Consider the following 135,087-nt stretch of genomic DNA (forward strand, 5'->3'; position numbering starts at 1 on the left):
GATGTTCATGAAACTTAGGAGACTCAGAAAAACGTAGCAGACTCACAAGAACCCTCCACATGACAACATAAGCAACCATCAACTACTAGGGAGGAAGAGACTCTTTGTGGTTGCCTGCAAGTTGGACAGTCTTCACAATGGTGGGTGGTTCTTTCAGTGGTACAACTGTCTGTTATCCTGCAAATAACCTCAAGTTTACCGGGCTAACTGCATTTATCTCTTTGGTTACTGCTTTCTAGAACAGTCTTTTCCTTTTTGACATTTCTCTGGGAATAGTAACATAAAAGGGAACAGTCACATAAAAGGAGCACACGTCTTGGGTCTTTGCTTTAGTTCAGGTCCCTCCATGTCAAAAAAAAAAAATAGGAAAAAAAAACAGTAACTTTTTTTTTTTTTTTTTTTTAAAAAGATATGGTCTAAGCCCAGGCTGCCTATGTGGGCCAGGATGATACTGAATTTCTGCTCTTCCTTCCTCCACCTCCAAGTGCTGGGACTGTGGGTGTATACCACGACAGAGGTATGCAATGCTTTGAATTGAATCTAGGCTTAGCGCATGCTAGGCTACCAACTGGGTATACCCCTAGACTCCAAACACACATATTACACAAGGTTTGTTTGTTGTTTGTTTTGTTTTTTGATACAGGATATCTCTGCATAGCCCTGTTGAGGGCTGTACTGACAAAGGCTTTTCCTGAGGCGCCGACAGAAAAGGAACAAATGCTTGGCTGACTCAGTAATGCCCTGGGGCCAGGGCTATGAGGGATCTGTGGCTTCAGTTCCTGAACCCAACTCTTCCCACCTAAGGGACTATGGTTATCAGTCCACTGTGTACCTGTTATGTTTTTGAGATACCCTGTTCCCCTTGGACAACACTGATTAGCTTCCTGTTGACTTTGTCCTGTTTCTCTCCTGGAAATAGTATATAAGATGCTGTACTTTTTAATAAGCTTTCTTGGCATGAGACACAGCTTGTGAGAGACCTCCTGACCCACAATTTTCTATCTAGCTTCTTTATCTTCTCATCTAATGGTCACCTCGCACTTAATCACTGAAGAAAGACCTGCTAGCCCAGGTCAGTGCAGTCATTCTTGGATGAAGGGCATCACTGGAGGCTGGACTTTAGGAATAAAAAGACTTGCCTACTTTCAGTTTGCTCTGTCTTGTGTTTATAGTAGAAGGTGTGCGTTCTCAGCTGCCAGCTGCTGTAGTGGTATTTCATGTGTATTTTAATAAATAAAGCTTGCCTGAAGATCGGAGAGTAAAACAGCCCCACTGGTCAGCCTTACAGACCAGGCAGCAGTAACACACATCTTTAATCCCAGTAGTCACACTAGTTGTCATAGGAAACACATTTTCTTATATAAATGGTGCCAGGGAAAGTGGATATTTGTATGTAGAAAAATTAAAAAAAAAAACAAAACTAGATCCTTCTCTCACCCTGTAAAAAAATCAACTCGAAATGGATCAAAGACTTTAAACGTCAAACTTGAAAATCTGAAACAAAAATAGGCAAGGAATTTCTGAATAGGGCCCTAGTTGCTCAGGAAATAATGCCAACAACCGACAAATGAAATGGGACCACATGAAGTTAAAAGGCTTTATACAAAAAACAACAACAAAACACAGTTAATGAGATAAGTCCACAGAATGGTAGAAAATCGTTGCCAGCTACACACCTGACAAGAGAATATCTAGAATATACAATTTTAAAAAAAAGTCTGAACAAGAAATCAAACAAATCAAGCAATAAGTTAGCGAGTCTACCATCACCCTGCCTTCTTTCCGTTACAATTTTTGGCCGTGGTAAGGAATGACTGTATTCTTTATGGAGGAGAGAAACCCACCCGATCAGGAGGGTCAGAAAGACCTTGACCTAATTCCACCTACAAGCCTCGTGATTTGAACACTTCAAAAGTGGAGCGGCCGCTATCAGCTTCAGGAGTGCTTTCCCGTGCAAAGCCCGGCATACCGGGCAGCCATTTGCCGCGGGACCCCGTGCTCCATGCGGGGCCTTATTTCTGCACGTCTGGACTTCGGCTGATTGGTCTGCCGGCCTGCGGCGCCTCGCTCCTGAGAGTGGGGTCCCGCCCGGCCACGCAGGAAACAAAGCATAAGCTCTCTAGGCCTCCCCGGACAGAAAACACACAGAACGCCCCCTTCCGACAGCTCCACTTCCCCTCTCATGCCCTGATGACGCCACTTCCTCCGGAAGAGGTGTTGCGTCCGCCTGGTTGGCGCGAAAGTCGGTTCCTGGCCTCGGCGCTTCCGGGTTCTGCTGCGTTTTCTTGGGGCTGGGGGCGTCCCCGGGGGCGGGGGCTGCGCGCCGGGCTGGCGCCCGACTCCAGCCGCCGTCCTGCTGGCCGCGCGCCCCCTGACTTGGTGCCCGTGGGCCCTCAGGCTCCACCGAGGTGAGCGAGCGCTCGCTCCTCCGGGCCGACTGGGGCCCGGCATCTCTTGCGGCCTGCGCGGCCCTGGTAACCGGCGGGTGGGCCTCAGACACCCAGGAAGCCGCGGCCTGGACGTCCCACGAGCCCGCCCTTTCCCTGGGAGCTGGGAACAGTCGCGTGGGCCTTTCGGGGGGTCGTGCATGACCTTCCACAGTGACAGCTTGCGTTTAAAGTCAGTTGACTTAGGAGCAAGTCTTGCGGGCCGCGGGTCCCGGCAGCCGCCCTCTCAGTCTTTTAGCCCGGTGCTAGTGAATGTCTATTAACTGAGGGGTCCGCAGCAAGGGCCTCCGTGTATTCAATCAGGGACGTTAATTTTGTTCTTAGAGTTGCAAGGATTCGTGTTGGCTCCCCCACCCCCATCTCCCTTCTTCGACTTTGCCCACATTCTGGGGTCTTTTGCAAACAACGTGAATGGAACCGTGGACAGAGCCAGATGTCTATTTCTCAGACACTTTTGCCTGCATAAGAAAATAGTTGATTTGCAGACCGGGTGGTGATGGCTCACGCCTTTAATTCCATCAGGCATAGGCAGGCCGATCTCTGAATTCGAGGCTGTCCTATCTACAGAGCGAGTTCCGGGACAGCCAGAGCCACACAGAGAAACCCTGTCTCAAATAAATAAATAAATAAATGAATAACATAGTTGATTTGAATTGAACATTTAATTCCCTACCTAACTTATTTTTGTTCTTTTTGACTGCCTTATTCTTACAGTTCAGCAATGTCCAGAAATGACCGAGAACCGTTTTTTGTGAAGTTTTTAAAGTCTTCAGACAATTCAGAATGTTTTTTTAAAGCTCTTGAGGTAAGAATAATTGGATATGTCTTATTTGATGCTATGAGCTCATTTTTCATGTTTTAAATATTTTTTTATTTGTTGGATTTTTCTATCTTAGAAGTGGATATTTTAATGGAATTTTGCTACAGCATGTGCTTAATACAGGTTTATCATTGTTACTTAATTTTTAACTAAAGTAAGTATGCCATTATATATTTTGTGTGGGGGGTTTGAAATCTATTATAATTGTCGACTTGTAGATCTCTCTCTCTCTCCCTCCCCCTTTCTCTGCGTGGGTTTGTGGGAGCCAAGAGGTCCATGCCTTCTGATGTCAATCTCTACCTTATTTTTTGAAGCTTGATTTGAAAATCCCTGGATTGGAGGTTTCTCCCCTGATGCAGAAAGCCAAATCCAGCCTAATTAATGAAACCAGGTTTAATAAACAGAGCAAAACAACTCTGGGTGACTCTCAGGGGAGGCAGGAGAGAAATCACTTGGCAGGTCCAGGGACCAAGTCTTAGATACCCCATAGGCGTGGTCCTGAGCATCTCAGGGAGAGGAGCTGCCACTTGGTGGGCTTTTGAAGGCGGGGTCTGAAGAGGGAGAAGTGAGGCTGGATTCCCAGCTGAGCATCGGGGCAGTGTTTGGAATGGGGGGGACCAGAGCAGACATTCCCAACAAAGATCACTGGGATCCTTCTAATCCGCCCCAGTACTCGGATTACTGTGGATACTTGGAATCCAAGCAGAGGTCCTTGTGCTTGCACAATAAGCGCTTTACTGACTGAGCCATCTCCCAACCCTCTTCTGCCTTGGAGTTCTTGACAGCTGTTTTGTCTACTAACCCCATTGATTCTTTGAGCAGTGAGAAACTTTGCATCACAGTGCAGAAGTTCTGGTTCGTTGCTGAAAATGTGGTTCATTATTCACAGCATAGTATGAGATGGGAGTGAGGATGGCCTTGCATTAGGTTTATCAGTTCATGCTTTCAGACAAAAATACATCATTAAACATCCATTGGTGTGTGTGTGTGTATCTGTACCTGCGTATCACAGTGCATGTGTGGACATCAGAAGTGTAGTTTACTTAAAAACGCGGCAGAAAAAAGACGCCATGCTACAGAGTGTACGCGGAAGGATTTTATTAGGGGAAGGGAACATAAAAAGAGGGACGGGGAGTGGGGAGGCCTGCCTCTGGGGACAGGACAGCAGAAGAGAAGAGAAAGGGGGGAGGGGAGACAGGCAGAGAAAAGGGAACAGAGAAAGAGATTGGGGATGGACAGAGCCCTTTTAAAAGGGGACTCAGTGAATGTGCACAGTGGGTGCTCTTAATGGGTGCAGCTGAGGAGGTATCCAGTCAGGACCACAAGGGCAGGCCAGTAGCCTGAATGCTAACATTCCTCCTTTTTATAAAAATATGAGGCTGGGGTGAGGATGTCATATTCTCAAGACTACTTCCTGCTAACCTGGGGGAGGGGCATTGTTCATTTGGGGGGGGACCTGGGAAAGCTGGAGTGTTGGCCTCCTGGGGTTTCTGGCTGTTTCACTTCACTGTCCAGGCTCCGTGGAACCATCAGGCGTTTCCTAGATCTGGCAGAATGCTGTTCGAGGTGAGTCCAGGTCGCCTCCCTAGGACTTACAGCACCTGCTTCTTTCCCATCACCACAGCGTCACCTGGGCGTGTTTAATGGTCTTACGCCTCCAGCTGTATGGCCAACAGCTGATGGTCCTGCCACACTAACTGATTAGGAATGGTTAGTGAGTCTCTAAAAAACATCCCAATGGGAGGGAGCAAGGAGGTATAGATGACGACATAGTTCCCATGAATGAGGCAGAGAAGTAAGACCCAAGGGGCTGCAATTCCTAGCGTCCCAGGAATTCAGAGGGGTGTCTGAATTCAAGATGTCACAGGCTACTTTGTATTTCATCAGACTTAAAGATCAGGGGCCAAGGCCTTTGAACCCTAGAGACACAGTCTGCTGGTACCAGGACTTCAAGAAAAGCCAGAAGGTGAGGAGAGAACTATGCTCAAGAAATGAAGCCTCACATCCAGGGGAATCGTCAGAGGCGGGTAGCCCTGTCAGAGACCCAATTGCTAATATTGAATGGAAGACCAAGCCATCAGTGAACAAGAAAACAGATTTGTTGTAGGTGGAAGAGAATGGATCTGTTGAGGGTGGAGCAGGTGGGTAGGGTCCCAGCATGAAGTGACTACCTTTTCATGAGCAAACATGCCACATGCAGCAGAGTTAGTGAAAGAGGTTTATTGAGGAAGAGGGAAAGTGGACGGGTGAAGGGGTGATACCTCTTTCTATCTGTCAGGATCACTGGCAGAATGTTGCAAAGGCCTTGTAAAATAGCAGAATATAGAGTGCCGGGAAGCAGATTTTTAGTAGGCTTATTCCCCTTGAGTGAGGCAGAACAAGACCCAGTGGCTTTTATCAAGCGAGGATTGAGCAAGAAAGGCACAAGCCACTCATCAAGGAGTGGGGGCTGTAGGGCAAAGCCCAAAGAACCCAAGGGTCCGAGAAAGGCACAGGCCGTCCAGTGAGTCGCCATGCAAAGGGTGAGGGTCAAGGGCTCTGACTGAGCTCAACGGCTCTGAACCCAAGAGAGCCATCTTTGCTTAGAATCAGGACTTAAGCCAAAAGGCAAGAAACCGACTCCAGAGACAAGTTATCACTCTTGGGTAATAGAGGTGGGGAAAGGGGAGGGGCTCACCAATTGTGCCAGTTCTGGATGGAGGGACTCAGAGATCCAGAGAAGTGAAGCTGTCTTTTGTGGACCCGTTTCCAGGATCCTGGCATGCCTCAAACTGCCTGGGAGTTAGGGGTGACGGACCCAATGTTTATTTAAAAAATGCAGAGGGAGAAAGAAAGATGCTGTGCGACAGTTATCGTGGAGTTTTATTAGGGGAAGGGGAACCTAAAAGGTCGGGGAGAAACTGGCCTCGGGACAGAACAGCAGAAAAGAGAGGCAGAGAGGGGTGGGCAGGACCCCTTTTTAAAAGAGAAGGTAGTGAATGTGCACAACCGGTGCTCTTAGTGGCTGCAGTTGAGGAGGTAACCAGTCCAGTAGCCTGACAACAGCTTGAAGGAGTTGGTTCGCCTTCTAATGTGAGGTTCTGAGGATTGAACTTGGGACCTCAGGCTGAATGGCAAGCACGGCAAGTAGCTGCTGAGCCAACTAACAGGCTCAAAGCATTCATTCTTACAGGGAAGAAATAAAAATATGCATATTTAGAAAATATGTTTTTTTCTGTCATAGAACAGATTCAGGGGCTAGAGGAAGTGCATTTTGGAAAGCAGGAAAACATTTTTGAAAACGTGGGAGTGTTGCTTAGTGATAGGGCATTTGTATGATGTGTATAAAACCCTGGTTTCGGTCCCCAGTGCTGCAAAACAAACCTACCATGGTCACAAAAGGTATCTTTGAGGAGGTGGTATTTAAGCAGACCTGATTGAAGTGAAGAATCACTTCAGGTGAAAACCCAAAAGGAGAGTATTCCCTGCAGCAGAGCTCACACAACCTCTAAGGGTCTTAACCCGCTCCAGGCAAGGGTATGGGGCTGACTGGAATTAGCCAGGGGGCTAGACAAAAAAGTCTGGGGAGACAGGTGAGGGCTGAGTTTTATGGTTTTGAAGGCTGATAAGAAATGAAGATTTGGTCCTGATCTTGAGACTTTTCTTTTGGTCAGAACAGTTTGCCAACGTGACAAGCACAAAGGGAAGGAGAGGCACCTGTTTATATGGTCTCTGGGGTTTTTCCAGAAACAGAGTTGGGGATGGGAGATAAGGCCTCATGTCAGAGAGCACACGCTCCAGTGATCCGAAGCTCCTCCCTAGCCTCTGAGGACACCTGCATACATATAGTAGAAATACACACTTGAGTTTGTTTAAAATGAAAAGAAAGAAAACATGGAATTGTTTCTTTGTCATGGATTGGATCGAATCTGGGTTTTGTGCATGCCTCACAATGGCAAATTTAGAGGAATCAATCAGTCTACAGCATTGCTCACCATGCTGTTGGCCTTGTAAGCAAGTTAAGGGTGAGATTTAAGAGGATTAATGCTTGAAGAAAGCACATTAAGCACTCTCTCTCTCTCTCTCTCTCTCTCTCTCTCTCTCTCTCTCTTTTAAAGATGTTATTTATTATGTATACAGTGTTCTGTCTGCATGTACACCTGCAGGCCAGAAGAGGGAACCAGATCTCATAGATGGTTGTGAGCCACCGTGTGGTTGCTGGGACTTGAACTCAGGACCTCTGGAAGAGCAGTCAGTGCCCTTAACCTCTGAGCCATCTCTTCAGCCCATATTAAGCACTCTTAAGAGCTGAGACAGCTTCCTGGGACCAGTGAAGGAAACCAGTCAGCCATAAAAGGATGTTACAGCCTGTTCCACTCAGAGAAAACACTGAGAACAAGTGGGAAGAAGCCAGTACTGCTAGAGCAGTTCCCTGTGACTTCATGGCAAAAAGAAGTAAAAGATGTAAACAATTAAAAAATGTAAACTTTATTCTGAGTGTGATGGAAAGTCATTAGAGAGTTTTAAACAGAGAGTAGTATGGTCTGAATTTTTTGTGTTGGGGGCATAGTCTGTGTGTGCATGTATTAAGTGCCTGCCCATGTGTGCACATGTGGATGCTAGAGGTTGCTGTCTGGTTGTTAGTTGTGGGCCTCCTTATTTTTTAAGACAGGCTTTCTCACTGTTGTGGAGCTCACTGATTTGCTAGACTGGCTGGCCAGGGAGCTCCCAGATCCAGACTCAGCTACCCATGCTTGCACAGCAAGTGTTTTACCCTCTGAGCCGTCTTCCCAGCCCCTGTGTGAAGAATAGATTTAAGAGAGACCAATCCAGAGGTGTCTACAGTAGTTTAGGTGATAAATAATGTTGTAGTAAGGAAAGGGCCGAATTTGAAATGGGTTCTTAAGAGTTGGTAGGACGTAATGTGGGGAACTAATTCCTATTATGTCTTTGTTTTCTCTTTTAGTCAATAAAGGAGTTACAATCAGAAGATTATCTTCAGATTATTACAGAAGAAGAAGCATTGAAGATAAAGGAGAATGACAGATCACTTTATATCTGTGACCGTTTCAGTGGTACTGTTTTTGATCACCTTAAACAGGTTTGCTGTTTCTATGATACTTATTTGGTGGTGGTTTTGCTTCTAACTCTCTCTCTTTTATTTGTATTGTGTGTGTGTATGTGAATGTAGTGCGGGAATTCACCTGGTTTTATTGCTTCATGAATTCTTTACTGATCATGAGTACTGTGAGTGCATTGGGATTCTTTGGACGTAGGGTTCTTAGACTTCTAAACTCCTTTATTGGCTGGTGCTTGAATGTTCATCAGTTGTTGCAGCATTAGGTTATTGTATTAAGATCATATTTCTTGGGGCGGAGGGATGGCCTAGTGGTTAAGATCACATATTGCTTTTCAAGGGACCTGAATTTGATTCCAAGCACCCACATCAGGTGGTTCACAAATGTTTGTAATGCCAGTTCCAGGGTGATCCGATACCTCCAACCTCCAAGTGTGCCTGCACAAAATGTGCTGATACCTACATACAAACACACATACAAAATTAAATATTTAAAATATTATTTTATGTGTAAGGGTTTTTACCTGCATGCTTGTTGGTGTACCACTTGCATTCTTGGATGTCAGAAGAGGGCATTGGATCCCATGGGACTGTAATTACAGATGGGCTATAACGTACAATGTTGGTGCTGAGAATTGAATGCAGGTCCTCTAGAAGAGCAGTTATTACTCTTAACTGGTAAGCCATTTCCATCCCTAAAATATAATTAAGAAAAAAAAGATTAAGTTTGTTTTAGAGACTGAAATTTTAGACATTGATGGCGCACACCTTTAATCCTGGCACATAGGAGGTAGAGGCAGGTGGATCTCTGTGAGTTCGAGGACATCCTGGTCAACAGAGCAAGTTCTAGGATAGCCAAGGTTACACAGAGAAACTCAGTCTCAAACCACCCCTCCACACACACACATATAAGAAAAAGAAGAAATTTTGATGACATTTGAATGAAGGGCTCTTGTGGTTTTGCTGTTGAGTATGTGTGTTAGTTTAATGCTCAGTGTGCCTGAGAAATTATGTGGTGGTCTTTTTTCTTCTAATAATTGGTGACTTTCTACAGTAGTGTCGACTTCTGTGCATAACTACTAAATGCTCCAAATTTAATTTTGTGCTGTTGGTGATCTTTTCCCTAACTTTTTATAGCTTGGCTGCAGAATTGTTGGTCCTCAAGTAGTCACATTTTGTATGCGCCACCAGCAGTGTGTTCCAAGAGCTGAGCATCCAGTTTACAATATGCTTTTGTCCAGTATAACTATATCTTGTACAAGCCTGGATAAAGACAAAAGGGTAAGTGCTGAAAGAAGCAGTGCTGGCTCTGCACCTGGTTTTTCCCGGATGGGAGGTAACGTAAAGACCACATACATGGTTTTTACAACTTATGTGCGCGCATATATGTACATGTATAGTTTTAGAACTGACCATTTGGCATTAGATAACCAGTTAGTGTGCCCTTCCCTGGGGAAAGTAGAATATGTTTTATAGAAAAACTGGTTAAGTGACGTTTTTGTTTTGATTTAACAGAAAATTTACTTTTTCTTCTATAGTTAACAAGCTTGGTTTTGAATCAACTTTTCTAGCACAGATTTCCAGAAAATCTTTAAGAAAGGATAGCCAGGCGGTGGTGGCGCACGCCTTTAATCCCAGCACTTGGGAGGCAGAGGTAGGCAGATCTCTGTGAGTTCGAGACCAGCCTGGTCTATAAGAGCTAGTTCCAGGACAGGCTCCAAAGCTACAGAGAAACCATGTCTCGAAAAAACCAAAAAAGAAAAAAGAAAAGGAAAAGGATTCTGATCTGGGTGTAGTGGTTCGTGCCTTTAATCTCAACATTTGAAGGCAGAGAAAGGCAGATTAGCTACATATAGTAAGACCCTGCATCCAAAACAAAACGAAAAGAAAAGAAGAAAGGATCGCTAAGCATAGTGACTCATATCTATAATTCCAGGACTTTGAGCTTCAGGCAAGAGGCCTTCTTCAAGTTTGAGGTTAGCCTGGGCTACATCATAGGTCAGCCTACTTCTGAAAACTGAGAGAAAAAGCTACACAAAGCGTATTTTTGTATAATATGTAAAAGTGAATATAGCATGTAAAATGTAATCAGAGGCAACATAGTTTTTATTTATGGAATTTAAAAGAATAAATATAGTCACTTACTAATGATGATAATTCTATTTGAAAATGTTTCTCTAGGTCACTGTCATTAAGTATACCCAAACTTACAAAGACTATGATGTTATTAACAATATAATCCACAAGGCCACACTGTTATAAATGTTGGTTTGTTGAAGTATTATTAAGTAGTATGTAACTGTTAAAGAGAATAGTTATTTTTGGGTTTGTTTGTTTGTTTGTTTGTTTCTTAGTGGGAAGGCTATGAATTGAGCCCAGAGCCTTGTGTGTGGTAGGCAAACATTCTACTACTGAGCTACATCACCAGCCTCCAAATTTTAAATTTAAAATTAATACACATCTTTCCAAAAGAAATTTGGTTAATTAAATTTTTTTAGTGGTAAAAACATTTGTATATTTAGACTAGCAACAGTAAAAGATACTTATGGGGGCTGGAGAGATGGCTCAGAGGTTAAGAGCACTGGCTGCTCTTAGAGGACCTGGGTTTGGTTCCCAGCATCCATTTGGTAGCTCACAACCATCTGTGACTGTAGTTTTGGGGGATCTGATTCCCCCTTCTGACCTCCAAGAGCACCAGGCATGCACATAGAGCATAGACACATATGAAGGCAAAGCATTCATACATATATATATATATATATATATATATATATATATATATGGGTTTTTTTTAAATAGAGCTATTATTTTCTTCCTCATTAATATATTTTCTTTTGGGTCTATAGGAAGAAGTTCATAAATATGTACAAATGATGGGTGGACGAGTATACAGAGACCTTAATGTATCAGTCACTCACCTTATTGCAGGAGAAGTTGGGAGCAAAAAATACTTAGTTGCTGCTAATCTGAAGAAACCTATTTTGCTTCCTTCTTGGATAAAAACACTTTGGGAGAAGTCACAAGAGAAGTAAGACATATTTGTATGCTTTGTATATTGGAGAAAATAATACATTCGGTTAATTTGGCACACTCTTGGATTTTCGTGGGCAAGCTTTGTGATATTATCTCTGGGTTTATTACTGAGAGACCAAAATGAGGTCCTTGTTCATTTCTCTAATGACAGTAGAAGAGCAGAGGTTGTAAGTGCTTACTATCAAATGATGCCACTGTCAGGAAAGCTGGAGAGCAAATGCTTTGACAGTGAAATTGTTTTCTGCAACAAATGTGTCTAAAATAATTGAGAAAGTCAGTTTGGCTTTTGTGTTGCACTGTGCAGTACTGTGCCCCCGTGTTAAGATGGAGACTTAATTAGCTACTTTGGCAGCCCTGTTCCCTCCCATGGGGTGGACGGGATAGAGATAAGATTGAATATACATATATGTAAACCATTAGCTGAGATGTGATCACTCAGTGTAAATTGAACCTATTTTATGCCCTGGCCTGGACATTAGATGTATATAGGGATCAGAACAGGACAGGAGTTTCCTACATGGAGTTTGTAGGTATAATTATGTTTTCCCTAAAATTTGGCTTATGGTCATAAGTCCAGGTGTCTGAATTATATTAGTATTATGTGGCATTTTCTGCACTTGTTTCAACACCATTCAGTATTTATTCAATATGTTTCCTAGTTAGTACTAGCCTGCTGAAGTAAGCAAATCTATTGTGACAACAGAATAGCTGTGATAGTTTTGTTGGTGCTCTTCCAAGAATCAGACAGTGGTGGTGCAGCCTTTAATCCCAGCACTTGGGAGGCAGAGGCAGGTGGATATCTGTGAGTCTGAAGCCAGGACAGAGCAAGTTCCAGGACAGCCAAGGATGCACAGAGAAACCTAGTCTCGAGCATTCCCCTTCCCTCCCCCCCAAAAAGAATAATGGAAGAATTTAAGTCTATTTTATAGCAAGCATTCAATGAACACTAGGTTTTTAAGTAGAGATTCAGTCTTATAATTCTGCCAAGTGCTCCCCATTTATTTTTTTTATTTTTTGTGTGTTTTATTACTTTTATTATATAGGTCTCACAATTAATTGCACATAGAGGTATTGTTACCACTGTTATGAAAAAGAGGTGACGTTTAAGGAGGTAACACAAATTCCCTGGTGCATATTATTTACTGACAGTAGCCTGATACTGGGACTGAAATACTTAAATTCTTACTTTAAACACAGAAGTTACATGTAAATGGACTCTTAATAACTTACATAAATTAGTTTTTTTCTTATTTCATTGCATACTGAATACAAATATTTAAACATGCTATATGCTCCCCATTTATTAGCAAGGACTTAGAGTTAGTAGTGCTCTCTTTAAGATGGTCTTTAGACTATTACTGAAATACAAATTCTTATTAGAGACATGGAACTAAGCTAGATGAGCAATTAGTGTAATCCTCAATGTCAGTTTTCCTTTCTCAAAAGTGTTTATAAATCCTAAAAATAAAAAATGAACAAACAAGGAAAGCAGTGATATTTAAAACTATTTGAATGTTCATTAATTTTAATTTTTTCTTTTTGCCGTTTATTTTCTCCAGTAAAATAACCAGATACACTGACATAAACATGGAAGACTTTAAGTGTCCTATTTTTCTTGGTTGCATTATCTGTGTGACTGGCTTAAATGGTGTACATAGAAAGACAGTTCAGCAACTGACATCTAAGCATGGAGGCCAGTACATGGGGCAGCTGAAGATGAATGAATGTACACATCTCATTGTTCAAGAACCAAAAGGTAAAACTGCTTTAGAAGCAGTGAGTATGAAATTCCTGTTTTAGCACTTTAAATCTCTGTAGACCATCTTGTGCTTCTGACATGTATGTCATTGCCCTAGTTTATCTGTTTCTTAACCCCCTAAATTCTTGCAAAAAGATAGTTTGAGTCACAGTCTAGAAAAGTTAAGCAATTGTCCTTGTATTTACCCACGGAATAAGTATTAAATATCAGAAGCCTTTAGTGAAGTTTTATTACCTGACGATTAGACCTTGACTGAAAAACAACTCTCCACAATTAACCAAATCGTAAATAACAAGAAAGCTAATATTTCTGTGATACTACTTAAAAATATTTTGCTAAAGTTCTTTACTGGAAAGGAAAAATTCAAATCTCCCTGTCCTTTACTTTGGTGCTTATACAGTCTCGTCAAAAATAGTATTTATTGTATTGCATACATGTATAGTGTCTACATTTATATTATATGTTTGTACAACGTGAAATGTGGTGGTGTACATCTGTAGTCTCATCACTTGAGAGGCAGAGGGATCTCTAGTTTGAGACCAATGTGGTCTACTCAGTGCTTTTCAGGCAGCCAAGCATACATAGTAAGGCCCTGTCTCCAAAGGGGATTGGCTGGAAAGATGACTCAGTGGTTAAGAACACTGGCTACTCTTTCAGAGGACTGTTTTCTGGTTGCCAACATTCACATGGTGGCTCATAGTTGGCTGTAATTCCAGTCCCAGGGCATCTAACACCTTCTTCTAACCTTCTTGGGCATCACTCATACAAGTAGTGCATCACTCATACAAGTAGTTCATAGCCATACATGGCAGACAAAACACCCAGACAGGTTAAAAAACAAGCATAATAATAATAATCACACAAAAATGGTATTAATTACAACACTATTTGGCCAATGGCTCAGGCATAGTCCTAGCTACCTCTTGCATCTTAAATTAACCCATTTCTGTTATTTTATATTTTACCACGAAGCTCGTGGTTTGTTACCTCACATCTTGCTTCTTGGGCATCTGCCTGATTCCACCTTCTTTCTCCCTGCTTTCAGTTTAGTTTTCTCACCTAGCTCTATTCTGCTCTGCCATAGGCCAAAACAACTTCTTTATTAACCAGTGGTAATAAAACATATTCATAGCATACAGAGGGACATCCCACGTCAGGAGGCCTCAAACTTGGATCTGCCTGCCTCTCCCTCCACATGCTGGGATTAAAGGCATCTGCCACTGCCCATCAAATGAATAATTTTTTAAGGTAAAAGTAATTACTGGTAATCTTTAATCATTACTTTTGTTTCAGGTATGTTTTCAAAAATAATTGACTATGAGCTAACATCTATTTATTTCTCATAATGGACATAACAGGACAAAAATATGAATGTGCCAAGAGATGGAACGTGCATTGTGTGACCCTGCAGTGGTTTCATGACAGTATTGAGAAAGGCTTTTGTCAGGATGAATCTATGTATAAGGCTGAACCCAGAACAGAAGTAAAGATGGTGCCTGATACTTCAACTCCCACTGGTCAGAGCAATGCAGCAGCTGAAAGTAAGTCTCCTTAAGATTAAAATAAACAATATTTGTCCACAAGATAATTGATGTTTTGGACTTGGGATGCAACTTAGTAGGAAAGCTTTTGTCTTCTGAATGCAAGCCTGGGATCTCAGTCCTAAACACCAACAAAAAAGTAAAGGAGTTGATTTGCTAACAGGACCATTGAAATGTAGTAGGACTTTCTGTTTCCTTCTTGTAGAACTAAGTAACAAAATAGCCAGGTTGCATAGAAAGCTGTCCAGAACTTCTTTTGTATTCCCTTTAGAATGAGGTATTGCTTTCTTCTACATCCTAATTTACATAAGAGGAGAATTAAGAACACTGGTGAAGCTGGGCAGTGGTAGCGTATGCCTTTAATTCCAGCACTCAGGAGGCAGAGGCAGGCAGATCTCTGAGTTTGAGGCCAGCCTGGTCTACAAAGTGAGTTCTAGGACAGCTAGAACTGTTACACAGAGACACCCTATCTCAAAAAACAAACAAACAAAGGAACACTAGTGAATAGCTTTAAGAGAAAGCTTTTGTTTGTTTGTTTGGTTTTTCAAGAAAGGGTTTCTCTGTGTAACCCTGACTGTACTGGAGCTCCCTCTTTATACCAAGTTGACCTCGACCTCAGAGAGCCTCTTGCCTGTGCCTGCAGAGTGTTGAGACCACACCTGGCAAGAAATAGTTTTTTTTTTAGAAAAGATTCTATGTATTATTATGTATATGGTATGTAACACGTGTGGAGATTAAAGAACATCTGTGGCCAGTAGGTGGTGGTACACGCCTTTAATCTCAGCACTTGGGAGGCAGAGATGCAGACTGATCTTTGTGAGTTTAAGACCAGTGTGGTCTGCAGAGCAAGTTCCAGGACAACCAGGGCTGTTACACAGAGAAACCCTGTCTTGGGAGCAAAAAACAAAAATCAAAAACAAAAAAAAGGGAGGTTGGCACTCTACTTTTATGTGAGTTTGGGGATTGACCTCAGGTCATCAGGCTTTCATCGAGCAAGTATTCATCCCTATCCCCTAAGCCATCTTGACAGCCCTGGAGATTATTTTTATAATTTTGCTTACTCATACACTATCATATGCTAATATTTTTTCCTTCTTCTTCTTCTTCTTCTTTTCTTCTTCTTCTTCTTCTTCTTTTTTTTTTTTTTTTTTTTGGCTCTTTGAGATACGGTTTTGCTGTAGCTTTGGAGCCTGTCTTGGAACTTGCTCTGTAATCCAGGGTGGCTTTGAATTCACAGAGATCCACCTCCCTCTGCCTCCCAAATGCTGGGATTAAAGGCATGCACCACCACTGCCCTGGCTTTTTATATTTTTCAAGACAGGTTTTCTCTGTGTAGTTCTGACTGTCCTGGTACTCACTCAATAGACTAGACTGGCCTTGGACTCAGAGATCTACTTGGCTATACCTCCTAAGTGCTGGGATTAAAGGCAAATTCCATCATGACCAGCCTGTATTTTCTTTATTGGTTTACTGTGATAGTTACAGATTATCATTTAATAAAAATTCAGTGTGTTTGTTTTGGTTTAGCATGGTAGCACTCCTGTATTCCTAGGACGTGGGAGGTTTAAGCAGGAGGATTGCCATCAGTTCCAGGTTGAGAACCATTGGTATAGATCATAGAAAGACCTTGTCTCAAAAATAAAATAAAAATTTCATGGTATAGCAGATAAAGTTAAACAGTTAAGAGCACTGAGTTTTGATGTGTCAACTGAACATCCTCAATCCCTAGAACCCATGAACAGGTGAAAGGAGAACCAACTCCACAGCCTTGTTCTTTGACCTCCCTAGGAATTCTGTGGCAGCCATGCACCTACACTCACACGCCATACACACAATAATAGATACAACTCTTGAAAACTTAAAAATAAAAGATCTTCCCCGTTTGTGATGGTCTTTTTGATGTGTCAACTAAGGTAGCATATTCAGCCAATACTAATCTCTTTTTATTTTAGAAGTGCTACTTAGCAAAATTGTCAATATTTTTTTTTCTAAATATAAGCTTCTTGAATCTTAAGACCAGTAACTGCGTTTTCTTTAAAGAAATGTTAAGTATATTTTCACTTTAATAATGAAAGAAATTTAATTTTACTTTTCATAATTTGTCACCAAGATTTCAGTAAAAACTGAATCTTTGTAATTTGTTCAGACTCCTTTGACTGTAGGAAAAGATAATTTGTAAGGAAGCATGTAATGACTTGTTTACCTCATGAATTTATAATTTCTTTTTGTATATGTAGGTCGTACTCTTGCAGATGTCAGCCATATATCAAACATAAACGGCAGTTGTATAAATGAAACAATGTTCAGTTCAGCTTCTAACAAACTTGAATGTACACTTGAAAACCTAGAAAATCTGGACATCAGTGTATTTCAAGCACCTGAAGATTTGCTAGATGGCTGTCGGGTATGTCTTTATTATGCAACAAATTCAGTAAATGCTAATAATTGTCAGCCTTGAGTTTAAGGCCTGCGTGGGCTACAGTGAGGCTCAGACACGCACATCCCTCAGCCTGACTTTGAAGACCCCTCTTAGTTGAACTTGCTCCTAATCTGTGTAAACAAACTCTCCACTGAATTAGGAAGCTGACATTCACCATGCTCACACTGTGGCTGTGAGTGTGTGTCTGCTTCATCTCTTATACTTCAAAGTTCATTTTATTCCTCAACTCTGCTCTGAAATCTTACCAGTTATGTTAAAATATTTCATTTGTGGGGCTGGAGAGATGGCTCAGAGGCTAAGAGCAGTGGCTGCTCTTCCACTGGTCCTGAGTTCAATTCCCACCAGTCACATGGTGGTTCACAACCATCTATAATGAAATCTGGTGTGCAGGCATTACATTGTATTCATAATAAATAAATACATCTTTTAAAAAATATATTTAATTTTTAGCTACCATTTGTCACTTACGATATACTAATACCACTAATCATTTCATGTACATTACGTTATTTAAAATATCACTTAATTCCCATAAATAACTAACGTGGCTATTCTCAATAGGGTGATGCTTATAAGATTCAAATCTTTTTTCTGGGCCATGTGGGTAAAGTGCTTGTTGCTAAGCCTGAGAACCTGAGCTCAGTCCTCAGTACTCCATGTGGTGGAAGGGAGTGAACCCAATCCCACAAATTGCCCTGACATGCCCACACACATATATACACACAAGAAATGAATGTAAATTTAAAATATAATAAAATGATTTCCCAGAGTCCTAGACATGCATTACTGCTGCCTTAATTACTTCTTAATTGTGTACAAGGCCTTGAGTTGTCCTCAGCAATAAAAAGATTAGATTTATAAGGTATTTCTTTTGCTTAGTTACTCCTGGGTTTTTAAGATTCTTTTTAGTGTGTACATAGAAGATCTGTGAAAAACATCCTATCTCCTAGACCCACATACTTCATACAGTGCTGCTCTTAGTAGAGTGATTAGGCCATGCATTCATTCTCAGAGCGAACAAAATTAAATTGTGTTTTGTTATTAAAGGCCAATTATCTTCCTAAGATTTATTGCCTTACTAGTAGAACAGAAGTGTACTCTGTAATCTTTTTTTCTAAAATCTTAGAACATACTAATTATGGAAGTGATTTTGAATTTTTTTTCCATGTAGGAAGCATTTGATTCTTAATTTTTGGTAGGATTTATTCTAGTAATGGTGATGGATGGTTTGGGACATAAGAAAATAGAATGCCATTTTTGAAGTTTTTAAAAGATGGAAGTAAAAAAATTCTATGTTAAATTGACTTAAACATACTTTCATAATTAAAATCCCTGTGTTTATGTTTCTTCAAAGCATTGTGCTTAGCTCTTTGACTTGCTTTTTTTGTTTAAATCAACTAAAAAAGAAATTGTAGGAAAGATAAATATATAGGAACAAGTGGCTCAGAGCCTTAGGTTTGCTCAGGTCATGTAGTTGATTACACTAGTTGAAAATATGAATGAATGCAAGCCTGGATGTTCTGGGCTTATAGTGAACTACATACAGTGTATCTTTGTAATTATTCACTTTTACAAGAAGTCATCCCTTTACAACTTGAGAAGCTATCTGCATGTTAGAAATACCTCTGCCACCCACCAAGCCTGATGACCTGAGTTTCGGTCCTGGGACCCATACGATGGAAGAGAACTGAATCTGTCATAATGTCCTCTGACCTCCACATATGCTATATGACATGTGTGTGCATATACACACAAAGTGAAAATCTTTTAGCAAGATGTGCACCAAAATTTAGAAGATGTTGAAGTCTGGTCTTCTAATACATTTGAGGCCTCAACCCTCCTTCAGGTTTCTCCTGAAAGGTGACAGTGCTGTGGGGCTATAAATAGATATTTTAAAATGCCAGTTTCCGGCTGAGGAGGTGGCTAAATGGGTCAGGTACTTGCTTTGAAAGTAGGGAGATGAGGCTGGAATTTGAATCCCCATCACCCATGTAAAAGCTGTGAGTGATGATGTCCAGCACTGTGTGTGTGTGACAAATAGATCCCAGGGGTTTGCTAGTTGCCAGTGTGAGTGTACATACATTAATTTCAGAATGCATTTCATTCCTTAACGTATCCCAAAATGTATATAAAGTATTTTATTTACAGTGGATATGGATTTCTTTTAAATTTGTTTTTGTTGAACATGTTAATCAAAGCAAATCTTTTCTTTGTTTGCAGATTTATCTTTGTGGTTTTAGTGGCAGAAAGCTAGATAAACTGAGAAGACTTATTAACAGTGGCGGTGGAGTTCGGTTTAATCAACTTAATGAAGATGTAACTCATGTAATTGTGGGAGATTATGAAGATGACTTGAGGCAGTTTTGGAGCAAATCATCCCACAGGTCCTGTCCGTCTTTAATTCAGACCACTTTGTACCAGAGTGATTTGGGTTCAGTTTGTGTGTCTGCATCTGTGGGAATGCATGGCAGGAGGGATATTATCTTCACTTACACTTAACTGTGTCCTCTTTTCGTAGGCCTCACGTAGTAGGAGCAAAGTGGTTGCTGGAATGTTTTAGTAAAGGATATATGCTTCCTGAAGAGCCTTATATACACAGTAACTACAAGCCGGCTGGAATTCCAGTCTCAGATCAGTCTGAGGACCAGACAATTATCTTAGAAAAGAATAGCACATTCTCTAAGAAAGATTTTGCTCCTAATGAGAAGCTCCAGGAAGCTGATGAGGAACTGCTTGCTCAGTATGTAAATAATGACTACACAATAGGTAAGAAATAGTTGATTAGTATTTATAGTTAAGAAGCAATGTATACATGCATGTTATCTGCCAAATTTTCTATGACTTTTTTTATTTTTATTTTTATTTATTTATTTTTTTTGAGACAGAGTTTCTCTGTGTGGTCCTGGCTGTCCTGGAACTTACTTTGTAGACCAAAGTGGCCTTGAACTCAGAGATCCACCCCTCTGCCTCCTGTGCTGGGGTTAAAGGTGTGTGCCAGCACCACTTGGCTTCTGTGAAATTTTTTATTTTGAAAAAGTTTTAGATTTATAACTTTTCTAATCTAGCAAGGCCCTCGGGCTCTAAATCATTTAGTCATAGCTCTCTTGTGCTCGCTCTCTCTCAGTAGTTCTACATTTGGTTTGAGTGTGAACTTGTTTTTTTGGTTTTTATTTTAAATTGAGAGAGAGAGGCAGAGACTGTGTGGTCGCACGTGTGCGCACTACTGCCTTCGTAAGCCTGAGACGAGATCCTTGTGGATCTGTCTAGACTTACAGACATTTGTGTCTAACATGAACACTGCGACTAGAACTCGGGTCCTTTGTAAGAACTGTACATGCTCTTAACCACTGAACCATTTCTCTGTCATCTGTGTGTTAATTCTAATAGCATAAACTTCTAACAAATGCCCTCTGACGGGGGTATGGGAAGTCCTTCATGCTGCCTCAGCATATGGCTTTGTCAGTGTGGTAAGGTAGATTACCAACAAAGAAAGTAGAGTGTTACCACTGTGCCAAGAGCCTCCTGTGAAAAATCCTGGTTTCTTTATAGTTTGTGTCATGTGTGAGTGTCTATATAATCCTTTAAATTTTGTATCTAGCTTATTTATTTGATCTTCCTTGCAATGCTGAGGTATGACCCAGACATAGGCTCAGTCATTGAGCTGTTGCCTTCTTTTTATTTTTAGTTCTAAGGCCTAGTCTAGCCTTGGACTTCCTTGTAGGGCAGGCCTTGTTCTACACACTTTGTAGTTCTCTGTTGTTCCTGTAACATAAAGTTTTCAGTTCTTAGAGAATCATGGTTGTTTTTTTTTATTTTTTTATTAATTTATAAAAGTTTCCACTTCCGCCCCTCTTCCCAATACCCTCCCATTCCCCCCACTCCCTCTCCTCCTCCCTCTCCAGCCCTAAGAGTAGTCAGTGTTTCCTGCCCTGTGGGAAGTTCAAGTTCTTCCCCCCCTCCCTCCAGGTCTAGGAAGGTGAGCATCCAAACTGACTAGGATCCCAAAAATCCAGAACATGCAGAGGAAACAAGTCCCAGTGCCATTATCAATGGCTTCTCAGACAGTCCCCGTGCCAGCCACATTCAGAGAATCCGATTTGATCACGTGCTCATTCAGTCCCAGTCCAGCTGGCTTTGGTGAACTCTCATTAGATCAGTTCCCTTGTATCAGTGGGTGAATACACTCCTCACAGTCCTGCCTTTCTTGTTCATGTTCTCCCTCCTTTTGCTCCTCATTTGGACCTTGGGGGCTCAGTCCAGTGCTCCAATGTGGGTCTCTGTCTCAATCTCCATTCATCATCGGGTGAAGGTTCCCTCTGATCCTGCCTTCCTTGCTCACGTTCTCCCTCCTTCTGCTTCTAATTTGGACCTAGGGAGTTAAGTCCAGTGTTCCAATGTGGGTCTCTGTCTCTGTCTCCATCCATCACCAGATGAAGGTTCTATGGTGATATGCAAAATATTCATCAGTATGGTTATGGGCCAAGGCCAGTTTAGGCACCCTCTCCTCTGCTGTCCAGGGAACAATCTGGGGATCTCTCTTTGGACCTGGGAACCCTTCTAGAATCAAGTCTCTTGTAAACCCTAAAATGACTCCCTTAGTTGAGATATATACTTCCCTGCTCCCATATCCATCCTTCCTCCCTCCTCCCCATCCCAATCCCCCAAGCTTTCCCCAATCCTCCCCTACTCTTTTCTCTCTAACCCTCTCCCCTTCCACACCCAATGTTGCCTGGCACTGTTATCTACTTCCAATCTCCAGGAGGAAAACTACATGATTTTCTTGAGGTTCACCTTCTTATTTAGCTTCTCTAGGATCATGAATAAATAAAAGGTCTTTAATTATGGCTAGAATCCACTTATGACTGAGTACATACCATATTCCTCTTTTTGGGTCTGGGTTACCTCACTCAGTAAAGCGTTTTCTATTTCCATCCATTTGCATGCAAAATTCAAGATGTCATTGTTTTTTACCGCTGAGTAAGACTCTAATGTATATATGTTCCACACCTTCTTTAACCATTCTTCTATTGAGGGGCACCTAGGCTGTTTCCAGGTTCTGGCTATTACAAATAGTGCTGCTATGAACATAGTTGAACAAATGCTTTTGTGGTATGATAGGGCATCTCTTGGGTATATTCCCAAGATTGGAATTGTGGGTACCAAAGATTTTTATATTTTCCTAATTTTATTCAGTGACAGTCACCTTTACTTCTGTCATTCAGGAGGCAGAGGCAAGAAGATCTTAACACCAGTCTGGTCTAAATAGCAAGCTCCAGGAGAGCTAGTGCTAGATAGAGAGTCCGTGTCTCAAAAACAAACCCAACTAACTAAAAAAAAGTAAGAAAGAAAACAAAGCCAAAAAGACATGTTTATTAGAACATAATACTTTTCAGGCAAAAATTGGGTTTCTGCTCTAGTTTCTTTTGTTTGTTTGTTTGTTTTTTTTGGTTTTTGGGTTTTTTTGTTTTGGTTTTTTTTGTTTGTTTTTTTTTTTTTTTTTTGGTTTTTTGAGACAGGGTCTCTCTGTAACTTTGGAGTCTGTCCTGGAGCTAGCTCTTGTAGACCATGTTGGCCTTGAACTCACAGAGATCCATCCACCTGCCTCTGCCTCCCGAGTGCTGGTATTAAAGGCATGCGCCACCACTGCTTGGCTCTGCTCTAGTTTCGTACTTAGAACAGACATGACAGTTGTGTTTTCAATTGAAGATGTTGTTACTTGTAACATTCATGATACTCCTAAAGATGGGATGACTAAAGATCCTCCTTTGACTGTGTATATTTTAAGTCTAAGTTTTATATGTATTAAAATTATCAGACTGTGTTATGTAGACTGAAGTCTCTGTACCACCTGGTTCTGCAGCCATTCAGTCCCAAAGAAACACACAGAGGCTTATACTAATTATAAACAGTCAGACTTTTTGTTTTTTGTTGTTTCTTGGTTTTTTTTTTCTTTTTGTTTTTTTTTTTCTCTTCAAGACAGAGTTTCTCTTTAGTTTGGGAGCCTGTCCTGGAACTAGCTCTTGTAGACCAGACTGACCTCAAACTCACAGTGATCAGTGTACCTCTGCCCCCCAAGTACTAGGATTAAAGGCATGTGCCGCCACCATACAACTTAGCTGAGACTTATTATATATAGCTCTTACAACTTAAATTAACCCATAATTCTTGTCTGTTTAACCACATGGCTTGGTACCTTTTCTCAGTGAGGTGTTGATTCCTCTGTGTCTGACTAGTGATTCCGTTTCTGTCTTCACAGAATTCTTTTAGTCTGGTTGCCCCACCTATACTTCCTGCCTGGCTATTGACCAATCAGTGTTTTATTAATCCAATATGAGTAACAGATTTGTACAGTGTACAAGAGTATTATCCCACGTTAATGTTACATTAGTGTCTTTGCTGGGAAATCGCTGTGTAGCTTTGGTTGGTTTGGAAGCTGCTGTGTAAATCAACTTGGCCTTGAACTCATGGAGCTCCACCTACTTCTGTTTCCCCAGTGTCAGGATCAAAGCTGTGCATTACCATGCCCTGTGAATATAAACTCTTCATTCTAGTAATTGTCAAATAGAGAACCTTCCTTTTTCTTTTCTAGTTGAAGCTAAGCCATCTGAAGCTACAGAGCCTGAAGTTGGGCCTTGCAGTGATTCTACTCAAGTTGAGCCCTGTGATGACTCCACTCACATTTCTGTGCACACGGAAGACCCTTCTTCAGTCAGCCATTGCCTCCTTGATGGCTCTGCAATTCCTGAGGAAGGCTTATTTAGGCAAAAGAGCTTCCTTATTTTGGGTTTTAGTGTTGAAAATGAATATAATATTATAAACATCATAAGAGAACATGCTGGAAAGATTGTGTCCCTTCCCAGCAGAATTGTTGCCGACTATGCTGTGGTTCCGCTGCTGGGGTGTGAAGTAGAAGCAACTGTGGGAGAAGTTGTTACAAATACATGGCTGGTAAGAAACATTTGACAGTCAGAATCCAATATTTCAATTTTTGACTGTCAAGGTCTTAATGTTTACTTTTGAAGTAATTCATTTTACCTAGCATGATGGCCTAGTGGGTAAAGGCATTTGTTGTGGAAGCCTGGCAGACTGAGTTTGAGCCCCAGAACCCAAGGTGGAAGGAGAAAACTTGCAAAAGATGTCCTCTGGCTTCTATGCACACACTCTTCCTCTCCCCCTTCTCACATGTGTAGCCTTTCACATCCACCTGTATTTGTCATGTGTGTATTTGTGCACGCACACACAATAAATCATATTTTAAAAGAATTTAAAAATTTTAAGCTTCTTGGTCCTCATCCTGTAACTCCAACCCTGGTGATCTGACACTTGCTTTTGACCTCCACAGACATGGCACTCACATGCACAAACACTCCCACGCATACATACACACATTAAAAATAAAATATCTTTTAAAGAATTTAAAAATCTGTACTTCTTGGTTCTAGCACTGATATGCAGAAGCTGCTGTCATGGGGCTCTTTGGGCAGTGCTCATTATCAGGAAGTCAAGGTAGCCCTTCTCACCTCACACTCTCATCCTTCCACTTTCCAGTGGCTCAGCACGAAGAGAGAATGTTAAACTAAAGTAGTGATACAGGTGAAATGCAGAGTAACTTCCTGCTGCTGGAGTAGTCAATCTTACTGATCTAATAGGCAAATATATGGAGTTGCATATTTCTTTGAATCTCATTTGGAATATGCTGAGAATGAACATGCTCAAGTCAGTGAATGAAATTTCTTTTCCTTTAACACAATTTGCTAGGATTGTAATCTGAGCCTGTTTTAACCACTTATTTCTTACTTATAGTAGCTTTATGCTTTTGTTTTTCAAAGGTTACGTGTATAGATTACCAGACACTAGTTGATCCCAAGTCAAATCCCCTCTTCACACCAGTGTCGGTAATGTCAGGAATGACTCCTTTAAAGGACTGTGTGATTTCTTTCAGTCAGTGTGTTGGAGCAGAGAGAGATTCCTTGGTATTTTTAGCAAATCACCTTGGAGCAAGGTATGTAATATTTTCAGTATATTAGTTCTATGTGTGTGTGCGCGCGCACACACACACACACACACACACACACACGGTGCTTTGCTCATGCTAAGCAAGGGCTCTACTATGGCATCCCCAACCACATGATGTTTTGTTTGTTTTTAACTTACTGTAAAGTGTTGTAATTACATTTGACCAGGGTTTTGTTTGTATGTGTGGTTGATGGCTAGGTGCTGTGTCTGAATAGCTTCGGACAGGGATGTCTACCTCTAGATGGATGTCTGGCAAACTTTTAAGGCTGTAGACATTGATTTTTTCCCCCCTTTGCCTAGTCTCCATGAAAGAGAATGATTAATGGTAGTATATGGGTTGTTACTGAGTTGTGCTTGAGCATTATGCCTTTCAATGTGCTATAAGGATATTTCCTCTTCCTCCTTCTCCTCTTTTTTTTTCTTTTTAGATTTATTTATTATGTACACAGTATTCAGCCTCCATGTATGCCTGCAGGCCAGAAGAAGGCACCAGATCTCATTACAGATGGTTGTGAGCCACCATGTGGCTCACATGTGGCTCACATGTGGCTCACCATGTGGTTGCTGGGAATTGAACTCAAGACCTCTGGAAGAGCAGTCAGTGCTCTTAACCTCTGAGCCATCTCTCCAATCCCCCCTTCCTCTTCTTTCTTTTTCCTCCTTCCTCCTCTTCCTTTCTTTTTAATATGTATCCATTGCTTCTCTTGTTTTCAACCAGAAATACAAATGGAATACTTTGCAAGGAATTCAAGGAGCATTTTGGGAAATAAAGGAATTTAAAAGTTACCTGCAAAATCTTTCAGTAGCTCAACCTCCCTAATTGGTCATTTACATAGTAGCATTTGAAAAAGAGTAGAAATCAGGTGTATCAATACATATCAATTCACTAGCTTCTTATTTAACGGGAAATATTTTCAGATTAAGAGCATATGCTTTCAGACAACTTACTCAGAACATTCCGGGAGGAAATACTGAGAGAGTCAGAAGATCTTGAAAGACAGGAAATAGGCCTTCAGACCTAGAATCAGGAAAGACTGACTGTTTCAGTTTCAAGTGGTGGGCTCAGTTTCTGCCCAGTATTCCCTTAGTGCCCTTCATCCTTGACTAAATCGCTTAGTTTCCTTTTTTCCCCTTGCCTACACAATACTGAGATTTATAAAAAGTGAGAAAATCGGTTCAGATTATATATGAAAATGCTTTGGGAAGTTATAGTGGTAAAAAGATAATGTATTTATACCATTACTGTGCTCCTAAAATTGTTCCATACCTCATTTTGATAGAAAAGGACAGGTGGATGTAATTAGTAATTTAGAGGGTATTTTATTCTATGTCTTATAAAAAGTTCAATTATGGCAGCATTTTTTTTTTTTATCCTAGAGTAAGCAATTACAAAGAATTAACTTAATTTAAGGTAGACTTTCCTGGGGTTGGAGAGATGGCTTGGTGGTTAAGAGTCCTCTTGGAGAGGACCCAAGTTCCCTTCCCAGAACCCATGTTGAGCTGCTTACCAAACCCCTGTAACTCTAGTTCTAGGTGATCTGATGTCTTCTCCTGGACTCCACAGACACATGGACACATATGCGCATGCACACATATGCATAATAAAAAAATCTTTTAAAAAAAATCTATCACTTTTTAATCCATGTATGTTTTCTTTGGGGGACAGTTTCAAGACAAGTTTTCTCTTGTAGCACAGGATCAAACTCAGAGATCCACCGGTCTCTGCCTCCCCTGGGATTAAAGGCATGTGCCACCACAGCTTGTGGAGTATGTTTTCTTGAAGTTAACTAACCACTCTATGGTAAAATAATCTTTGTTCTTAGTTTGTAAGCTAATTTATATGTGATCATTTGCTTTCCTTTCCATGTAAATTTTAGTGTTCAAGAATTCTTTGTTCGTAAATCCAATGCAAAGAAAGGCATGCTCGCCAGTACACATCTTATAGTGAAAGAACCGATTGGTTCTAAATATGAAGCTGCAAAGAAGTGGAGTTTGCCAGCAGTCACTATTCCATGGCTCTTAGAAACTGCTAGAATTGGAAAGAGAGCAGATGAAAGCCATTTTCTGGTTGACAGTGCACCTAAACAAGGTCAGAACTCTCTTTGTTTTTATGTATTTTACAACTTGGTGGTTTCTGAAATATAAATGTTCCAGGACTTGCTTTCAAAAGTTGACTTATTTTTGCTTTTTATGGTGAATCCTGTGAGTCTTTGTTTGGGTGTTTGTTGGTGATAGCCAGATGGATGTGTGCTCTTAGCACAGATGCTTAGTGTGTAGTCACTATGGCCTGAAAGCTAGTAAAGTGCACCCTCAGGGTATCAGTGTTGAAGGTGAAAGATGTGAGCATCTATCCCACTTAGTGTTGATTCCTGCTGTGGTTACACTGGCATGGTGTGTGCTTGCTGCTTATCTGTGCTTCTGCATGTTCCCACAAGATGACTTAGTACTTGACTACTGTCTATTGCTGTAATAAGACACCATGGCCAAAAGCAGCTTGGGGAGGAAAGCATGCATTTCATTTTACAACTTGTAATCCATTATCCAGGGAAATGGGGCAGGAACCTGAAGGCAGGAACTGATGAAGAGACCATGGAGTGCTTCTTACTGGCTTGCTCCTCATAGCTTGCTCAGTCTGTTTTCTTATACCAACTAGGGACCACCTGCCCATGGGTGACACCACCCACAGTGTACTGGACCCTCCAATATCAGTCATCAATCAAGAAAATGCACCATAGGCCTCCCACAAGCCAATCTAGTAGGCATAGTCTCAACTGAGGTTCCCTCTTCCTAGGGACTCTAGCATGTGTCTAGTTGACATAAAACCAGCCAGCACAGCTAGCTTCCTTTTATCTTCAGTTAGAATGTCCATTCCTCTGGGATAGACACCTTTGACTCAGCAGTTACAGTCTTGTCTCATTTTTCACTCTTTGTCTCTTTCAGGATTCCCTTCACCTGGAGAAACTAATTTGTTTTCCTTTCTCCTCCAAAATATAAACTCTTTAAAGTCTACTGAGTTCTTCAATTTCATTGTCTAGCAATGGGTCAGGCATAAAGTATTATTATTATTGGCTAACTCTTACATCTTAATTTAACCCACTTCTATTAATCTCTATATCACCATGAGGTCATGGCCTACCAGCAAAGTTTCAGCACATCTACCTACAGGCGTGGATCCATGGCATTTCCTGACTCCGCCTTTCTTTCTCCCAGCATTCAGTCCAGTCCTCCCCGCCTACCTAAGTTCTGCCCTATCAACAGGCCAAGGCAAGCAGCAGAGCAGATGATTGGAGCAGCATTTATTTCTCCCCAAACTAGACTTTTAGTTCATATGTACACTAGCCAGTGGTTGTGCACAACAATTTACTTGGTGTAAAGAACTTAATTTCAGTATAAACTGACCCTGGGCAGCATTGCTGGTGCTGACCCTGAGCTGTAGCCACTGTAATTGTGAATATTAACTGAGGTAGTGAAACATGGTGTCCGGTTTTCTATTGCATTTTTTTTCAAGTGGAAAAGTTAACTAAATGGTTGACACACGAATTGGTGGAGAAATTGTGCATATGCCAATTTTTTGTTTAAAACCTTTTATTTTGAAATATACTGCTTTTGAGATCTCTTTTCAGAAGAATGGCATGAACAGTCTTCAGCTACAGTTGTGATGGTTGTGAATGTTCACAATTGTGTATTCTTAGGACTTTCCATCCCTGGGGTTTGCAAGTTGTTAACTTAAAACATTCTTTAAAAGGCTGGCTTCTTGTTTGCAAGCCAGCTGATAGGGTAGCAACCAAAGATTCCAGTGTTTGAGCATTTGAAAGACTCTGCCTGCTTACCTGTGCTAGAAATAACAGCATTTAAAGTGAAGACTTAAGAAAAAAATTAGCAACTACTAGATTATCCTTAGGAGTCTGCATTAACTCTATAATGTTCTTGCTATTATAAAAGCATATTTGTCACAAATTTAGTTACCGTCTTACAACTGAACATGTATGTGTGTTGCTTAGATAAATGTAATCACTGTAAACATCTATATGATCTGGGATTTTGTTTTTATTTTGAAATGGGAGCTTTTTGTTTACAAGTTCATTAAAAACTAAAAACTGTTTGTGGAAAAAAAAAAAACAAAAAAACAGGCCAAGGCAGTTTCTTTATTCGTTAATGGTAATCACAGCACACAGAGGGAAATCCCACATCAGGGGCTGGTTTTGTTTTTTCTTAACCCCGATTGTGGGGTTCTCTTTGAAGATGACAATGTTTTGTTGCAGTATCAACAGGTTAGGTACATCTGCAAGAGTATATGAGACCTATCTCAAAAAAAAATAAGTTCGTCAGATTTGCTTCTTGGAAAGTAGAAGTGTAGCTTTATGGTTTAAAGTATATTGAGACAAGATGTGGAACCTAACAAAATATTAAAATGTCACTTTACCTCATTTGAAAAAAAAAAAGCTGACATTAGTGGCTTGTTTCTTTTCATTTTCAATCTGCAGAACAAGTATTAGAAACTAAGCTACCAAATGGAGTGAGTCCAAATCTAGACTCTCCAGCAAATCCTGACACACATCTGGAAATGCACAGAAAAGTGGCTGTTACACCTTTGGACGTGAACCACTTTCAGAGTAAAGCTTTCCATGCTGTCATGTCACAGCACTGTAAGCAGGACTCGGGCTCTTCAGCAGCAGGACAGCCACTTAAGAAGGAGCCCTCCTTACATCTGGACACACCATCAAAGTTTCTGTCCAAGGACAAACTCTTCAAGCCATCTTTTGATGTGACGGTAAGGCCTGAAGGAAATGATGTTAGTGCTAATGGTTTTACAGTTTATAAAGGTAGAGCCCCACATTGTGCAGCACCACCAAAATTTGTAATAGAAAGTCTTCCAAAGATGTTGAGAAAAAGGTGCTCAGAGCTGAGATAATAGCTGTGGCTACATATAATGTGAAGTTAGGGCTCTGGGTTCAAGTCCCAGATTGCTGCGTGAACACAGCTTTAGGTAGAGCTTTTCATCTCCGAGCATCACTTTGAATGAAATAATATGATGAAATGGTTGTGTAAGCTTTAAAATAGCAGCCGTGTTGCTTCCTTTTCTGGATGATGTTACGTGTGCCTTAGGCTTCCTTTCTGGAAGTCCCTAGTGTGACCTTAACTCTTCAGTCCTTCTCTTAGAGGAGATGAGTGGTGTTTCTGTTTGATCTGAACAGTATGGTCTGTCACCTTTGGAAATTTATTTACAAATCAAAGACTAATAAAACACTTTCAAATAGTCTCCTTTCAACTTCCCAAGATATTTTTTTCCTACCTTTCTTTTGGGAGCTTTTAGGGGGTTTTTGTTGGTTTTTTGTTTTGCATCTATTTGGTTTGATTTGTTTAGCCTCTGTTGTGTAGATTTGCTCATGTTCTACGTAACTGTTATTAATTCATTTATCATAAAGTGGTATTTTATCTAAGGTGTAGTTTTTGATTCATATCTAATAAAAAAGAGCTAGCTTCCTGATGACCTAAGTCTTTTATACCGTTTTCTAATAGGTGTTTATTTACCTATCCTATATATTAAGTGATGTTTGCAAGTTTCTTGTTTGGTAATTCTTTTTCTTTTGAAATCTCACATGGTTTTTGTTTTTAGTAAGTAGTTGCTGTGTTAGTTGGCACACTTGTATGTATGAGTTCCATTGGTCAAAATGTAGAATGTGGCTTTTAATATTACAAAACTACCCTGTCCTGTTTACTGCTTTTTGGCTTGATGGCTAGTTGCTCCGGTTTTAGGATTTCAATCTCTGCTCTCTTATCTCTAAGTTCTGTCATATATTATTTTCTAATAATTTATACTTGCATTTTATATATATTTATATTATGTGTTTGCTTGATGTCCTCTCCCCTCCCTCCATTTTGGTATGTAGTATAGATTCTCCTATCCCCTTCTGAGACAAGGGCTCAGAATATAACCAACACTGGCTTTGAATTCAGAGATCCAGCAGCTTCTGCCTGCTGACCCCTGATTAAAGGCATATACTCACCATGTCTGGCTTGTTTTGTTTGCTTTTTGTTTTTAAGGTTTTTAAAGACAGTTTTACTGTATAGATAGTGCTGGCTGCATTAGTATGTAGAGTTACCCTGGTCTTGTACTTGGGGTGCTCCTCATGTATATAATCCTCCTGGGATTGGCACAATAGTATATACCACCATTCCTAGCTGCATTAATACTGTCAGTGTGTCCTTAATCCTCTTCTTAATCTTTTATTGTTGGTTAATTTTATTTTTTTTATATTTATTTATTATGTATACAATATTCTGTTTGTGTGTATGCCTGAAGGCCAGAAGAGGGCACCAGACCTCATTATAGATGGTTGTGAGCCACCATGTGGTTGCTGGGAATTGAACTCAGGACCTTTGGAAGAGCAGGCAATGCTCTTAACCTCTAAGCCATCTCTCCGGCCCCTGTTGGTTAATTTTAAATCATGCTGGTTTTCACTAAAGCAACTGTTCTTCCCAGTCCATGACCATACCCTTGCTGGGGAGTGTTCTTGTTTTTCATTTTAAGTTATCATATAGTGATGGATTTCACAGTCTTTAACTTGCTTTGTGTGTTTGAAATGTTCACTGTCATTTTTTAAGTTTCCCGCATCTTTGGTAGGATCATTTTTCCGTAGATTTCTTAGAGTAGGCGTGAGTACAATAATTCTTGGGTTTGGACATTGAGAACTTTTGTGGCATTGATTCTTTAGCATACTGCTTGAATCAACTTTTCTAGTCTGCAGTTTTCCCTGGAGTTTCCTGAGCATGCCACACCGAGTATGTCTGTTTGGGTGTATGAGTGTATGTGTCTGTATTTTCTAATTTTTTTAAATTAATTTTAATTTAAATTTTTTAATTTAATTTTAATTAAAATCCTTATCCACTTTTTTCTTCCTTCCAACTCCTCCCATGTTTTTCCCTCATTCCCTCTCACATTGATGGCCTCTTATTATTTTACACACAGATATTTTACATATAAAAAGAACCTGCTGAGTCCTTTAGTGTTGCTTGTGTGTATATAATAATATCAGGGCTGACCACTTGGTGTTGGATTATCAGTTAGGAGATTCATCTCTGGGAAAAATTAAGTCTCCCTCTCTCAGCAGTCAGTTGCCTGTAGCTGTCTAAGAGTGGGGCCCCCATGAGAGCCCTTCAACATTAGCTTATCTATTTGTGTTGTAGTTTTTAGGTCTATTAATGTTAAGTAGCCAAGTTGCTGAAGTATCATGGGTGAAGCTTCCCTGTTGTTGCTAGGAGGACTCATTCTCACATCAGACTTCTTTTTTTGTCCTCTAACTCTTAAAAATCTTTCTTCCCTCTTTTTCATGAGGGTCCCTGAGCCTTGGGACTTGGTACGCTAGGATTACCAGGTCTCCATTTGTTGCAAGAGAAATTTCTTTGATGAGGGTTTCTGTGGGTATAAGGTTAAATATTTAGAAGGTAGTTAGAATTGTGCTGATGTAGCAGGTTCTTTTCTCAGATCCGTGGCCTCACTAGCCCTAAGTAGTTGACTAGATTTCTAGTATCAGACATTCGTCTCCTGTTGGGTGGGCCTTAGGTCCAGCTAGACAGTTGGGTGCTGCCAAGATACAAGTACAACTGTTGCATCTTTAGGGTATCTTGCTATGCTGGTCATTGCTGTGGCTCACAGGCATCATAGCTGGGTAGGACTGTTGATTGCTTCTCTCGCTTGGCAACTGGCATAACACCTTCTGGTACTGTGAAAGCTAGACCTCAGAAGGGAGACTTTGATGTCAGATCCAGTGCAAATCTTCTGAGTGCTATGAATTGTGTGGTGTCTTCAGCAATGGGGACTTTAACTTCAACCTCTCAGAGGCAGCCCAGGGCAACAGCAATAGCATGTAGTGTTGTATCTTTATAGTCTGTTGCTAACTTTAGTATCCTGAACACTTACGGCTCCTTTTGTTCTTTTATGTTCCAAATGGCATACATTTAGTTGTATCATTGTACTAAAGATTGTTAACCAAAATGATTTATTATTGGCATAGTTCAAATACATTTTGTTGTATGTATAAATTACTATGCAGATGCAAAAGAAAATGAGCAAGCCATCTGAATGGCAGTAGCGTTCCCTCAAGAGGACTATGAAGGCCTTGGAAACAGGGTGTATTTTATGTTTTTGTTTGTTTGTTTTTGTTATGTTCTATTTTAAAAGAAACACTAATTAACCCAAATGCTTACTTGAATTATAAAAGTAACAATTTCAGTATGAAAAGATACAACTGTATACAGCTTTGACAGTAATAAATTGTAATATGCAGTGTATACAGGCATCATACAGAGCATGAGGCACCCTGCCTGGCCCACAAAACAAGGCTATTTTAATACCTTAAAATCTGATTTTTTTTTCTTTACCATCATTTTCAGGTTCTGATCAACACCTCACTAGCCCAGCATTAATGAGCTTCATTGAACATTATAACTCTGTTGATAAAGCATTGTGTAAACTGTAACTTTCCTTTTTGTTTTTGTTTGTTTGTTTGTTTGTTTGAGTCAGGGTCTCCTGTAGCTCAGACTAGCCTCAGTGTCAGTATGTGGTCAAGGATGACATTGAATTTCTATTCTTTCTGCCTCCATCTCCTCAGTGCTGTGATCATAGGTGTTGATCACTATGCTTGATGCATGTGATGCTGGAGAATGTGTCCAGGGCTCTGCATGCTAGGTGTGCACTCTCCACCTGAGCTGTATGCCAGCACAAAGCATAAACATTTGCTGATCAGCTGCCATTGTGAAGCTAGCAGATGTAGCTCTTCGCTTAGTTCCAGCTGTACCTGAGGCTTTTCCACTAATTTCCTTCTCTCCTCTCTAGCACTTCTGAATTTCTGAAGACAGTTTCAGAGGTCAAAGCCTAGAGTTGATGTGGCAGGTATAGTAAGTCCTCTCCATTGACTGTCCTCTTCTCCAGATGGCATCTTTTCCTTGGTCTGGGTGCTAGAAAGATTTGAACTCACATTCCTGAGCACTTCATTCACATCTTCTGTGATCTTTCCTTTTTTTTTTTTTAAGATTTATTTATTATGTATACAACTCCATTCTGCCTCCATGTGTGCCCGCACACCAGAGGAGGGCGCTATATCTCATTACAGATGGTTGTGAGCCACCATGTGGTCGCTGGGAATTGAACTCAGAACCTCTGGAAGAGCAGCCGGTGCTCTTAACCACTGAGCCACCTCTCCAGCTCTCCAGCCCCCATGATCTTTCCTTTTTGAGAGATGTCACTGTTTGTTAACCACATTTTACAGTAAGACTGATCTCACAAATTTTGTTTTGAACATATGTGTCTTTTGTGTTCAGTCAGGCAGTGCTTAGTATTAGCATGAGGCTTGATAAAAGAGTGTCTTCCTCCATTTAATCTGCAGAAATCCCAGATGAGAGGCATCTGTTTTAGAGCTCTCACCACCTGTTGTCATGTTAGAACCTTCCTCAGTGGTGCTCAGGCTCCTACACCAGTCTGTAAAGACTGTAGCAGCCCCCACCCCCCCAGGGGAGCAGTCCTGGTTAACTTCCATCTCTGTTGGCTGTTTGCGGGAAGGAACCAGTCCCTGCATAGAGCTCTCCCCGTGTCTTGTTCTTGGCTCATTCTGATCCTTCTTCTCCCTTACCTCCCACCAGATAGGGTTTCATTGTGTAGCCCAGGCTGTCCTGGAACTCTGTAGACCAGGCTGGCCTCAAACTCATAGAGATCCGCCTACCTCTGCCTCACAAGTGCTGGGATTAAAGGATTTGCGCCACCACTGCCCAGCTTCATTCTGACTTTTTACCTATTTTTTAATTAAATATTTATTATTTATTATGTATACAATATTCTGTCTATGTGTATGCCTGCAGGCCAGAAGAGGGCACCAGACCTCATTGCAGATGGTTGTGAGCCACCATGTGGTTGCTGGGAATTGAACTCAGGACCTTTGGAAGAGCAGACAAGGCTCTTAACTGCTGAGCCATCTCTCCAGCCCCTACCTATTCTTGAAATTAGTTTCTTTCTTGACCATTCTTGCTTTTTTGTTTCCTTCTTTGTTCATTATAGTTTGGAGTCCTTTCTGTAATTGCAATTTTAACTCTTGAGTAAATGTGGCATGAAAAGGTAAGTAAGCTTAATGGTTTTGTTTATCTGTTTGTAAAATCTTTACTTTTGTGTGCATGGTTGTTTTACTTGCATATGTATCTATGCACCATGTGAATTCCTGGTAGCCACAAAAAACAGAAGGTGTCCCATTCCCTGGAACTGGTGTGGTAGACAGTTGTTAAACACCATATAGGTGCTGGGGATTGATTCCTTGTGTCCTCTGGAAGGGCAACCAATGCTCTTGACTGGTGAGCCATCTCTCCAGCTTCTTATTCAATGCTTGGTGAAGAATATGGAATTTTTTATTTTAATTTATTTATTTATGTATTTATTTATTTTGGTTTTTTAAGACAGAGTTTCTCAGTGTAGCTTTGGAGCCTGTCCTGGAATTCACTCTGTAGACCAGGCTGGCCTTGAACTCACAGAGATCCATCTGCCTCTGCCTCCCGAGTACTGGTATTAAAAACGTGCACCACCACTGCCTGGTTGGAATTTTTTTCCTTATAGTATAAAAATTTAAATTACAATTCAGTCCTTTAATTATTTGGAAGGAAAAGAGGTCAGAGGAATAATCATTTTCTTGTTTTCCTCTTTCCCTCTTATGTTACCTTCTTCCTTTTTTGTTGTTTCTTCCCTTTTCCTGTCCTTAAATATAGGATGCACTTGCAGCCTTGGAAACCCCAAGAGCTGCCACCCAGAAAAGGAAACTGAGCTCACCACTCTCTGAAGTCATTGTCAGAAATCTGAAAATTGCTTTGGCAAATAGTTCCCGAAACACCAACACTCTTTCTGCCAGCCCTCAGCCGAAGGGTGCTCGTTTGGAGGAGGTAGATTTGATTTTCTTATTAAATGGAAGATGTCACTAATCCATGTCAAAGAATCATGGCCAATCTGTTCTTTATTCTTCATGTACAGGAAGAGGCCCCAAAACCCCTTGACAAAGTTGTGGTATGTGTGAGTAAAAAGCTCAGTAAGAAGCAGAGTGAACTAAATGGGGTTGCAGCCTCCCTGGGAGCAGAGTACAGGTAGGTCCGACATTTGTGCTGTGCTCATTTATGCTGCAGCTCAGAGGGAACCAGAGCTTTCTGTTGCTTTACAAGGAAGCCTTAGTTTTGCCTGCTTGTGTACACTATCTAATAAAACCTCTCCAATTTAATTTAGCATAGCCTTTGAAAATACTCCCCATGTAACAATTCATTCTTATGTTTTACAGAACTAACACATATTTGTGAAGCTGATTTGTGTTAGTATTCTGGAAGCTTGTGATCCATGAATGATCAGCATAGTTTAAAGGAGTTCTTCCCTTCACAGAGTGTAACATGAGGGCCGGCTTGCTTGTTGGGGTTTCTGTCCTGCCCGGGTACCCCACAGCCAGCAAGCCCCAAATAAAGTCACATGGAGTCTATATTAGGTTATAAACTGATTGGCCCATTAGGTCAGGCTACTTATTAGTTTTTGTGACTTATCTTAACCCATTATTCTGACCTATGTTAGCCATATGGCTTGGTACCTTTTTCAGCTGTCAGCTCACATGTTGCTTCTTCAGTGGTCTGGGCAGGAATGCCAGAGGGAGCTTCCTCCTCCCTAGCCTTCTCCTATTCTCATTGCCCCGCCTCTACTTCCTGTCTGGTTGACCCGCCTATACTTCCTGCCTGGCCAATCAGCATTTTATTAAAATACATGATTGAAAGAATACTGACAATTCTGTACCAACAGAGTTTAATCAATACATTTTGGGCTGATTGAATTTATTTATGTCTTAGTGATTTTCTGTGAGTAGTGCTGACTACTGTACTATCAGTCAGTAGTACAGTAGCAAGCCCCCCTAGAGTAAGATGACCCTTTAAAACATTTTAGTTTGTTGTAAATTTTAAAAAATGTATCTTGGCAGGATGTGGTGGTACACACTCCCATTAATCCCAGCACTTTCAGAGGCAAGACAGGTCAATCTCTGTGAGGGTGTGCATCGTGATTCTAGGGTAGCCAGGGCTACATAATGAGATCCTGTCTCCAGTGTTTTCTTAAGAGACATAGTCTCGGGCTGTGGTAGAGTTCTTGCCTAGCATACATAGAGACCTGGACTTAATTCTCAACACAGAGATACGGAGCAAATCCAAGGGGTGGTGACCAGTGACTGATCAATTAATTTGAGTGCCCTGAGCTTTATTAATTTGAAAACACTTTTTATTATAACTAAAAAGTGATAACACATAAAGTAGAATAATTTTTAAAAGTATAAAGAAGATAATACTTTGAAAGTACTCTTCTAACATTTTCCTACATTGTATACCTAAGAATGGAGTTATTAACATTTCTCAGGATGCAAAACCTGCTGATTTACTGTTCTTGCCTATCCTCTAGTTCTTTGAATTTTGTGTATCGAAATATTCTGTTTATAATGGACTGGTATTTCCCTTAGTTATTCATTTTGCCATATGTGGTTGTTTCAGATGGAGTTTTGATGAGTCAGTGACTCATTTCATTTATCAGGGTCGGGCACATGATAGTAATCGAGAATATAAATCTGCAAAAGAAAGAGGGGTACATATTGTTTCTGAGCATTGGCTTTTAGAGGTAAGCAGAACTTTTCCCCTTCCTTCCTGGTTGATTGGAAATGTACAAATATTTCACAGCCCAAACCAGTTCCAGTGAATGCAAATTCATTTGTAATGTTTTTAACTGTGCGGTGACATGGCTCTAACTGCCTGCTTGGTGGCTGGGAAATGAAAGAGAGATGACAGAAAGGTTCAGACCCTACTGCTCCCTTCCAGGACACAACCCACAGGTCTGTGGACAGGATGTGGACTGTGCTTAGAACATGAGGACCTTTGGGGACCCCCCAAGATCTGAGCTGTATGTAGGTCATGCTTTTGAGCTTTGTATTTCTTTAGCCTCGGAACTTAAGATCTTTATTGCTTAAATATTTACCAAATTTTAAGTGATTATTTTAATTCTGATTCCTTTCTCTTTTTGAAAATTATATGAAGAGTAAGTAAAATAAGTGGTAGAAGGTAAAGGCCCCACCAAGCCTGACTACCTAAATTTGATTCCCGAGACCCACACAGTGGAGAGAGAACCAGCTCCCACAAGGTATCCCAACTGTCACACTCACTCCTCATGTGCACTACTCCTGCCCTCCCCCACAATAGAAATAGAAATATAATTTTAAAATTATATGAAAACAAAAGATGAAAAATGTATATTTGAGGAGAGTTGATTTAGCGTGCTGATATACTTCATAGTTGTGGTTTTGTTTTGTTTTTTATTGGTGCTCCTGAAGTGACTCATACTTTGCTAAATAAAGAGGCAGAATTATATTTATATTTAAGTGGGCATTACATTATAAAAGTGAGGGTGATTTGTTACATATTTATTTGTTTAATTTATTACTATGTGTGCATGAGTATATGTGGAGTTCATTGGACTCCTTCCACTTTTGTATGGTTCCAGGGATTGAAATTAGGTCACCAGATTAATAGGGCAAGGACATTTACTGGCTAAGTCATCTCTCAGGCCCCAATTTGTTATTTACATGATAGAGTTGCTCACTGTAAACTTGCTTTCTAAAACTTGTGCTTGCATTTCAGTGTGCTCAAGAGTATAAGCATCTTCCTGAATCTCTTTATCCACACACTTACAATCCCAAAATGAGCCTGGACATCAGTACAGTGCAAGACGACGGGCTCTGTAACAGCCGGCTACCCCCAGCAGAGTCTGCATCTAAGGATGCTGAGGTAGGTAGTGTGGACAGCATGCTCCTCCTAAGCTGGAAATAAGACCTCTGTGAAATTATGCAGTGAGTCTGTGAAATTATAATTTTTCTCTTTGAATAGCCAGATCATTTGTCTAGAGAAGAAAATGAGACAGACAGCATGGTCACAATTAACAAAGACTCAGCACTGGAGAATGGGAATGGGAGAAATGACTGTAAAGGAGGTAAGACACTTTTACCCTTTTTTGCTGCCGCCGCCTCATCAACCTCCACCCCACTCCATGATTTTCTCTGTAACCCTGGCTGCCTTGGAACTTGATCGGACTGACCTTGAATCCAGAGGTCTCTGCTTTCCAAGTGCTAGAATTAAAGGCCTGTGCCACCACACCTGGCTTCACTTTTTACTTTTGAGAACATTTGTTTTGACTTAGAGCCCCAGCTGTATTTGCTACTAATAAGAAAGCTGGAGTGATCGTTTTAGCTTTGAAGCCAGACACTGACTTCTCTCTAGCTAAGCAGCTCTGCAGAGTCATCTCCTTCCAGTCTGAGTGCAGTCACCTGCAGCTTCATGTCAGTGATAAGCTGTGTGCTCACTGAATTAGCACTTTGAATTTCATCCAAGAATTTTCTCTTTACGTTCATAGCTTGACTGCATAAGAGGCATGCCCTGTTACCTAAGTTGGCTTTCCTGCATGCCTTTCTCACTCAGTCATAGCTAGCTTTAGCTTAGAGGTAGATAGAGATGTGTGACAATAGTCACTTGAACACTTAAGTCATTGTAGGATATTAATTAAACTAATTTTAATATTTATTGGGGATTGAGGAGGTCCCAGGAAGAAGAGAGATGGGGGTAATCAGACAGAGCACACACACAGCATTTAAGTTTGCTGTTTGTACAGATGTGGGTCACATAGTAGCAAAATCTGTGGTCACTAGTCACAGGTGACCACACAGATATAATCATTAGGAAGAGTTAGACAGTGATTAATACGTGGTTGCCACAACCTTCAGTTTGCTAATAAAAAGCATTGTTTTAATGTTTAGTTTTCTGTTGTTATAAAACAATGCCTGTAACTGGGTAATATATAAGGAAAGGAGTCATCTTTAGCTGAAATAGCTTTAGAGAATGAAGTCTAAGCTTAATATATTTGGACTCTGGTGAAGACAAGGCTACATCCCATCCTGGCAGGAACATTTATGAGAAATGGAAAGAATGCAAGTAGGTGAGTGTCATTACATGGAAAGACTGGAGCAAGTTAGACAGGTTTAGTCTTGTCACATCAGCTCACGGCAGAGCCAGCCTGACTTCCTTGAAAACTACATTAACTGATTCTCGGGCAGGGTTCCTAATGGTCCAGCCAGCTTACATAGGCTTCATCTTGTAAGGATTCTACCCACTACACCACACCACCCACCGAGCTTCAATCCACACATGTTAGGGTGTTCACTCAAGCCATAGGATAGTGTTTGTAAAGTCTGATAAAGCAAGATGTATCTGTGCACATAAACTGCTTCAGTGTATCTTAGTTTTAATTGGTAATGTACTATGTGGCACAAACTACCCTGCTTTATCTTGCTGTCTCTTGTTAATCGGCATTGACAGGTTATTTTGAATTTTTTGGTATTGCAGATAGTGCTACACTGATTATTTAGATGTGTATCTTCTCTTTTAGTATATTACTCTCTAGCTTCTTATATCTATCCTGTCCTACTAGAACTTTCTTTCTGACTTAACTATTCCATTCTGTTTGTTCCAATGGTATCTAATTAGGTATCTAATTCAGTGTCTAGTCTATAATGAAAATAAAAGATAAATATATTTTGGTCTGTATTTTCAAAGATTAGTGAAAGCTTGGCTAGTTCTTTACAGCAGTAATCCCAGGACTTGAGGCTGAGGCAGGAGGGGAGTTCAAGGCCAGCTTGAGCTATGTGGCAAGACCCCATTTCCCAAAGCAAGCAAACAGTTAGAGCTATTGAAGACAATCAGGAATGACTATATGAATCTCAGTGTAGTTTGCATAACGAGAAAGGCTCAGAAGCAAGCAAGGAGCTCTTGAAAGGGACGAATGAAGGAGTCCTCATTTTAGATACAGTCCTCATTACCACCTTCTTGTTCTGTAACATTGCTAGCCTTACATTCCTATGTAAGCATTCAGTATATGTCAACAAAGTTTGTTCAACCAGATCTAGACAAAATAGTGTAAGATATGATTGACAAGAGAAGTGTTAACGGAGTTTGGTGATGCATGTAACCCTGCCACTCTAGAAACTGCAACAGGAGGAGCGCAGGTGGGAGGTCAGCCTGACTACACACTGGAACCTCACTTCAAAAACTAGCAAAGGGGTGCAGGAGGGGACGGACAGACACAGATGTCTCTTTATTGCTCATTATTGATATTGACTCCTATATTTGTTTCAAGCTCTGACACAGACCTTGGAGATGAGAGAAAACTTCCAGAAGCAATTGCAAGAGATCATGTCAGCCACCTGCATCGTGAAGATGCCCGCACAGAGGACTTGCCTGTCAAGAAGCAGTTGTAATAGTGCTTCTTCAACTCCTGACAGTGCTCGTTCTGCTCGGAGTGGACGAAGTCGAGTCCTGGAGGCACTCAGGTTTGTGCTTGTCGGGCATGGGTTCAGAGGACGAAAGCTCCTGAGTGAGGCACCTGGTCACTTGGATTGGTGGGCTAGGCTACACCAATTGTTGTTGTAAATTTTTAAAATAAAGCAGAAATTTAAACTCTTAAGAACTATGAAGGGGTCTATGTTGGGGCTTCATTTAACTCAAACAGTGTGTGTTAATATCCCATTGTCATCATGCTTTCATCCTCTGCTGACTGGGTGCTCCTCTCTTCTTGCTTAAGCAGTTGTGTAGTTCTGACTTTGAGGCTTAAGTTTTTAGGACCCACTTTTCCATATGAAGTACACTCAGTGGGCAGTCAGTCCACTCTGTTCCTTAGCGTTAGCACTGGACACTAAGGGTGTATGTAGTACTTAGAACAGTTTTTTAAAATGTTTTAGTATTCTGTGTATGAGTGTGTGATGTACATGGTGGTGCATACCTGTAATACCAGCACATGGAAGCTAGAGGAAGGAAGATTAGGATTTCAGGATCATCCTTCACTACGGAGCAGATAGAGGCCAACCTGGAATAAATACCTAACTTTAAAAGAAAATTTAAAGTGCTTTTATTAAACCCAGTAACTACAGTTTTCTAAACATTACCATGTTTCCCTAATTTGAATTAAGGAAGATCCCATTTTTAAATGTAGCAGTTTTTAGAATTAAAAAAAAAAAAGGCTTTTTTTTGTTTTGAAATATAAATAGATGAGGTGGTCACTTTAAATTTCCAATAGGCTGGAAAGATAGTTGGTTAAGATGGATGGTTAACACTGGCTGATTTTCCAGAGGGCCTGGGTTCAGTTCCCATCACCCACATGGCAGCTCAAAATTGCCTGTAACTCCATCTCCAGGGAATCTGACATAAGATATACATACAGGCAAAATACCAATGCATATGAAAAATAAAAATAGTGGTGGCACAGGCCTTTTATCCCAGAGGCAGGCGGATCTCTGAATTTGAGGACAGCCTGGTCTACAGAGCGAGTTCCAGGACAGCAAGGCTACACAGAGAAAACCTGTCTCGAAAAACCAAAAATAAATAAAAGTAAAAATAACAAATCATTTAAAAAACTTCCAGTAGGAAATTTAAAAATAAATTAGTTGGCTGTCTTGGTGCGTATTATGCTGGCTTAGTTTTTATAAACTTCACACAAACTAGGGTCATCTAGGAAGAGGGAACCTCATTTGAGCAAATGCCTCCATCACATTGGCATGTGGGTAAATCTGTGGAACATCTTGAGTAATGATGGACGTGGGACAGCCAAGCCACGGTGGGTGGTACCTCCCCTTGGGTTGTGTAAGAAAACACACTGAGCAAGATGTGGAAAAGCAAGCCAGTGAGCAGCACTCCTCTCTGGTCTCTGTCTCAGTTCCTGCCCCCCGGGTTTTTGTTTGAGTTCCTATCCTGCCTTCTCTTCACAGTGGGTTACAACTGTAGCTGAAATAAACCGTTTCCTTGCCAAGTTGCTTTTGGTCATGGTATCTTATCACAGCAGTGGAATGCAAACTAGGATGCATGCTGAAAATCTTAGCACTTGGGAGGTAGAAGCAGGAGGGTTACCTCAAGTTTAAAGTTTATGTTCCATAAAGAGACCCTATATCAAAAAAGAAAGATGTCTTAGATTGATTTATTCAATAAATACTATGTATCTCTACTCACTGATGTTATGACTTGGATTCAGTAGTGACTGTTATTTAAAATTGTCTCTCTTTATTTCTTAGGCAGTCTAGACAGATAGTGCCTGATATCAACACAGAGCCCTCCCAGAATGAGCAGATCATTTGGGATGACCCAACAGCAAGGGAGGAGAGAGCAAGGCTCGCCAGCAACTTGCAGTGGCCTAGCTACCTCACACAGTATTCTGAGCCTCAGGTTGAACTTAAAAAACTGGATGATTCTCCTTCTCGAGAGCCTGTATGCCGTTCAGAAATTGCTGAGCAGGGTAATAAGGAAAACTTGTTGGGTTGAACTATATGCATGTTGACCTCATAAAGACATTGGGATTCCCTGTATTGCACATGCAAATGAAAAAATGACTTTAGTATTGTACCAATCAATTGAAAAATGTTTTCTGATCCTCACATGTAGAAATTTAGAGTTAGCCATTTTGCAAACATGACTCACACAGCAATTCTTTCTTTCTAGCCTCTTTTCTTGTCTGTTAGGTGGTGTTTGCTTTTTCTCCCTGTAACTCATTTTTATTTAATTCTCTGAATCCCACCAAGCTTATACTGTGTTTGTTCTTTGACTTGTGTGAGCTTTTCCTGGGTTCCTTTTTTCCTGTTCTTCATACTGGGTGGTTGGTCATCTTCCTGCGCTGAATGAAAGGAAAGACTCACGAAACCCAGATGACACATGTGCCCTTTCAGAGTTCATTAGTTGCATTTATATTTAACTTAGAGAAGTTGACTACTCTCTTTTACATGTATTGCTGTTTTTGAGGCAAGGTTGTGCCCATGCAGGTCTCTAACCTGAGATCCGCATGTCTCAGCCTCCCAAGTTGCCGGTGTCACAGGCAGATACCACCATTCTATCCCCAACCTTACCCTTTTGCATTGCAGAATTCATGGGTCATTTTATTTTGACCAAGACAAATGAGAATATTCTCTAGAATTTGCTCTAAATTATATTTGTACACTATCACACTGCATTTTTTTTCCCTTACTCTTAGTCTTATGTGTGACTGAAGCTCCAGAACACCCAGTCTCTGAAGAACCAGAAACTCCAAAAACAGATAGGCATCTAATGCCTGTGCCTCAAGCCCCCAGCATTGCTTTCCCCCCAGGCAAGCCACCTGTGACTCCACAACCTATTGACAAGGTTTGTTGATCTTTGCTATGGTAATGTTGACTTTCAGTGTGATTCTTACACTGGAGTGGGAATTTGTTCTTTGCATTAGACTCATCACTACTAAAAATTGAATTTCTTTGATTGAATTACAGTGTATATATTTGGTACCTTAAAAGAATGACTAAAATGTTACTATAAAATAGCTGTACCTGGAAATAGTTTTCATATTAATTTTTTCTAAAATAAACCTATTGCGTTCTAGATTGAAAAAATGGAGGAGAATCATACAAAACTTAAAAAACAGTATGTGTTCCAGATGTCGTCTCTGAATGCTCAAGAGCGGATTGAGTACTGTCACCTGATTAAAAAACTAGGTACCAGTATTTTACATTCGTTTAAATTTTTTTCTTCTGGTAGTTTCCTTTAAAACATACCATTATTACAACTTACTAGAATACAAATGCAGCATTTCTATCATGTGTAATGGGGAGACACTGAGAAAAGAACATGGTAACTTATTTAAGCCCACATATTGAGTCAGCATTAGGGTTTTGATTTTATGCAGATCTAATCTACATCTAAAATTACTAGGTCATGGGATCTAAGAATATAAAGATTCAGCTGAGCCTGGTGACATGAGGCTCCCAGCACTCAGAGGGGATTCCTCCTCAGTAATATCACCTTTATCCCTAACTGTCAGACTTTCCCTGACACCTGGGAAAGGCAAGCTGGAAGACCTGATGTATTGTATGTAGCTGGACTGCAGTAGGAACAGGATGTGGGCCTCCTGAGTCACACCACACTGTCTAGTAACCACATGTTGGGAAGTCAGAAGAAATAGATGAAATTACCTTTAAAAATATTTTTTATTTAACTTAGTATATGAAAACTATCACTCAGCATTTAGTCAGCATAAAATACCAGTGAAATGTTCTCCTGGATTTTTGTTTTGTTTTTATTCCTTTGAAATAGTCACCTGAATCTTCACTAGCTTTTTTTTTTTTTTTTTTTTTTTAGTTGTTTGACAGCTCTATAGAGTCAATATAGTCACTCTAAGAGACGTTGATCTCATAACTAGACATAGCAAAAGAAATCATTCAGAAATGACAGGGCCAAGCATTGGTGATCCCAGCAGCTGAGCGGCTAAAGCAAGAGGATCTCATTGAGGTCAGACAGGGCTGCACACTGAGACCCTGTTTGAAAAAAAGGGGTAGGAGGTGCTAGAAGGATGGCTTGGGGTTAAGAGCACTGGTAGAAGACCAGGGTTCTAGTTCCAGCACCCCCATGGGAGCTCGTAACATCTCAAAATGGCAGTCTTGGGGAATCCAGTGCCCTCTTCTGGCCTCCTACTGCGCTTCTCTGCTGCAGAGATATACATGCAGGCAGAACACACATACACGTGTAATAAAAACAGTGTTTTTGTTTTGAGTAAAGAATGGGACTGGGGGTAGTGTGACTCAGTGTGGAGTACTTGCTGCATGCTTACAAGGACCTGAATTTCAAGTGTGCATGAGTCAGCACTGGAATTTTGATTATTACAAAACCTTAATCTGCATTTCAGATTACTAGGTCGTGGTATGCTAAAGGCAGGAATGAAGGGGTGATAATATGAAGTGAATGTTACTTTTACATATCTATATGTCAACGTTTTCTATTTAGGTTGTTTATTTTTATATAAGTAATTTTTAAGCACAGTTGAGATGACAATGATCTTCTAGAAAGATGATAAGAAACCTAGTAGAGGGTTTTCCTGTGTATTCATCAATTGTTTTCTCTACACAAGGTGGGCTGGTGATCGAGAAGCAGTGCTCAGACCCCAGGTGCACACACATGGTTGTGGGGTACCCATTGCGCAATGAGAAGTACCTAGCCTCCATGGCAGCTGGCAAGTGGATACTTCATCGCTCCTATTTGGAAGCTTGCAGGACAGCAGGGTGCTTTGTGCAGGTGTGTATTCACATGCTTAGGAAGGGTCATTCTCTTGGAAATGTCGTACAAGATCCCTGATCATACAGTTATGCAGGTAATTTAAATGACCACGTGTAGCCACCATGTGTAAGGATCTCAGCAACAAAACAGAGTTTACAGACTCAGGTTGCTTTATTCACATTCCTTTTTCTTAAATGTTTTGCTTGACATACAAAAATGAGTTTCATTGTGGCCTACTAACTTTTTGTTATCTATCAATGTTTTTTATTGAACTTATATTAACATGACATATCAAGATAACTCATTGTAAGCCTTTTTTACAAAAAAAAGTGTATAGTTTATTAGTTATATACTAAACTAATTGTCACAAACAGGCCAGCACAGTAGTATCTGCTTTGTAGATTCTGAAGTTTCCAATCTGAGTTCCTTGAGAATTGTTTCAGTTCATGTCTTCTCTGACTGTGTTCCCATGAAGCTAAATATCCTGAATATTAATAAGTTGCCAAAATACAGCTCTCTGGCCAAGGGGTTTGGTTCTGGGAAATGAATTTCTGGTTTTAATTAAAAGCCAGCTATACTTAGTTCTTAACATAAAACTGAAGGAATCTGTATTTGTTCACAAAATATTTAGCGTTCTCTATATGTAACAATTGAACATCCAGCTTTGATCTTAATGGACCGAAGGCTTCTTAGGCCTGTACAGAGCACAGTGCTCTCTGTTAGAGGAACCAGGAGTTGACTGGCTGATTTTCTAGGAAGAAGACTATGAATGGGGCAGCAGCTCCATACTTGATGCTCTCGCTGATGCCACTGAACACCAGCGAAAACTGGCACTTGCAGCAATGAGGTGGAGGAAAAGAATCCAACAAAGACAAGAATCGGGCATTGTTGAGGTACGGATATATAGACTTACGTGGTGATTATATAGATACTACAAATAGGATTCAGTGTTAGAACTTTTGCTTTGAAGAATACGCTTGACCAAGTAATTCTAATTATCTTTTATTCCTTAATTGATATTTTGTTGTGCAGTCTATGTTGAACTAAAATTTGTGTTTTAGCTGTGCAAGTACCACATGCTTTTAATTCCAGCACTTGGGAGACAGAGACAGGAGGATGTCTGTGAATTCCTGGGCTCTGTACAGAGATCCTGTCTCAAAAAACGAGTATCATGTTGCACAGTGAGATATGGGTCTTCTAAATGTAATTTGTCTCTTCAGGGTGTAGCATCTGGAATCCTAAACTGAGTCCACAGATTTCTCCCAAAGGAGTCTGAGACCCAAAGTCTGTTTCCTTTGGGTAAAAATATTATTTCCTTAACCTTCAATTTTTAAAATTTTGGTTCCACATACAGAGAAAACATATTATTTGTCCTTCTTGGTCTGACTTACTCAAGCGATGATCTCCAGTTCTATCAATTTCCCAGTGGGTGACATGATTCCATTCTTTTTTATGGCTAAGTAGTACTGCAATATATAGGATTCCTCCTACCCCCACTGTCTTTGCTTGCAATTCTTGTTAGTTATTTTCTGATGGGAGCTATTTTGGCTAGGGTGAAATGTAATCTCAATTTAGTTTGATTTTCATTTTCCTGATGGCTAAAACTCAAACAATTTTTCAAGTATTTATTGTCCACATATATTTTCTATTTATGTGTATGAGGAGATCAGAAGAATATCAGACACCATGGAGCTAGTTACAGGGCGTTGTGAGCTGCCTGTGTGGGTGCTGGGAATCATACCCTGGTCCTCTGTAAGAACAGTATGTTCTCTTAAAACAGTAAATCATCTCTCTAGCCTTCCATTTGGATTTCTTTTGAGAATCTTTGGTTCGCTTCATTTGTTGACTAATTGTGAACAATTTGAGGTGGTTTTTGTTTTAATTACATTTCAGTCCATTGTACTCCTGTAATCCTAGCACTTGGGGGACAGAAGAATCAATTCAGAGTCAGCCCCAAATACATTGGGACTGAAAATTAGCCTGAACTGTATGAAAAAAAAAAAATAAAAAAGCTAATGGGCTAGAGAGATGACTGGGGGTTAGAGCACTTGCTGTTTTTCCAGAGGACTCAGGTTTGCTTCCCAGCACCAGCAAGGTGGCTCACAATCATCTGTAAATCCAGAGGATCCGACACTCTCTTCTGGCCTCTACAGGCTCTGTATGCAAGTGATAGACTGTGGAGGACAGGGGTGAGTGATAGGCTGTGTGTGTGTGTGTGTGTGAGAGAGAGAGAGAGAGTGAGAGAGAGAGAGAGAGAGAGAGAGAGAGAGAGAGAATGAGAGGATCCAACACCCTCTTCTGGCCTCTACAGGCTCTGCATGCAAGTGATATGGTGTGGGTGGGTGTAGATAAAATACCCATACACATTTTAAAAAAAAAACTGACAAAAAGTTACTTATGGACATTAAACAAATAAAAATAAATTTATGCATTACCTCTACATTTTCAATGTTTAGTATATTAAAATTGCATGTACTTTTTTTTTTTTTTTTAAATAGGGAGCATTTAGTGGCTGGAAGGTTATTTTACGTGTTGATCGGCCCCGAGAAGCTGGGTTTAAGCGTCTTCTTCAGGCAGGAGGAGCAGAGGTTTGTCCTGCTGTTCTGGGGGCAGGTTTGCACAGAACATGTCCAGCAAGGTTTCTGTGATGTCTCCATTCCCTCTGCTTTTTTTGGTGGGGGGTTGGGGGCTGTTCTTGAGTGCATACTACACAGCTGAGCCACTGTGCAGCAGAAGGGGATTGAGATACTTCTCGTTTTTCATTAGGTGTTACCTGGTGATCCAGTACCTTTATTTAATGAGGCTACACATCTTTTTTGTGACTTCAATAAACTGAAACCCGATGAGAGCAGAGTTTTCATAGAGGAGGCTGCTGCCCAGAACATGGCCTGCTTGAAAACAGAGTACATCGCCGATTATCTCATGCTGGTTTGTCTCATTCTCTTCTCACTTCCATTTCTTACCATTATTGTTATTATTATTTGTGTTGGGGGGTGGCACATGTGTGCCAGTATGAAGATACTTTGCAGGAATTGCTTCTCTCCTACCATGTGGGTTCAGAGGATTAAACTCAGGTCGTCAGGCTGGTGGCAAGTGCCTGTACTTGCCAAGTCATTTTGTTGGCCCTGCTTGCTTATTTCCAGAAATAGGCTTATATCTGTAGATAAATAGCCACACATCAAATCTCACTACTAATTGATTAATAGTATGTTCTCTTGTCAACCCTTTCAGTTTTAGTTTAATTTCTGTATTTGACATGGGTAAACATTATTAGCATAAAATTTAAATATGACAGGTTTATGGAAATCTGAGTAGCTTTACAGTTTTACAAGTTCTTTAAAATATTGGGCTTATTATAAAGAAAGCAGAAAAGCAGAGCTAGAGCTAAGGTTCAGTGGTTAGAGCACTGGCTACTGTTGCAGAGGATCCGGGTTTGATTCCCAGCACCCATGTGGCAGCTCCTAACCATCTGTAACTCCAGTTCCAGGAGACCAGATGCTCTCTCCCTTCTGGTCTAGCACAGACATGCGTGCAAATGAAACACTCACACACATTTTTAAAAAACTGTAAATAAAGCAAGTAGAGGAACTAGAGAGATAGCTCAGGGATAAGAGAAATGGCTGTTGTAGGACTCGAACTTGGTTCCCAGCAAGCAGTAACTGAGACCCACCCTGCCCTCTTCAGACATCATCTGTTCAAATGACATCTGTTTAGTTTTATGAATGAAAAAAATCTAATACAATTTGCTTTTAATGATAAAAAGTTATATATTTTTAAGATTTTTTTAACACGCTCTGTGTGTGTGTGTGTGTGTGTGTTATTTGTGCAGATGTCCACACAGTTCAGAAGAGAGAGTTTAATCTCCCAGAGCTGGAGTTTATAGGCAGCAATGTGGGTGCTGAGACTCAAACTCAGGGGTCTGTAAGAATACTATGTACTCTTAACTGCTAAGCCATTTCTCCAGCCCCAGATGATGAATTTTAAGCAGTATACTTGCTTCCTAGGTCTAAAGTTAAATAAAGTTAACGTTTATTTGCACAGTTAACATTTTAATAATCTGCTTTATCGGTTCCTTTTTCCCATTTTTTATGCATTCACATAAATCAGAGCATGCATTTCCTTACTTAGCATGTGTATCATTAACTGCAATCCAGTATTTACTGTTCTCTTAGAAGAGCTATTGTACAGTGAAATTTGTAGATCACAGTTCAATTATATGAGTCAGTTTCCCAATAGATGACCTTGTAGTCAGTATCAAGGCCATGACCATATCAGCGAGCATCCTTGACCCCTTTTCAATAAACTCTATCCCAGCCCCCATAGAGCTAAGCTTGTTTTATTTGTCCCCAGAATATATTAATCTTAACCTGTTTGAGAGCTTCATCTGCCTGCCACTAGAAAACATGTACTATTTTGTAGCAGGCTTCACTTGGCATAGTGTCCATGGTCCAAGTGATGGTGTATGTTGGTAGCTCATCCCTCTTTATTACATAACATTCTGTCTGAATAGGGCACCTGGATTAACTTTCCTTCTGGTTGTTGATGAAACCACTGAATACGTATGGGTATTCAGTAAGAAAGTAGGGTGTACTTTTCCAGTGGGTAGTAGTGCAAGTCCTGGGTTATAGACTTAAGTATACATTTAAGTTATGTGATCAGGCTGGCCATAAATTTGCAGGGCATCCTGCTTCTGCCTGCTAGTACTGGGATTACATGATATTCATTATTGGGCCTTTCCTCCAGAGATTTGGTGCTGCTCTGCCCCACAGTTTGACTTTTAGCCGTCTCAAAGGATTTGAGTTCAGTTCCCAGAATCCAAAATGGCAAGCATGGTTGCTCCTGCTTGTAATCTTAGCACTGGGAAGGTGGACACAGACTCGGTTCCAGGTCAGTAAGTGACTTTCTCAAAAAATGGGATTAGTGTGATGGTTCAGGCCTTCCATCCGAGCATCCAGACAGGAGGATCACTGCAAATCTGAAACATTCTGGGACACAAAATGCATCACAGGACAGTTTGGCCTACAGAGGCTTTTTGTTTTGTTTTTATTTCTTATTTTTTTTTTAAAAGATTTACTTATTATGCATACAGTATTCTCAGTACTCTACCTGCATGTCTGCCTGCAGACCAGAAGAGGGCACCAGATCTCATTACAGATGGTTGTGAACTACCATGTCGTTGCTGGGAATTGAACTCAGGACATTTGGAAGAGCAGAGTGCTCTTAACCACTGAGCCATCTCTCCAGCCCGTTTTGTTTTTGAAAAGATTGTGGTGGGAGGGTTTGGAATTTTCTGGTGAAAGATGCAGGAGTTTGGAGTCAGGTAAAAAGGCTTTAATGTTGTCCTTGTTACCAGCTAGTTATGTGACAGTGATTCTCATTAAGCCCTTTACACTTTTTTGTAAACAGAGATGGAAACCTATCTGGGGGTATAGGACACACACCCCCTTCAATCCATATTTTAACTTGAAACCATTAAGATAGCCACACCTGAGCTTTATTCCACCAGGGACTGGCAAACCTTGAAACTGAAATGCCTTTTTTTGTTTGGTTGGGTTTTTGTTTTTTGTTTTTTTTGTAATGAAAAAACAGGAATAAAATCTGTTGCTTCATTGCCTACAAATTTGAAATGTGGAAATTTTTTCTTCCCATCCTAGGAATCACCTCCTTGTGCGAATAATTACCATCTCTCAGAAGCTGCTTTACTCCAAAATAAAGAATGTGGGCCAGGACTATCCCAGAAGAGGAGAACTCCTGCAGAGAACGTCACCAAACGACCTCGAGTGCACTAGCGCACTACGTTAGCCATCAGTGAATGTTCTGTAGTCTTCGAAACGGTTAGAGGCTGGTGATAGTGTGCTTGCCTAGAATGCATGCGACCTTAGATTCAATCCCCAGCAACACAAAATGAGAAAAATTTCAGTTACAACCTGAACATTGTTGTGATGGGTTTGTGCAGTTGAAGACATACATCTGAAGGACTTTGCTTCAAAACATAATGATCCTGGGAACTTGATGCTTTTAATAGCTGAATTTGAATCACTGAATATTGACTGTTGTAATAAAAAGGAACCTTACTAGTTTGTCAGGCCACACTGAGTGCATAATTGTTTTTCTTGTAAATATCTGAAGCTGTAAGTTTAGCAAGGAGATAGATTTTGTTTCAAAATGTCTTAGTTCATAAAAACAACAAAAGTTACCAATTGGGGTTATTTCACATTTTCCCTGATTTCTTTTATATATGTATGTATTCTTGCCATTTTACCTATTTTTAACAGCCTAAGCATGGGGTTTAATGAAGCTGGGGCTTTAAACATGTGTATATATGTAAATGTATATATATAAATTTCCATGTTTGCCAAATATAAAAAATAAACACCAAAACATAAAAAATAAAAAAAAAACAGCAACTCACACTGGTACTATCTGTTCATTTGGCTCTGCTGAAGCAATAAGAGATTGCCAAACTTTAAGAACTGAATTGCTAATTACATTTGTGGTTAAGAAAAAAGAACATATATTTGTTTTTGAGACAGGGTCTTAACTATGTAGCCCTGTCTGACCCAACTCTGCATGCTGGGATTCACACCCAGCCAATGTTCTTTTATCTCAATCCCAACAATATATAGAACTTCATTAAAAAAAAAAAAAGTATGTGCTGGGTGTGATGGCTTATACCTGTAATCCTAGCATTCAGAGTGAGGTTGGAAGATCAGTGAGTTTGAGTCCAGCCTAGGCTGCAGAGTGAGTTCCAGATCTAGCAAGAGGGATGTCAGAGGTTAGGTTAAGAGCATATATCTATCTATCTCTTCTAGAGGACTGCCCAGCACCCTTATCAGGTGGCTCACAATTGCCTACGGCTTCAACTTCAGAAGCATCTGATGCCTCTGGGCTCCATGGGCACCAGCCAGACATATACTGTTGTGGGAGGTCCTTCTGTCTATGTGTTGCTTTTATTGGTTAAAGAATAAAGAACTGCTTTGAGCCTAGGCAGGGAAGAACAGAACTAGGCAAGAAAAGCTAGGTTGTATGCTGGGAGAAAGAAGGGTGGAGTCAGAAGTCATGGAGCTGCTGGAGACAAGTACTGGGAACTTTAGCCCATAAGCTAAAGTTATCTGGTGGTATACAGATAAATAGAAATGGGTTAAATTAATATGTCAATAAGAAGCTAGAGCTAGTGGGCCAAGCAGTGGCAGTGATTTAATTAATACAGTTTCGGCGCTGAGCAGCCAGGAATAAACAATCAGTCTCCTCTCCAAAAACATACAACTAAATCTTCTAAAAGGTGACAAAATAGATGCTTCAAAATATCAAAACCCAGGGAGATGCATGGCTTGGCTCAGTGCATAAAGTACTTGCTCAGCCATCATGAAGACCTGAGTTTGGCTCCCTAAAACTCAGGTGTAGGGTTCCAGAATCTAAGCAGTTATTCATTTTGAGACCTTATCTGAAAACCCAAGGTCGAGAGGGTACAAGTTAAACACGCTACTCAGCACCTACATAGTGCCTACAGTCATCTTTAGTCCCAGGAGCTCCAATGTCCTCTTCTCGCTTCCATGGGGACCAGGCAGCACCCAGACAAATATACAGGCAAAACAATATATACATTAAAAATAAAAGCAGCAAGAGACCTGGCTCTAGAAAAATGCCCAGGAATCCGTAAAGATGACCCCAGCTAAGACCCTAAGCAATTGGGGAGAGGGTGTCTGAACTGGCCTTACCCTGTAGTCAGACTGATGATTATCTTAAATATAACCATAGAACCTTCGTTCAACAGATGGAAACAGGCAATGACCCACATTGGAACACTAGACTGAGCTCCCAAAATTCAGTTGAAGAGTGGAGGAATGAGAGTATGAGCAAGGAATTGAAGACCACGAGGGGCTCATCCACTGAGACAATTTGCTGAGTTAATGGGAGCTCACCAACTCCAGCTGGACTGGGAGGGAACGAGCATGGGAACAAACAAGTCCCTCTGAAGGTGGTTTGACAGTTGGGGCAGATTGAGGGGCCACTGATAGTGACACTGGGATTTGTCTCCACTGCATGTACTGGCTTCTCAGGATCCTATTCTCTTTGGATGTATACCTTGCTCAACCTAGACGTAGCCTTGAACTTTCCACAGAGCAGTGTGCATTGCCTTCTCTTAGGATTGGAGGGAGGTGGGGTGGGAGGGTCTGTGGAGGGAGTGGGAATTTGGATTGGTATTTTTTTAATAAAATAAAAAACAATTCTGAAAAATACGGGGGGGGGGTGGAGCAGGGAAATGGCCAGGCTCTGCGGATAAAGGTGATCTTCACTAAGCCTTGACAATAAGGTTTGATTCTCCAGAATCTACACAACAGAATTAACTCCAAGATGTCTTTAAATTTCACATGTGACATGTAAATTATTTAAAAAAACAAAAAAGATCTTAAAAACGCGGAGAGTGATAGAAGACACCTGACCAGCCCGCCCTTCTCTGGCTTCCATATGCTCACACAGATTGTGTATTTAACAACAGCTGAGAATGTATTTTAGTTGATAAAAGTTCTTGCAGACAGGAAGCCTAGGTTCAGTCTGCAGCACTCAGGCCTGTAACAGGATCAGAAGGCTCAGGGTCATCAGCTACAGCAAGTATGAAGCCAGTCTGGGCTACATGAGCTCGTCTTAAAACCACAATAAAAGATGAGACAAAGCATTTTGCAAATCATGTCATAAGGCAGAATATGAAGAATTCAATAATAGCCTAATTTAAACAGACAAGGCACCTTTTAAAAATTGCAAGGGCAATACAGGAGATGTCAAAGCCACTAGAGATACTTCATGCTGCCCAGGAGGGTTAGAAACACGTTCCAAAGTAGGGGTAAGAAGCAAAACCCTCACACACTGCTGGCAGGAATGAGCGGCCATTTAAAAATGGTTCTATAGTTCTGGGGTTTCCATGTAAACCTAGTAATTTTATTTTTAGGTATGAACCCAAAAAAAAAAATCGAGAGCATGCTGACACTAAAACACATGGCAATTCACAGCAACAATGAAGCAGAATGGGAACAAGCCAAATGCCCACTAAGGAACATACTTTTATCCATACAACTGGCTTATCAAGGAGACTGATATAGAACATCGATGGGCCTCAAAAGCACGTTAGTAAAATGCCAATCACAAATGACCATCTATTAAACAGCCTTATTCATTGCAATGCTCAGAAAGGAAAAACCTAGATTGCCTAGGCAGTGAGCAATTGAGGCAGGAGAATGACAACTCGTAGGGAAGGCATTTCTTTTTGGTTGAAAAGTTTGAGCTGTGGTGGGCATATGCCTTTGGGAAAACCGAGATCACTGGGGACAGTCTTATATAACCCTTGGCTAGTTTGCAACACGCTATGTAGATTAGATTGGCCACAGAACTTTACCCCGAGGTTAGAGAGATGAGTCTTTATATACTAAGGTAATACATACAAGATTAAGACCTCAAGGCCAGCCTTGGCTACTGAGCAAGCTGGAGGGGAAAGTCTGTATTCATCAGACCCTGTTTCTGAAAAAAAAGCCTATGAAATATGAAAGTTAAGGCCTGATACATGTAAATCCTAGCTACCTAGAAGGCTAAGGCAGGAAAGATCTTGAGTTCAAAGCCCACTTCAGTTACATAAACACTATTAAAAAGATAAAAAGGGTTGAGAATGTTGTGTAGCCTGACAGAGTACTTTGTCTGGCATGTTTGGAGCCTTAAGAGAATATTCTTTAAATAAAATAAAGCAGTTAAGGAAGAAAGTCTCAGGACTGGAGAAACATCTGTGGTTAAGAAGACTTGTTCTTACCAAGGACAAGATTGCAGTTCCCAGCCCCTATAAAGGGAGGTTCAAGTCTGCAACTCCAGCTCTAACGCCTCCTGGTCTCCACAGCAACCTGTATGCAAGTGGCATAAGCACACATGCATACACGAATAACTTCTTACAACCCAGTACCAAGTAAATATAGATTCCATTGCCAAAAAATGACATCAAATATACCCCAACTAAGATATTTAGAACTATAATATAAACTAAATTTAAAACTGCTGCTGCCTTGAAAGGTATGGTAAGGCTGGAGAAACGGAGCATCAAGACAGCACTGGCAGCTCTGGACCTGGTTTAGTTCCCCAAACCCATATGGAAGCTAACAACCATCTATTCTAGGGAATTCAGTAACTTCCTTGGCCTCCTCCAATACCACAGAAAACATTTTATGAAAAAGAAGTGTTTAAACTTTTGTTTAAGTAGCTCAGGGATCTGATTCCAATCCCCAGCAGATTCCTGGAGTTGGTTGAAAGCCCTGCTTCCAGCCTGACAACTTTGAATTCAAGCCCTGGTAACCAACTATGGCTCCCAAACATTTCATCTTCTGCCCCCACTCAAAAAGGTGGGGGGCTTTGGCATGAAAACTTGCAGTGTACAGGATAAAGGGCTTTAGATCCCCCTTGCCATAACAAAGTTCAGTTCTACTGAAGCCGCTAGAGAATGAGTCAACATCTTTCCATTAGGAGTGTTTCAGGCTTGCAGCCATTCTCACTCCATTTAGCTTCTATGGAACTTGGCAAACTAGTATACTCTTGATAGAGAGCAGTCGTCATCCCCAGAAGTGACCCCAACACTGCTCTCCATTCTCAGAGTTTAAGCTAAGGAGTGTCAACAGAAAATATCACGTCTACCACTCATAGATTTTCTTTTTATTCAATGTTAATGTTACAGAGTTCTTACACTGTCGAACCATGCCTGAGAACCCAAAGAAAGAAATGGTGCAATGGACAGCCTCATCCACCCAGACAGTGTATTAAAACTTGATTCGTGTGCATTTCAATAATTTCACAATCTTAAAAAATTATAACAGGACTTGGAATTTACATCTGCTGCAGGTTTTCCGTGTTCCAGTACAGTATGCCATTAAATGAACCTCTTCACATCTGTCTCAGTTCAATTCTCAAACCTTAACCCCAGGTTAAACAGGCTTGGGGATGAGGGGGAACCTACTTTAAGGTAAGTAGGTGTCTCAAGGTGTGAGATTACTTTTTAAGGTTTCTGGTGCCCAAATAAGTCTTCAGTTATCTCAAACGTCTAATCACCCAGCTTCCTCCTGGCTGGCTTAGATCATGCCAACATTATTGCCCAGAATGGCATGCAGTTGGTCAGGAAACACTGGTCAACACCTCCTTCCCACACTAACTACTGCATTCATTCACCAAACTGCAAGACATGGTCTCAACTTGGGAGAGCTTCCTTCATTACCTGTTTTCACTCCTGTCAGTGCTGAGCAAGTCTGAACTGAATTTGGCAAAGGGATTCATTAGAGAAACTCAGGCATTGACATCTTGTACTTAGTTGCCAATAAAGAGTATTTGTACTGAACCATTTCTGGGGACACGGAAGTAGGTAACTGCCACACTATTTCACTAGGTGGAAAGGAATATAGCAGTACCCTCTTTAAGGGTCAAGTACTACTGCAGTCACATCTAATTAATAAGAACAGAAGTGATACATCACTGGCAATTCCCCTGCCTTTCCAAGTGAACATCACAAAATATTCCCTAGGTGGACAATAGAGCTGTCTAGAACAAGGAATATATCTACAAAATAGCCAATATCTTCAAATTTGGAGCACACACAAGATTTTTTTTTATCAGACACCATGCAAGATTCATTAAACTTCAGGGTGTTGGTGAGGTTTTGCACCTGTTGCTTTGAAATGTTAAGACAGGTCAGTGAACCCCTCCCCACCTGAGCAGACATCACTCTGTCCACAGCAGTTCAATTTAGACCTGATTAGAGGAGGACCAAGCAGCACCTGGAGTGGAGCCTCTGGCATCCGCTGCCCTTTTGTATCAAAGGCTATCTGGTTCCACCTAGGGATTGGCAAATTCACAGGTCATTTCACAATTCCAATGCCTCATTCAGGCTATTTTACCACACAATACACTGTCCAAGAACTTACTCCAAGTCAAAGCAAGGCCTTAATGTGGAACAGAACAAGCACTATCTGAATAAAAAGGTATTCAAAAAAACAAGACTATCCCCCACCCTTTCCCCATTTGGTGGATCCAAGTTTGGTTGAATTGAATCTGTAGTCACCTCATACTACAACTAAAAACTTAAATTATAAATCATAGCCCCACACAGATGATCCAAGCACAACAGTTCTGACAGCGGCTTGTTCCAAGAAGTCTAATGTAGCCACAGCCTACAGAGTATTCCTTAGAGTGGGGCACAGAACAGGTTAATTAAGGTCACTTAACTCTTCATCTTTTACAGCAGATCAGAACCCAGATGGCTGACTTCTGAAGGCTTCCTGAAAGGAATCCAGTAGAGTTGGTTTCAAGGTTCACACTGATACTAATAGCTGTAACTTATGCAGAAGTTGTGATCCATATGAAATCCACGATTAAGTGCAGCAAATCTGAGGTAGTCAACCTTGCGAAGGCTCAGTATCTGAACATAAAGATGTTTGAAATGACCACTGGCTGCAGGTTTGGTTTTATATGCAGAGCAACTATGGAAACACAGCTGAATCTAATTCACAAATATTTAAGACAATGAAAACACCCCTAAATCCAACACACATCAAGATCAGTTGTGACTCTTGATCTTCCATAGTGCAACAGGGACAGTCACTGGAATGGAGGTCTTCATCAGTCAGTCACTGTAGATCCAGATATGAGACGCTGAATGGCTGTTCTTGGTAGTTAGCTGTGGTCTAGTTATCTTGGGAGGCTTAGCAAAGACCATTGCTTAACTGTACTGTGTGTGGCTGTACTTCTGATTTTCAAGCACAGCATACTGGTTGTCTAGCTGAAGTTTAAGGGCCTGGTTTTTTGAAACCTCCTCCCTACCTCTATTTTTGTGTTTTACTACTTCAAAGCTCTTCTCCATTTCTTTATCCCTAAGGGAAAAGAAATGTAATCAGTAAATATTTCTTCTTCACTGGGCAATTTTGAAAATATTCTTCCTTGAATTAAAAAAACAAAAACAAACCTAAGAATCATCCTGAACAGGAAGGAAATACAAAATCCATATCAAACCACTTTAAGGCTTCAATTGAACAGAAAACATGTAATACTGTACTGAAGCTCTGAGGTCCCATCTTCTGAATAGACTATTTTGGGACCAACTTGAAGACAAGCGGAAAAGAAGCTGTGTAACGACATTTTTCCTAAGACTCACTTCTAAGTTTTAGCAGTTAGTAGATAATACATCTTTATGCATAAGGGTGCCTGTTTACTCAGTCAAGTAATGTTCTCATCATTCAACGATTTCTCTCCCTTTTGCTTTGGGGGAGTGGTCTGATTAGATCAGGTAAAGAAAGGTGTGTGGCAAGTCACTGCCCTCTCAGAGTCACCCCACACATTTGAGGACAGAGCAGAGAAGCAAGTCCGACTGGAGGTCTAAATTCAAGCCAGCTGTGCTCTCAATGAGGTGAAAAGGCTGGGATTTACTTTAAAGCCACCCAAAAAATTTTTCCATCTGATGCCATTTACATTTCTTCCCATTTTATTAACTTTTGAAAATTCATGTCCCTAAATAAGATGTAGATGTGCCATATGTGGTCATTTAACTTCAGGTAGCATTCATTTTAAGTACCTGCTGAAATAAGATCATTTTTAGTATTAGATTTGTAAATGCCAACAACTTTCTTCTACTCCCATTTATTGGGAATGCAATAATAAATGCTTTTACATTTCTAGCTTCCATATTTAAAAGGGACAAGCCAGTAATAATGTACTTATAAGAACAAACTAAATGCAGCTCTGACAGAAACAAAGCAGCCAGCAAAGCCTGTCTTTAGCATCCTCTTTCTTGCTCTTTCCAAGGACTCTTCCCCCACCCTCTGTCTTCCTTCCCTCCTGAGTACCCAAGTCCCAGCTGGTTCCCAAGTGCCTGGTCAGAGAACCTACTCATAACCTCACATACTTACTTCCGGCTCTCTACGTGCTTGGCAGTGGACTGCAAGGATGGAAACTGTGTGTCACTGTATATTTCTGGTGGTCCTTGAGGCGTTTTCCTTGTTGTGGTTAGCCTGGCCCCAGGAGGCCTATATACACCACTAGGCATTGCCGGCTCCGAGGTTTCTGTAACTAATAGATAAGACATTTATTCAAATGTGTGGCCTTCTAGTAACATCTTCCCACACTCCTGATCATTTAACAATTATGAGAGAAGCAAACCCCGATTCAGAAGGGATTTGGACTGGACAACAAAAGTTGTCTGTGAAAGATAACTCAAAGTAGAAAGTTGCTCATCTCTAAGTCAGCGAGCGCTCTAACTTGCTGAGAATAAATCTAACACGCCACAGATGCATTCCGAGTGAGGTACAAGCTTGAGGACAGGGGTTCTCACGAGGTTACCTTGTGGATACAACACCAGAGTTCCTGATGTTTCTATCAGTAAATGTGTCATTCACTTTCTTTACTCGGAAGGTAGTCTATACAAGTTGTCTTATCTAAGTAATTTATTTAATGAGATGCACACATAGTATTTTAATTTCTAAAGAAGATTTAAAAAATAGGCAATCCTTATCTTTATTTCATTCTCTAAGACCACTAGATGTTCAATTTCATTATTCAATCAGAAAACAGGAAAAGGCCTCCTGAAAAGCTTAAAATCTTCTACGAAGACTTATTTTTCTCTATTTTCCAACTGATCCTCAATATGGTTTCAAGTGGTGTTATTTTTCACTTTTCAAAAACTTTCTTTTCACAAATTTGATAGCCTACCCCATGAAAACACAATAAACATTCCTGTATCATCTACCAGCTGAAACACAATGTCATTATAGTTTAAAAGACTGTTTTCTATAGGCTTAGATTATACCAAAGGGAAAGCTAACATGTTTACTTATTTTATTGAGAATCTAAATTGCACTTAGGATAAACAAAACCAATTTTGGGGAGTAGTGGAACATGCTCACAACATCAGTACTTGGGAGGCTGAGAAAGGATCAGAATTCAAATCCAGCCTGAGAAACTCAAAGAGAAACCAAAACGAACCTTCAATTATGTTCCAGCACATTAGGCACATGTGGCTTTAAAATAAAAATTATTTGTGTCTGTGGGTGGTATAGTTGTGAGATCACATTACATCCCAAAGTATTCAAGTGCGGCAATCAGAAAACAAGTTTTAGGAATTAGTTTTCTGTAACAGTGGATTCTGGCCATTGAAACTCTGGCCAAGCTATCTCCAGACAGTGCGAAGCTGGCCTGTTTGCTCACTCATTTGTTTTTTTGAAACAGTCTCCACTTCTCCACTTTGTAGCCCTGGCTGCCTCAACTCAGACTCTATTTGCCTGTGTTCTGAGAGCTGGGATTCAACGCAACACATGTAGTTATTTTAGATGAGTAAAATGAAATCTAGGTTTCAGTTTCTCAGTCACATGTGACTAGTGGCCACTATACCACCGCACTCTCCCATCACCTTCCAAGTCTACTGGGCAGTATGTTCTAGAAAAGACCAAAACAAACAAACAAAAAAAAAGGTGTGTGTCTGTGTGTGTACACAGATCCCCATGTTGGACAGAAGAGCCGGATTCCTTGAAGCTAGAGTCAGGTGTTTGTGAGGCCCAGGTAGGAGTTCTGGTTCTTCCGTAAAGCAGTAGTTTAGAACATTTAACTAATAATGAGCTATCTCTCCAGTTACAAAGAAGCTTCATTTTTATAGGTTTACGGAGGGTTTCAGTGATTAAGCAGACTTGAAAAGAACTGGAGGCCAGCAAAATGGGTGGCAGGTAAAGACACTCTCTGTACAAATCTGGTGACTAGATTCAGCGCCACGAACTCACCACAGAAATAATAAAAATCAGAAAAAAAGAAAACAAACACATAAAACTAAGAGTTAGCAAACAAGCTATATCTGGCCCTGGTGCGGGAGAATTGTCTGTATTCTGTCAATCATATTTGAATAAAACGCTGATTGGCCAGGCAGGAAATATAGGCGGGTCAACCAGACAGGAAGTAGAGGCGGGGCAATGAGAACAGGAGAAGGCTAGGAAGGAGGAAGCCCATTCGTCCATTCCTGCCCAGAGCAAGAGAAGCAAGATGACCTCCCACACCGCCCCCCCCCCCCCCCCCCGCTGGAAAAGGTACTAAGACACATGGCTAACACAGACAAGAATTATGGGTTACTGTAAGATGTAAGAATTAGTTAATAAGAAGACTGAGCTAATGGGCCAATCAGTTTATAACCTAATGTAGACTCTGTGTGATTTTCTTTGGGACTTGCCGGCTGTGCGGTACCGGGCAGGACAGAAACCCCAACAAGCTGGCCATCATGTTACATGGTCCAACAACTGGAACAAGGCTACACCCATCACTGTTATGTCCACATCAGCTTCCATTGCCACAGCAGCACAGATACCACCAGGTCCTCTCCTCCACGTTATTTACCATCTGGTCTTCACAGAAAATGCTTCAGAAACCTGACAAAGAGGAAAGATACCAGCCCCCAAGTATAAGAACAAGGAGTCTATAAAAGCTGTGTGTCTGGTACATTCCAGGAGTAGCCTGAAAGCTTATCAATTTCAAAAGAGAAAAATCAAGCAGCACTATCATGGTATTTAACTTCAGCAATTTAACTTCAGCACTCAGAGGCGGGGGAGATTGGTTCAGTTGCAAAGCGCTTGCCATAAAAGCATTGAGAAGTTAAAATTTACACCAACCAGAACTCATGAAAATAACATGGCAGCAACTGTGCCTATTCCAAGTGCAGTGTTGATACTCAGTAAATAAGGATGTAAGCTTTCCTTCTGGTATAATTCAAGCCTACGGAAAGTAACAGGCAGGGCGAAAGCATGTTTCTGTAATCAGTGCAGGCTTGGGTGGATGGTGACAAAAAAACAAGATCCCAGGGGAGAGCTGGCCAGCTAGCAGAGTCTTTAGAGGGCTCTAGACTCAGTGAGAACTTATACCAAAATGTAAAGTGTAGAGTGACATAGGAAGAGACAAGAAGTCAGCCTCTGGCCTCAACGGCCACAACCACATGAAGACTTAACACACAACACCAACATGCACAAACAATCTGAGGTTAGCTAGCCTGGGCTGCATAGTGAGAACCTGTCTCAAAAAGCAAGTTGGTAGGTCTCTTGAGGAGTAGGGATCAATATTACCAAAACATACTGTATAACATTCTCAAGGAATCAAAACAATTTAAAAACATTTTAAATTAGAAAAGTTGTCAGGAAAGCATACTCCTGTGTAATCCCAGGAATGGGGGTGGTAGTGGCTGTGACTTGAGGTCATCTCAGCTATACCAAGGACTCAAGGCCACATGAGCCACAACATATAAAATGGTGCTTCAAAATAAAAAATAATGCCGTAAGATTTGTCAGCTGGCAATGCAGTTCAGTAATACATTTAGCATGTGTAAGGCCCTTAGTTCATTTTCTAGCACATCAAAAATAAGCAACAACTTCAGGCTACAGAGATGGCTCAGGAGACATGTTTGTTGAGCAAATAAGGCCCAGAGATCATCAGATCCATGTAAAAGCTAGGTAGGCATAGCAGTCACCTAATTCAGGTAGAAACAGGATCACAAAACCCAAGCTGGCTAGCTAGGCTAACTGCAATTGGTTTGAATTCCTGGTTCCTTGGGAGGCCCTACCCTCAACAAATTAAGTGGACAAGGACAACAAGCTTCTGCCCATTCATAAGCACCTGTACAAACATGCAGACACGCACAACACAAATATATCCCTAGGATTTGTTTTCTTTTGTTCTTTTGTTTTACAACACAGGGTTTCCCTGTCAAACAGTCCTGGCTGTCTGGAACTCATCCTACTGTATGTACCCTAGGCTGGCCTCGAACTCAAGAGATCCACCAGCCTCTGCCTTCCCAGTGCTGGGATTCAAGGCCTACACCACCACCCAATGAACCTTAAGATTTTTTCAGTTTCAAAGACCTTTTACTCTCTTTATAAAATAAATTCCTGCTGATAATTCAGGTTTCAAGAACTTACTAAGAGTAGCACCGAGGATGTACTTTAGAGGTCAAATGCTTGCTAAGCAGATGAACTACCTAGCTTCATCCCATAGCACTAAAACAGAAACAAAACTTTGACAGTCTGTTGAACAAAACTTACGTCGTGTAAGTTTTATAGTCCTCCCATTTAGGTCTTATTAGGAACATATACATCCAGATCCCCGTCTCCCAGGAATGATAAGGTTTCCACCCCATAATAGGCACAAATACCACATTAAATTAGCCTTTCAGAAGGAAAACAGGATTACCTATTACTGGAGCAGGAGGTGCTTGTACTGGAGCTGTTTTATTCCAGGGACCTGAAGATTTTTCTACTCCACTACCACCTCCACCTTCTTCCCAGTTATCTCCTGGATCTTCTCTCTTTTCATTATCATCATCTTCCTTTTCACTATTGAAAAACAAACAAGTACATTTATAACTTCCCAAGTATCAGAATAATGAACGAATGTACCACCACACAAAGCATTAACAAAAGAACATTTCTTTCTGAAATATGGTCACATGGCACAGCCCTGACTGGTATGGAACCAGGTATGTAGGTAGACAAGGCCGACATAGATGTCAGAGATCTGCCTGTCTCTGCCACCCTCTGCTGGGACTAAAGTTGTGCACCACCATGCCCAGCTAAACTTATTAGGGGAAAAGGGTGTTTGCAGTTGTATAATCAAAGCACAACTTCTGAGAATCAGTTCTTTCAAACATGTAGGTTCTGGAGCTGCAAACCAAAGTCATCAGCTTTAATAGCAAGCGCTTTTATCCAATGAACCATACTGCTGGGCCCCCAAAAGAATATTTCAATTAAAGCAAGCTATGTCCTAGGTGTTCAGACAAATTTCTTCTGGCTTATCTGGCTTACTGTTCTGTCTGGGACTTTGTTTGTTTGAGGGTGTGTGTATACTAATTAAACTAAGTCATATTCAGAATCCAAGACAAATTTTTTTGACCTCCCTTTTAACTTGATTTTATGAGGCAGGGTCTCAGGTAGCCCAGGCTGGCCTTGAACTCAGTATATGCCCAAGGACGGTCCTGGCTGATCTTCCTGCCTTTATCTCCCATGTGCTGAGACTCAAAGTGTAAACCACCATACCCATCTTTTTCACGATCCTTTAATCCTTTAAAGACACTGTCCACTAGTTACAAGTAATCACACCATTAAAAGACCAATGATGCCCACTAAGAGGAACAACTTCATCTTCAATCTGCATTTAAGACTGCCATCTCAGGGGCTAGGGACTTTCCCTTGCTGTGAGCCCACATACTGAAAATAGCAAGCAGAGAAGTAACCCCTATCTGGAGACTAAGTATGGTGACCTCAGCACACAGGCTGAAGTGTGAGGATGGTGACTTCAGTGATGCCTTCTCCAAGAACACAAAAAGTTACAGAGCAGATGACATTTGTAACCAAGCCTAAAGACTAACGTTTAATCCCCAGGACCCACAAGGTGGGAGGATCAACTCCTGCCAGCTGTCTTCTGACATGCATGCCACAGCATGCTCACACAAAATAAACTGTGATTTAAAAAAAAAAAAAAAGATGAAGGGGAGCTGGAAAGAGATGGCTCAGCGGCTAAGATCACTGGCTGTTCTTCCAGAGGTCCTGAGTTCAATTCCCAGCAACCACATGGTGGCTCATAACCATCCATAATGAGATCTGGTACCCTCTTCTGCCCTGCAGGTATACATGCAGACAGAACACTGTATTCATAACTAAAAAAAAAAAAGATGAAGAATACGGTCAATTCAAACTACAGTTTTCTGTTTTAACATATTACCTATTCAGTCATTTAAAAGGATACTGTGCTTACAGTAACAAATTATATTTGTGGTATTTAAACCAACTAAAACATAAATATCAATACATCTAGAGCAAATCCTTAAATTGTAATTTTAATGAGTACTTTGAGTGCCAATGCACAGGAACTGACGGACAATCCAGTTTCTGCCACCTCTTCCATTTACTGGTCAGGCTTTAAGGCGGCACTAGCTAGCTTTTAGATAAAACAAAGGTGACACACCGAATATAAAGAGCAAATGAGTTAACACATATAGTATCTAGAAAACCATCTGTCACATAAACATTGCTAGATGCTTTAATATTCATATGCATTTTAAACACGCTGCACATATATACCATCTTCATAAGACCAAACTTCAGAATTTTTTCAAAAAGGTTTTTTGTTTTAAAATTTTGAAACGTTTCAATATAGTTACACTATAACTGCTTTAGGGGTGAAACAGGTACACATCTAGATGTAACTGACTAGCAACGTCCCAACAACCTCATCTATCCAAGATTGGTGAAGATTCCCAGACCTTCATGGCACTTACATTTGTATATACTGAAGCAGCAATTTCAGTTATTCATCCACAGTTCGTTTCTATTTACTCACCAAAGCACTAAATCACAATTGCTCAACTGAATATATGGCTAAGAGCATTTTCTATAAAAGTAAGACTGGAGTTTAAATCCCTGGAACCTATATGAAAGCCAGACATGGTCACGGTAAGCCCACCATTGCAGGCAGAGATAAGAGTATCCTAGGAGCTTATTGGCTAGCCAAAATGGTGTGATTCAGGTTCACCAAGAGACCTTATCTCAGAAAGTAAGGTAGAGAGAGATAATACACCCCCATAGACTCCTCTGGCCCTCAAATTCAACAGTACAGGAGTAAACAAGCAGGCACTCCAATTTGGCTTAACAGCAGCATCAATTGAAGTCATATCTCTTTTTAAGACAATGTCTCTCCCAGTATAGCTAAGGTTGGTCTTTGAATCCATGATCCCCCTGCTTCAACTCAAACTCTGGTATTATATGCATATCCCATCATATTCAGTCAGGACACTATTTTTCTCACCCCATCCCGAGACTTTAAAAGAACCACAAATTTTTAAAGCACACTTAAGACTATAAACTATTAGAGATCAGCGAAGATTCTAGAATGACCACTGAAGAGCAATGACAAGCTGTTGCTAAGAACAATGAAATATACAGCATAAAAGCTAGTCTACTGCCATGGTGGCAAACGCCTTTAATTCCAGCACTCGGGAGGCAGAGGCAGGCGGATCTGTGAGTTCAAGGCCAGCCTGGTCTACAAGAGCTAGTTCCAGTACAGAAACCAAACGCTACAGAGAAACCCTGTCACATGGGGAAAAGGGGGGGGGGCTAGTCTACTTTAGTTCAAACAATATAGTACTCTGACCAGAAGTCTGGCAATTGATTGACCTGAACAGACCAATGGGACTGCCCCTATGCTTAAACAAGCAAGCAAGTACTTGGGAGGTAAAGGCAGGAGGATGAAGAGTTTAAATTATAAAATCCTGCCTCAAAAAAAAATAAATAAATAAAAATAAAAAATAAAAATGTTAATAAAATTGGGGCTGAGGATATGACTCAGTGGGAGGGAAAGTACTTGCCTATGGTGAGTGAAACCATGAGTCTGATTCCCAGCACTACAAAAAAAAAAAAGGGGGGGTTGTCAAAATAAGCTGGGCATAATGGTACATAATTAGGACTCAGGGCTGAGGTGGAGAATCAAACCAATAAGACTACCATGAGCTATAAAACAAATTTCTAACTCCAAAAATATTAAAATAAAGGCAAGGCTTTTATATTCTGCTGGAAAAACAATCCAACTTAAATATTCTCCATAACTTAACAAAACCAAATTTTATACCAAGTAAACTGCCTTTCTCCCCACCCGTCAGAAAGTGCCCACTAAGTTCAAAATGGCCAAAAATTACCACTCAAGTCTTTAGGAACAAAGCAGACCAAGAGCCTAACTTTACCACAGAACTGAACCACATCCAGACTATCAACAACTCTAGGTAAAAGCAATCTGTAAACTCAAGCCTCAGAACAAAGAAAACAGGAACTTTCTCATAATTTTTGACACAGGGTCTCACTAAACTGCTCAGGGTAACCTTAAACTCACTCCAACTCAGGCAGGCCTGATTTTTCTCAGCCGTCCTTCCTGAGCCTCCTCAGTAGCTGGGAATTAAGGCTTGGATCACCAGGCACAGCGGATGTTTTCTAAAATATCTTACTGCTCTTGGCGAGGCTCTAAATTCAGTTCCTAGAACTTAGGCAGTTCACAACTACTTGTTACTCCAGCTTCAAGGGACCAGATGCCCTCTTCTGGCCTCCTCAGGCACCTGCATGCATGTATACATGTCCCCAACCCAGACTCACATAATTAAATAAATCTTTAAAAGAAAAAGGGAAAAGCAAACAAAAAACACAAAGCCACACCAATAAAATATTTTTTTTCTCTCTCTCTTTTCTTATTTCGAGACAGGGTTTCTCTGTAGCTTTGGAGCCTGTCCTGGAACTAGCTCTTATAGACCAGGATGGTCTCTAACTCACAGAGATCCACCTGCCTCTGCCTCCTGAGTGCTGGGATTAAAGGCAAAAGATACTTTCTAAATTCCAACACCAAAATGAATGTTTATTCTGGTAACCTCACAACATGATGGGAGAACACCTAGGTGACATAGACTTAATCATACATTAAAATACTAGCTGGTCTTTCAACAGACATTAAAATCATAAAGACTATGTTCTGGATTTCAAAGGACAGTTTAGAGTTAAAAAATTATTTCCTCCAACTCAAGTAATTCCCATATGGTCACTGAAATTCTCTACAAATTGCGAGCTTCTGATCTGAACAAAGGCAATTTAAAATTAAGGATCATTTGGTTTGTGTAAAGTAAGTCAAGAATTTTGAATTTTAAAGCAAAAAAAATCCATACTTACCTTTTCTACTTAAAAAACTTTAAAAAGCCAGTAGCTGAGGGGATGGGATAAGCCTTCAAAAGACCATCCTGGGACACACAGGTTAACACCAGAGCTAAGTACTTAGGATCTACAATCCCACTTCTACAAAGTCCTAACAGGAATTCACGGGCAGTGCTAAGACAGTGCTTATTCTTGGGGATGCAGGCAGGGAAAAGCAAGGCCCCAGGAGGAGGATGGCTTTATGACAGAATGTTCAAGTTCTTGACTACGGTGTTGAATATACAAGGTTTCATCGTAAATACATCTGTACCTGTAGCCGGGTGATGGTGAAGTAAGTCTTTAATCCCTGAAGTTCGGAGGCAGAAGCAGGTGGATCTCTGAGAGCAAGGCCAGCCTGGTCTACAGAGCCAGTCCCAGGACAGGCTCCAAAGCTACAGAGAAACCTGTCTCAAAAAACTAAAAGAGGATGGAGAAATGGCTCGGTGGTTTAGTACTCACTACTCTTCCATATGACCGAGGTTCAGTCCCCAGCAACCACGTGACAACTTGCAACTCTCTATGACTCTACTTCCCAGGGGACCTGACACCCATGGCAAAACACCAAAGAGCATAAAATAAAAATTAAAAAAAAGAAAGCGAAAAAAATTAAGTGCAAGCACATGGTAGTGTATTTAGTTGGAAACTAAAAGATCAAGAGTTCAAGGTCAGTGCTAGCTCATGGCTTTTTCAGAAGACCAGGTACAGTTCCCAGCACCCAGGTTAACAGCTGTTAACTCAGACATTTAAAAAGAAATCTACAGTAAGGTCTCAGAAGAGCTGTGAGTTACAGGAGCTATTGGGGGGGGGGGGGGTGAAGTGCCACCGAAGGACCGAAGGTCAAACAAACGTTGTTAAAAATTCAAATCCATTTTAGCCAACTAAAAAATCCAAACAGCTTCAAGTAGGGAAACTCTCTCACGGGATTTTAGGGCTGGCAGCTAATTTAATGACACCAGAGGACTGCCTTTGCTAGAAACCAGGAGAGCTGGGCTTCAAGATAATGTGCCTAGTACTTTTTTTTGCGACAGGTTATAACCCCTCTTGTAATCACACCCTACCTTATTTGCATTGCCTGAACTCTTAGTCCGCTGTAATCAACCTCTTTTTGCTCAAATTCTTTCCACTCATCTTCCTCCTGTGGAATAAATATCATCCGATTAGTTAAGAGTTCTTGGTCAACACGTTCAGACTAGGGGAAAAAAGGGATCAAGGGCCATCAGGAATCCTCAACTGGTAAAGGAATCTACAAAACATCGGATTAATTAGAGATCTTGGTAAACAGATTTCAGAGTAGGGAAAAAAAAAAGCAATCAAGGGCCACCAGAATTCTTGAGCCGGTAAATGCACCTGCAGCCAGCCCTGGGGACTGGCTGATTCTCTGGACCCACATGGGGGAAAAGAACTTACTCCCGCAAGTTGTCTCCAAACTCCCCCGCACGGGTACACATGAGCGCGCACAACACACAAATAAGAAAATGTGATTTTTTTTCTTTTAAATTTGCAGGAAGTACGACACAAACCTTTAATCCCAGCACTGGGGAGGCAGAGCCCAGGCCAGGTTCTTTGTGAATTCGAGACCAGGCCAGAGAGACCCTGTCTCAAAATAAAATAAAATAAAATAAAATAAAATAAAATAAAATAAAATAAAATAAAATGAGTTTAGCGGCTGAATTGTAAAGTACAGCCTGAGTCCCAGGAAGATCCCGACACGTGCCTAGTTACCAAACGCCCTCTCTGCCGCTGCTTTTACTTAAAACCAACTACGGGGGAAAGCCCCGCGAGGAAAAATCCAGAGCACAATTCCACAACTCAATTCCCGGCTCCCTGTGGCCGCGGCTGGAAGAACAAGCCACACTTCGCCGGCTGCACAGAGGAGACTTAAAACACCTGAAAAACCGAAATCCAGTGCCAAGCAGGCTTCAGTGCGGCGGCAGCCGAGCACGGCACGTCACTCAGGGGACCGCAGCCCGCCCCAACCACCGTGGCCCAGAGGGCGCGGCACGCGGAGGACGGCGGACCGGGGCAACAAGCGAGCCCCGGGGGGCACCCCGAGCCCGCCCGACAAGCGAAGCCCCAGTCACGTGGCCTCCCGGGCCGGCGGGGGCGGGCACACGCGGCCGGTCGCCGGCCTCCCAACCCTTACCTTCGTTACGGCCTTGCCGGCGGAGCCCGTGCTCCCACCGTCGCCCGGCCTCGAGGTCGCGCCGTCGCCCGACCTGGCGCCGGAGCCCAAGCTCCCACCATCGCCCGACCTGGAGCCGGAGCCCAAGCTCCCGCCGTCGCCCGACCTGGCACCGGAGCCCGAGCTCCCGCCGTCACCCGGCCTGGCGCCCGCCGCCGCGCTGCTCCCGCCCGCGCCGCTCGCCGCGTTGGCGGCCCGACTGCTCCGCTCCTTCTTCTTCTTCTTGTCCCTCTTGGCGAAGAAGTTGTCCAGGCTCCGCTCCTCGGTCTCGGCCATGGCCGCGGCCCGGATGGGTGGGGCCGCCGGCGGACGCGGCGCTCGCGGTTCGGGGCTCTGGGTCAAGGCCGGCTGTGCGCTCAGGCTGCCGGGTGCGGCGTCGCCTCAGCCCCGCGGGGTCGCCGAGGAGCGGGCGGCAGGGCGGTCGGCTCCCCCACCCCCGCGCTCCGGGGGACGGTGGTACGCTCCTCGCCGGGGCCGCGAGCGCCGAGCAGGGTCGCGCCCGCACCGCTACCTAAGGGACGAGGAAGGCGCGCACCGGCAAAGCGCACGGCTAACGACGGCGCGTGAGGGAGGAAGACGCGCGGGCCTGAGGAGGGGAGAGGGGACGGGGAGGGGAGGGAGGGGAGGAGGGAGGGCGGGCCACCAGCAAAGAGAGGCAGCGCCGCGCCTGCGCGCTCGGTTCCGCCCGCCGCTATGGGCGCGCCGAGGGGGAGAGGGGGGAGGGCGGCGGGAGGATACGGGGGCGGAGCTCCCGAGAGAGCCAATCAGACGCCGGGACGGAGCGCTTAGGTGACAATCCGTTCCTCCGACGGGGCGGTGCCGGACATGGGGGCGGGGAGAAGCTGGTGTCTGCAAAAGGAGTGACGTCCTAGCGACTCCTGCCTCCGATTGGCCAAGGGTTTTGCCTTGAGGGCGGGCATTTAGAGGGTTGGTGACTTGGCTGAAGAAGATCAGCCGGAGGGGGCGGTGTCTGCCTTGGTTGCGCGCATGCGTAGGGTACACGTGCGTCGGCTCGCCAGGACTGTGGCCTGGTAGGCATTTGAACTTTCAGGAAAGAAAGAGACTGTGTTAAGCCAGCTGTGTTCAAGCTTGTTCCTCCTGCCCTCCGCCTTTCTGGACCTGCACCCTCTCTGGTCTGGCACCTGTTTGCTTGTGATCAGGATGCTTTTGATGAACAGTGGATTAGCCCTTGGAGTTCCATTTATTGAATGATCTTTAATAATCCAGGAGATAAGTGAAAGGGAGCTGATTTTGAACTTCATCCTGAACTAGATGTGTCCCCCAGGGTCAGGGTAGCTGATCTGACCTTCTAACGCTAGCTCTTGTGAGATGGAGAATGACTGGCAATGCGATTTAGTGGTACAGAGTTTAACAGACACATCGGCACTAGGTTCCATCCACAACATCACTGAAAGAAAACACACAAAAAACAAACCCTCCTTTTCCTGGGCCTGCACTCTCTCTGCGCCTACTGATATCTCCCGCCCAGAGAGCTTTTTGTTTGCTTGAGGGAGGTATTTTCTTGTGAGACAAGGTCTCGCGTATCCCAGGCTCACTGAATGCCATACATTGAAAAGATAACCAATTTCTGATCCTGTCTCCACCTTCCAAGTGCTCAGAGCACTGACATGTACCACCCTGCCTATATTATGTGTTGCTGGGGATTTCCGTTCTTGCTACTCAGGCACTCTACTAACTACCAACTGAACAATAACCCAACACAGATTTTTTTTTTTAATACATGAATGCACCTAGAAGCCTCCTGCCTTGACTGGAGTTTGAGTGGGAGCTACAGTTTAACTCTGGCTCCTATCTTGGATTTGAGGTCAAAGAAAGGGAACAACCGCTGGAGAAAGAAATGAGAACCAAAATACCCGGTCTCCACCTGACTTGACCTTGGGGCCCTGAAAATCAAATGTGTGCTTCCTCCTGAGAAGTGTGGTCTAGGTGTAGTTCTAAACGCCTGCTTCCTCTTAAGGGTAGAGGAGAAAGCTGTGACAACCACTGATGAAATGGCTCAGACCTAGGTCTGTCGCCTTATGGTACAGTGAGAACCCAGCAAGTAAATGGAGAAGTGCCTTATCCATACCAGTCCCTCTTAGAAGGCCTACCCTAGTCGTGGCCTTTGAAGAACTGAGTTCTGAACATATCAAAGGATAAAGCAAGGTCCTTGGGGTTGCTCTTGCTGCGATGAAACATCATGACCAAAAGGCAGGTTGTGGAGGAAAGGGTTTGTTTGGATTACACTTCAGCATTGCTGTTTATCACTGAAGGAAGTCGGGACAGGAACTCAAGCAGGGCAGAATCCCGGAGGCAGGAACTGATGCAGAGGCCATGGAGTGGTGCTGCTTACTGGCTTGTTTCTCATGATTTGCTTAGCCCACTTTCTTATAGAACCCAGGACCAACAGCCCAGTGATGGAACCACCCACCATGGGCTCAACTGTCCCCCAATGATCACTAAATAAGAAATTGCCTTCCAGCTGAATCATGGAGGCATCTTCTCAACTGAGGCTCCTTCTGATGACTAGCTGGGGTTAATGCTGACACAAAACCAGCCAATACAGCCCTACAGCTGTAGCCAATAACAAGCAGACGTTTCTTCTTTCCTTCCTTCCTTCCTTCCTTTCTTCCTTCCTTCCTTCCTTCCTTTTCCTTTGTTTTTGAGACAGGGTTTCATGTAACCATGGCTGTCCTGTAACTAGCTCTGTAGATCTAGGCTGTCCTTAAACTTAGATTCACCTGCCTCTGCCTCCTAAGTGCTGAAATTAAAGGTGTGTACCACCACACCTGGCTAATAAACAGACATATTAGTTCCCTTCCCCCAGCCTCCCAGGATGGATCCCAGGTGACTTTCTTTTGTGACAACACATATCTTCCTGTGGTATTGGCCAAATTCAACCCTGCCTGACACACCACCTTTGACATCTGTTATCTAAATTTCTTTCCTTGTCCCTTGTCTTTCTTTCTTCTTCTTTCCTTCTTTTTCTGCACTTTCCTGCCCTCTGTCTCTTTTCTTTTTTCAGATAAAGTCTCACGTATCCCATACACCCTTGAACTCCCTAGGTGGATGGAGCCAAGGATGATCTTGAACCTATACCTCTTAATTAGCTTTTTTTTTTTTCTTTTAAGACAGAATCTCACAGCCGGGCGGTGGTGGTCCATGCCTTTAAGTCCAGCACTCGGGAGGTAGAGGCAGGTGGATCTTTGTGAGTTCGAGGCCTACCTGGTCTACAAGAGCTAGTTCCAGGACAGGCTCCAAAGCTACAGAGAAACCCTGTCTCGAAAAAAAAAAAAAAAAAAAAGACAGATTCTCACAGCCGGGCAGTGGTGGCACACACCTTTAATCTCAACACTCGGGAGGCAGAGACAGGCAGATCTCTGTGAGTTCGAGGCAGGCCAGCCTGGTCTATAAGAGCTAGTTTCCAGGACAGACAGGTTTCAAAGCTACAGAGAAACCCTGTCTCAAGAGAAAAAAGAAAAAGACAGAGTCTCACTATACAATCCTGGCTGGCCTGGAACTCACAGAGATCTCCCTGCTTCTGCCTCCCTCTGCAGGATTAAGGGTATGCACTGCTTGGGATAGCACCATTTTTTACCAAGTTTGTTTCACATGTCCTAGACAAACCATTTTACCAATTGAACCCAAGACCCTTTACCCTTTTTTAAAAAAGATGTGTTTATTTCATGTATGTGTGCGAGTGCATGTATGAAACTATGCACATTGGTTCTCCTAGATCTGGAGTTACAGGGGACTGTGAACTACCTTTAGGGGTGCTGTGAACTGGACACAGGCCCTCTGCAGAAGCAGACAGTTCTCTTAACCATACAGCCACCTCTCCAGCTGATTTCTCTTTTCCTTACGATAAGGTCTTTCTGTGTAGTCCTGGCAGGCCTTTGGTTAACACTTCTGCTTCTGTCTCTAGAGTGTTGAGATTATACACCTACACTACCAAGTCTGTGGTTTTGTTGGTGGTGGTGGTTATGGTAGTGGTGGTGGCGTAGATGAATGTGGGGTTGGCGCATATGCACCTGTGTGTTCATGATTACCTTGGAAGCCAGTGAACACCCTTAGGTGTCCAGGCCTTAGGTATCATCTACCTTGTCTTGTGCTGTCTTTTGTATATGTATGTGTGTGGTAAATGCCATGGCGTGTATGTGGAGGTCAAAGGACAACTGGCAGGAATCTAGAGGATCAAACTCAGGTGGTCAGGCATGGCATCAAGCACCCTTATCCACAGAGCCATTTTGCCACCCCACCTTGTTTTTAGGGACATAGTTTCTCACTGGGTTTGGCATGTACTAATTCAGCTAGGCTGGCTGCCTCTGTCTCCTCAGAACTAAGATTACAAGGGCTCCTGTAACCAACCAAGGTGGGGAGGGGGGGGGGGACACTTAACAAGAGTAACTCATGGGAATAGCTGCTGTTGGTTTCAGGGCAAGAGTGTCAAAGAGGAAGGGACCAGTTTCACACTGGAAAGACTAACTACAGGTGACACAGCCTCAAAGACACTGGCCTCGCTATTGGTCTGACCTCAATCTCTTACACATGATAGGATTTGGGAAGCCTGCCATCAATCACACAGCAGAACACAGGAGGGAATGCTGCTGTGTCAACCCTTGGCTGCAGTTGCTTCTCTGGGTTTGCTCAAGGCATTGATTCCTTCAAGACTATCATGTATTATTGATGGGAACCCATTTATTCGTATCTAGAGCTTGTCTTCCGTATTATTAAAGAATTGAAGGCAGGTATTACTCATCTTTGAGTAAGGCACAGTGTCTCAAATGTAAGCGAACAAGTGCCTCATAAAGGAGAGAGTGGGCTAGGGAGATGCCTCAGCCAACAGCTTGCCCTGAAAGCGTGGGGACCCATATGAAAAGCTGGGTATGCGGTACCCTGAATCCCACCATGTCCTCCCCCTTCATCCTCATCTGGACCCCGTCTTCCAGTGTTCAGACCATCTCCGTCCTTTTAAGCAGATCTTCTCTGGTGCTTGCTGCTAGAAAGAGGAAGTGACGACTGAGGACCTCTGGAGTAGTCCAAAGCAGAGAGACAAAATGATAGACTGAACAGGGCCACAAGAGGAGGCAGGGGTAGTGGGGATGTAGCAGGGAACAAGAGGGTTAGAGTGAGAGGAGCCCAGATGCCAGCATGGACTCTGTAACAGATATTTGCCATGCTGCGAGAACCTGGAGGCCAACATGGGCATTGGTAAACTGATAGGTACCACGGTTAGCCATTTGTCCAGGTCTGCCGAGCTCTGATAGTCTATGAGTTCAGGAGCTGGCAAAAGGCAGCTGAGCAGTCCCATTGTTGCTGGGCTCTTTTCTGCTGAGCTATTTGTTCCAAGTTCCATTCTCCCTAGGCTGGAAATTCCACCAGTGCTCAGCTCACAGGAATGCAGCACACACTGGCCAGACAGCTCTCTGGAAGCCGGGGTGGCCAGGATTCTTCTTTCTAACATTTGTGAGGCAGACTGCCACAGAGTGTTCTCCTTTTCCAATGGGCCTCACAGATCTCACTTGAGGGTGGAGGTGGGGGAGGTGAGTGCTTGTATCTCTCCTGAGGTCACCACTGGCAGAGTGGGGATCTGACCTTACAAAGCCTCAAGACTTTTTTCTTTTCTTTTTTTTTTTTTTTTTTGGTGTGTTTGATGCCCTGCTGATAGTCCCATGATTTCTAAGTCACTTTTATTCATTCATTCATTGGTCTAAAAACATTTTACCAGTGTTTACTGTATTTCCAGGCCCTATGTTGGGAGTTCAAAATAATGGGACTAGACGTTCTATAGGTCAGTGGTAAAGCCCTTGCCTAATGTGTGAGGCTCTGGGCTTGATCTGGAATGTGAATTCCTGATGCTTCTATGTGCTGGTGTGTTTTTTTTGTTGTTGTTTATTTGTTTGTTTGTTTGTTTTTGTCAGCTTGATACAAGCTGGGGTCATCTGGGAAAAGAGAGCCTTAACTGACAAGACACCTTCATCACATTGGCCTTAGGCATGTCTGTGGGGTGTTTTCTGGATCATTAATGTGGGAGGGTCCAGCCCATTGTGGGCAGTGCCATCTGGGCAGAGGGTCTCAAATTGTACCAAAATAAGCAGGCTGAAATGTGCTCTGAGGAGTAAGCCAGAAAGCAGCATTCCTCCAAAGCTTCTGCTCCTGCTTCAGCCCCAGTTTGTATGCTTGCCCTGACTTCCCTCAGTGATGGACTGAGACTGGGCCAGGTGAACCCAAAAAACCCTTCCCCCCTCCCTCAGTCACTTTGGTCACAGTGTTTATCACAGCAATTAAAAACCAAGTAGGACAGCGTGCCTCCACCTTCCAAGTGTTGGAATTATGGTTGTGTGACGCCATACTGGAGTTTCTTTTGTTTACTTGTTTGGTTTGATTTGGCTCTGTTTTTTCCAGTCTAGCCTCAAAGCCCTGGGTTTGAATGATCATCCTAGCTCAGTATCCTGAACAGCTAGGACTATAGACATACCTGGCTATTTGACTGTCTTACACCTAATAAAACTTTTTCTTTTAAAGTATCACTCAGGAGGCAGAGGCAGGCGGATCTCTGTGAGTTTGAGGCCAGCCTGGTCTACAAGACAGGCTCCAAAGTCACAGAGAAACCCTGTCTCAAAAAACCGAAAGAAAGAAAGAAAGAAAGAAAGAAAGAAAGAAAGAAAGAAAGTGTATGTGTGCTGGCTAGTTTTATGTCATCTTGACACAAGCTAGAGTCATCATAAGAAAGGAGAATTCCTCAATCAAGAAAATACCTCCATAAAACTGGGCTGTAGGCCAGCCTGTAGGGCATTTTCTTAAATAGTGATTGATGGGGTAATGCCTAGTCTATTGGACTGGTAGTCCTGGGTTCTATAAGAAAGCAGGCTAAGCAAGCCATAGGAACAAGCCAGTAGGCAGCAACCCTCCATGGCCTTTGCAGCAGCCTGCCTCTGGGTTCCTGCCCTGTTTGAGTTCCTGCCCTGACTTCTTCCAATGATGAAAAGTGATATGAAATTGTAAGTCAAATAAACCCTTTCCTCCCCAAGTTGCTATGGTCATGGTGTTTCATCACAGTAACCCTAACTAAGACAGTGTGTGTGTTTGTGTGTCGCATGCACATATGTGTATCAGTACCTGGGAAGGCTAGAGGAAGGTGCTGTATCCTCTGGAGCTAGAGTTACAGATAGTTGTGCATTCTCTAATGGTGGGTGCTGGGAACCAAACCCTACCCCTCTGCAAGAACAAGCACTCAACACAGAGCCATCTCCACAGCCCCAGGTTCCATGTTTGTTTTGTTTTGTTTTTTATATAGTCTCACTAGGCAGCCCAGACTGGCCTTAAACTTGTGATCCTCCTGATCAAAGGACTTCCAGAATTGTGCCATCATGCCCAACTTACCCAATCCATTTTGTTGTGTAAAGGGCGCAAGTTGGAGGATGAGAGAACTCCAGAGACTAGAAGGGAACAGATAGGATAAAGCCACAAGACCAGAAGCATTTCCCACTAGAGCATTATGTATTGAAATTGGTTCTCTCACAGACCGGCCTGCTGTGAAACAAAGATGAGTCATTCGGCCCCACCCTGACTTGGATGAAATGGCCTCCCCACGTCTGCCTTGCTTAACTCTCAGGGTACACTCAGTAATCAGCCCTCTGATGACTGCTTTGACTCACTGGATTGCTAATACTGAAAAGGTGCCCCAGCAGTGAGTAACTGAAGGCTGAACCCCAGCTCAACAAATCACTCTGAAGCCGGGCAGTGGTGGCGCATACCTTTAATCCCAGCACTTGGGAGGCAGAGGCTGGTGGATCTCTGTGAGTTTGAGGTCAGCCTGGTCTACAGAGCGAGTTCCAGGGCTGGCTCCATAGCTACAGAGAAACCCTGTCTCAGGAAGAAAGGAAGGAAGAAAGGAAGGAAGGAAGGAAGGACGGAAGGAAGGACGGACGGAAGGAAGGAAGAAAGGAAATCACTCTGTGTGATTGTATACTACAGCCTCCTATGCATTAGATTATTGAGGGCAGATGAAAACCCCTAACCTGCAGGATGTGGGAAACTTCTCACCGAGGAAAAGCTACTATGGGTGACCTCTTTGGGAGCCAGTCAAACGACTGGCACAATACAAGGCCTCTTGACTTAATCACTTTGATCCTGGAGTGCATAGGATATAATTACATTGTCAAGGCAGGATTACCCTGTCCCTGACCCCTCTGTCCCTGTTTCTACTTCATGACCCGACAGAAAGGGGTGAGAGTGTCTGGCATCTTCTACTTCTGACTCACAGTTCCTCAAATGCTGGTTACCAGGTCAGTAGGTCAATGGCTCTCTTATTTTTTCCCCCTTGAGAAGATCAGGGAAGGACCAGGAATGGAAGGAAACAGAGAAATCTTCCTATGCTCAGGTGAAGACAAGGCATTTACAGTCTCCAGGCCATTTCAATTCAACCATCTTGAGGACTTGGTCAGATTAGCACACAATCATAACATTTCAGAGTGCCATTTGCATGGTCCCAAGTTAGATTCCCAGCACCCACATGGCAGCCTATAGCCCTTTGTGACTCCTTTTCCAGGAGATCCAAGGCCTTCTTCGGACACACACAGGCATGCACACAATATGACAAAATAAGAGTATCAAATAGCTATTTCCATTTATTTCCATGCAAATAACAATGCACGAACCACCTTTTTTTTTCTTTTTAATTGGAACAGGGTCTCACCACACAGCACTGGCTGGTCTAGAGCTTGCCCTGTAGATCAGGCTGGACTTGAGCTCAAAGATGTTTGCTTGCCTCACCTGGCCCTCACTCCTTTTTAGTTTTTTCTTTTTTCCTCTTTTTAACAGTCTCATGTAGCTTGAATTGGTCTTGAGTTTCTTTTCAATCCCCCTGCTTCCACCTCCTGAGTGCTGGGATTACATGTGTGCACCACTGCACCTGGCTTTTGGTTTTATTTTTCCTTAACTACCAACAGATGCTACTGATGTTCTGCTGTGGGGCAGTTTCTGATTCAGGAGGCCTTGCGGAGCCAGGGATGAATGAATGTTGGGGCTAGAAGAGATCAAAACACAGTCACCAAAACCCCATTGCCATCCTCAGCAGTAGGGACCCATGTTAAGGTGCCATCCTTTGGCTTTCCTGCTCGCTAGGCAGAGCTGAGTGGTCGGGAAGTCCTCCCCTCGCTGTGTCCTTACAACTCGCGTGGCAGGTGACACATCCTGAGGCTGAGGAGTGAAGCGGCTTGTTTGGAAAAGACAGCTGTGACTTGACTAACACAACCCCCTTTGAAAGTGTGCTCCAGGGAGGGGCACTGCAAGGTCCTCTTTGAAGCCATTGTCACTGTGGGGGCTCCTTAGCGCCTTCCTACTTCCTGCTTTCCCCTCTGTTTGGAACCAGGTGAGTTGTTCTCCCTCTAGGGGCAAACTGAGGTGGCTTTGTTACCCTGTAGCCTAGTCAGTCAGTCGTGGGTTTGAGACAGGGCAAGGGTAACCACTTATTATTAGGCTAGGAAATGGTTACATAGGGATGGAAGTGTTTTTGAGGACTGTGGTCCAGTTCCCTGGTTGGATTTCAACCTCGATGGGATGGTTCTGAACTCTGCCCCCAAACCCATTCCTGGCCTCCACATACAATAGAAATCTCTACCAGGAAATGCCAAAAGGATAGAAATCGGACTTTTCTGAGGCCATGTTTGTATGCTCCCCTGCTACTGGCAAATCTCCTTATCTTTTGATTTTTTTTTTAAATATTCATTTATTTATTTATTATGTATACAATATTCTTTCTGTCTGTGTATATGCCTGCAGGCCAGAAGAGGGCACCAGACCTCATTACAGATGGTTGTGAGCCACCATGTGGTTGCTGGGAATTGAACTCAGGACCTTTGGAAGAGCAGGCAATGCTCTTAACCACTGAGCCATCTCTCCAGCCCCCTTGATTTTTATTTTTTGGGATATGGTCTCCTGACACGTGGGAAACTCACATGGTAGCACTATGAATTTCTGATCCTTCCTGCTTCTCCTCCTGAGTGCTAGGATCCTGCTGTATCACCACACCACTCCTGGCTTATTTTCTGTCTTTTCAAGACAGGATTTCTCTGTTCTGGAACTCTGTAGACGAGGCTGACCTCTGCCTCCCAGGTGCTAGGATTAAAAACATACACCAGCGCCACCCAACACTCACACCTGGTTTGTATATCTCATCTTTATGGCATCTTCGGGTCATGGCGCTGGGGAAACAAAACTCGTCTGGAAAAAAAAAAAGAGATTTATATAAATCAATAGACCATAGGGTTCTGAGGGGGTGGCGTGTCTCTAGCTCTCCACTTACTTCTGAGGCAGAACAGCTCAGATCCCATCCTCCTCTCTCCTGCCTCAACACACTGCGTTAAATCCCAACCCAAGCCCCAGACCTCCAGGCCTTCACATTCCCCAGGATGGCTGGAGCCTGCCATCCCAGGTATAGAAGATATGAAGACTGATAACCACCTCTCTATTTTTTTTAATTCTTAACCTTTATTTTTTTATTTTATACATATATGGGTGTTTTGCTTGCATGTATTTATGTGTACCACATGTGTGCCTGGTCCCCTCAAAGGTCATAAGATGATGGATCCCCTGGAACTGGAACTATAAATGGTTGTAAGTCTCCAAGTTGGTGCTGGGAGGAGAACCGAAGTCCTCTGCAAGAGCAGCAAGCGCTCTTAACCACTGAGCCATCTCTCCATCCTGTCTTTCCTGTTTAATTTTTTGTGTTATGGACTTGCCTCTTGGGTCTCGGTGGACCCTGACTTCTTTGTTCATGAATTCATCCATTCCCCCCCACCCACAGGGACACGTCTGAAGATCTAATGGGAGCAGAAGGATCGTGGTTTTGAGGTTAGCTTGGGCTACACAGTGAGTTGGAGGCCAACTGCCGGAGTCAGTTTCCCCTCGCTATGTGGGTCCCAGGGATCAGACTCGGGTTAGCAGGCTAGGTGAGGCCTATCTTACTGGCCCGCTTTAGAAACTTTGAGGCAGTCTTATTAAGTAGAGCAGGATGGTGTCATACTCACTCACTATGTAGCTCAGGCTGACTTCAAACGTAAGGGCTTCCTAGCAATCCTAGAGGATGTCAACAGAAAATTCCCATCTCTACCATTGCTGATAATGTTCCAAATCCAGACTGTTGTTCCAGGCAGCAATGTTATAGAGAAGTGAAAAGCTTCTACCCCGATAAGCCTCTCTGCCAATGCAATGACCCAAATCAGACCAAATCAAACTAAACCAGAAAAAGCCCAGGTTTAATGGATAAAATGCTCCCAGATGATTTTCCAGCTCCCCCAGAGAGGAGACAGGAAAGAAAGACCGGAAAACCACATGCCTGTTTTCTTTGGGGGCAGTTTAAATACCCCGTGGGAGTGGTCTTGAGCATCTCTAAGGGAGGTGTCATCATTTGGCAGGCTTTCTAAGATGCAGCAGGGTTTGGAGAGAGATGGGGGAAGGGACTTAGCCTGGAGCTTCCACCCAAACATTCCAGATTCTTTGGGTATATGGATGACAGGGGCTGGGGTAAAGCTTCTGTCCGAATATGGACAATGCAAATCATTGTATCTGTACATCCTGCAGAAGTCCCTCAGCTCCATCACGCTATCCATCTTCAGGTCTTTGCACGTGGCCTTCTCCCTTCCGAGAATATCATGCCCTGTTCCCAACCATCTGTGGAAGGAGACCATTTTATTAATTAATTAATTAATTTCTATGTAGCCCTGGCTGTCTTGGAACTCACTATATAGACCAGGCTGGCGCCAGACTCATAGAAATCTGCCTGCCCCTGCCTCCACCTACTGGAAATAAAGGCGTGTCTCCTAGTCCACTGAGCTGCTAGGGCTTTGAAATGGTTCCTTTCTCTCGGAGTCTCTCCTCCCTCCCCTTTGCTAAGACTTTGGAAAATTCTCCGTCATCAACAGCTTTGGAAGAAGATAGCTATAACATTTTCAGGGGCCAGAGGAGAACTGGAACATGAGCGCCTATTCAAAATTTAGTAAAAAGTTTAGGTTGACCGCAGTAGAATGTTCAATCAGGAGTTCAAATGTGTAGCCTGGGAGAGAACAGGGCCTTGCTTGTTGGGAGCTGTGAACCCCCCAGATCCTGAGTTTCTGGTAAACAACTTGTAATGTTTGCAACTGCTCTGAGCACGAGACTCTCAGGAGTTCCTGATGGCAGGGGAGTGGTTTCTGGTGCGTTTGGTTGGGGCGTGGCTATCAGTTAAGGATCCCTATATAAGCTGCTCCTGGACACAATAAAGGGGGCATTCTTGTTTCAAGGATGACTCGTGTCTCTGTCTTTGTGTGTTTCAATCGCCAGCCCCTTGCCCGGCTCACGAACTGTATGGCAGCCCATAGAGCGCAGACGGGCGTGATGCGCTCGCTGCACTTGCTCCCTCGCCCCAGATACCGTCTTCTGCCTCAGGTTGGAGACTGGGCTCTGAAACTTTAGCTGCCTTCGCTTCCCAAGTGTCTGTGCCCTGGTACCTGTCTGTTCTATCCATATTTGATGTAAGAAACAGCAGGATTACGGCACAACTGTTGGCTTGACATCAAGGTTGGCTCACTTTGTCTGCCATAAATTATGCTAATCATCGAAGTAGCAAGTTTTGTACAAGAGAATGTATTTATGTGGCTACCAAGCAGGTGGCACAGGAGGCCCCGTCTCAATTCTGCCTCACATAACTTAGATGTGAAGGTATTTATGAGACGAACAAGGTGATTGTGGTAAGGTAATTGGACTGATGGGTAATGCGAGCAAGAGAAATTATACTCCATGCCTATTTATAAGACTCGTGTTCAAAAAGGCAGAGTTAAGGATGAGCATGGTAGTGACCACCCATAGTTCTAGCACTCAGCAGTCTGAGGCAAGACAGTGGAAGTCAAGACCAGCCTAGCTATGTAACAGTAGTCTCTCCTAAACAGCAACAACAAGAGTTAGGTTGGTGGCAAATGCATGTAACTTAGCACTTAGGAGGTAGGAGCAGGAGAATCAGGAGTTCAAGGCCACTATCAGCCACATAGTGAGTTTAAGGCCACCCCAGCCTATGTGAGATTCTGTCTCAACAGAGCAAAACAAATAACAAAAGGGGGTGGAGAGTTGGCTCAGGGGTTAAGAGAGCTTGCTGCTCCTCTGTCGAGAGGACCCCAGTTCAGTTCCCAGCACCCATCATCTGAAGCTCCAGCTCTAGAGGGTTTGATACCCTCTTCTAGCTTCTTCAGGTACCAGAACATGAGTTACAGACACACAGAGAAATGCACGCACACACATAAATAAAAACACGAGAAAAGGGCTGGAGAGATGGTTCAGTGGTTAAGAGCATTACCTGCTCTTCCAAAGGTTCAATTCCCGGCAACCACGTGGTGACTAACAACCATCTGTAATGAGGTCTGGTGCCCTCTTCTGGCCTGCAGGCAGACACGCAGACAGAAAACTGTATACATAATAAATATTAAAAAAAAAATGAGAAAAGAAAGTAGCATGAGCGTGACCTGAGGAGTCAAATGCCTCTAATGTCAAAAGTTGTTCATCAAATACGTGTCTAGGATGTAACTGAAGTAAAATAAGGCTACTCCAAATTCTTGGGGTTATGGGTGGGGGTGGGGGGAACTTAACCATACACAGAGCTGTTACCTATAGCAAAACTGTTGGGGCGGAGGAGGGAGGTGTCCTACATGTAGCTGAAGTCAACTGTGAAAGCAGAAGGTTCAGGGTCCTGCCAGTTGCGTGCTTAGCGTGCTAACCTGGATAGCCCTAGCCTGCAAGTTTTAAATTCTAATTGTCATTTAAAATCGCAAGCCTTGGCTGGGTGTGGTGGTGAAAGCACCTGGATGTGAAGGCAAGGGGATCAGGATTTTAAGGTCATCCTGAGCTTCGTAGCTTTAGCTGCCTAAGACGATTTGGGGTGGGGGGAAGAAAAAAAAAAGGCCCAGAGATGTTAGGGGACTTTGTGTATGATCACTCTGCCCATGAATGGGAGACATGGGAAGTGAGCCCCAAGCCTGGTCTGCTCAGCTGGAAAATCCAGCTTCCTTACACCCTCACACATCCCTCGACCTGTCTTGTCTACCTTCCACTCGCTCTGACCTCATCTGTGGTTTTCCAGATTGCTACAAGGCCTTTGAAACCCTCCCTTTATTTACATAGAAGGCCCCACATTAGTCCAACTACCATCTTCATAACATTCCCCTGTTATGAGTACTTACACTCCTCCAACCCCCCCTTTTACGAAGTACAAGGAATTCTGCAATGAGCAAGTTACATCCGGTTGGCTCAGAGGGAGGGAGGCCATCTGCTTTTGGCGGCTCCTTTCTGGCCTCTCCTTACTCCCCTCCCCCGCTTCCACCTGGAGGCCGGCAAAGAACCTGGCTACCCTCTCAGTGAAGAAAAAAAGCTGTTGTGTCAAAGGGCGGAGAAGGAGCTGAGTGGGAGAGAACCAGCTCCCCTGGAATTCACATGCCATTCAGGCTGAGTTAATCACCTTTAAGCAGTTTAGCCAGATCTCATCAACCTCAAATAGGTTTGACAGCCAGAAAAATAAAGATCATCCCAGGATGCTTACCAGTTTTGAAAAGATTATAAATCCTCTATCACAAAGGGACCAGGTGAAGGATTCATAAACCCTGTTAAGAATTTTAGCCTTCAAAGCCGCGCATGGTGTTACATGCCTGGAATCCCAGCAGTCAGGAGGTGGAGACAAGGGAATCAGGTGCACAAGGCTGACATTGGCAACATAGCAGTTCTAGCTAGGCTAGGCTACAGGAGGACCTACCTCAAGTGGCAGGAATAAAATATAATTAAAAATTAGCCTTTATCCTAAGGGTAATGAGTAGTTATTGGATTTATGACTTTGATCTTTTCTCTCTCTCTCTCTCTCTCTCTCTCTCTCTCTCTCTCTCTCTCTTCAATACAAGGTTTCTCCGTGTAATAGCCCTGGCTGTCCTGGAATTTGCTTTGTAGACCAGGTTGGCATCAAACTCACAGAGATTTGCCTGCCTCTGCCTCCCGAGTGCTGGGATTAAAGGTGTGTGTCATCACTGCCCTGCCTGTGTTTTTGTTGTGTTGTTGTTGTTTTTCTGTTTTTTAAGACAAGGTTTCACTCTGTAGTACAGGCTTACCTGGGACTCGTGGGGATCCTCCTGTCTCAGCCTCCACGGTACTAGGATTGAAGGTGTGTGGCACTACACCCAGCTTCCAGGTAATGGTTGTAAGAAAGAGGAATTGTGGCCTGGTCAGATTCTTTGGGTCTAGCAAGAAGACCTTGGTTGGAAGGTACTTGGATCAAGGGAAGGGAGGGTAGAGAAGGGAAGGGTGCCTGAATGACACAAGATTCCACCTGCGGTAACTGGGCAGGGAGAATGCAAGCAGGAATATGGGGGCTGATGGGACAGTCTTCTCTTTTGGACCTAGTCAGTCAGGGGTGGTCTAAGGCAAAGTTCCAGCACAGCTACAATTTGGGGAAGGTGAGCCAACTTTTAGGTATTCATTGCCCAGGGCTCTTGTGGGCTGGCCACTTGTCATATAGACCTGGGACCAGTTGGTAAATCCCTTATAGATCTGGTCAGAGCTGAGAAGTGGGTGTTCTGGGAAGCCACAGCAGGCTCTGCAGAAGACATGGGGACAGGTGGGAGGTTCCAGAGGCTTTGAAGATGATCAAACCTGAAGACTACTGCTCTACCCCCTCCCCTAGGGAGTTCCAGACCACTCCATCTTCTCCATCTTTTCCCACTACTTGAGTTATAAGTCCAGAGAGCTCCTTGGCTTAAGGATTTGTTTATTTATTTGTGTTTGGTGGTGCACAGATCAAACTCTTCTACCCCAGACTCCCCTTCATTCCTTCTAGTCAGGTCTACCTCCATCTCCCTCCCCCACCCCAGACTTCATGTCCTTTTCTTTTTCTTACTAACTTACTTTCCCTACTTTAAGTTGCCCATGTACCTCTGGATTTGGGATCATCCTGCAGGAGTCATACCCTTAAGGGAAATCGACTCTCCCTGGAAGCCATCAACTGTGCACTGCTCCTCAGTTAAGGGTGGGCACATGAATCCCCTCCCCTCCAAGCTTAATGTTGACCAGCTTGATCCTGTGCAGATAGGAGCTGACTGTTCAGAATGTCACAGCCTTGGGATGGGCTACTGACTGAATCCATAGTCTTGTCTTACTTTTGTTTTTGAACCCTGTAGCCAAAGTGATCTGGAACTCACTATTAACCCCATCTGGCCTTAAACTCGGTTATCCTACTGCCCCAGCTTCCTGTGGTCTGAAGTTCAGATCTTTTGGCGTGAGCCATCACTCCTAGTTTCTCACTGCTTTAAATGTAAAGCTTATTAGCCAACCATGGCAGAGGAATATGGTCTTTTTGTTTTGCTTTCAACTTTTTTATATCTGTGATCATTTACTAAGACATAATAGATGTTATGGTTGAAACGCTGCGGGTCCCCTAGTGGTGGCAGCGGCAGGCAGGCAGGCAGGCAGAAAGGCAGTCAGTCAGACAGGCAGGCAGGCAGGCAAGCAAGCAGGCAGGCAGGCATAGTATTGGAGCAGTAGCTGAGAGTACATCTGACCTGTAAGAAGAGAAGGAGACTGAGTCTGGTGTGGGCTTTTGAAACCTCAAAGTCCATTCAAGTGACCCAACTCCTCCAACAAGGCCACACCTTTTAATCGTTCCCAAACAGTTCCAATAACTGGGGATCAAGCTCATTCAGACTATTGTTCTTTAAAAATAATATGATGATGGGATGCCCCGGGCGGCTCGCGGAGCAGCTTCTAGTCCGACAAGGATGGTTGTGGGTCCCTGCAAGATCTCCAGGGTGGCAGCGCCATGCGACCGGGGGAGTCAGGCAGGCGGTTACGGCGGATAAAAGGCTCACAAGACATAGTATTATTTAAAGAAGAGGGAGACATTTATTACTTAAAGAAGAGGAAAACAGAGAGACATAAGAAAAACAGAGAAGAACAAAGACACATGTACACACAACAAGGGACAAACACAAGAGAGAGAAAGATGGCAACGGGGGAGGTCAGAAGTGGCTGGAGTGGGCGTGGTTAGTCCTTAAAGTGACCGCAAAAGAATAACACAGACAATCCATGTTATTGAATTGCATACCCCACAAAGATGTTGAGACCCTAACCACCCACTTTCTGTAAATGAGGCTGTAGTTGAAAGTAGAGTCTTTGCTGATGAAGTAAAGTTGAGGTCTCCAAGGAAGAAAACATAGATGCAGATAGACACGCACACAACCAGCTTTGTTCCAGGGTGCAGAAAGGTTTTGGGGGATTGTGCATCACCAATCTCGGGGAAACCAAAGGCTGTTGGCAAAATACCAGAAGCCCGTAGGAAGGCCTTGCATGAATTGTCCTTCCTAACCGCAGAAGAACTAACCCTGTTGACACCTTTGTGTTGGAAGAACAGTCTCAGGAGCTGTCAGAAAAAGCAACCCTGTTATTTTTTTTCTCCCCTTCACAAGTGAGATTCGTCCACCCCCACCCACCACTAGCCCTCCTTGTTACTTAGCTTCTCTGGGTCTATGGGTTGTAACATGATTATCCTTTGCTTTACAGCTAATATCCACTTATGAGTGAGTACATACCATGTTTGTTTTTCTGGGTTTGGGTTGCCTCACTCAGGATAATCTTTTCTAGTTCCATCCATTTGCCAACAAATTCCCTGATGTCATTGTTTTTAGCAGCTGAGTAGTACTCCATTGTGTAAATGTACCATGTTTTCTTTATCCATTCTTAAGTTGAAGGACATCTACATTATTTCCAGTTTCTGGCTATTAAGAATAAAGCTGCTATGAACATAGTTGCGCAAATGTCCTTGTGGTATGGTAGGGTGTCCTTTGGGTATATGCCCAGGAGTGGTATAGCTAGATCTTGAGGTACATTGATTTCCATTTTCTGATAAACTGCCATATTGATTTCCAAAGTGGTTGTACAAGTCTACACTCCCACCAGCAATGGAGGAGTGTTCCCCTTGCTCCACATTCTTGCCAGCATGAGCTGCCATTTGTGTTTTTGATCTTAACCATTCTGACAAGTTTAAGATGGAATCTCAGAGTTGTTTTGATTTGTATTTCCATGATGACTAAGAATGTTGACTCTTTCTTAAGTGATTTTCGGCCACTTGAGATTCCTCTGTTGAGAATTCTCTGTTTAGATCTATACCCCCATTGACTTCGTTGGTTTTTTGAATCTTGTTTCTTGAGTTCTTTATATATTTTGGACATTAGCCCTCTGTCAGATGCAGGGGTTGATGAAGATCTTTTTCCATCTATAGGCTGCTGTTTTGTCCTTTTGATGGTATCCTTTGCCTTACAGAAGCTTTTCAGTTTCATGAGGTCTCATTTGTTTTTTTGTTTTTTTGTTTTTTGTTTTTTGTTTTTTTGGTTTTTCAAGACAGGGTTTTCCTGTGTAACAGTCCTAGCTGTCCTGGAACTAGCTCTTGTAGACCCGGCTGGCCTCAAACTCATAAGGATTCACCTGCTTCTGCCTCCCAAGTGCTGGGATTAAAGGCGTGAGCCACCACTGCCCAGCTGGTATCATTTGTTAATTGTTAATCTTAGTGCCTGCTCAATTGGTGTTCTTCAGGAAGTTGTCTCCTATGCCAGTGAGTTCGAGGTTATTCCCCACTTTCTCATCTCTTAGGTTCAGTAGTTTTGGTTTTATGTTGAGGTCTTTGATCCACTTGGACTTGAGTTTTATAAAGGGTGATAGATACGGATTTATTTACATTCTTCTACATGCCGATATCCAGCTAGACCAGCACCATTTGTTAAAGACACTTTCTTTTTTTTTCCATTGTATAAGTTTGGCTTCTTTATCAAAAATCAAGTGTTCATAGATGTATGATGCTGGGAGCAAAGACCTGTATTTGGTTATAGCCATCTTAGTCACAAATTAAGTAGGGCACCTCTTAAGGGCAAGTTCCTCCCTTGTCACCTCCGTAGGGCAAGTTCTGGGCCTATGATATAACCTTTATCTCCCTGTGAGTTAAGATTGCCTGCAGACCTGAGGATCCCAGGCACCAGAAGCAATTAGTATTCCCCTGTTAATTAACTTTTACAGACCCTCAGTATTTCCCTATCTCTTCCTGTCACTTAGGGATGTCTCCAGACCTGACATTCCACCTACCCATCCCCCTGCCCTTCTTGCTATATAATGCTCCTGAGAAAAAAATAAAATTTGCAGCTTGATCAGAAAACAGACTTGCTGTCTGTTTCTCGCGTTTCTTGCCCCTTTCATTCCTCTGCCTTCAAGGTTTGTGCTGTGCTTCCGGTCGCGTCCTGCTGGGACATGTGCATTTACTTCTGGGTCTTAGATTCAATTCCATTTAACAACCTGTCTGCTTTTATGCCAATACTGTGCAGTTTTTATTACTATAGCTTGAAGTCAGGGATGGTGTTACCTCTAGAAGTTCTTTTATTGTACAGGATTGTTTTAGCTACCCTGGGCTTTTGTTTTTACATATGAAGTTGAGTATTGTTCTTTCAAAGTCTGTAAAGAAATTGTGATGGAATTTTTATGAGGATATCATTGAATCTGTAGATTGCTTTTGGTAAGATTTTACTATGTTAAATCTACTGATCCAGGAGCATGGGAGATCTTTCCATCTTCTGATATCTTCTTCAATTTCTTTCTTCAAAGACTTGTGAAATTACCTGGCGCGAGTGAGAAGGAAACATGGAACACGCAACAAACCCGCTTAGGAGTTTATTAGAGGGGGTGTGTACAGGTCTGGGGATCGGTGTGCAGAGAGAGCGAAAGATGACGTGTCTAGCTTTTTCAGATCTGCCTAGCGCATGCGCACAGGGGGTTGGTGTGACTATGTCACACACTGATGACGCAGATGACAGGCTCATGAATGAGCACAAGGGTTTAGCTGATCATATGTGGATGTAACCACACACGAGCACATGTGGGTCACGCAGGGACCCTTTAACATTCAGGCAATTGTCTGAGGGCCCATCTGAACACGCAGGTTCTAGAACTCAGAAGTGCAGCCTTATCTGTGGCTGAATAATTACAAGCTGAAGTTCTTGTTGTACAGATCTTTCACTTGTTTGGTTAGAGTTAGCCCAAGATATTTTATATTATTTGTGGCTATTTTTTTATTAAATTCTTTTTAATTGATTTTTATTGAGCTTTACATTTTTCTCTGCTCCCCTTCCTGCCTCTCCCCCGCCTTCAACCTTCCCCCAAGGTCCCTATGCTCCCAATTTACTCAGGAGATCTTGTCTTTTTCTACTTCCCATGTAGATTAGATCTATGTAAGTCTCTCATAGTGTCCTCATTGTTGTCTAAGTTCTCTGGGATTGTGGTTTGTAGGCTGGTTTTCTTTGCTTTATGTTTAAAAACCACTTATGAGTGAGCACATGTGATAATTGTCTTTCTGTGTCTGGGTTAACCTCACTCAAAATAATGTTTTCTAGCTCCATCCATTTTCCTGCAAAATTCAAGCTGTCGTTATTTTTTTTCTGCTGTGTAGTACTCCATTGTATAAATGTACCACATTTTCCTCATCCATTCTTCGGTCGAGGGGCATTTAGGTTGTTTCTAGGTTCTGGCTCTGACAAACAATGCTGCTATGAACATAGTTGAGCACATGTCCTTGTGGCACGATTGAGCATCCTTTGGATATATACACAAAAGTGATATTACTGGGTCTTGAGGAAGGTTGTTTCCTAATTTTCTGAGAAATCGATTTGTGGCTATTTTGTAGGGTATTGTTTCCCTTGTTTTTTTCTCAGTCCGTTTATCGTTTGTATATAGAAGGGCTATTTTTTTAAGTTACTTTTGTATCCAACTACTTTACAGTCCTGTTAGTTAAACCACACAGTTTGTGACACTTTATAAGGACAGCATTATTTTTGTTTTTGAGACAAAGTCTTGCCATGTATGCACTGGAACTCTCTCTGTGGACAGGTTGGACTCATGCTGGCTGTGATCTTCCTGCTTCTGCCTCCCCAGTGCAGGAATTACTGTCTTATTTAGGGTTTCTATTGTTGTAAAGAGGCATCATGACCACAGCAACTCTCATAAGGAAAACATTTTAATTTGGGCAACTTAAAGTTTCAGAAGTTTAATCCATTATCATCATGGTGGGACATGTCGGTGTGCAGGCAGACATGGTTCTGAAGAAGGAGCTGAGAATTCTATATCTTGATCCACAGGCAAGGGAAGTGAACTGAGTCTTCACTGAGCACAACTTGGGCATAAGAGACCTCAAAGCCCACCCCCACAGTGACATACTTACTCCAACAAGGCCACATCTCTTAATGTGTCATTCCTGCATAAACTTATGGGGGTCAATTACATTCAAACTACCATAATCACCATGCCCAAGTTCTGCACATATTAATTGCATCTCCCCACCTACCTCCACTACATTTCCAACAGATTTTATTTTGCTTTTGTTTGAGATAAGGTGCTATGTAGTCTAGAATGACTTCAAACTAATTAGTAACTGAAGATGACCTTGAACTCTCCAGCATCTACCACCTGAATGCTGTGATTATGTATACAACCATACCCAGCCTCAAATTTGTTTTTGTTTGTTTCTTTGTTTTGTAATGACTGGATTAAGAGAAAACAAAACATGGCTAGGATGATGGCTCAGTAGGTGAAAAGCTATGAAAGTAAAGAGGACCTGAGTTCAAATACCAGCACCCACATGGCCTATGCCTGTAATCCAGCAGAGTGGGGTGAGGAGTGGATACAGGTGAATCCTGCGAGCTCATTGGCTAGCAGGCCTGGCTGAGATGGTGAACTTCAGGTTTAGTAAAAGACTCTGTCTCAGACAAACAGGCCTCCAAGTACACTGCGTGCACTCGACAAACCTACTAGTGAACTGTTAAATAAAAATAAACCTAAAACATGTAAGGTGCAGAATGCTAGAGAAAGATACCCCATATCTCTGACCTCTGAATGCATGGACTCACGCATACTTGTATTCAACCCCAAAATCCATAAGCTGGGGAGATGGCTCAGTTGATAAATTGCTTGGCATACTACTATGAGTACCTAAGTTTGATTCCCCAGCATCAGTATAAAAAAAACTAGACGTGGTCATGCACACTGTAATTCCAGGGTTGGGAGGTGGAAACAAGAGGCTCCCCTAGGCTCACTGGCTAGTCAATTAAACCTAACCAGTGAGTCTCAGGTCCCAGTGAGGAGAGACTTTTCCTCAAAAGCAAGGTAGATGGCACCTGAGAAATGGTACCATAGATTGACTGACCAAGCATGCACTTGTGCACACAAACCTGCATGTGCACACCCTGACGGAGGGATACAGCGCTAAATTGTTTTTACTTTTTATTTTATAGCCGGGACAAACGAGTGCAGATTATGTTCCGTACAAAACACAGTGAAGATTCAAAATGCTGGTGCTCTTTTAGCAAGATTTCCACCTCTGCTGTTTGGAATTTAGGCTGCAGTCCTTGTTGTGGTGGATGTGAATTGTATTCTCACTTACTATATTAGTCTCAAGTGTGCACAGCCGTCTCACTTGAGGGTGCCGAGGTTCTCTGAGGGTGAGCAACATTGTAGCCTGACTCTGTAGACAAGATCCAACCAACAGGACGTGGTGACGTGACACCAAGGTCCCACCTGCGAGGTGACGTCCTGTGCTCCCCTTGGGTCATTTCCAACCACCCTCAGGCTACTTAGAGCAGGAGAGAGGTCTAATCTCAACCAAGTCTTCAGGTGAGTGAGTCAGGTAGGGCCCCAGCCATGACAAGCTCAATAGAGGCTTGAGTTTCAGTTTACCCTAAGGCAATACCTGGTTCCAAGAAAGACCACCCATGCCCCACCCAGGAACGCACCACCCAAGAGAAAACACCTAACACTCCAAAGCCCAGCACAAAGCACACGCCCATCCCCCTTTCACCAGGACAGCCCTAGACAAATGTCAGCTAATCAAGGGTCATGACCTTAGAAATCCCTCGCCCTAACCTCTGCTGTTATAAAAACCCCACCCCAGCTGAGCTCAAGACTCTTTAATCGTGCCAGTGCGTTGGACACATGGAGAGTTCAGATTTGAACTTGAATAAAAACTCTTCGCTTTTACATATGGGACTTGGTCTTGTTGGTTTGGGGGAGGACTCTGCGATCTGGGCATTGCAAGTCACACTGGAGTGGGGAAGTTTCAGAAATGACGGTTTACAATTGGAAACTTCCGAGAGACTCTCACAAGCCCCCCTATAACATCTGCCTGCCCTGTAGGCACCTTGTTAGTGTGATTCTTATTTGGCACAGAGAGTCTCTGCTGCTGATCTCCTGGGATTCCTTCTAGTAGTTTAAGCAACCCAGGTAGGCCCTCAGGCCTTGAGGGAAATTAGGTGCAGGGAGTGGGAAGAGAGGGCCTCTTGGGCCTCATGACCCCTTGGGAATATGGCGGATGCTTAGAAAACAATTACGCCAGAGTAAGCTTCTCTAGCAGCAGCCAGGCCTGCTCAGCTCTGCTTTCCCAGGAACCGTGTTCCCTTCTGCTGGGAAGAAGAGCTTTAAACAGAATATTATCTTAGCTATTCTAGAAACAGTGAGAACAACCCATTTATGCCCTCTGCATTATCCAACGGAAGGCTGCGATTCATCTACATAAAACACCTATTGTCATTTAGCAAATTAGTCCCAAGTTTAGTGCCATAAAATCACAGATATTTACTCTCTCCCAGTTTCCGTGGCTCAGTTTAGGTAAGTGGTCCAGTCTGGGGTCTTCTATGGGACTACAATCCGTAGGGACTCAATCAACCCAAGGCTTGTCTGGGTCAAGAACTCACTTTCAAGATGGCTTCCTTGAGCTGTTGGCTGGAGGCCTCTTCCACTCACGCTTGTCTGGATGCATTTCTCTGGAATGTTCTGCACCTTACGGACGAGGGTGAGGAACCGCCTGGGTTGATCCAAGACTGAGGGAGTTCTCAGAATGTAAGAGTTTCTACGATGAAACCAGGACGCTCCTCGTAACCTCAAGACTAGTTGGTCACCCTCTATGGGTTTCTCCACAAGGCTGTTCACAGCATGTGGTGGCCTGAAACAGTGGCCAAGGTGGGAAGTATTTTATAGCCTAATCTTGGAAGGAGCATAGCATGCACCTGAATGTAGATTTCTGTTACTTTCCATTGGCCCAGCACAGACCAGCTCTGATAGACAAGGGGCCTGACTTTCAAGATGAGAACCATCAAGATGAGAATCATCTTTGAGGCTGGTGCCCCATTAAGCTAGAATTAGATTCTAGTGTGGTGTGTGTGTGTGTATTTCTTATCAGCTGGCCTCAAACTCATTGTGACTTTGAACTCCTGATCCACCTGCCTCTACCTCCATCATGCTGAAATTACAGGTGGGTGTCGCCAGACCTGGCTGGAATTATTTTCCAAACACCCGTATCTGCACATCATTTCTCTGTGTTAACAGGTCCCTCTGTGGTGGCCCTCCTATTCCGGGTTAGGTCTTTTGAAGCTACAGGCCTCTGAAGCTCAGTGGGAGTGGGATCCAAAACGAGTCTCTCAGCAGGTTGACAGCTGGTGCTGCGGTCAGAGGAGTCCTCTTTCTCCACGTGGAGCCTCTCCGTACACAACAGCTGTGTTCTGATGACGCTTTCAGAAGAAGAATCAGAACTGCCAGCCTTCCTGGGAACAGACATCCTTCACCATACTGTCATGCATCCTCCTCCCAAAGCTGTCAGAGGGCAGGGAAGTTAACACCGCTTTCTGCAAGGTGGTGGTGGTGGTGGTGGTGGTGGTGGTGGTGGTGGTGGTGGTGTGTGTGTGTGTGTGTGTGTGTGTGTGTGTGTGTGAGAGAGAGAGAGAGAGAGAGAGAGAGAGAGAGAGAGAGAGAGAAAGAGAAAGAGAGAGAGTGTATGGTGCGCGCATGTGTGTTTGCGCGGGAATATATGAGTCTACCATGCTCTCTACAGTTCATACTTTGGGGTTTCCCCAGAGAAATGCACAAAATTCTCAAGGCTAAGCGCTAGCCATACACTTTCAAAATTAGTGTGTTCGTTACCATACTCCATTGCTGTGTATGGAGCAGCGTGAAAGGACTTTATGCACACAGCCATTGTATCTTCTCTGAATTCTCCTATTGATCCCATGAGGAAGGCTTTCTTTTCATTTGGTGGATGGGGAAGCTGCGTTTTCAGGAGATTAAGTTACTTGGCCAAGGCCAGAGTGTTAATGTTGAATTCCAAATTAGTGTTTTGAAGCACCCACTCCCTATTTCTTTTTACTTTAATTAGTTAAATTTTTAAAACTTATTTATTATAAGGAATTTTCCTTTGTAAATGAAATTATAAGGTGAATTTGTGAGATTATATTGTTTGGGTTTAGGGATGAGAGGAGTGTTAATATAATTGTTTTGTTTTATTGGGGTATTTTTTGTCTTTTTTAAAGTTTGTTTTGATTTTCATTTTTTGTTGCTTTTTTGGGGGGGTGGGGTGGGGTGGTTGAGACAGGGTTTCTCTGTGTAGGCTTGGCTATCCTCACTCTGGAAGACCAGACTGGCTTTGAACTCAGAGCCCTACGTGCCTGTGCCTCCTGAGTGCTGGGATTAAAGTGTTTGGAAGTGCCACCACTGCCAGGTGTGTGGGGTTTGTGTGTGTGTGTGTGTGTGTGAGAGAGAGAGAGAGAGAGAGAGAGAGAGAGAGAGAGAGAGAGAGAGAGCTAGAGAGAGAGAGAGAGAGCGAGAGAGAGAGAGAGAGCACATACTCCTCTGAGAGAGTAAGAGAGAATGAAGTCGGGTGGGTAGGGAGGTTGAGAAGGACCTGAGAGGAACTGGGGGAGGGGAAAATATGGTGAAAATATATTGTAGAAAAAAATTATTTTTAATCAACAAGTGGGGGCCGGAGATATGGCTCAGTGATAATAGCATTTATTGTTCTTGCAGAGAACTGGGTTTGACTCGAGAAGAACCACATAGTGATTCACAACTGTCTATTCGATTCTAGAAGATGTAATGTTTGGGCTCCACAGGCACCAGGCACACATGGGGTGCACATATCCAAACAAAATGCTGATACACATAAAATAGGGTAAATCTTTTTTTTAAAGCAACAAATAGTGGATTTTAAGCCAAGGTTTTGCTGTGCAACACAGGCTGACTTGTAGTTCATTACACAGTCCAGATTACACTCAATCCTGCCTCCTCTTTCCCGAGTGCCGTGATCACAGGCACGGGTCCCTCTTTAGAACACGTGCTATCAGAATTCTACCTCTCCAGCGCCAGTTCCTGCCCTGCAAGAGGTCCACACCAGGAGGCCAGGTGTAGACATGCCTCTCCACAGTCCATGTTCCCTCAGCAATATAGCGGCTATATGAAGAGTCACATTGAACATCTCAGCCTAGGTAGGTAAAGTCCCCAGATGCTGCAGCCCCCATTGCTGTGTCTCAGCCTATATAGATGAGCTGCCAGCGGAAGGAGCAGTAAAATGTAGAAGGTTTGGGCAATGTGTGTTATGCAATAGTGGAAGTCACATTCAGATATTTGTGCTTTCTTGGGTGAACCCCAGCAGGGCCTGTAAAAGGGGTTCCTACCCTGGGAAGAGGTTGAAGTAGGGAACTTCTGAATGGTCAAGGGAGGCCAGTGCACATAGGAGGTTGGGTCTACCTCTGACATTTTCCCTTGTTCCCCAACCCAGCTGGAAAAACTTTATTGAGTCACAAGACCAGGAGGAGAAACTGTGTGTGGACAAATTAACAGAAAACCAGGCAAGATTCCCAGAGTAAATAGTGTTGATTCTTAGCACAAAGGAGGGCTTTGCTGCTGATGGTTGAACTCACAGAAACAGTCATTGCCTGTTTGTGACAGATTGACTATTTTTTGAATTTTTCTAATTTCAGAAAACTGACCATAACAAGTGCTATTTAAGCATAAAGAACACGGAGAGCCCTTGGAATGTCTAAACACTGTACACAGTTCCTGAGGGGCACAAGAGGGTTCTTGTCCTTAGGACACTGGTCTACATAGTCTTGTACACAGGACTGATGCCAAGATGACCTCGAGTTAGCCCTCGTTGGCTACTGGATCCCAACTCCTTTCGGGAATGAGCTGGGCAGAAGGGACCCCAAATGTCTCGGGAAGAGGGTGGCTTGTTGGCCAACATTATTCTCACTTGTTTACTCTCCAACCCCTCACTTCTCAGCCTTTCCCACTTCAGAGGCTATAACTCAAGTTATAGGGCATCCATCGGATCCAGGGACTATGTAAAAGATGCGAATTCCAGAGTTCACCTCGTTCTATTGGTTTAGGGTCAGTTTTCAGCAACTTCGTTTTGATGATAGCTAGGAGATTCCTCAGTACCAGGTTGATTTCACGTTTGTTTGAATTTTGTTGTTGTTGTTGTTGCTTTGTTTGTTTTTTTTTTGCTTGTACTCAGCCGGCATCGAACTCTCAGAAGTCCTTCCGCCTCACCCTCTCAAGTGCTGGGGTTGTGGACTTGGGTCTCCACGTCCAGTGACTTGAATCTGGGTGTGTTGACAACTCAGGAGTCTGAGATGACTACACAGTGAAATTCAGTCACCAAACACAGACGGAAGCTGGGCAATCTCAGGTCTTCACTAAAACAGAGTCAGTGAGAAGACGCTGGCCCTACAGATGGGATCTTGGTCCAAGCATGGGAGATCAACAAAGCCATAGGAACAAAGGTTTATTCTATTTTGCCCCAAGACATTTTTCAATACCTCTGTCAGTTTTGTGTGTGTGTGTGTGTGTGTGTGTGTGTGTATTTGTGTGTGTATTTGTGTCTTGCTGTAGTGCGTTTCTGAGAAAGCTTTCTTTAGAAGAAAAGGATTGCAGATGTGACTTAGCTCAGTGATAGAGTGAGTGCCTAGCAGCTCAAACCCTGCGTTCAATCTCCAGCATCAGGGAAAATAAAATGATATAAAGCAAAGAAAAAAAAAGTGAATACAGGATAGTAACATTCACATTTTTTTCCTTTCAAGACAGGTTCTCTAGCCCAGCTGACTTCAGACTCACTAGGTAGCAGAAGCTGACCTTGAACTTCTGACCTTCCTGCCTTCACTTCCCAAGGGCTAGAATTGTAGACAGGCCCCATAACACCTGACTTTCTATTGGTCTAGAGATCGAACCCATGGTTTTGTCCATGCTAGGCAGATTCTCTATCAGCCAAGCTACTTCCTCATGGTACTTTCAAGTTCTCAGAAGATTGCAAAGAGTCAAAGCCAGCCTGGGCTACATAGACCCTGTTTTAAAAAACAAAGAAAGAACCTTCTGTTTGATCCCCCGTGGCTGGGGTTGGAGGGGAGATGAAACTCATCAGGAGGTTAGGGCAGAACACAGGATGTTAACTGTGCTCAGAAACTGAAGATCAGTGTGGGCAACACAGCGAGACGCTCTTAAAAAAGGGAAAGTTTAATTACCAAACTCTCTCCTCTTAAACCAGAACCTAAACTAAAACAAAACCAACCAACCAAACCAAACAACCTTCTGTAGCAGTAGGATGTAGAGAGATTGAAGACCTCAGGCCAAATCTGGAGACACCCAAGTCTACCATCTCATCAGTTGATAAGGAGAAAAATGTGGGCACATTTCCATAGTAGGATATATGTCTATGTCTATGCATTTGTTCTGTTAAGGTAGATCTCAGGTTGATCTTGAACTCATGATCCTCCTGCCTCACCAATCTTCAGCATTTGCCTATGGCATGTACCACCATAACAGTGGGATATTATGTGTTCAGTCCTAAAAACTAAAGAAGTACTGATTCCTGCTACAATACGGAATAATTTCATTAATGCTGTTCCAACTGAAAGGAATCAGATACAAAAGGCCACACATTGTGGTTGATAGAGACAGCCAGAACAGGCACAATTGATTGAGACAGAAGGCCAGCTGCTTGCCGCCTTGGGGGATGGGGTTGGAAATAAGAAATGATTTCTTGGCAATATGTGACTTCTTCTGGAGATAGTGAAATGTTCTGGATCTAAAGTGTGGTGAAAGTCAGCCCACACTGTGAATACACTGTGTTGATAATGGTACTTTTTTTCCTCCCTCCAAAACAGGGTTTCTTTATATAAAGTCTTGGAACTAGTCCTGAAGACCAGGCTGGCCTCAAACTCATAGATATCTGCCTGTTTCTGCCCCATCAGGTTCTAGGATAAAAGGTGTGATCTATCATCATCCATTTTAATAATGTCTTATCATACTTAAAATAATTCCACTAAAACAACCATTTTGCCTTCTCCTGATGAAGAACTGGAGATCCCCCAGCCTATCAGAGACCAGGCAAGGTCACGGACAGAACCTATTATAGCACACTGCTGTAGGCTGATGCTTCTGTCCCACCAGCAGCTCCCAAATAAACACTTAGAGGCTTAATATTAACTACAAATGATCAGTCAATAGCTTAGACTTATTACTAGCTAACTCTTAAATTTTAGATTAGCCCATATTTCTTATCTATGCTTTGTCATGTGGCTCGGTATCTTTCCTCCTCTTTGCTCATCTTGCTTCTCTCTGTGGCTGCTGACAACTCCAGACTCTGCCCTTCCTCTCCCCAGCATTCTTTCTGTATGAGGCTGTCTCACCCAACCTCTTCCTGCCCAGATATCGGCCAATCAGCCTTTTATTAACAATGAGAGAAATACATATTTACAGTGTACAAAGATTGTTCCACATCATGTTGCTTCTCTTTTTCAATCTCACTCTATCCCCAATACCCTGAAGGAAAAACAGGCAACAAACAAAATGGAGTTTCCTGCCTTTCTGTGAATTGCCCACACATCCAGACCTCCCTACCTCCTAGGCAATGGTCCACCTTGCTCCCTCTCAGGGGACCTGAGCCATCCTTCTGCTGGCTCCAGAACCTGCTCCCTTCAAGTGTGTGGAATGAAAGGCAAATCTACTTCCATCTTCAGATTTAAGCACGTGCCACAGGGGCAGCTGCAGCTGTCCAAGATAGTTGCTAAGGGCTGCACTGATCAGATACCTTACATTGCAGACATTCTTTTGTTTCCCACACTGCAGCAGAGCAGACAGCCTGGAGGAGCTGATGGGGCTCTCGGGGTTGTCTAGAATTGATCCCAGTCTGATATACTAGAATACAGTCGGCTACTCTCTGACTTTCAGACAACATGAATCTGTTTCACAGTTGGCAGTTAGTGAAGACTTGGTAGATTGAATGTGGTGGCACAAATCATGAACTTGAGTACTTGTGAGGGTGAGGTAGGAGGATTAGGAGTTCAAAACCAGGGACTGGAGAAATGGCTCCGGGACTACGAGTACTTGCTGCTCTTCCAGAGGACACAGTGGTTCCCAACTATCTGTAACTCCAGTACCAGTAGACCCGGGGCATTCTTCTGACCTCTTCTGGTACCAGACATACCTATAGTACACACACATACATTCATGGAAAACATTTATACACATAGATGTAAAATAAATAAATCTAAAAAAATAGTTCAGGGCTGGTGCGGGACAATTTTGTATTCTGTCAATTATGTTTAAAATAAACGTTGATTGGCCAGTAGCCAGGCAGGAAGTATAGGTGGGACAACCAGACAGGAAGTAGAGGTGGGGAAAGGAGAACAGGAGTATTCTGGGAAGAAGGAAGCTCTCTCTGCAGTCCTGTCCAGACACTGAAGAAGCAGGATGTCACCTGCCCTGCTAAAGAAGGTACTGAGCCATGTGGCTAACATATACTAGAATGATGGGCTAATATATGTTACAAGAGTTAATAATAAGCTTAAGCTAATGGGCCAATCAGTTTATACCTTAAAGAAACCTCTGTGTGATTTTCTTTGGGACCTTAACGGCCATGGGAATCAGGCAGGACAGAAACCCCAACAAGCAGGGCCTCATGTTGCAGGCCAACATGTTACACAGGGCCAGATTGTATTTACAGAGTGAGTTCAAGGCCATATGGAGCAAAATGAGACCCTGTGTGGAAATGATGGAGCTAGGGAAACAGGGGAGTCAGTAAAGGGCTTCCTGTGTGAGCATGCCAAGACCTGGCTGATCTTTAGTACTTACATAAGATGGTCATGGTGACATATGCCTGTCATCCCAGCCTGGGAAGGCTGAAGCAGACAGATCCCTGGAGCTCACTCACCAGCCAGTCAAGGCTACTCGGTGAGCTTTAGACCAATTAGACACTCTGTTTCAAACTTCAACGTGGATGTCCACTGAGGAATAACTTCTGAGGTTAACTTCTGGACTCTACATGCATATACACATATGTCACCAGTGCACGTAGGCAGACAGACACATGTAGACACAGTGAAGAGGGTTGAGGATACAGCAAGTAGGAGACTGACTGCCTAGCATGTGTTGCTATAGGTTCAATCCCTCCTCCCCGTCCCCCAGCTCCTCATATACCTTGGGCTGACCTCAAACTCAGTACATAGAAAAATGTCCTTGAATCTGATTCTCTTGCTATCGCCTCCGAGTAGATTAGTGCATCACCATGCCTAACCTGGTCACTTTTTGAGATAGAAACATTCACAAGCCTGGGATGAAAGTGGGCAAGAGAAAGGAAGGGCTCATTTGTTCCCAGCACCTCATCCCCCTCCCCCCTCATCACTTTGCCCAGGCTTTTGCTTGGTTTCTGCTCTGACCTTACCATAGTTAGAATCTCAAAACTCATCATGGGGTTTTTAAAACCTCATTAGCATACAAACTGGCAATTGCAAGATCCAGGAAATTTACTCTCTGGAAATTTACTGAACTGTAAGCTGGGAGACCTGGCTGAGAGGGAAAAGTGGTTATTCTCGCCAGCCTGCACTGAGGCTAGCTGAGGACGGGGAATGGGGGGGGGGTGGAGTCCGGAGAAGGTGGCCATCTCTTTTCAGGCTCAGCAGGGATGAATGGGGACACAAAGGCAGACTGCGGAGCAGCAGAATCTGTGCTTTCTAAGTCATCATTTGAGACAGAGGAAGGTGAATTCCCATAGTAAAGTACTGTACTCAGGGTGGGTATTAAGAGTTAGGGCTTGAGTCCGGCTGTGGTTGGGCCTTCTTGTTTGGGGTTCTTGTTTATTTGAGACACAATCTCATGAAGCCTAAATCAGCTTCATATAAAAGGCGTAGCCAGAGATAACCTTGAACTCTTGATCCTGTTGCCTCTATTTCCAGCGGGTTACTGCTCTGGGTGCAGCAGCCCAACCTGACCTTGGGTGGTTGTGTGTGGTTTCAGCACCGTGTGGACAGAAGTTTCACCTCCTAAGGCAGGCTTGCCAGCCGAGAAAGGTCTCCCAGAACAAAAGCATTTAAAAAATGCTACACACTCTGTCTCTCACTGGATTATGAAATACACAGCTCTGCTCAACGCTTCAAAAGACCTTGCAGGAAAGAAACTTGCTTTGGTGTTAGGTAACCCAGTGTTTCCCAAACTCACTTGACCTCAGACTTCCTTTGTGCCCATTTTCCACTCACATACAGCCTGGGAGAGCCAAGGTCTTAATTTGTTTTTGGGAAGCAAGAATTCTACCACTAAACTACCAATGGTCTTTAATTTTTTTGGTACTGGAGTGTGGGCAAGTGTTTTGGCACTGAACTACACTCTCAGTCTTATTACTTTATTATTATTATTATTATTATTATTATTATTATTGCTGTTTTAAGATGTATTTGTAGGCTTTGTGAGTGTGTGCTATGTGGGTGCAGGTGTCCACCAAGGCTAGAGGAATCAGAGTTATAAGCACTTGTGAGCTGCTACATGTTGGTGCTGGGAACCAAACTCTGGTCCTATGAAAGTACAGTAGGAGTTTTTAACCATTGAAACATCTTGTCAGCCCTCTTTTTGTTTTATTTTGAGACAGGGTCTCACTAAGTGCCTAGGCTGGCCTTGAACTCCCTCTGTAACCCGGGTAAGCATTGAGCTTGCCGTCCCCCTTCATCAGCCTCCAGAGCAACTGGGATTTCTCATCTGTATTGGTATAGGAGGTCCTTTTGTTTGTGTGTTGCTTTCATTGGTTAATGTATAAAGAAATTGCCTTGGCCTAGTTGATAGGGTGGAACTTAAGTAGGCGGAGAAAACAGAACTGAAGGCTGGGGGGAAGTGAGGGCAGAGCCAGAGAAGCCATGGATCCTCTGCCTGAGATGGACACAAGTTAGAATCTCTGGAAAGCCACTGCTTTGTGGCGATCCACAGATTACTGGAGATGGGTTAAACAAATATGTAAGAGTTATCCAAAAAGAAGTTAGAGCTAATGGCCAAGCAGGGTTTTAATTGATACCGTTTCTGTGTGGTTATTTCGGGTGTAAGCTAGCTGGGCGGCTGGGACAAACAAACGGCCCCTCCTCCCAACACTGTATCACAGCAGAATGAAAGCTAAGTTTTTAAGATTCACTTGGAATGCAGGCATGGCAGCACATGCCTTGAATCTCAGCAGAGGGAAGCAGAGCCAGGTCGATCTCTGTGCCGCCAATCTAATCTACACACTGAGAGCTCCAGGGCAGCCAACACCCTGTCTCAGAAAAAAAAAAATCACCTGGGTTCAGAGCAGTGGCACATCTCTAATTGCACCACTTAGGTGCATAGAGTAGAAAAATGGGCAGTTTGAGGTCAGCCTCTACTACGCAGCAAGATCCTTTTCCTAAAAACCTAAAAACTAGAGAGCTCCAAACATAGCTGGGAATGATGGAAGTCAGAGGATCAGGAGGTCAAGTCTAGCTCAGCTACTGTGGTGGCTAATAGTCACCTGGGAGGCCGGCTCTGAGCATGCCTGTGGGAATGATCTTAATTAGGTTGACTAAGTGAGAAGAACTGGCTCCTGCTGGTGTCCCTGGACTATCTAAGAAGGAGACCATGAGCTGAGCTCAAACATTGGTTGCCTTTTGCTTCCTGTGAGCAGCTGCCTCAAGTTCCTGCTGCCGTCACTTTGTCAATGTTAAGCTGGAAACGCAGACCCCAGCCCCTCACATCTATCCTGGCCCCCAGGCCTGATTGTTGTATTGGTCTGGACTCCAAATCCCAGCATGACAGGCAGGGTCCGAACGACTCCCACAGGGTACTTAAGTGAACTCCCAAAAGAGGACCATGTGGTGTTGTGCCCGCCCCCCTTCCCACTCGGGGCCACCTCCGAGAGTGCAGGAATCCCATTAAACCTGGATATTTCTTAATTTGGCGCTTGTGATTTGGCTTGATTGGGATTTTTGCGTGGGCAGAGACCTTGCATTAGGAAAAATTCCTAACAGTCATTATCACCGACTGCCACCTCAAGCCAGGAGCTGGAGTAAATCCTCCTTCTTTATTCTGCTTCTGCCAGGGTGTTTCACCACAACCAGAAGAAAAATAACCAGGATGGCCGCATAGTGAGCTTGAGGCTGAGCTGAGCTACGTCAGACTCTACCTAGGAAACCACAGAGTTCCTTTGGGTTGTGACACCCAATGCTCAGGGCAGCTGGGCCAGTGGTGCAGTGAGCAGAGAGGGTTATTTGGGCGCGGTCTAGACCACGCGGAGTCCTGGCGATGATCACTTAGGAGGCACCATAATTTATTGTACCTCTCAGGGGACCTTCACAGAGCTGTTGAGGTCCTTCCCTCAACCCCATCATCTCTATTGTACAAAGATGAAATAGGGGCCCAGTAGAGGTAAAGTTGGGAAGCCCCTCAGCTTAGCATGCAGCAGACCTAAGAGTTAGTCAGTCAACTAACGAATATTATGGATATTCTTTTTTTTTTTTTTGTGGTTTTTCGAGACAGGGTTTCTTTGTAACTTTGGAGCCTGTCCTGGAACTAGCTCTTGTAGACCAGGCTGGCCTCGAACTCACAGAGATCCACCTGTCTCTGCCTCCCAAGTGCTGGGATTAAAGGCATGTGCCAACCACTCCCTGGCTAACTAACGGATATTCTATCTATGTTATGCCACCTCCCTGATATGGTGCATTTACTTATATTATTTGTGTGTGTGTGCATTGTCCACGTGGGTGTGTTTTTATGTGTATATGTCTGTGTGGGCGTGTGTGTGTATTGTATATGTGTGTGTTGTTGTTTGTGTGGGTATGTGTTTGTGTGTGTATGCTGTTCATGTGGGCAGGTATGTGTGGTCTTGGAGGATGGTCAGATCTGTGGGATGGTTCTCTCCTTTCAGTTTTAGGTGGGTTTCTGGGGTCAGTCAGGTCATCAGGCTTGCCGAACAAGTGTTTTATCTGTTGAAGTCACTTACCAATCCAACAGTTACATGTCATGGCACAATTTCCAGAGAGAATACTCCTTTTCTGCTCTTGAAGTCCAGCAAACCTCACTAAGGATACTACACCCAGTGGATATTTGGGTGTAGAACCAAGTAGGCAAATGAAAATGCTTGGCACTTTGGGCAAAGGAGGACTGTGATGGTTTGAATGAGAATGACCCCCATAGGCTCATGTATTTGAATGCTTTATCAACAGGGAGTGGAACTTTTGAAAGGTTTAGAAGGATTAAGAGGTGTGGCCCCGTTGGAGGAAGTGCTCATTCTGGGGGTTGGCTTTAAGGTTTCAGAGTCCTAGCTAGGCCCAGCATTGTTCTCTGAGTCTGATGATCAGGTGGCTCCAACTGGCCAGAGCGGTAAAGGGCTCTAAAAGCCTCACATGGCGCCAAGTGAAGGCGTATTCGATCGGAACGCTAAAATAACCAGACCAGCTCAAAACAACAGATATAATTCAATAATTGAAAAACGGGGAAATTCACCCTACCAGAGTAGAAGGTCCAAAGTCCAAACGGGTCAGGCGAGCACCGTGCAGAGAGTGCACGCACCTATCTACACCTATCTACCCCAGTTTATCTACCTGGGCTCCAGGCAACCATGCCCTAGCCAGATGTGAGTGGCTGAGCTTCCCCATCCTGCTCCAGTGCCATGCCTGCTATCTTCCCCAAGTGACGAAAATGGACTAAAACTCTGAAACTGTGAGCAAGCCCCCAACTAAATTCTAAGAGTTTGAAATGGATTAATAAAAATGCTGCGTATCCCCGAGTACCTGCAGTGAGTAGTGGGTCCCGAGAGCAGCCAGTCCCAAGCAGGGGCAGTACACGAGACCACGCCGCAGTCTGGTTCCTGGTTAGGGAACCAGGCCGCACAGCGAGAGACAGACAGATAGGTATGCCATGCAGAGTGAAGTTGGATATTTATTTAGTGGTTATAGATGGGAAAGGGAGAGGGGGAGAAGAAAAGAAAGAGAGGGAGGGAGAGAGGGAGGGAGAGAGGGAAGGAGGGAGGGGTGGGAGAGAGAGAAGGGAGACAGAAGCTGCCTCTTCGAAAGGGGGATGGAAAAGGGATGGAAAAGGGAGGCTGGAAACTGAAGATCAGCTTGCCTCAGCCTGATGGTGAGGGAGGTGGGCATGGTTTATCTCTTAAAGAGACAGAACAGACCATTACAGAGTTGCCTTGGTCGTGGTATGTCTTCACAGCAGCAGAACGGTGACTAAGACAAGAAGACTGGAAAGAACAGCATGCATTCTACATGTCAGGAAGGAGCGCAGGCTAACCCAGTTGGTGTTCATAACTTAAAGCCCAGTGTTCTTCTCCTAATATTGCTATGTGAGATGGTGGTGGCAGGTCCAGCTATCCCAAGGCAGCAAGAGAAGGGGAGAAGTGGGGAGAAGGGAGAGACAGAAGCTGTTGCTGAGAGGGAGGGAAGGAGGGAGAGAGAGAGAGAGAGAGAGAGAGAGAGAGAGAGAGAGAGAGAGAGAGAAAGGAAGGGGCTCAGGCTGGAAGCTGAAGATCAGCTTGCCTTAGCAGACAGGGGAGGGACTGGGCGTGGCTTGTCACTTAAAGGCCAGGACAGACCATTACAGTTCCTTTTTCTGTGCATCTTTTTCATCTTGACCTCTCTGCCTTACAGAGGCAAAAATGTTACTTACAAAAATGTTATTATTGGGGTTGGGGAGATGGCTCAGCCATTAAGAGCACGTACTGCTCTTCCAGAGGTTCTGAGGCGAGTTCCCAGCACCCACAGTGGGTGGCTCACAAACTCTTGTAATTCCAACTCCAGAGCGTCTGCTGCCCTCCGCTGCCTTCCATCTACATCCACACACATGTGCATAAGACATACAGACGCGTACACAGACAGACATAAATAAAATAAAGTCAATCTTTAAAAATTATTTGTGGCCTAGAGAGATAGCTCATTGGATAAGAGTGCATGCTGCTCTTACAGAGGCCCCAAGTTTGCTCCCAGCACCAGGATCAGGAGGCTCACGATGCCCTCCATCTGCAACTTTAGGGTGTCTGGCACCTCTCCTGGACCCCACACTCACACATGCAAACCTCTTACCCCATATACAGCATAGCTAAAGATAAAACAAATCTCCAGAAAGTTATTGTCAAGAGGACAAACAATAATGAGTCTAAAACATAGAAGGGGAAAAATTAACTTAAAATTCAATCATATAAAAGCAATTGCTTTCATGTTTGTGTTTGGTTGTTAATATTGAAATTACCTGGCATGAGTGAGAAGGAAACATGCAACAAACCTGCTTAGGAGTTTATTAAGGGGGGGTGTACAAGTCTGGTGAGATCGATGTGCAGAGAGAGAGAGAGAGAGGCCTGAAGATGGCATGTTCAGCTTTTAAGCCAAATGTAGTGTTTCTTCTCTTAGTTGTTTCTGCCAGGTGTCCTGGTTATAGTGACACATAATAAATACATCTGACCTCAGCTTTCTCATCTGTAAAATGGACCAGCAATCTTCTAATTTCTTTTCTCCTAATCTTTATCTTTTCTTCCCCTTCTCTCTTTCCTTCTTTACTTTCTTTTATCTTTTGAGACAGGGTTTCTTTGTGTAGACCTGGCTGCCCTGGAATTCACTGTGTAGCCCAAGCTGACCTCAAACTCAGAGATTTGCTTGCTTCTGCTTCCCGAGTGCTGGGATTAAAGGTATGTGCCACTATGCCCGACCCTTCTTTAATCTTTTATCTCTTATTGTTCTCATTTTATGTTACTCTCAGCTACTCGTATTAATTTCCTCTGCGAAGACCTTTAAATCTCCATGCGTTTAATCCCAGCACTCAAGAGATGGAGGCAGGCAGGTCTCTGTGAGTTTGAGGCCAGCCTTGCCTACAGAGCAAGTTCCAGGACAACCAGGGCTACACAGAGAAACCCTGTCTCAAAAACAACAAACAAAAGCCAGAACAGAGAAAATTAAAGCACATCACTGTGGGTACTCCTTTAAGATGCTTTAGAGGCACTGATTTTTTTTTTTAAATAATAACCAACAGAGAAAACAGCTGCTAGTTAAACCTGTACCAACTGTGGTGTCCTGAGCTTTGCACCTAGAACAGAGCAGTTTCCAAGGTGACCAGAGCTAGCGCGCGGGTAGGTGAAGCCCTGAGGTTATGAGCTGCCAAGCTCATAAACCACACGGGCTTCCTCTGAGCCACGCGATCCACACGAGGCGCCAAGCAATTTAACAGCCAAGGGTTCCAACAGCATTTAACGATCAGTGTGTCTATAAATAGACTCCTGGAACGATTGGGAGCGATGTTAATATATGGGTTTAGTCCTGGAGTGACTAAACCTTAAGTTGTTTTGATCTCAGAGAGCCATCAAAAATCTGCTGCAGTGAACAAATTCTGCAGTTGTCTACGGCAGCTGTTTCGGTCCTGTTGAATGTGTCCTTGTGTGTATAATTTACTAACATGATAATGGTGTGCTGCCTGGCAGTTTGCAATTTACAGAGCGTCATCGCACACATGTTCTGCTTGACTCTTGAAAGGCAGGCACTATTACTGGATTCAAAGGGGGAGACAACTTGTTTCTGGACATCCATACTCGGGATCCAGGAAGGCAAGTGGACGGACAATGGTGGTGGCAGTTTGAGAGGGAGTACTGGTGGTAGCTGGATAGGAGCTCCGGAATCGACCCTTGCAAACTACCCAATATTTGTTTTGTTTTGTTTGAGATAGACTCACCAGCCTCTGATTACCCAATTTAAAGACTGAGGGCATCAGTTCCTCTAGTGCCCTCACTAGCCTTTTGGGTCTAGCACCATGAATTTTCCATTAATTATTTGGCACTAAAAGGGATTCAGTTCAGGTCTTAGAGAGATGTCTCCATGGTCTAGAGCGCTTCATAGGGCCAAGTGTGGTGGTGAAAGCCTTTAATTCCAGCATTGGGAGGCAGAGAGAGAGGTGCATATCTCTGTGAATTCAAGGCTGGCCTGGTCTGTGTAGTGAAATCTAGGATAACCAGGGCTATGTTGAGAGACTCTGTCTCAAAAAAGAAAAATAAAAGCAGAGGATATGGGTTTGATTCCTAGAACCCACAAGATAGTTTACCAACCCCAACTTCAGGGGATCCAGTACCCTCTTCTGCTTCCTGGGATGCCAGCTACACATACACACACACACACACACACACACACACACACACACACACACACACACAGTGTATTACATACATTAGGCAAAACTAAAAAAAAATGATTTGGCATAGGAGTTTTTTGAAATTTTTATTATTTTCTCATTTGTGTGTGTATGTGTGTATGCACTTGCATGTGTGCACTTGGAGGCCAGAGATGTAGAGTCCTCTAGAGCGAGGGTCACAGGGAGTTGTGAGCCACCTGAAATGTGGGCTAGGGAATGGAACTCTGGTTCTTTACGAGAGCAGGGCATCCTCGTAACCACCGAGCCATTTCTCCACCCCAATTTGCATAATTTTAAACTGAAGGAAAAAAAGTTTTTTTTTTTTTCCCTTCCCAGGGAAAAATTTAAAAGTCACTTTTTCTGAAGGAGTTAATTTGACAGATGCTTTCAATGACTAGCCATGCCTTATTCTTGTTTTCATTAAAAGATCAACCAGGAGCACCATTTATTAAAGCACTATTGGCCACGGCAAATAACATATGTGCTTTTATTTTACAGCCAGTGCAGGAGGCTTACCTATCCTCACCAAAACACACGGATAAGGTGTGGTTACTCTGACTTTGTGATGGTAGTAGCTCCACTAAGGGGTCATATTGTTGCTATAACCAATTCCATGACCAGAAGCACCGTAAGGGAGGAGACGGTTTACTTCAGCTTTTAGGGTACAGTCTGTACAACTGCAGAAAGCAAGGGCAGGGACTCAAGCAGAAGCCATGGAGAGGCTCCTCCCTGATGCCTTGCAGGTTGAGGCTTAGCCGGCTTTCTCATCCATCCCAAGACCTCAAGCCCATGGAATTGTGCTGCCTACAGTGGGCTGACAATTCCTTGGCCGGGCGGTGGTGGCGCACACCTTTAATCCCAGCACTTGAAGGTAGAGGCAGATGGATCTCTGTGTGTTTGAGGCCAGCCTGGTCTACAGAGTGAGTTCCAGGACAGGACAGTCAAAGCTGTTACACAGAGAAATCCTGTCTCGAAAAACCAAAAAGAGAAAAAAAGAAAAAAAAAAAGAAAAGAAAAGAAGGAAAGACAATTCCTGACAGGCATGCCCACAGGGCAGTCTGTTCTGGTCATTTCTTCTAGGACCCTAGATGATGGAATTTTATTCCCCAGAGGTAGAGATGGAACCTTTATACACAATAGGCAGATGCTCTACTGTGGGGCTTTTGAGGAATGGGGCTTGAGACAAGGTTTCCCATGTGAGCTGACTTCACACACACTTTATCTGCGGGTGACCTTGGGTTCCTGCTCCTCCCTTCCAAGTGTTGGGCTTACTGTGTTACACCAAGCCCAGTCTGTCCTTGGCTCCAACAGGAGCGTCTCTGCTCCATCATTGTCATATAGGAACCCTCTGTACTTTTGACTCATCATTGATGGGAATGACGTCATGCATTGCATGGGTGTCCTGACATACAAGGAAAGATTTGTTAGAGAAATTGGCTCATGCAGCTGTAGAAGCTGAGAGGTCCCACACTAAACTGTCTGCAAGCTGAAGAGCCAAGAAAAAAAGCTGGTGCATGGCTCTGTTTAAGTCCAAAGATTTGAGACCCAGGAAACCCAAAGGTATCTCTTAGTCAGAGGCCAAAAGGCTGAGAACCTGGTAAGCGAAGTTCTCCTAGTCCAAGGAGCGATAACAACTTCCTCCTTCCTCTGACTTTTGATTCTCTCCGAGACCTCAGTCAGTCACATGCCGCATAGTGGGTGAGGATGCTGTCTTCACTCAACTCATTGAGTCGAATGCCAGGCTCTGCAGAGACTCCCCTGCAGACACACCCAGGACTAAAGCACGGCCAGCTGTTGGGGATCGGGTGTTATATTAGCTACATTTCAGTTGCTGTGGCGAGACATTATGACCAAGGCAACTTTAGAACTAAGGGTTTATCTGGGCTTATGAGATAGTACTCTCTCATGGTAGGGAGGGTGGTAGCAAGCTAAGGTGTGGAGACTGTGCAGGAAGTGGAGAGCTCGTTTCAACCGAGAACATGAAGCAGAGCGAGGGACTGAAAGTGGCCCAAGCCTTTAACTCTCAAAGCCCCAGTGCCGCACCTCCTCTCACAAGGCCACACCTCTTTAACTTCCCCCAAAGGCACTACCAACTTCGTATTAAGTCTTCAAATATCTGAGCCCAAGGGGGATATTCCCTTTCAAGCCACCACAGATGTAAATGTGCCCACGGCAACATGTGTTTGGATACTTGGTCCCCAGTCGGAGGATTGGTTTTGGTTTTGGAGGTTGTAGGACTGTTATGAGGCCCTGACGTGGCAGAACTAGGGTGCTGGCAGAGGGCCTGTGAAGATTATGCTCCCTTCTGGTTCCAGCCTGAGGTCCCTGCTTCCTGATTCACTAGGACGTGAAAAGCTACTGCCTCAGACCCCCACTGTCACAGACCGGGCCATCTCCTCCATCACGCCTTCCTTTTTACAGTGATGCGCTAAAACCGTAAGTCCTTAAAGGATCTCTGTCATGCCTTTTGTTGTGGTGACAATAAGGGGACACACCAGCTACCTGGTTGTCTCTCCCTCTAGTCAAGTTGGCACACAAAGCCATCCAAGACTGTGAAAAGGTCAAAGGTCAGGTCACCGGAAGACAGAGTGACTGCCGGGCCCTTTTCAGAAGGCCTAAGCATCTCTGCAGCAGAAGACCCAATGGCGACCAGAGGAAGAGGAAGGAATTGCCCTGCTCACAGTTCTAGAAGGGTTAGTCAGCACTTACCCGGGTTGTCCAGTCAATACAACAGGGAAGAGGGAACCTCAGCTGAGGAATTGCCTCCGTTAGATTGGCCTGTGGGCAAGTCTACGGGCACTTTCTTGGTGGCTAGTTGAAGTGGGAGTGCTGAGCCCACTGTGGGTGGTGCCATCCCTAGGCAGGTGGTAGCCCACTGTGAGCCTGTGAGTAAGCCAGCAACAGCATTCCTCTGTGGTTCCTGCTTTAGCTCCTGCCCTACCTTCCCTCACTGATAGAGCATGACCTGGAAGTAGAAGCCAAATAAACCCTTTCCTCCGCAAGTTGTTTTTGGCTACGGTGTTTATCACAGAACTAGAAAGCAAGTAGGACAGGCAGTAAACAGTGGTAGTAATGTGTGGCAAGGGAGGGGCTTTGTCCCAGGAAGTATCGAGCAAAGGAAGGACTGAACTGGTATAACCTTCAACAATAGATCACTTTTTATGACCTATTTCCTCCAACTGGGTTCTAGCTCATATTTCCCATAATCTTCCAAAATGGTGCTACCAGTTGGGAACCTAGAACACTAAGCCTGTTTATAGTTTACATTTTATATCCAAACCATAATAATGTGGACAAGGCAGTCAGTTCTCAGGGAGGGGTTGAGGTGAGTGAGCCATACTAACATCCCAGATAGTTTTCTACAGGGTGCAATAAAAAGTGTGGAAGTCATGTTTTTTATTTAAAAATTGCATAAGTGACCTGGCTGCATATGCAGTCCAGAGAAACAAATGCCACAGGCCCAGGCGAATGCCTAGACCAGTCAGAGTAGAGAAGCAGGAATGCCTAGACCAGTCAGAGTAGAGAAGCCCAGGGCACTGGAGAGTGGGCGTGGCCAACAAATGCTGAGGTCATGGGTTGCAGAAAAGAGTTAGATTTACAGAAAGACAATTATCACATGTATTCACTCATGGGTGGTTTTTAAACATAAAGCAAAGAAAGCCAGCCTACAAATTACAATCCCAGAGAACTTAGACAACAATGAGGACACTAAGAGAGACTTACATAGATCTAATCTACATGGGAAGTAGAAAAAGACAAGATCTCCTGAGTAAATTGGGAGCATGGGGACCTTGGGGGAGGATTAAGGGGGGAGGGGAGAGGCAGGGAGGAGAGCAAGGAAAAATGTAGAGCTCAATAAAAATCAATTAAAAAAAAGAAAAAAAAGAGTCTTAGATTTCTGTTGTTGAGAAAGATAATTAAATGTAGGGAGTCCAGCGAGGGCCCCAGAAAGGAGTTTGAACAACAACAAAATGACAACAACAGCAAGGCCAGTAGCAGAAAGGACTCTCTTCCCAGGTTGGAGACGATAGCACAGGTGACAGAAGAGGTCTGTCCTCCCTGTCTGTGGACATCTGTTGTCACCGTGAATCTCCTGATTTTGCTGCAGGAGGCTGGGCTGGAGGTCTAGCTCCCATGGTAAGAGCCCTGGTGGCTCTTCCAGAGGACCCGGGTTAGGTTCCCAGCACCTACATGGTGGTGAAGTGATATTTTATCTGTATTTTAATAAATGAAACTTGTCTGAAAATCAGAGAGTAAACCAGTCACACTGGTCAGCTTTACAGACTGGGCAGTGATAGCACACACTTTTAATCCCAGTAGCCATGCTAGTTCACCATAAAAGCTGGATGGTAGTGGTGCATGCCTTTAATCCCAGCCCTAGAAAGGAATATGAGACAGCTCTCAGTCTCAGTCTCATTCTGAGATTCCTGGAGTCAGGATCACCATTTTAGACTGAGGTAGAGGTAAGAACCAGTAGCTGGCTGTTCTGCTTTTCTGGTCTTCAGATTGAATCCCAATATCTATTTCTGGATTTTTATTACTCATGTTACACGGTGGGTCACATTGTTTGTAACTCCCAGGGCACTGCACACACATGGTGCGCACACACACACACACACATGCAAATACCCATATACATTATTAATAAATAAAAATGCTTAAAAAGTAAAAGAGAAAAGGATCAGGACCCTTTCCCTTTCAGTTCAAAAATTTCCCAGAAGCTTTTAAAGCTGTTGGAATAATTATTATGAAAGTCAGAAACCCTGATAATATAAACAGCCCCATCACTACAACCGTGACACTAAAAATAAGTAAAAAGAAAATTTCATAAACTATAAACCAAACTTATTTTATTATTTTAAACATATAACATTTGTGTGTCTATTCATCTATCTCTTGATGTATGTGTGCCAGAGCACATGTTTAGGGGTCAGGGGACAAGCTGCAGGAACCAGTTTTCCCATTCACCATGTGGGTCCCAGAGTTTGGACTCAGGTCATCAGACATGAAAGTAGCAGTGTCTCTATCTACGGAGCCATTCACCCAGGACCTTACAATCATTTTTTGAGATAGAGTGTCATGTGGTATAGTCTGGCTGGCTTTTGCCTCACTAGATAGCTGAGTATGACCTTGAACTCCTGATCCTCCTGCCTCTCTCTATATATGGCACCGGGGATAGAACCCAAGGCTTCGTGCATGGTGGGCATCCGTTCTACCAACTGAGCTTTCTGCCTAGCCTGTGAATTTTGTTTTCATACCTCATCTTAAGGACCACGACAAAGGATGAGAAATCCTGCCCTTATTCAAGGCAAAATCGTAGAAAAATCAAAGCTCTCCCCAGATTCTTTCCAGGAAGCAGATACTCTAAAATATTAAACCAAATACTGATGTCATCTTTCTAAAATAACATGTTTCCCATCCCGTGTTATTTCAGTTGCGAGGCAGATGAAACTGATACTTAGTTAAGAATATTTATATTGGTTCATAACTCTACCCTATCCTTGCCCCCAGAACTGAGAAATATTAACTGGTATTATTGAGGAGCACAAGCTCCTCAAATGGAGGCCTACAATATATTGAGAGTTAATGAATTTTATATATCAACCCCCCAAAAGAAGTTTAATCAATGAAACATACAAATAATGCAATTACATATATAGTGTGGATAAATATTGTGTATGAAACCTTTGGTTTACCTATATTTGTGCTGTAGATAAATGCGCATAAGCACTGCACTGTTAGAGCATTTATTGATTTTTTTTTAAAAAGTCCTTGGTCACAATCAACAATGTTTGAAACACAAAATAGTAATCAACACAGGCTCCGGAGTTACACAGCCTGGCCCTATCACTCTCTAAAGGACGGATAAGTTACCAGTGAAATGGGAATTATTAAAGAACAGCTCCAGGCCAGTTCACCCTGGAGTTCCAGGAAGACAAGGGGCACAATGCCGGGCACTTGATAATTTTAAAGGCATTTTAAGGATGCCTGTGAAATGCCTTCCCAGGTAAAAGTCTCTTGTTGCCAAGCCAGATGCCCTGAGTTCAATCCCAGAGGCCGTATGAAGGAAGGAGAGAACCTATTTAGACAATTGTCCTCTGAGTTCCATACAAGACGTAGCATGTGTACACTGCCTCCCTATAATAAATAGATGTCGTTAAACATAAAAAAAAGAGAAAGAAATCAGAAGGGCAACTCCCTAAACTTTAGAACTGGAGATATTTTGATTTTTTGGTTATATCATAAAAATACAAATTTTATAAGATCCAAGAAAATCTGATGACCAAGGCCTTCAGTCTGGGCTACGAAGACAAGACGATCTGGACGGCTGCAGGCAGCCCTTGAAGACTTTAAACAGACCACAGAAGCATTTTCTGAGTTCTTCGGGAAAGTGGTGTTGGGTGTAGACTTTCCAGGGGACATATACAGGGCTGGGATTTTGAAACTACAGGATAAAGATTGTCTCTTGCTGCACATATCTGGAGCATTTAGGGGAGGAAAAGCCACTAACTCACTAATATAAACCTATGCACAACACAGTGCAAAATATGAGATTTGCAGAAACAAGAATATCAGGATAATAATTTTCAAGAAGGTGGCCTCCTTTGGGCCATGACCCAAGTGTCCTTTTGACTGTACTTATGTTAGTGTCCTCTGGGGACTCTTGGTAGACAAGTTGGAAGGGTCTGGGACAGGTGAAGCAGCTCACACCCAGGGAACTGTCTCATTCTCTGTATATTCCTCATTGCCCTGTTGGGGTCATAGACTTACATTCAAAAGTTGTCTCCCTAGATTGCCCTCCTGGTGCTTAGGCTCGTGTTTGAACACTTGGTCCCCAGATAGCGGTTCTATTTTAGAACCTTTAGGAGGTGGAGCCCTGCTGGAAGATGTGGGTCACTGGGCGGGGGTGTCTTAAGGTTTCATAGCCCAACCTCACTTCCTCTTGCTTGCTATTCTGCTAAAATGTGATGCAGCAAGGAATCACAGCTACGCATTTTCACCATGGAGCCCCCTGCTGTTATAATTCTCCCCAACCATGTGAACTGTACCCCCTTAAACTGAGAACCAAAATAAATACTTCCTTTGAAGCTGCTTTTGTAAGATACTTTGTTACAGCAACGAAAGTACTAACACCTCCCGAGGGGAAGAGGCAGAAAGTAGCAGACATTGTAACTTATTTTATACCCAATGATGTGCACTACACAGGATTCTTCTATTGTCTGCCAGGTTACACTGGTAATTATATTTCCAGAATTTTTCGTCCTGTACAGCTTCAGGTTACCATTGGCCAAAGAGTAACTTGAAAAAAATCTGAGAGGTGCAATGCAGCAGCCATCCTGTCTCAGAGGTTTGTCCATGGCTAGAGACACTGACTTGTGGTCCCTAGCAGGTTCTAGCCTGTCCCTTCCCTCCCTCAGCCTTGTGACATGCCTTTCTCTTCAAAGACCAGAAGAAGCCCCAGGACAGATGAGCAGATCCTTGGCCATGGACCTAAACCAACACAGTCAGATGTTTCTCATGCATTCCTCTGTCAGCTTCTCTTTGACCTTGACCGTAGGATGGGCCCCTTAGAGGAACAGTTTATTGACCATGATGTCATGCCTTTTTCCTGCATACACATCTCAGTTCTGCCATCAGGCCCAGGTCCAAATCCCTTTCCCTAGAGTCCCTTATAGTTTTGTCTTGTTGACCCTGGATTAGGAGATTGAGTTCCTTTTATTACTTAGCGTTAAGGAAAAACTTGTTTTGTTTTGTTTTTTCTTTTTATGTAGAAAAAGAAAGAGGAGATTGTTTTGAGACTATGTAGCCCTCTGCGGCCTACAATGCCTACAATTGGTTCTGTAGACTGCAAACTCACATAGATCCACTTGCCTCTGTCTGAGCTCTGGGATTAAAGTCATGCATTGTCATGCCTGGCCAAAGAAGAGATATGGTTATTGTTAAGACACTTTGAACATTTATCTGTGTGAGTTTATGTGCACAAGGGAGCCTACAGAGGCCAGAAGAAGGTGATGGATGCCCTGGAATTAGAGTTACAGGTGGTGGTGAGCCACCATCTAGGTGCTGAAAATGAATCTGGATCCTCCCTGAGAGAAGTAAGCGCTTTAACCATTGAGACATCTCTCCAGACCCGAAAGAGTTCGTTTTAAAGTGGTGGCCATGTTTGAGAAGGTGAGTCTCCCTAGGACAACGCTGTGGAAAGCCGGAAGACCAGGCATCAGTGAGTGAGGAATTCCAAAGAAGTGAGAGAGCATAAAGGAAACCAGCTCTACCTTCACCAGAACCTGCCTCTGAGGGATAGTCTACTCACTCACTCTGGCTCTCAAGACTGCTTGTAGAACAATGGCTTGTGACAGACAGTGGTTACATCCTCAAAAGAGAAAAGAAATCTGAGGGAGGCCGTGAGGGCTGGAGCAGTGAGAAGGGTAATAAGCGGTAAGCACACACAGCTTTATTAACCATGGTTAATGGAGAGGGTTAGAGGTTAGAGGTTATGTTCTCACTACATTCGGAGTTGAGGTCGGTCTCAACTATGAGAGACCTTGCCTCAGAAAGCCCTCCACTCCCAAGGAAAAAATTCCTCTTGGGCTGGAGAGATGGCTCAGAGGTTAAGAGCATTGCCTGCTCTTCCAAAGGTCCTGAGTTCAATACCCAGCAACCACATGGTGGCTCACAACCATCTGTAATGGGGTCTGGTGCCCTCTTCTGGCCTGCAGACATACACACAGACAGAATATTATATGCATAATAAATAAATAAATAAATAAATAAATAAATTCCTCTTGTGGTAGAGCCAGGCATGACAGCAGTGTTAAGGAGGCTGAAACAGGCCGATCTCAAGTTCAGTGTTAGCTTGGGCTAAGGAGGGATATTCCATCTCAAAACAAAATGAAAGCCAGGAATAGCAGCATACACCTTTAATTCCACACTCTGAAGGCAGAGACTGGGCGATCATTGCAAGTTTGAGACCAGCATGATCTAACTAGTGAGACCCTGTGTTAAAACAAAATGTGAGGGCCAGGCGGTGGTAGAGCACTCCTTTAATCCCAGCACTTAGGAGGCAGAGACAGGTGGATCTCTGTCAGTTTGAGGCCAGTCTGGTCTACAGTGTGAGTTCCAGGACAGCCAGGGCTGTTACACAGAGAAACCCTGTCTTGAAAAACCAAACAACAAAAATAAACAAAAAAGATGACTTTCAAGAATGTTGTTTATTCTGTTGTTTTTGATTTTTCACAATACATAAAGATCTATATAAAAATTGTTCCTTCAGAATTTAAAGGTAGAAAAGACTGTTGAATCTTCTAACACTTTGGAACAAATCCTTTGAAAAACAAGAGGAAGCATGACTCCTTTTCATTTCCCTTATTGTCTTGTCAACCAGGAACCTCAGACACACGGTTTCTTTTGGTTACATTCTTTAGTTCAAGTTGACGTTATGATTCCGTTTGTATGTATATGTGTGTGCATGTTGTACTAATGATGTATATATAATGCATGCATGTATGTTTGTGACTGTGCAGGTGTATATACTCATGAGAACACACACAAAAGCTAGGGTGGGGCCTTAGGTGTTTCTGCTATCAGTCTCTACTTCCTGCCTTGAGACAATCTCTCACTGCACCAGAAGCTGCCTGTTTCTGCTAGGCTGGCTAGCCAGTGTGCTTTGGGATCCACTTGCCTCTTATTTCCGCCCCTCAATACTAGAGGTGCAGGCACGTGCAGCCATGCCTGGCATTCTATGTAGGTGCTGGGGATTCGAACTCAGGTACTCTACGTGAGGAGAAATCTATCTTGTTCACTGACCCATCTCTAGTCCCATGCTGTTATTCTCTACCTGATCTCTTTCAGAGTGAAAAGTCTCTTTATGGAAACCTAGTCTTTTGGTCTTTTTTTGAACCAGCTGACTCCTGCCTCCTCCTTTTCATGTGGAGGCACCCCAGGAGGAAATTATTTGATTTTTGAATTGGGGCACCACTGTTTTCCATCCCACTGAAGAGACTAACGTGATTCCTATCAAAAGGAAGACTGACTCATTTCTGCTTGGAATATAAAATGTACACTTGTGTAGAGACTGGAAAATAAGGTTTGGTGTCAGGACTGGAGAGACGGCTCAGGGGTTAAGAGCACTGACTGCTTTTCCAGAGGACCCAGGTTTTGTTCCCAACATTCACATGGTGGTTCACAACCATCTGTTACTCCAGTTCCAGCGGATCCAATGTCCTCTTCTGGTCTTGCTGGACACCAGACATGCACGTGATTCACAGACATATATACAGCCCAAACATGCACACATAAAACTAAGGCTTGGGGCTGGAGATGTAACACGTTGGCAGAGCAGTTGTCAGGTATGTACAGCGCCTTGGGTTCCATTCCCAGCACACGCATGCAAAAATAGTTGAGTTTGTTACAGAATACACCAGAGATGTTCACGCCCTTCAGCACTGGTCATTTACAGGGGGCTATTAGGAAAAGCTCAGCAGTTTACTTGCTCATAGTCAATAAGGAGTTTTCAGAACCATCTAATGAATCTTATTATATGTTACCATAGAGATGGTGGCTGGTTCTGTTGGGTGCATCATTTTTTAAATTTTAGATAGTAGTTCAGCTACAATAGGGGTGTGTGTGTGTGTATTTTCCCAATATATGGATAATTTTATTTTTTCCAATTAAAAATGTAGTTATATTATTTTAATCAAAATGATTTATAAAGATAAAACTAATATAACAAAAACACAACAACAACATAACCCTAAATTCCCACTTGTAAAGTTGAAGTCTACAAATTTAATCATAACAATTTTATCCTGAGGCTACAGAAAAACAGATCAATATTAACACACAAAGTTTAATCTAAAATCCTGATGGGAATTCAGACTGGCCTCAAGTAATGTGGAAAAAAGTCAAGAAAAGCTCATTCTCGTTTTATTATAGAATGAAATACCTGGGTAGTACATCCCAGCTTTAAATTTTATTTATTTATGTGTTGTGTGTGTGCACAGAGATCAGAGGACAACTTTTGGGAGTTGGTTCCTGTTGTGGAATATTCTTTTAAGATGTGTTAGATTCATTTATGCTGTGGCATGTTTGTTTAATGATGCAAAGATGTGCTGCCTTCTTTTACGATGCATTTGTTTAACTCTGTGAAGCTGTGTTACTTTGCCTGCCTAAAACACCTGACTGGTCTAATAAAGAGCTGAATGGCCAATAGCTGGACAGGAGAGAGGAATAGGCGGGGCTGGCAGGTAGAGAGAATAAATAGGAGAGGAGCAAGGGAAGGAGGAGGGAGGACTCTAAGGGCCAGTCACCCAGCCACACAACCAGCCATGAAATAAGAAGTAAAGAAAAGGGGCTGGAGAGATGGCTCAGCGGTTAAGAGCACTGCCTGCTCTTCCAAAGGTCCTGAGTTCAATTCCCAGCAACCACATGGTGGCTCACAACCATCTGTAATGAGGTCTGGTGCCCTCTTCTGGCCTGTAGGCACACATGTAGACAGAATATTGTACACATAATAAATAAATAAATAAAAAAAATAAAAAAAGAAGTAAAGAAAAGATATACAGAAATAGAGAAAGGTAAAAGCACAGATGAAAAGGCATATGGGTTAATTTAAGTTAAGAAAAGCTGGCTAGAAATAAGACAAGCTAAGGCTAGACATTCATAGGTAAGAATAAGACTCCGTGTATTTATTTGAGAGCTGGGCGAGGGGCCCCACAAAGAGCAAAGAGAAAAAAACAACAACTATAGGTTCTTGCCTTTCATCTTCTTGAGGCACAATCTCTCTTGTTCTTGCTTTTCATTATTAATTTTCCACACAATATATTTTGAACATATTCTTTTTCTTCTCCAAACCTTCCAGATCCTTCCCACTTTCCTACCCACCCAACTGCATGTTCCCTCTCTCAAAAACAAAAATAAACAAAAAAACCACAAGATAATAATGAAAACTACAAAACAATACAAAAAAACTACAAAACAAAACAAAATGAAACAAAAAACCCCTCCCCAAAGCATGGACTCTGTTTTGTGTTGGTCAACTGATCCTAGGCATGGAAGGGTGATGCTCCATTGGAGAAAATGGATATTTTTTTTCTTTTCTAGTAGGTATTAATTGCAAGTAGCTTTTTGGTTAGGTGGTGAGACATTGTGTCCATCCCCCTTCTCAGGACTGGAACTTTGGTTTGAACCTATGCAGGTCTGCGCATGCTGTCCCTGTTTCATTGTGTCTGGAAGACACTGTTTCCTTGGTGTCACCCACCACCTCTGTCTCTGACAGTCTTCCTGCCTCCTCTTCCACATAGTTCCTGAGAAGGGACTGGAAGACTTTGGTGGAGACATCCCATTAAGGACTGAGTGCTCTCAAGTCTCTCACTTGTCCAGTTGTGGGTCTCTGTGTTCATTCCCACATGCTTCAAGAAGAGGCTTCCCTTATGAGAGCTGAGTAAGGCACTGATCTAAGAATGTAGCAATGTGTTATTAGGAGTCATTCTTTGTTATGTTCTTCTGGCAGAATCAGAGACATAAAGCAGCCAGTGGTATTAACTGTTGAACCATCTCTCCAAACTCCATTGCTCTTGTTTTTGCTCTGATATGTACTCCAGACTAGCTGACCTGTGAGCTTCCAGCAGACTCTCCTACCTCTGTCCTGTCTCCCATTTCACTTTCCAGGAAGTGCAGGGATCACAGATGATGTCACGGTAGCTGACTTTTTACGTAGGTTCTAGAGATTAAACTCAGCTCATCAGGCTTGTGAAGCAAGTGCTTGTATTTGCTGAGTTGAGCCATCTCCCTGACCCCACATCCCAGTTTAATCGCTACCAGTAAAATTGTAAGAAATGATGTAGTAATCAGGTATGGAGGTGCACACCTTTAATTCCAGCACTCAGGAGCCAGAGGCAGGTAGACTGCTATGAGTTTGAGGCCAGCTTGATCTACAGAGTAGTTCTAGGACAGTCAGTGCAGTTACACAGAAAAAACAAAATAAAACAAAGCAAAACAAACAAACAAAAAAGAAAAGAAATGATGTAATTAAAAATATTCTAGCAAACTCAAATGCACATGCTTGCATGCACACCCATACCCACACACATTATAAGCAAAGTCATTTTCTCTGTTATCAGAGCCCAAAACACTGTCTTCCAGTAGTAGTTACTGAAGTCCACACTGAATGAACAATTAGAATGCAAAAGGCATGCAAAATTAGCAATAGAGGAGAAATTAGCATTCTCAAACAGGAGCATACCCTTCACGAGTGTTTTGCACTATGAGAACTCACACAATATTAATTCAATATAATAAGATACTTGACATAATAAGTTAAGACAAGACAATGGTTAAAAGGGGCATTGTAGAGATGAGGAAAATTAACCCTATTAGTTATGCAACAGATCATATAGTTAGACACTGATACACTTGGCTGGAAGCCAAGTTTTAGTGGAGCGTCTTGAGCTAATTATACTTGTGCAAAGAAAAGAGGAAAAAGTAATGAACTAGAGAGATGATGGATAGTGAGGACAATTCTTTGATGGTCTTAAAGTAAAGACTCTAAGAGGTGGAATAAAAAATATTCAGCGATATCATACACAAAAGTTGCCCAGAAATAAAATAATCAGGCTGAAGAGGCATAGTATATATTGTAAAAAAACCGATTAAGAGACTGGCGGTGGAGGCGCATGCCTTTAATTCCAGCACTTGGGAAGCAGAGGCAGGCAGATCTCTGTGAGTTCAAAGCCTGGTCTACAAGAGCTAGTTCCAGGACAGGCACCAAAGCTATAGAGAGACCTTGTCTCGAAAAATAAAAAAAAATTAAGAATGATGTCAAATAAAATAAACAAACAAGCAAACAAACAAACAAGAAAGACGACAAAGGTACTGGTGATGTGGTCAAGTCCACATCTGCTGCTCTGCAGTGCTCTCTCTCTCTCTAGCTCTCTCACCTCTCTGGCTCTCACATCCTTTCTGTCCGCTCTTCTGTATCACTCTTTGAGCCTTAGTTAGGTTGATATAGATGTCCCGGTGAGCAGTCTTATTCTCAGCACTTTGATTGGTCATGAGTCTCTGCATAACTGCTGCCCATTGCAGAAAGAAGCATCGCTGGTCAAGGAGCGCTAATCCATGGTGATAAACATAGAAGACAGTTTGGCAACATGCCCACTTAGCAAAACAATAGTAATAGGTGCCTCCCTAGGGCCTATGACTTCCTAAGCCATGGGTTTTTGACCAAATTTATGGTACCAGTCTTGAATACGCTCTCCTCCTGTGGAGCAGGTCTCAAATCCAATCACAAAGCCACTGTTTACCCCCATAGTGTTTGGGACACTATTATACCAGTAGGAATAATGCCTGTCAGGTCAGTATGTTAGCATGCAGGCTTCTCTCTCCCTCCCTCCTTTCCTCCTTCCCTTCTTCCCTTCCTCTCTCCCTCCCTCCTTTCCTTCCTTAGGCACCAGTCCATTGACAGACAGTGGAGTTGTCAACCCTAGACAATTTATGGACTGTTTTAAGCATATGAAAGAAATCTAAGGATTATTATGCTGCAGTTATGGAATATGTGACCCCAGAACAGATTGTTGCTATAGCAACTCATATTAGAACACAAAATCATCTGTTTTTGCGTTGAGGAAGAGTTATCGCTGTTAGTGGTGAACACAGAGGGAAACTCTTGGAAAATTATTACCAGCTATTCCTTTGCTGAACAAGGAGCAGAACTATTATAAGATCACCCCTGAATGTCTACCGCAAAATGTGGGTTTCTATAAAAAGCTTGCATATACAGTTTCTGAAGAAAATTACATGTGTTTGGGGTTTCAACAGTAAAACCCTTTTAGAAAGGGAGTTGTCACGGGAGTTTCTGCTGCAAGGATGTGCTCTTTCTAGAGTGAATACAATGGTTGTGCTGGAACTCAGTGACCTGCATAATGATTGGACTGGGGAAAAGAACCCACTCCCAAACACTATAGCACTACAGGCATAGTGATATTAGAATATTATTTTTGGTCGTGGGACATGCTGTAAGGTTAGATTTCAAAAGACAGCCTCCTCCAGCCCTCCCTTCCTTCCTTCCTTTCTGTGGTACAGGGAGCTGAACCTGAGGCTCTATCATGCAACCATGCCCCAGCAGAGATGCTCTTTGTTCAGGCTTCCTTCTTCCACTCAGAGCACAGACAGAGGCAGAGAAAACAATGAGCAAATGTGCTCTCAGGCTATTCCTGGATGGTGAGGTTTATTTGTTTATTTCTTTTGCATATGGGTGTGGGTGTGTTCACCTGTGCACCCGCTTGTGGTGGCCAGGGGTTGACGATGGGTGTCTCTTGATATTACTCTTTCTTTACCTTAGCTGTCTCCCAGGGAGTTTTCTCCCTCGGGTGGGTGCTAAGTAATGCCCACCCACCCCCTCATAAGGTCCCAAAGACAAACCGAAGTTCACCCTGGGGAACCAACGACTTTATTGGGTTTACTTATAGAGTACAAGTAAGGGGTTACTGACGGGAGCGTGGGCTCTGCTCAGAGGATAATTCTGTGTGAACCACAGGGTCTCCTGCAGAGCCTGGAGTTTACTGATTGGGTATGCTGGTTGGCTTGCAAGCCTCTGGAATCTGCCCTCTCCTCCTCCCCAGCACTGGGGTTGCAGATGTGTGATGCTGTGTTGGACTTCTGATGTGGGTGCTGGGGATCCAAACCTAGGTCTTCTCGCTTGTCCTGTGCACACTGAGCCACTGAGTCTTTTCTTACTAAATTTTCGAAATAACAAGATTTCTATAATGAGCAAGGCTTTTGGAAACATTTTTATTTCGAAATCATTTCAGACTTTCAGAAATTTTCCAAGAATAGTTCAAAGAAACCTCATACTGTTTTTATGGGGATTTTCTTAAATGGGAGTATTTAACCGCGTCTGCACTCTCGTTCTTTGTATTTTCCCTTTTCTTCCCCCCTGGAGCCATTGAGACACAGATTGCACTTCAATGTTCCTTCCACCCCAGCTGCCTCAGGTACATTTTCTAAAAGCAAAGATGCAGGTGTAGACTAAATCTCACAGGGTGTTAATATCCCTAGTTAGTATCCCTAGATGAGAGACAATGCGGGATACTGTTAACTGCATCCAGGCTTGTGTGGCTGTCAGGAAAGACTCATTTCCAGAAATGGCAAAGATGGAGCTGTCCTAGGGCCACTGGACATCATAATGGCCATGTGATCCCCAGTCAGCCAGTGGTGAAGGTGCAGGGAAGGATGGTGGAATAAATACCCTGACATCACTCTCCTCTTCTGGCTCCTGCTGATACAAATACACACATTTACACAGAGTGAAGATAGGAACATTATTCCTTAAAGGGGAAAGCCCCTCCCTCTGAAAAATGTGATAGAAATGAACAACTGGAAAATCAACTGTTAACTGTGATGGTTAAACTCTGTTCAGCCAAGGATCCCCAGGTGGATCTGGAGGGCAAAGACTTGTAGGGGCTGAGGCAGGGGTGCTGCTTAGTCGGTAATGTGCTTGCCACACGGGGATGAGGACCTGGGTTTGATCCTTTAGAAGCTGTTTGAAAAAAATCAGGCATGATGGCATGTGTTTGTCATCCTCAGTACGGGAGAGATGGAGACTCACTGGCCTGCTTCATCAAATTGGTGATCCCAAGTCAATGAAGTCAATTGTTCCCAAGAACAATAACTCAAATTTATTTTGGCCTATACTCGCGCGCGCGCGCACACACACACACACACACGAACATACATCCACATTCTTCCCCATGAACGTGTGTTCTTATACAAATACACACACAAAGTTTAAGGAGTAATCATGTTTACGTAGAATCTTATTAATTCCCAAGGGAATCAGTAACTTGAGTAGAAAGTCTGGGCTCACACCCCGCTAAGTAACCAATCAAAACTGACGTCAGCACGGTGGGGCATACGGGGCTTAGTGCCTCCTGATCCATTTTACAGTGTTCCAAACAAACGTACCCAGCCCATGTCTAATCCAAGGTAGTGTTAGAGGAATCGGGGTAGAGGGAATTCTGTAAAACAGAGTAGTCTGGTGGGGGTGGTTCAACCATGTTTCCAATATACATTTAAGTCCTAATTCAGGAACGGTGACTTGATTTAGAAACAAGGCCATTGCAGATATAATTAGCTGAGAGGAACTCCTGAGTGGGCTGGGCCCTAATCCAATATGAGTATGTCCTTTTTTTCTATTCCTCAAGAATTCAATTAAACATTTATTGAACAAATACATCATAAATGAGCTAGGGGGTGTTTCAGCTTGATACAATACACAACTTCAAATATTTGAAGGGGCAGTCACGCAAAGAATGCAAAGATTTAGTCAGCGTGTCTGCAAGAGACAAAACTTAAATCAAGGGGTAAACAGAAGCCACGGAAGGACTGCAGGAGAGGTGGACGAAGTCCACCACACAGCTTAGCATCAGCCTTTCCCACACAGCACATTTGATGCTGAATTTCTCCCTTCTTGAGATAGAGCAGGGCGCACCTCTCCCTGGGTACTGGACAGGTATAATGTACTATGAGAACATTATTAAATTCAGTTAGTGTTAAGTATTTGTTCTGTATTATAAACACTTACAAATTTATATTAAAAGCACTCTTTCTGATATGTGTTTCCTATAAGCAAAAACACTGGGGACCCAGTCATTTGACTCCCTAATAAGTGGGCGCTAAATTCTCTCCCTCTAGCTGGGCAGTCTTGAACAAAGACTGTCTAACAGGCAGCTGACTACCCTTATATCAACTGTTTTGAACACTCCCTAGATGACTTGACACACACTTACGCAAAAGCCTGCAGCTAATTTCCCTGGCAACTGAAGGTACAGTCCCAGTCGGGGCTGTTGGGATCAGTCTCTATTCCACATCTTGCAGCCATAAGAAACCATTTTCACCTCTGTCAGACTGAGAACGCTAACCCCGGTAAAGACACCGCTGCTGTGACTGGGGCCAAGGAGCAGGGCTGTGATTGGTTTAAATCACACCCTTAATGCCTGTGACTGGTGTGGAAGAGGTCCAGTAGCCTGGCAGCCAGCCAGGAAGTTCCAACTGCTCAGCTGGCTTTGGATCTCCCAAACTGGACTCCAAACACTTCATGGACCCTTAATAAGAAACAAAACAAAATGAAACAAAACCCATCAACAACAAGTGTCCCAAGTTATATAAGACCCAGGCTTGTCCCCTGTCTGGGAACTCAACAGTGTGAGACTACTCTTCCTGGTTTTTTTTTTTTTTTTTTTTTTTTTTTTGAGACAGGGCCTCAGATATCCCCAGGCTGGCCTGGAACTCAATATTAGTCAACTTAGGTGGCTGTGTGGTGGTTTGAATAAAAATGGTCCCCATGAGCGCATAGGGAGTGGCACTATTAGGAGGTGTGTCAATGGGGGGTGGGCTTTGAGGTGTCAGAAGCTCTACCCAGGCCTAGTGGCTCACTCTCCAGTACCATATCTACCTGCAAGCTGTCAAGCTTCCTGCCATGATGATAATGGACTAAACCTCTGAAACTGTAAGCCAGCCCCAGTTAAATGCTTTCCTTTATAAGAGCTGCTGTGGTCCTGGTGTCTCTGCACAGCAATAGAAGCTTAAACTATGAGATTATAGTCTATGCTACAATGCTCAATGAATGTCGGGCTATTTTAAATTCTCTGTCCACTGCTGCTGTTTCTTCTTCTTCCTCTTCCTCCTTCTTTCCTTCTCCTTCTCTTTTTCTTTCTTTCTGATTGCACAAATAACCAGCTCTGGGTTTGTGTGGGTTAGGGTGTTTTTGTCAATCTGACACAAGCTATCGTCATCTGAGAAGAGGGAGTCTCCATTGAGAAAATGCCCTGTTGGACTGTAGGCAAACTTGTGGGGCATTTTCTTGGTTGATGATTGATAGAACAGGGTCTAGCCCACTGTGGTCAGCGCCATCCGTGGGCAGGTGGTCCTGGGGTGTATAAGAAAGCACACTGAGCAAGCCATGGGAGGCAAATCAGTAAGCAGTGTTCTTCCATGGCCTCTGCATCAGCTCCTGCCTCTGGGTTCCTGCCTGACAGCCATTCATGATGGACTACAAGTCTCAGCTAAAATAAACCTTCTCTTTACCACAATGCTTTTGGTCATGGTGATTTTCATATCAATAGAAACCTTAGCTAGGGTTCAAATGATCAGGGTGATATATATTTTCTTCCAGTGGCAAAATTGAGCACTGAAGTTTCTCTGGTGGTTCCTATTATACTTTGCCTTTTCACACCTATAGATTTTTCATTTATCTCTACACAGAGGCTTTTTAGCATCTTAGTATATAGGCGTGTCCAACCTGTGGCCCACAGGACACATGAGCCCCAGGATAGCTATGTAACCATCAGTGAGAGAAGAAAATGGCAGACTGGTTCAGCTGAATGAGGCTCAATGTGGAGTCAACCCAACCTCTTTTTTTTGTTTGTTTTGTGAAGGCGTAAGTCACAAACAATCCCACACCAGTTTTGAATTATGATTAATAGAAGGGTTATTTATTCAAAGGGGAAAAACCTTACAGATTACCGTCCCAAACAACATACCCTCTGAGCGATCAGGAAAGGAGTCTAGGAGCCGGAAGTGGAGCCGGAAGCCAGTGAGCAAGTGGAGGATAGCCGCTGCTTTTTTAAAGAGAGAGAGACCATGCCCCAATGGGCTGGTATCTCAACGGCTATTGGCTGAAGGAGTGGAAGGAGCTCCCACAGCAGTTTTGCTTTTCTGTTTTTTATAGACAGGATTTCTCTGTGTAGCCCTGGAACTCTCTCTGTAGACCAGACTGGTCTTGAACTCACAGAGATCCACCTGCCTCTGCCACCGGAAGAGCTGGGATTAAAGGCACATATCACCACTGGCTCACCCCACCCTCTTTTGCTTTAGTTGGTTCAGTTCACACCTCCCAGAGTTTGCACAGACAGGAGATGAAGGAGAGGCAGAGGGTATTGTATGATAGGGAAGACTATGTCACGGGCGGCTCAAGAACTGGCCATTGGGAGAACTCCCTCTGAAAGAGCTGGTTACTGTTAGGAATATTTCTTAATATTAGCTCCCTGCTGATGCAAAATTCCCAACCAAGCCAAATCAAAACAAGCTGAATTAAGAAATATCCAGATTTAATGGGAGATCTGGGCTCTCAGGTGGCCCTGAGGGGGAACTGGGAAGCCGCAGGAACACAACCCCTGGGAGGAAGAAAGGGAGACCACGTGTTCCTCTTTTGGGTGGTCACTTAAATACCCTGGGGAGTGGTCCTGAACCCACCCCCAGGGAGGGGTCAGGACCTGGCCTGCTGGGATTTAAAGTCCAGACCAGGCCTGGGGGCTGGGATAGATGCGAGGGGCAGTTACGCTCCCAACTTGACAGTTACTAGAAATGGGGTAGGACAGGATTGTCTAAACTAGGAAGTCCATGAGACTTTTGCACTAGCCACTGGCCAGGAGCTTCAAGTGAGACTTTTCACAAGTAACCCTACATAGATGACTTTAATATGCCCAAATGCCAGTCAAGACTTCTAAACCCACTCTACATCATTTTGCATTTGTATCACCAAGTATGGTAGCCACAAGTCACATGGAGCTACCGAGCTCTTGAAACGATTACCTGTGAGATGGAGAAATTAAATCTTAAACATCATTTAGTCTGTGTTTAGCTGAACTTTGATTTTAAACCTGAAGTGCTGTAAACTGAACGAGAACACTTTGTTCGTGTTGAAAAGGGAGAGATGATTTTCAATACCCCTCTAAACATGATGTTAATAGCACTGGACACGAGCATCAGTGAATTTATTGAACTTGGAAGGGGTATGACTTTGAAACAAATATGGTACCGTGCTTTCTTTTGGGCCACAAATCATGGCATGGAGACCTTTTGTTCTCGGCCTTATCTTAGCTCTTATTTCTTGCTAGCTCTTAGAACTTAAATTATCTTCTTTCTCTTCATCTACACTGTGCCCCAGGGCTTTTTAACCTTTTCTTTCTCTCTAACTTACTTTTCCTTCTTCCACGTCTGACTAACCCAGCCCCGATGTCTCTTTCTCTTTCTCCCTTGTTCTCTTCTCCTCCTCTCATTCTTCTTGAGCCTGGATTTCTCCTCTCATTTATTCTCTCTGCCAGCCCCACCTACCCATCTCCCACCTAGTTACTGACCGTTCAGTTTTTTTATTAGACCAGATAGGTGCCTTAGGCAGGCAAGATGAAATAGCAGCACATCTTTTTATAATTAAACAAATGTAACACACTTTTACATAGTTAAATATTCCACAACAGAATATTCCTTTGCTTCAAAGTCTGCTTTGAACTCTGCTAAAATAGGCAAAATAGTTATGGAAATTTTTATTTTTAAAGATTGATTTTTATTGTCAGTGTAAGTGTATGTATTCCCACATAGATAAGTGCATGTGAGATCAGGTGCCCCAAGAAGCCAGAGTCATCAGATGCCCTAGAGCTGGAGCTGCCGATGATTGTGAACTGCCTGACACGGGTGCTGCAAACTGAGCCCGGGTCCTCTGGAAGAGCAGCAGGTGCTCTTCACTGCTGAGCCCTCTCTCCAGCCCCCATTTATGTCAATATAGATGTGAAGATAGAAGAGAAAACAAGTTTAGGATTCCGAGTTAAGCTTTGAAATATTCCTGGAACAACTTGAATATGTACATATTTTTTCCAAGTAAAAGTTTTATGTAATCTAAATATACACAGATCAAGTAATTCTGGGTAGGATTCAGTACCCAAACTGAGATAGGCTGGAAGTGTGATATGCAAGCCAGATTTGAAGACTTCGTTCCAAGAAAATAATGCAAAATATCCCACTGGGGTGCACTGTTTGAAATTCCCAAATAATTAATAAAAATACTAAGTTGGAAAAAATTAAAAGGAATTAGATTAAAAACCAATATTGATTACATCTTAAATGATAGGAGTTTAAATAGGTGGTGATCATTCAAATGAAGCTAAAATTAATTTCACCTGCTTATTCACCCCAACTATTAGCGAATTTAAAATTATCCGTGTGGCTTGCATATTGTTTCTGTTGGATCACGCTAAAGGCGGGCCTGCATTCTGCACATACCGTATTGCTGGTACCTAACACGTGTGGGCATGCACAGGGTGTAAACATTTGTAGATCTTTAAGGAGGAAGATAATTTAATCTGGGAGGGAGGAATTACCACATGGCACAATGGTTGCTCAGGTGAGCTGCTAACCCTCATTTCCCCAAACTCTGCAAATCTACAACAATGTTCCCCCAGGACAACTCTGTAAATCTACAACAATGTTCCCCCAGGACAACTTAGTACTCTCATGTTTACTTTGTCTTCTCTGGGTCACCAGAAGCGAAAGGACAGGGAGCTCGATTCACTACTAGGCTATGAATCTCCTGCCCCCTGTTTCGTTTTCTTCTCAAAGCACCCAAAGCACGACTAAGTACCTAAGTTTGCAACCTCTTGTTTTTACTATCTCAGGTCTGCAAAGTGAACTGGCTGTTTAGCTTTAGATTGTGAGTTTCATCTTCATATTTTTTTTCTTGTTTGGGGTGTTAATGAGAACTTCAGCTGCAGCAAAACACACACACACACACACACACACACACACACACACACACACACTCACCTTGACAAAACAAGTTAATAGTTTGCTACCCATTCTTCTTTCAAAGCAGGCTCTCCTAATAGGAAACATGACTTTTGTGTTGGATGGAGAATTATGCAAAGAGTCCGACTCCCCATGGTGTGAATTACCTTCCCCTCATAGGAAGAGGAGAAAAGAATGTTTCCTTTGGAGCATGATAGGGAAAATTGCATTTTCTGTTGACTGCACAGATCTGTCTATGCCGGGATCCTGCTCAACCTTTTGTTCAAAATAACCAGCCTATATGATCTAATTAAGTCAGTGCCTCCGGCTTTGAAAAGAGCTTGCCTTACTGCTTTGCTCCTCCAGCAGGTTGATCTCTGGACCTGCTTGTTCAATGGCAAACCCACAGTCGGAGTGACCCCTTCCCTAATTCCTGTGCTGGGGTACCTCGTTGTACATCCTAGCTAGCCTTTCATGCATCCCTTGAGGTCAGATGACTATGTGGGAAACATGAACCATGGAGTAGTTCTATCTGATAGTTATAGGGCTGTCAGACAAGTTTTAAAATATTTATTTTAATCAAAAATATGTGTGTGTGTGTATGTCAATGTGTGAAGGTGCCCTTGGAGGCTCGAGGCATTGGCTCTCATGGAGATAGAGTTAGAGCTACCTGATATGGAGTCGAACAAGAGTCCTCTGGAGGCTCTCCAGCCCCCACTCTCAGATAGTTTTTTTGTTAGGACACTGTCTTGTATGTGTGCAGTGGTGGTGCACACCTTTAGTCCCAGCACTCAGGAGACAGAGGTAGGTGGATCTGAGTTTGAGGCCAGCCTGGTCTATAGAGTTGAGTTTCAGGATAGCAAGAACTGTTACATAGAGAAACCCTGTCTTGAACCACATCCACCCCACCCCCTGCATCCGCCAAGACTATCTTGTGCAAACTGGGTGTGATGATATGTGTTTATAATCCCACTGCTTGGCAGGTGGAGGGAGGCAGGAGTTCAAGGTCATTCTCAGCTACACAGCAAGCTTGATGTCAGTCTGAGAAACCTGAGACCCTGAATCAAAAACCCAAACCAAATCAAACCAACAGCAGCAGCAACAATAAAAAGAATACTGGCGAGGCGGTGCATGCCTTTAATCACAGCACTCTGAAGACAGAGGGAGGCAAGTGGCTCTCTCTGAGTTCTAGGCCAGTCTGGTCCGTATAGTGAGTTCTAGGCTAGCCAGGGATACTTAGCGAGACCCTGTTTAAAAAAAAGAAGAGAAAAGAACAAAACTTCTATTATATGTAGAGTATACTTATGCTACATTTTTGTGTCCAGTGGCAACCTTTGATGAGAACCTATATTTGCCCCCAAAGAGGCAATCTATTGGGCTAGCAAGATAGCTGAGCAGGCAAAGGTACTTGCCACCAAGCCCGATGACCTGAGTTTGATCCCCAAGATCAACATGACAGAAGTAGAGGCCCAACTTCAGGAAGTTGTCCTCTGACCTCCGCCTCCACCACACATGCTCCTCCCAACAAACAAACAAACAAACAGTGTACCGAAATAAAAACAGGCAAGATGACCCAAGGGTGTATTGAATGTGGACAGGAGATTTAAACAAAGGCCAGTGTGATACTGGATGACACTTACTGAATCCTGCTGTTGGAAAGCAACTGAAACCACACCTGGATTTCTATTTTCACGCCTGATGACAAATGAATCCAGGGAAGGGGCCCCTGCAAACTGCAAAGTGTTTCTTCCTTGCTTTGCTGACTCTTTTACATGCACATCTAAATTCCCCACTGTAGGGAGCTGCGTAGTTCCGCGCCTTAAAGATGGCGTCGGTTTCTGCTTTCCACCTCCCCGAAGGTGAGCGCTCTCTGGCACAAACAACTCCATATAAGGCTAAGGCTAGAGATCTGGCTTGCTTCCACATATCTGAACCTATCTGCATTCCCCACGTAGCATGCCAGGGTTGGCTACCCAGAGAGTATTTAAGCTATGGACTGGCTTTCCTTGCATCTTCCTTGCTGGTTGAGGCGGTCGCGACACTCCATGAAGACTGTCAA

General features: G+C 43.1%; 2 protein-coding genes across 5 annotated transcripts; one reads left to right on the top strand and one right to left on the bottom strand.

Annotated features, from left to right (window-relative positions):
* Positions 1-2,246: 2,246 nt before the first annotated feature.
* Positions 2,247-52,667, top strand: Topbp1 (DNA topoisomerase II binding protein 1). Its single transcript, XM_048416712.3, has 28 exons — positions 2,247-2,408; positions 3,162-3,252; positions 8,213-8,347; positions 9,461-9,604; positions 11,170-11,351; positions 12,916-13,112; positions 14,474-14,656; positions 16,894-17,060; positions 19,317-19,480; positions 19,615-19,862; positions 23,686-24,044; positions 24,926-25,098; positions 26,990-27,201; positions 29,597-29,883; positions 35,859-36,029; positions 36,118-36,227; positions 37,653-37,776; positions 38,790-38,936; positions 39,036-39,138; positions 41,335-41,527; positions 43,259-43,479; positions 44,209-44,357; positions 44,590-44,701; positions 46,111-46,274; positions 47,012-47,149; positions 48,755-48,844; positions 49,023-49,184; positions 51,911-52,667. Exons 2-28 carry the CDS (start codon positions 3,169-3,171, stop codon positions 52,043-52,045), a joined length of 4,554 nt encoding a protein of 1,517 aa, XP_048272669.3. The 5' UTR covers positions 2,247-2,408; positions 3,162-3,168; the 3' UTR covers positions 52,046-52,667.
* Positions 52,668-56,918: 4,251 nt separating this feature from the next.
* Positions 56,919-71,776, bottom strand: Cdv3 (CDV3 homolog). 4 transcript variants are annotated; one of them, XM_085689641.2, is made up of 5 exons: positions 71,151-71,770; positions 70,066-70,142; positions 64,479-64,621; positions 60,176-60,335; positions 56,919-59,143 (listed from the first exon to the last, which is right to left on the bottom strand). In XM_085689641.2, the coding sequence occupies exons 1-5, from the start codon at positions 71,463-71,465 to the stop codon at positions 58,993-58,995; spliced, it is 846 nt and encodes a 281-aa protein (XP_085545767.1). In that variant the 5' UTR covers positions 71,466-71,770; the 3' UTR covers positions 56,919-58,992. The 4 variants fall into 4 exon arrangements, with proteins under 4 accessions (XP_085545767.1, XP_085545770.1, XP_085545769.1 ...); XM_085689644.2 differs by lacking the exon at positions 71,151-71,770 and adding an exon at positions 70,528-70,549; XM_085689643.2 differs by lacking the exon at positions 56,919-59,143 and adding an exon at positions 59,734-59,841 and having other exon boundaries at positions 71,151-71,776.
* Positions 71,777-135,087: the final 63,311 nt, after the last annotated feature.

Source organism: Myodes glareolus, chromosome 4, assembly GCF_982192425.1.
Source record: "Myodes glareolus chromosome 4, mMyoGla1.1, whole genome shotgun sequence".
Classification (NCBI taxonomy): Eukaryota; Metazoa; Chordata; class Mammalia; order Rodentia; family Cricetidae; genus Myodes; species Myodes glareolus.

Excerpts from the sequence above, each read along its gene's own strand:
- Topbp1 (XM_048416712.3), top strand. The coding sequence starts at position 3,169 with ATGTCCAGAAATGACCGAGAACCGTTTTTTGTGAAGTTTTTAAAGTCT. Across the intron at positions 37,777-38,789 it reads CTGAGCATTGGCTTTTAGAG|TGTGCTCAAGAGTATAAGCA; the intron begins GTAAGCAGAACT and ends CTTGCATTTCAG. Across the intron at positions 39,139-41,334 it reads GAGAAATGACTGTAAAGGAG|CTCTGACACAGACCTTGGAG; the intron begins GTAAGACACTTT and ends ATTTGTTTCAAG.
- Cdv3 (XM_085689641.2), bottom strand. The coding sequence starts at position 71,465 with ATGGCCGAGACCGAGGAGCGGAGCCTGGACAACTTCTTCGCCAAGAGG. Across the intron at positions 70,143-71,150 it reads CCGGCAAGGCCGTAACGAAG|GAGGAAGATGAGTGGAAAGA; the intron begins GTAAGGGTTGGG and ends TTTATTCCACAG. Across the intron at positions 60,336-64,478 it reads ACCTCCTGCTCCAGTAATAG|TTACAGAAACCTCGGAGCCG; the intron begins GTAATCCTGTTT and ends CTTATCTATTAG.